This window comes from Pelecanus crispus, chromosome 1 (genome assembly GCF_030463565.1).
Source record: "Pelecanus crispus isolate bPelCri1 chromosome 1, bPelCri1.pri, whole genome shotgun sequence".
Taxonomy (NCBI): domain Eukaryota; kingdom Metazoa; phylum Chordata; class Aves; order Pelecaniformes; family Pelecanidae; genus Pelecanus; species Pelecanus crispus.
Window position 1 is genome coordinate 45,837,056 of NC_134643.1, and position 144,179 is coordinate 45,981,234.

General features: G+C 38.4%; 2 protein-coding genes across 2 annotated transcripts; both read left to right on the forward strand.

The window, feature by feature from the left end:
• The first annotated feature begins 1,372 nt into the window (after positions 1–1,372).
• PTPRQ (protein tyrosine phosphatase receptor type Q) lies at positions 1,373–115,181 on the forward strand. The gene is made up of 45 exons (XM_075727964.1): positions 1,373–1,426; positions 1,894–2,005; positions 2,811–3,037; positions 10,942–11,011; positions 13,740–13,939; positions 15,291–15,540; positions 18,719–18,847; positions 19,641–19,787; positions 21,491–21,663; positions 24,086–24,296; positions 26,002–26,154; positions 26,275–26,454; positions 27,844–27,951; positions 30,479–30,760; positions 33,716–33,898; positions 34,601–34,702; positions 37,107–37,227; positions 40,998–41,158; positions 42,723–42,868; positions 49,773–49,938; positions 50,418–50,708; positions 50,994–51,269; positions 52,062–52,213; positions 54,042–54,183; positions 56,431–56,700; positions 66,736–67,068; positions 73,598–73,719; positions 77,277–77,463; positions 79,724–79,968; positions 80,607–80,673; positions 81,271–81,429; positions 82,686–82,908; positions 83,348–83,421; positions 87,578–87,677; positions 88,485–88,613; positions 96,464–96,490; positions 97,156–97,237; positions 102,346–102,436; positions 103,844–103,920; positions 106,401–106,535; positions 106,648–106,773; positions 108,983–109,131; positions 110,930–111,065; positions 114,734–114,857; positions 115,144–115,181. The coding sequence occupies exons 1-45, from the start codon at positions 1,373–1,375 to the stop codon at positions 115,179–115,181; spliced, it is 6,930 nt and encodes a 2,309-aa protein (XP_075584079.1).
• Positions 115,182–141,914: 26,733 nt separating this feature from the next.
• MYF6 (myogenic factor 6) lies at positions 141,915–143,330 on the forward strand. Its single transcript, XM_075726398.1, has 3 exons — positions 141,915–142,433; positions 142,713–142,803; positions 143,212–143,330. Exons 1-3 carry the CDS (start codon positions 141,915–141,917, stop codon positions 143,328–143,330), a joined length of 729 nt encoding a protein of 242 aa, XP_075582513.1.
• The last annotated feature ends 849 nt before the right edge of the window (positions 143,331–144,179 follow it).

Consider the following 144,179-nt stretch of genomic DNA (forward strand, 5'->3'; position numbering starts at 1 on the left):
ATGTGACGAATAGCATCGCTGACTGGGCTTGCACTGGGAGATAAGCATAGGGACAGCTGTTAGTTGTGCGTACTTTCCAAAGTAGAAAGGAGACAGATGCACATGGCTATGCATTGCACAGGTGGATAAATTACACAATAATATAGGTAGATAATATTTTAATGACCTATTGAAGAAGCTAAAATCTAGTTCATTGTTAGGCTTACAGTGGATGATACAGATTTAAAGGTGCATTTAAAGGCAGAAGAAAGTGAGATGGTGTGACAAGAGTAGGTGGAAACTTAGCTTTAATAAAAGGAGTAAAACATCCAAATTTGGGGGAACTAACTCGCTAGACTTCATGGAATTACTGGGATTCCAAATGCATAGAAAGTATAAAAGAGTTAACGACCCTCTGGCTAGCAACTGAGCAAGCACCAGCTATATCTTGAATTTCAACAGTAGCATTAGTTATGACAGTAGTAGCGCTAACTTTAAGGTTGAGGACAGCAGAAACACCAGGACTGTGCAGAGATTCTTTGTTAACTGAACACTGCGCAGATACTTGAGCTTGCTCTCTGCAAATGGGGATGTCTGCACAGCGTAGTTGGGAGGTTGTCAGCCAAGTCTCAGAGGTAGTATAGCAACTGTAGTATAATATACTGCTGTATCCAGGCTAATTAGCAATTATCCTTCATGTAGCAAGTAAACTGTTCTTGGATGCTTTCATATTCAGTTGTAACTACTAATAAATTTGTAAAGGGGGTTATTTAAGTTAATGTCTTTTATTCCACAATTCTCTTTCAGAACCTGCAAAGCCAGAAGGACTTAAATTCTTCAATGTTTCATCATACTCTTTTTCACTGTATTGGAGACTACCGTATGGACATGTAGACAGATTTCATGTGGATCTTATTCCTGATCATGGCTCTATTGTTATCCTAGATCTTGGAGTTAGGGAGTATCAAGTATGTGCTTTTATTATAGGACTTGCATGGCCAGCTTTTCCTTATGCACTGTGCTGATGAGGAATTCAAGCTTGCCTCCTTAGTGATTTGATGCAAATATGAAAATGAAAGTTTTAATGAAAAATTGGTGACAGCAAATTTCAGCATCCAGAGTTTGTTACCTAGCAACAAGTAGTGAATTTACTTTTTTTTTTTCTTTTAAGTCTGCTAGAAGGATACAGCCAGTCATCCAAGGGTTCATGAATAGTTTAACAAAGGAAGGGCAGAGCTATTGAGTAATACAGACTCATTAATTGTGTACTTGCCAGGAAGATCTGTGCTTAAATCATTAATGCAGGCAACATTTCACTGCTAAGCCATCAAACAGAAATAGGAGCACTTTTTGATTCTGCTGTCTGGAAAATATAATAATATTAACAGACATAATGGTTGTCCTGGTTGTTTTGCTTTTGCTTTTCATTGGAACTGCAGAGATACAGGTATTTTATATAAATGCTTGCTAAAAAGTTGTTAATTATGTTTATTTCAAAAGATGGGCTAGCTTAAGGGTCAAAAACTTCTAAGTTTTTCAGGCTGCTTTTGTGTTTATTCTTTCAAAAAGGCATTTTATAATGCTTCGTATTTACTTTGATAATGATGATGATACAGAAAAACCTCTATAGATACACTGATAGGTGATTCTGTGATAAAATTAATAGTTAATTCTGTTGTTCTTTAATATTGAATGTTATACAAATCTTATGGAGGGTAGTTAAATAAGATGGCAAAATACTGTACTGTAGCTAACGTAAACTACTATTTTCACTGTTGTAAATACTGTTGTATTTCTAAAAGCTTATTAACGGATCACTTTCAGTAATGTAACGGTTAAACTTTGGGTTTTGGGGTTTTTTTCATTTTCATGATTCTTGGTAAAGGACTTAAATAAATCTATGTCCTATTTCAGGCTGGTTTTTCTAATGCTATTCCTGGAACAACATACAATGTTACAGTTTCTGCAGTTTCTTCTTCACTCTACAGTTCACCTGCGAGTAGAACAGTGACAACAAATGTGACAAGTGAGTTAATAGTGACCGATGAGATTTTGTTGATTTTTTTTTTTTTTAGCTATGCTTTTTTGTATTTATTATACACACAGTAGTATCTGAGAAATTATAATCAGTTTTGAACAGGCGTTAGAATTTTTAATCTTCTTTAACCATAAAAAACCGCACTGAATCTGAGGTGTTCTATGAGAGCATGAGAGTTTCTCTATCAGATATTTTTAAAGGATGTGAGCTGTAGTTGTATTCATCCATTAGCTTGGCTATTTTCTAAAAAAAAAAAAAAGCATAAAGGAGAAAAATTTATAAGCTTTTGAAAAATTTGCTGTTGTGTCACATAGTAATATCCATACCTCAATTTTTACATATAGGGGTAGACTTCGGAGATATTTCAGAAAAATGTAGCCATATCAGACGTGTTTTGTAAGAGAGTGCAGTTTTGTTTTGAATGATTTTAGGGAAAGGAACTGAAATTAAGCATGCTAGAATATCTCAAATATTAAATTGGCATTAAACTCTGTTTTGTCCATGAAGATCTTGAGCGTTACATTTTTTACATCCTTATACAAGAATGTTCCTGGTGTTCCAAAATTCATTTAATTATTTTTGTAACAGGACTCTAGCAAGTAAAAAAGGTTTTTTGTTCAACAGTACATTAATTTACAGTAGTTTTACTGTTTAATGCTGGCAGATGATTTATTTTCTTTATAGAAGCTGTGAAGGTGTCTCCATTACCTGGAAACTTAATTAAAAACTGTTTTGTATGTCTTTGTGTATATAAAAAACCAATTACTTCCCCCACTCCCCCCTCCCCCCCCAGATCCTGGGCCCCCTGTGTTCCTTGCAGGTGAGAGAGTGGGCTCTGCTGGGATCCTGCTGTCATGGAATACTCCACTGCATCCAAATGGGAGAATTCTCTCCTATATTGTTAAATATAAAGAGGTCTGCCCATGGATGCAAACAGCTTATACGCAGGTCACAACAAAGCCAGATAGTTTGGAAGTTCTTCTTACCAGTCTTAACCCTGGAACAACTTACGAAATTACGGTAAAAGATTTACGAATGCCTTTCAGTATTTTGAATTCTGATTTATTGTAAATTGTGTGAGTTTATGGTAGGTCCATATAGTGTTTTCTGAAGGACCTTGCTAATTACTGTTGCCATATAACAAAACCTATTAGCCAGGTATTTGTTCACAGTAGTGGGTTTTAAATCTACTTTAAATAATTTCCAACCAAAATTGTACTAAAACATAGCTGCTTCTATTGATATCCTTATTGACATATGGCATTATATGGTAAAATGTAAAAAGCAAAGGGTGGAATTTTCAAAAACATCTAAATCCTTCTTCATCTTCACTGAGATTTAATCTTTCAAATCACTGGTGCACTTTGGATATTACACGTATATTTCTAAATCATCTCAGCCAGATCCAGAAAAGCATGTAGGTACATACTACTTTCTTTGATTTTAAACTTAATTAGTTTAAGAAGGAGCTTTCTTGCTTGAGTATCTGTTTAGATGTAGCCTGTAAGCACCTTAGTCTGGTTTCCCTAAGCCTGCGAGTTTTACCTAGTGTTATCTCCTGAAATAAAAAATATCATACTGTTCATTTCCCTTTCCATAGATTTTATTGCCTAGATATTCACAGTGCATATCTACTGCCAAAATCAGTACATGTATTTTCATGACTTCTATACGTGGAATTTGTTTACATTGAGATTAGGCACTCCTGATCCATCTCTGAACTCTCAACAATAAATGACTTCAGGTGGACAGAAATGAACTGCTATCCTCTTGGCAATATTTGCGAAGCAGTTCTTTGCCTGACTTCCTCTTTTGTAAGAACCTTGGAGAGGTGCTTCTTTTCAGTATCAAGAATGAAATGAAATTGTGTGTTTGATTTGCTTCATTCCATATCATGTAAGTTCATACAGCACAAAGCTATAAAAAAAAATTGAAGTTGACCAGACTAAGAATAGGGCTGTACAGTGATTCTTTGTAAAGGTGGGTCTGTGTATGTGTGTAAGAAAGTAAAAATGTAATTATGCCTGCCATTGTGGGAAAGTTGCTCACTGTGAATCTAGTTGTGATGACCATGCTGATAAAAGCCTGTATATCCACAGCTGGAGAAATGTTTATCCTTTGATCTCCTGCCTCCAGTCATCTGTTTTAAAAAAAAAAACCAAAAAAACCCCCAAAAAAAACAACACCACAAAAAAAGTTCAGCTACTATTTGAGAAAAGTATTATCACTTAGACTCTGAGCAGATTAATCTGCTCAGACAAATGAAGTTATTAATAGAATTCAATTTGCAATTCTGAGTACCTCAATAGCACTTCTGTGGGGTTCACTATTAAAGGTTTTGCAAATTCCATTCTTTGCTCCGTATATGAATCTTCCCTGGGAAAACTGTGGGACGTTTTAAATAATTTGTTTTACTTAGCAATAATTTGCCCGTTGTTGATATATGTATGGGAGGCAATGCTTCCCATTGCTGGTGCCTGAAACGTTAATCTTAGAGCAGAATTTGACTCAGAGAAGTGACTTGTGACCCAACAACCTCTGTCTAGCAGGGACCACACGCCTTTTCTCATGAGTGAATAAAAGTCTGTTGGCAAGCTAAGGGTTGTTACGTTACCTACTGCTTTGGTGGGCGCCCTGACCGCCTGACCTGTGAGCAACCTCATGGGTTCAATAACGACTCAGGTGGAAACACTTTTTCTACCACACAGATGTGGCCCAAAAGAAACATTACATGTTTTCCTTCTCTTGAGAAATTTCTTGTAGTTCTTTGGTTAATTTTTGGAGTCTGTTATGTCATTTAAAAGTAGCTCTTGATTTTGCATAGGTGAAAATTCTTTATTGTTTTAGGGTACCTGGCTTGGTCCTGTTGTGAAATTCTTGCTGGTAAATACTGTGACAGTACAGTTCCACAAAGCTGGGGTTTCCAGTCTGTTTGTAACAGCTCAGTCTTAATTTCTTCACATCTGAAAAGAAAACTTTTAAAGTGATAATTTATTAAATGTTGGAGAGCTATGGATAATTGTGAACATCTGATCATTGATAAATTTGTAAAAATATGCACTCAAGATTTTTTTCTAATCTTAAATAATTAGTGGCAACATATTTTAAAGCATAAAAATTAATACTCCTTCCAAATGTGAACTACAGGTACTTGAACTTCGGATAGTGCTTTGTTACCTGCACAGTAAACTTGTCCTTTTTAAATGTTTCCAGGCTTTTTTCTATAATGGCTCTTTGTGTCAGTGATCTCTAGAAGCTAACACAACATTGTGTAAGCATTTATTGTGATTTCTGTTCAAAGCTAATGGGTGTGTGTAGCTGACACCTTTACCATGCAAATTTTTGCATATTTATGTGATAGTAACTTTGAGTTCTCTTGAGACGACACATATGAAATGGGAGTTTCCGTGTCTGCCTTAATGCTAGCTTTCTTTTCTGGACCCTTTTTACAATACCTACTTTGAGATGAGATAACAAAAAATCAGTGCTCAGATGAGGATATACCTTTAGATTTACATGATGTCATTTTAATGCTTCAGAATTTTCTGATTGCCTGCCAACCCCTTGAAGATCTCCATGTAATTTCCTCAGCTATCGCAATTACTGTAGAATTCATCAATGCTTACAGAAGTTTCAAGTAGTTCTCTGTGTGACACAGAAGTAGGTGGGGTTGGCTGGAGTCACGAGGTGTGTGTGCATGGGGAGGGGGTGTTTATATGGCTTGGGAAGGAGCCTGCCAGTGATACAGATTCTCCCTCACCGAGCAGAGCATGCACTGCACTGGGAAGCGGTTATAGGCATATGTGTCCCTTTACATCCTACATTGTCTTCCATGTTACCTCATATTCCTTTGCTGTAGTTTGTCTGCTGTGGCTTAGTGCTTTTGTTTAAATAGCTTTACAGTCTTTTGAAGGATGCACAGTTTAGTCCTGAGAAGTGATTAGACCAGTTTTACTTTCTGACCTCCTGGCTCCTTCCACTCTCTTTGCCCTTTGTTATCCCCTGCATGTTGTCTGTGACTGCTACTATGATCCACTCATAGTTTTGCACATCTGCCCCTTCTCACCCTGCTTTCCCCATGATCTGCACTGTGTAGCTCCCTCAGCACCACTGCCATACCTTCGTTACCTGAGACTGATGGGAGGGAATGACTCTGCCAACTTTAACCTTGCTGGAGAGCTTTTTGCTTTGCTGCTTCTTTCACACACATCTCACCTTTACTGTTGGAATTTTGCTCATGTTTTACCTTTTGTTGTCTCTGTCACCTCTTTTCAAAAATAAGGAGTCGGACTTCATTCCTCTTTCTTTTTAAGTATTGCATGCCATGGCCCATCGCTGAGTTGAATTGTCAATAAGTCCTATATTGCAGAGTAATTAACATTGTTGTTGTGTTTATCTCCATAAATTCTACCAAAGTCTCAATGTACTGTCTATCCATGGGAAGACTCTGCTATGATGTCTTCGGTGTGAGCAGGTGGATGATCTGCTCAGCCTGGTGGCAGAGCTGAAGGAGGAGGTGGAAAGGCTGAGGAGCATCAGGGAGTGCGAGCAGGAGATAGACTGGTGGAGCCGCACCCTGCCGTCCCTGGGGCCAGGGCAGCAGGCGGAGGCCCCACAAGGAGCGGAGGATCCCCTACCCTCTTGCCGGCAAGCAGAAGGAGGGGATCCAGGAGACGGGGGGGAATGGAAACAGGTCCCTGCCCGGGGAGGCAGGCGAATCCCCTCCCGGCCTCCCTCACCTCCCCAGCTGCCCCTACACAACAGACACGGGGCTCTGGAGGTTGAGGGCCAGGCAAGCGGGGAGGGAGGTGAAGGGGAAGGTCCAGCCAGGGGGTTGCCGAGGGTCAGTCAGTCACCCCCACGGATTACGACTGCCCCTGTTAAGAAAAAAAGGAGGGTGATTGTGGTGGGGGATTCCCTCCTGCGGGGAACTGAGGGCCCGATCTGCCGCCCGGACCCATCCCACAGGGAAGTCTGCTGCCTCCCTGGGGCCCGGGTTAGGGACATTACGAGGAAACTGCCTGACCTCGTGAGGCCCTCCGATTATTACCCACTGCTGGTTATACAGGTGGGCAGTGACGAGATTGCAGAGAGAAGTCCTAGGCCAATGAAGAGGGACTTCAGGGCACTGGGGCGATTGCTCACAGGATCGGGAGCACAGGTTGTGTTTTCCTCTATCCCGTCAGTGGCAGCAAGGAACACTGAAAGGAATGGGAAAACTCACCTGATTAACAGGTGGCTCAGAGGCTGGTGCCATCGCTGGAATTTTGGGTTCTTCGATCACAGGGAGGTCTACACGGCACCGGGCCTGCTGGCGGCTGATGGAGATCGGCTGTCTCCAAGGGGGAAAAGGATTCTCGCCCAAGAGTTGGCGGGACTCATTGAGAGGGCTTTAAACTAGGTTTGAAGGGGGAAGGGGATATAAACAGGCCCGCTAGTAAGGAGCCCAGGGGCGGCATGGCAACATTGGGGGCAAAATCGACAGCCCAGCTTAAGTGCATGTACAGCAATGCACGTAGCATGGGCAACAAACAGGAGGAGCTGGAGGCCCTTGTGCAGCAGGATGGCTATGACATAGTCGCCATCACGGAAACGTGGTGGGACGACTCTCATGACTGGAGTGCTGCACTGGAGGGCTATAAGCTCTTCAGAAGGGATAGGCAGGGTAGGAAAGGCGGTGGGGTGGCTCTGTATGTTAGGGAGTGTTTCGACTGCATAGAGCTTGACAGTGGTGATGACAAGGTGGAATGCTTATGGGTAAGGATGAGGGGGAAGGCTGGAAAGGCGGATGTCCTGTTGGGAGTCTGCTATAGACCACCCAACCAGGAGGTAGAGGTAGATGAGGCATTCTATAAGCGGCTGGCAGAAGTGTCGCAATCGCTAGCCCTTGTTCTCATGGGGGACTTCAACTTGCCAGACATCTGCTGGAAATACCACACAGCAGAGAGGCAGCAGTCTTGGAAGTTCCTAGAGCATGTGGGGGATAACTTTCTAATGCAGCTGGTAAGCGAGCCTACCAGGGGAGGTGCCCCGCTTGACCTGCTGTTTACCAACAGAGAAGGGCTTGTGGGAAATGTCGAGGTCGGAGGCCGTCTCGGGCTTAGCGACCACGACATGATAAAGTTCTCAATTTTGGGTGATGCTAAGCGGAGGGGCACCAAAACTATTACCATGGACTTCCGGAGGGCAGACTTTGCCCTCTTCAGGACCCTGGTTGGGAAAGTCCCTTGGGAGGCGGTCCTGAAGGGCAAAGGGGTCCAGGAAGGCTGGGCCCTCTTCAAGAAGGAAGTCTTAAGGGCGCAGGAGCGGGCTGTCCCCGTGTGTCGTAAGACCAACCGGAGGGGAAATCGACCGGCCTGGCTGAATAGGGAGCTTTTGCGGGGACTCAGGGAAAAAAGGAGAGTCTACCGCCTTTGGCAGAAGGGGCGGGCAGCTCAGGAGGAGTACAGGGATCTTGTTAGGTCCTGCAGGGAGGAAATTAGAAAGGCAAAAGCCCAGCTAGAACTCAATCTGGCCAGTGCTGTAAAAGACAATAAAAAATGCTTTTATAAGTACATCAGCAATAAAAGGAGAGCCAAGGAGGATCTCCATTCTTTGCTGGATGTGGGGGGGAACATTGTCACCGAGGACAAGGAAAAGGCTGAAGTACTTAACGCCTTCTTTGCCTCTGTGTTCAACAGCCAGACCGGTCATCCCCAGGGTACTCAGGCCCTTGAGCAAGAGGATAGGGATAGGGACCAGAATGGAGCCCTCATAGTCCAGGAGGAAGCAGTTAATGACCTGCTATGCCACCTGGACGCTCACAAGTCTATGGGGCCGGATGGGATCCACCCAAGAGTACTGAGGGAGCTGGCAGAGGAGCTTGCCAAGCCACTTTCCATCATCTATCAACAGTCCTGGTTAACAGGGGAGGTCCCTGATGACTGGAGGCTTGCCAATGTGACGCCCATCTACAAGAAGGGCCGGAAGGAGGACCCGGGGAACTACAGGCCTGTCAGCCTGACCTCGGTGCCGGGGAAGATTATGGAGAGGTTCATCTTGAGCGAACTCCACAGGCAAGTACAGGTCAACCAGGGGATCAGGCCCAGCCAGCATGGGTTCACAAAAGGCAGGTCCTGCTTGACCAACCTGATCTCCTTCTATGACCTGGTGACCCGCCTGGTAGATGATGGAAAGGCTGTGGATGTCATCTACCTCGACTTTAGCAAAGCTTTTGACACCGTCTCGCATAATATCCTCCTCGGGAAGCTGGCAGCTCACGGCTTGGACAGGCATACTCTTCGCTGGGTAAAGAACTGGTTGGGTGGCCGAGCCCAGAGAGTAGTGATAAATGGTGTTAAGTCCAGTTGGCGGCCGGTCACGAGCGGTGTTCCCCAGGGCTCTGTTTTAGGGCCAGTCTTGTTCAATATCTTTATCAATGATCTGGATGAGGGGATCGAGTGCACCCTCAGTAAGTTTGCAGACGACACCAAATTGGGTGGGAGTGTCGATCTGCTCGAGGGTAGGATGGCCCTGCAGAGGGACCTGGACAGACTGGATCGATGGGCCGTGGCCAACTGTATGAGGTTCAACAAGGCCAAGTGCCGGGTCCTGCACTTTGGTCACAACAACCCCATGCAACGCTACAGGCTTGGGGAGGAGTGGCTGGAAAGCTGCCTGGCCGAAAAGGACCTGGGGGTGTTAGTAGATAGCCGGCTGAACATGAGCCAGCAGTGTGCCCAGGTGGCCAAGAAGGCCAACAGCATCCTGGCTTGTATCAGGAATGCTGTGGCCAGCAGGAGCAGGGAGGTGATTGTCCCCCTGTACTCGGTGCTGGTGAGGCCGCACCTGGAATACTGTGTCCAGTTTTGGGCCCCTCACTACAAGAAAGACATTGAGGTGCTGGAGCGTGTTCAGAGGCGGGCAACAAGGCTGGTGAAGGGTCTGGAGAACAAGTCTTATGAGGAGCGGCTGAGGGAACTGGGGTTGTTTAGCCTGGAAAAGAGGAGGCTGAGGGGAGACCTTATCGCTCTCTACAACTACCTGAAAGGAGGTTGTAGTGAGGTGGGTGTTGGTCTCTTCTCCCAAGTAGCTAGCGATAGGACAAGAGGAAATGGGCTTAAGCTGCGCCAGGGGAGGTTTAGACTGGAAATTAGGAAAAATTTCTTTACGGAAAGGGTGGTCAGGCATTGGAACAGGCTGCCCAGAGAGGTGGTGGAGTCACCATCCCTGGAGGCGTTTAAAAAACGGGTAGATGTGGCACTTCGGGATATGGTTTAGTCTGGTCCACCCTTGATTAGTCTAGAGTGGGCTTGGTAGTGTAGGTTAATGGTTGGACTGGATGATCTTAAAGGTCTTTTCCAACCTAGATGATTCTATGATTCTATGATTCTATGATTATGAGCAGCGAGGCACATCCACCATAAAGTGCACCCACAGTTCCCTGACCTGTTGTCTTTCTGCCAAAAGACATGCTTTCCTTGGGTTTCTGCTCTGAGGGAGGTTGACCTGCTCTTGCTATCCTTCCAGGAGTTCAAGAAATAAAAGAGAACCTATTTCCTTTTTAATCTTTTAAGTTACAGAACAAGTAAAATAGGGATGGGGAAGCTGTTTTAAGTGAATTGTGGTAAGGAAAAGGAGTGTTACTGATGTTAATCTTACAGTTGACTTCAGCATAAAATAGGGACTCAGCACTTTTGAAGTGTGGATAATCACACATGGTTTTCTCAGTTTCTTACACTGTTTCATAGTTTCACCATTTTATTTTTTCACATTTAAATGTTGAGTATAAATTAAACAGTACAGCTATAAAAGGCATGTTCATTTGTATATTTATAGTTTAAAAGCTATAAGGTGAATCTCTGTGTATCCTTAAGATTTTCACAGTCCCTGAAACTATATATCCTGTAGATTATCTAATGTGTGGCTGCTTTTTTTTTCTGTAGGTTGCTGCTGAGAACAGTGCTGGTGTTGGAGTATTTAGTGATCCTTTTCTTTTTCAGACTGCAGAAAGTGGTAATTTTAATAAAGCTGCTAATTATTTCAGTTAAAGTTACTCTAATTTGTTCAAATAAAGTATCCATGGCACATTTTATACTTGAACAAATTCTGATGTATTTAAAACAAAATCCTAATTCTTTTCTTATTCTCTCACTCAGTGGAAAAGGTGCATTTTGTCCTAGTTGCTGGTAACAGCATTTAGGGTGTGCACATATGGGGCTTTCTTATATGCAAAGTCTGTTTCTTTTGGGGTTTTCCTATGCCAGTTTCTAGGTAGGCTGCTTCCAGAAAGCAAGGTCACAGGAGAGCAGAGCTACCTATCAAGTGGACCCATCTGCTGTTGCCTGCAGCAGTACTAGGAGACAGACTTTGTTGTGGGATCAGCTCTGGTATTGCCTACTTATGTCAAGCCATATTTGTTTAGTGCTGGAGTCAAGTGCCTTCTCTACAAAGCCCAGCACAGAATGTATTTTACTAAGTTTTTACTTCTTAATTCTGAAGAAAAAGAAAAGTTATAATACATTGCTGAAATGAAAATTTGACTTGATGGTTTTGAAGATTAAAAAATTATAGTCTGAATTTGCATAATCTTTATTAATTTAGTGTTTGTAGTCTTGCTCACACTCCAGCAGCAGTTGAGCCTTGGTTGAAGAGCTGGCACCAGGCTAGCTATGCTGGGGTGAGCAAGTCTTAGTGGAATACAGAATTTGTGCTGCCGTGGCGGTGACCATCCCTCTGTGTTTAGGACTCCTGATTGGTTTCTGTAACTGTGCAAACCACAGAGTGCCACATCTCAGTTAATAGCAGGAAATCATCACTCTGCACCAGATTTCTTGGGTAATGCAATGAGTTGATGAAACAAAATATGAGAAGGCACCCGCCCGAGGGGGATTCCAGCGGCGGGAGGGGGAGCTGGAGCCCTTTGCTGCCTTGCCTGTCTGGTTTCCCTCTCAGCCAGCACAGAATCCCACCAGATTTTACTTCCAGTTAACCCAAACCTTCCAGTTTTCACAGTTCTAAAGGATGGGTGGCGCACTGGGAAGCTTGGCAGGTTTTCTCACAAGAGATAACTACCTCTCCCTGTGTACCTTCATCTCCTCAGACTCTCCTTGTAAGGCAGACTAAATATACAGGAAATGGCCTCAAGTTGCGTCAGTGGAGGTTTAGATTGGATACTAGGAGAAATTTCTTTACTGAAAGAGTGGTCAAGCATTGGAACAGGCTGCCCAGAGAGGTGGTGGAGTCACCATCCCTGGAGGTGTTCAAAAAACGTGTGGACATGGTTTAGTGGGCATGGTGGTGTTGGGTTGATGGTTGGACTGATGATCTTAGAGATCCTTTCCAACCTTAATGATTCTATTCTAGTTTTACTTTCATTAAAAAATAATCCAGCCACCAAGCCAGGAAACATGAAATTAATTATTACTCTACCTTTAACTGGTTTAGTGGTGAACTTGGTAGTGTTAGGCTAATTGTTGGACTTGATGATCTTAAAGGTCTTTTCCAACTTAAACGATTCTATGATTCTATAAGGGGTAGTAAACTTGCCATGTGGTGCTGTGCAAAATGATTGGTTTTAACTATTCTTTGTATGTTATTGTTGGTAGAAAACCTTATTTCTGTGAGCTTTATTTTCTCATGTTTGACTGAGGCATCAGCATTTCTCCATATGAGCACATTTTAATTTTTGATGAATTTCTGCTCACATTTTATTAAAGCTAAAATCCCATATTATAAATGCAGTTGGAAGGTTTCTTCAAATTCTGGGTGAGTGTTCTGTGTCACTGGTACTACATTTATACTTTTATCTTCTCGGCTTTTTTTTTAACTCTTGCTTTGATGGTTAAAGAAACCGCAAGATCCTGATCAATATGAAGAGGTACAGTTTAATGTAGGAAAGTTAGGCAGAAGACATAATTATTTAAATATAAAGGCTGTAGGCTGGGATGAGGCAGAAGGGGGTGAAAGATCTGCAAAAGATTCAGCAAGGCCGAAGCAAGAGCTGAATATGAGGCTTGGAGGATCTGTCACAATTCAGCTGTGGAAGATCTGTAATTGTGAACACTTGTATATGTGTATATTTTTACAGCAGCATAACCCTTTCCTCCTTAGTAGTAAGGCTAGCTATCACAGGAACTTCTACTGCCCGTGCCATGCAGACAGGACTAAAGAGAACTACACTGCTCTAATTCTCAGGAAAGTTCATACAGATTGTAAAATCTCTCCCATTCCTTTGTGCTGTGATTAATACAGATGCTTTGATAAAAGGACCTGGAAACTGTCACTGATACAAAGAACACTATTTCTGTAGTAATAGTGAATGTTCAAATTAAATTGAGCTATTTAAAGCTACCAAAAATCTATATCCAGCTGAAAAGATGACACGGGTGAAGTGACATAAAATACCCAGTGCTGTCATATGCTCTTAAACAAACAGAAGTGGGCAAAAATTGCTAGTTCTGTCACAGCAGATGAGTTGATTCTAGGAAGAATATTTTTAAGTTGACCAAACCAATTACTATATGATTATTATGAGACTGAAATAATTATATTTCTCACTTAAACTGGATTGGAAAAGAGCTGGTTGCATATCAGCTACTTTATATGTGTTTGTGAATGGTTGTTATTTATTTGCTTCAGGGTTTGGAAGTAGAAATGGCATTACGAAAAAAAAAGGATTTTTTTTTTTCCAGTGCTGAGAAGACAAGTATGTCTCACTGCTTTTATTTGTTTTGTTTTCAAGCTCCAGGTAAAGTAGTGAATCTCACAGTTGAAGCCTTAAATTACTCAGCTGTAAATCTGATCTGGTTTCTACCTCGGCAACCAAATGGAAAAATAACTAGTTTCAAGATAAGTGTGAAACATGCAAGAAGTGGAATTGTAGTGAAAGATGTCTTGGTTAAAGTAGAGGACCTTCTGTCTGGGAGGTTACCAGAATGTAATGTAAGTGCTGTAAACCTTTTAAATTAGAAATAGACTTAAGCCACAGAATATAGCTTTACATTTGAATTTTGAGACATAAAAAATTTGGAGGCTTGCTTTTCAGAACAATCCCAAATACTTTACAAACTTGGGCCCAAGGCAGGATATAATGGTTAAAGAAAAACCTCTCTGTCCAAAATAGTTTAAATGGAATACTTTTCCTTGAAAAGCTTAGTTTGATCAAAGTAAAAATATTAAGAAAGGGTCTATTTGGCGTCCTTTTAACAGAAAATGATGAAAGAGATAATTTTGAATTGAATTTTTTTCAGCTTTCATTTTTTTAATTTCTGTTTTTTACAGCATTCAGTTAGAAAAGGCAATAATTTTTATTTTTTGGTCAGTGCAGACGTAATGTTAATATCTTATTTTTTATATATAGTATGATGATGCTTGTTATATTTTAAATGTATGCTTTATTCTGTGCATCACATTTCAACATTATTTAGATACTTTTCATATCAGAATAAAAAGACCTACTGTTAGCAGAGTGACTTTTAAAAAAAAGCCTGTAGTCTGACTTGTTCTTAAAATAAGCATTCATTGAAAAGTTTCTGAATTTTGACTATTCATTGGATTCAGACCTGTAACCAATGTATACCTTTCAGAATTTCTTGAAGAAAGTTCTCTTTTCCAGTGTTTATTCTCTTTTTCCTCTTTATTCTGAGAAGTCTTAGTACTTTAATGAAAAGTGCCATTTTAAATAATAAAAACTTTGGTTTCAGATTTTATTTGGAAGATCATTTTAGGCACTGTGAAGGTTCCCAGCATCCGGCTGACTTAATTTGGTACTGAGAAGAGAGACTGCCACCTACTGAATCATAAACATTGGTTATTGTAATATCTAGCAGTTTTTCAGAGGTGTCTCCTGACAATATGGATTAGGAAACCCCTGTCTGGTCTTATCCATTATACATGGATATGTCTGTGCTATATATGTACATGTACATACATACATACATAAAACATACATGTGATATAGAAGGACCTCACTAGGGGACTTTTTTTTTTTTAAGAGAGAGACCGAACGCTGAAAATGGAATCTAGGAATAATTAAATGAATCCTAAAGAGTTGCTTCTGTACAGTCAGATTTGAGAACTTTGGGGATAAGGCAGGAAACTATAATACTGCCACTAACAGGATGTACTAGCAATGTCAGCTAATGATAACCTAAATTTGGAGATTGAAGTATAAAAAGGAGAACCAATTTTGGATAATTTTGTTTCAAAGGTAGTCTGCCTTTTTTGATCTACATGTATTTACAATTATAGCTTATAGATGCAGCTTACCATATGTTGTATTTTGTCTTTATAGGATAACAGTGAATCATTTTTGTGGAGTACTACCACTCCCTCAACTACTTTTGGCAAATCCACAATTCCTTCACGGACTACAGTTACACCAAGTACAGAGGCATCGAGTCAAATGAGCTCTGTTTGGAATGAACCAATTAGTTTTGTTATAACTAACCTCAGGCCATATACCACCTATCTTTTTGAAGTTTCTGCAGTTACCACTGAAGCAGGTTACATTGACAGTGCAATTGTCCGGACGCCAGAATCAGGTATATACTACTTTCAAATGGGAATAAAGTTCTCAGATTAATACGGAAACTTCAAAATATCAGTTCGAAGTTATGTTGCAAGGTACTTCAGTCCAAACCTGTCTTTATCTGTATCACACTCTTGTATTTACATGATTACTTAATTTTACCTGATAGAATCAACTGAAAGTGTATGTAACTATTAACATATCTAATAATGTACAGTGAGTGGGAGTTCAGTTATTACTAAAAGTCAAAGATACCAAAGTATGCTCAGGACAGATGAAATTTTATGGAAAACTGAGGATAATTTAAGAACTGCAATTAATGGCACAATGGTAGGAGAATTAAAAATACAGATGAAGAGAAAAAGTGTCAGGCATGGTATTCAAAAACTATGTGTATTGTATACATAGCAATGCACTTAAAGCTGCTTTGCCTTTGTGGAAAAATAAGCAGTATAAAGGAAACTCCTGTCCCATGGTTCCTCAATCTGGACCTATTGCACGAAGTTTTTCAGTCCTGAAGAAATCTTTAAACACTAGGAAAGCTGATTTTTGATTACCTGCAATGCACTGAGAAGTTAGAATTGGAAACGAAGGTTGTCCAGGAGCAGTTTTATAAAGGCGTAGGTAGTCGGCAAAATTATCGATAGAGCCATACCAAAAAGGTGTTCTAGAGGAATATTATTCTGGCTTTCTGTTTGCTAGTACATCATCCTTTTGTCTGACACAGTTTGATGTTACTGGGTTCCCCTTCCATGCATCCAGAATTCATACCTCTGTTCAGATGAAAAGAAATGTAATTCCCTCCTAGCACTGTTCATTTGAATTGCTTTGCTAGAATTAAAATACCCTTAGTTTGCTGTTATGTCTAGGGTCAATGAAGGTTTGGATAGTTTCTGTTCTAACGATCTCAGGGCTAATTTCCAGTTTATTTTTCACCCTGTTAACATCCTAGGATAGGTGCACTGGTAATAAGAAAGCCCTGGAAAGTGATGAAAAGCTTCTGCAATGGGGTTTAGTTCTGCCAAATACATAGAAAGGTGTCAGCTGTTTGAAAGAGATCTTCAATCCTTGCTTACCGGGTGCCTGTAACAGCCAGGGTTCATCTGTTAAAGCATGGTCTGGAAAAAGGGAGGTTGTCTTACTGGTCAGCGTGGGTGGATGTGTGCTGTGCCCGGAGCCACCGGCGCACCCGCAGTCAGCCCTTGTGACCCAAGCTTCAGTAAGTCCTTCCTCTTAGCAGCACGCTGGAATGCCCAAGCTTCTGGATCCACCTCTGTTAGATCGTCACCTTTATGAGCATTCAGGTGCTTGTTAAAGTGTTCCCCGGCGAGGTCTGTGTGCCAAGGAACTTGTTCGGAGGCTGGCCGTAGAGTTGGTTAGTGGTTTGTTAGGAAGGCGTTATGAGTTAATAGGTGTTTTGCCTCATTGTTTTTATTTTCTTACCTTTTGTTTGCTTCAATAGGAAAGATGTTTTTACATGCTGAAGTTTGTATTTATCTATATAGCCTATAGAGCAAAATCATGATTTAGGAGTGTTACTTTGCAATTACTGTAACAGGTCCCCCCTCCAGTATCAAGCACTACCATCTAGTCTCTCTGTAGTTACTGAAATCCCTTTTCCAAATGTCTTGGTTCTTACAAGAATCTCTTTAGTGTCACACTAGCCATCCCCTTCAAGTTACCAGTTTCTTGTATGGCCAAAACCTCACATTTCAGTCCTCCGCTGGGGTGTCTGAGATGAGGCTTGAGGGAGAGGAATTGATAGATGGTAGTTTGTGATAGCAGGTGGGAGGATGGAGAGCGCATTTATTTCAAATACCATTTTCCTGCTCACACAGGAGCATGACACAGCGTTATTGTCATGCTCATTTCGCCACACAGAGGAAGGTGATATATGTCTCTACTGTATATCTCATTGGTGTTCCATGTTGAAAACTATTTCTGCCCCTTCAACCAGAATTTTCTGAGCCATGCTGAAGCTCTCTTGTGTTCTTGATAAAGATAATATTTTTCTTGCTTTGATTTTTGAAAAAGAGGCTACTTCTTTAATGCATTTTAAAATGCTTCATTATAAATATTTTTTGAAAACCCAGTATGCAAATATTTCCTTTGCTGGGATGGCTGTCAAGGGGAGCCAAAGAGAAAAAGATTTAAACCTTGAAAAAAAAGTGAACTTTTAACATGATACTTCAGAATTATGTGCAATTGTAGTTGATGCAATTTGCATAACTAAGGATGATTAAGCAGTCACTACTGACCAATCTATAGCATATCTTTTAGGAATGACAGGATTTTTCATTTCTTTCATTTGTACATTAGTTTTTACAAAAGACGATAGTACTTTTTAAGAGTAGTATGTTAGTTAACTTGCATATTTGTTTACAGGATCAGTCTGTATCTCCATAGTGGCTTAAATCTCACACATGACATATTAAGACCTGATTTTCGTAGAAATTGTATCAAGCAGTTTCCGTAAGTTTACTTGGGTATGCAGCACTTCTGAAAATGAGGTTTGTTTTTACTCTACATGAATGTAAAAAATTCCACCTCTTTTAGTCATCTTTGGATTCAGATTTTCATCTCAATAGTAATCTCTCAATAACTTATCAATACAGTAAGTATACTTTAGAAAGGACAGGGATTAGATTCCATAATCACTTGAGTGTGGGATTCATTTAATTTATGTGAATAGTTTCATGAAAATAGAAAGTTACTCAAGTATGCAATGTTTTTTGCAAGCTTAATTGTTTCCAGGTTTATCTCTTTGGATCGTAATGTATATCATTACTGCTGTCAGAAATCTTCAATATGAAGTATCATCTATATGAAAAAAGAACCTGTTCAAGGAAGAACAACGTACCCGATGTGGGCTCTGTTTTGCTGAGTATCAATTGTATTTGAGCATCTTCTGTGTGTAATCTATATCATGATGAAGTCCATGCTAAACTTGGTAGAATCCCTGCCACCTTTGTCTTTTAAGGATTGTTTGCGTAGTGCAAGCTCTCTTGATACCTTTTGGAAGCATTACCTTAAAAAAGTGAAATAAAAATAAGTCATTTTAATGAGAAGTAGTTTTAATGTAGCTTCCCTTCAGAATATTTATGTTTAAAAGAAATTGTATGATGTGTGGTTCTTAGAAATGCTTATATAAATTATTTCATGTTCAAAGACTTTTTCCAATATTGTTTAAGTTCCAGAAGATCCACCACAAAATTTTGCCAAGAGCAATATTACAGCAAAGTCTTTCTCTGTGATGTGGGACCCACCAACCATAGTAACAGGAAAGTTTAGTTACAGAGTTGAGCTTTATGGACCATCTGGTAAGTCTGAATTGATGTTTTTATTTATTTTTCTTTTTTTGTGATTATTTCCTTGCACTTGCAGTCTTAGTGTGCCTGCCAATCAAGAATGAATATTTGAAAGCAGTGCTATGTATCCTTTTTACTATTAGAACTCTTAATAGATTTTTAGATTACTTTTAAGGGAAAAGTCTGTCCATCATGAGGAAAACCATTGTCGTGGTTTAGCAACTATGTAATGAAATTCACATTAGAGATTCTTAAGAGTGACGGAAACCAACTTTCCTCACTCTTTTTAGAGAGATGACATGCTAAGCTCGCAGCTGAGTTAGGGTGCTTATATATCCAAATTGTTCTGTATCTTACCTTTATTCTTTTTTCTTTCTGTTAAAGATTTCTGGATGATTTTCATTCCTGTGTAGTATGCAATCAACTGTATGAGTCTGTTTTGACATTTTTGTAATTTTTTTAACTCAGACATGGATATATAAAGAAATTATATAACTGCCTGTAGTTAAGTAGTTAATGAGCTGCATAGTAATGTTTTTATGGGACTGCACAGGAAAAGCAATAGAAATTAATTTATAAACAAAAAATCCCCACCTCTTAAACCCTTTATTTTCTTGAGATGGTTTGGGGGGATTTTTTCAGGCATTCAGTATTATTTCCAATCAGGTTCATGCCAAACTAGCCTTTTCACCAATAAATTTGGCTTTTCATTGTTCATCATCCTGGAAAGTAGCTATATTTTAATATAAGCAAATAATGGACTGTTTTTATTTTTGAGCTAGAATCTCTTAATTTTTCATTCCAGGTCATGTTCTGGATAACAGCACAAAAGATCTTAAGTTTGTATTTAGTAACCTGGTGCCGTTTACAACATATGACGTGTACGTCAGTGCCGAGACAAGTGCTGGGGTGGGGCCAAAGACTAACCTTACAGTTTTCACTCCTGCAGATGGTAAGTAAGCATAAAGAAGTGAAGTAAATGGGCTGTAGATGACAACTGGTTTCAGTTTTCCCTTCAAAGCCTTTTAGGTACTTTGCGAAGGAAAGAATGGGTGTGTTACAAGACTCTTAAAAGAGAGGGATAACAAGCTAATGAAATATATTAGCTGAAAATTTATTATGTCGTTTTATTTCTCCATTTTTTTTTTCGAGTTCATATACTGTCACTAAATTTTCTTGCTATCAGAAACCTTCAGAGATTTGTGAAAGAAACGTAGTTTCTGCCTGAATGAACGTAGTTATTTTTAGACACGGTAATTAAGTTGCAGGTCCCCCACTTACCCGTTAGATGGCAGCAAGTGGAAGAGAAAGAACAGCGCAGGATTCCGCTTCCCTCCCCCGCCCCACCTGGTTTGTTCAGCCCCGAATGTTTCGTATTAAACACCTTGGTTGACTTAATTTTCAGCAAATCCAAGGCCTCATGCCAGTTTCTAATGGAGACACCTTTACCAGGGACCTTAGCTTTGAGGCAGACCCAGTATCGACATCTTGTCCTGGGGCAATCAAGTGGTTAGTTCTGCCCCTGAGCCATCTCCTCTGTCGTTTGGGAGTTTTGGCTCCCAATATTCTGCTCACCAGGTGAGGGTCCTTCGCTCTATAGAAATGCAGTTTTATCTTACATGTGTGTGAGTTTGTGCAGGATTATTGGTCTGCAGCTGAGGATGCAACCAGAAAAATTTGAGAATCAGCGTGTAATAGGCAGGTAGTTTCCAGATGCTTATTTTTGTGTTGTGTTTATGCCACACAGCACAAGTTTAGAACACCTCTCAATCAGTGATCGCTGCAATGCTTGCTGTCAGTGTAACAGCAGGAGGAACACCCATCCTTATTTATCATATTCTTTCCTGAAGTATCCAAAGTATCTGCTTTTGTCAGCTCTCAGAGACAATTTACAGAGATGGCCTGCCTCAGCACAGCCATGCTCATCTTCTGTATAAACTCACCGTCAGAAGCCAAAGGGTTTTTTTGTATTGGTTTTTTTTTAGAGTGACCTAGAATGTCTTATTTTTACGCCAACTCTACAAACCTTCATTATGCAAGTAATTTCAAGTTTGTCTTTTTCTGTTGTATATTAGGAAAAATCATTTCTCATATAAAATCATTATCATTCTGTTCTATTCTATTGATTATATTCATTATATTCTATTGGATATAAATGTTTCTGATCTCTGGCCATTCTATGTAAAGTACAGCATTGTTATTACTGTGTAGTTAACCGAGTAATTGAACCAAAACCTGTTATAAAAGTGAAATGAACAAGGGGGTTTTTTTCAGATTTTACTTCATTCTTACATGGTTTTAATGAATTTAGAATTAAGCTTTCATTTTCAATATGCTTGAGGTTCCATGTAGTAGGCTAACAAAAGTTTTCTTGCTTCCAGTGCACTGACTTCAGTAGAGCTATCCTAATTTACATCATCTTAGGAGTTGACCATATTCATACATACGTCATATATGTCACAAAACTGTGCGTATTTGTAGAACTGTAACTAGTTTTCTAAAAAAACATGCACATGCTCTACCTGCATAGGAGCAACTCAAAAGATAAGGATGTGAAATTTGATTAAATGCCTATTGTACTTCTCACACAGTGCTGAAAAAGCTTGTAATAATCAGAGATGTTTAATTACATCAGGTTTTTTCTTGAATATTTAGTCCCAGGTGCTGTATCAGATTTACGTCTAGCAGAAGTGGAAGCCACATATATAAAAATTGTTTGGAGCAAGCCACGACAACCAAATGGAATAATTTTACAGTATAGAGTTAAAGTACATGTACAGGAAACAGAGGTGACTCTGGAAAACACTATTCTCAAAGGCAAAAATAAGGTATTTATTTTTTTTAATATGGATTTCTTTGCTAGATTAAATTTGCTTCTCTGCCTTATCCAATAGGTACAGAATGTGGAATTAGCCACCACAGATGAGTTTTCAGTGCTTTTAAAAGCCACCATCCTCGCCCCACCCTCTTTCTCTGGCTGTTTTTTAAAGAGATTCCAGTAATGCTGTTTCCACAACATATAAATAAATAATAAATAAATAATTCCAGTGAAATGATACAGAATTTCTTAGCTACTGAATGTAGGAAGCCATAGCCCACAATCTTACTATCCCTTCTAGCCCTTGAGTTCTTTGCAGCATAGGGTGACCTAACAGTAAGGGTACAGATTTAGGTGCCTAGACAGATACATAGCCACTCAGGCAAACTCCTAGAAGATGTGGGTATGAATCCTATGGAGAAGTGAATGCAACATCAGTCTCCCAAGGCTGATCAAGTCCTCTGCTGGCAAGGCAAACCCCCCTAGACTTCCTGCCCCCATTTGTATCCTTGAATTTACATGTCTGATACTCCATGCTGAACTCCATGCTACGGTTGTGTATTAAGGATATCTGTGCACATCTACTGCATGCATCAAATCTTTTAGGAGACTTATGCTGTCAGTCAGTCTAGCTTTTGGATTTTGGGTGTTGATGTGCTCTACATGCTTAGATGGGGCAGCTCGGAGCATGCAGCACAGAACCGTAGACCCCTAGCAAATGTTCAGCTCAAGATTGAGTACTTTCTGAGGTAGGGCTTTTTGGTCTTAATTTTGAACACAGGTGCCCAAAGTTTGAATAATACTTTTTTTTTTTTTTAGACAATGATGTCTTTCTCTGGATCTGACACAGAATCTAAGTTTTTGATGTAGAGCTCAATGAAGGAGTTTGCTTTCAAGTTGAATGGTATGCATTAAATAGAGCCCTAGAGCCAAACATTAAATAAGGAGTAAGGGGGAAAAAAATTAGGATAGGGATCCATTCATTAAACCAAGCAGGCATCCTTGGAAAATGAAGTATATAACTCTATAATTAAAGATTGTATCATAGTACAGAAAAAGAAAAAATGAAAATTGTCTGCACAAACATGTTTTAATGGTAGGATTTCCTAAATTTTGAGTTCTTAGTTTAGCACCATTGCTGCTTTATTATAGTTTATTGAATGTAATTGTCTAATTAAAAAACAAAACAAACCATAATAAACATTACTTTATTTAGAACCTCATTGACCCAAGCTTAGAGCATCTACAGGATTTGAACTGTTACATCCACAGTGCTAACAGTACTCAATAACTATAGCAGTAAGAGCTACTGTGGAAAATCCCCAGAGGCAAAAAGTATTTCCACATGGGTTACTATTTTGCTACAAAATGCTGGTGAAGATGAGGCATATATAGCTTTTACTTGTTGGTACTTAGGTGAGGTTGATGCTGTATCTCTGCCTGTGGTTAATCCCCCCTAGTTACAGCAGTAAAAAAGCTGCTTTGCCCTCTCGCCATCCAGAGTCTGTAGGGAGACAGCTAATGCGTATTAGTTATATCACCGTAGAAGCATCTCTTTCTGGCAGTGAAGTGGGCCATATGTGTGAGTGGGGAGTGTTCACAGATGACAGCAGAACAATTTAGAGACACTGGAGTCCTGGATTCAGTCCCAGATTCTGAAGGGGCATAATGATCTAGTGCTTACACACCGTTTTGTACCTATGCTCTAAGCTGTCTTTCTTCTGTTCTGCTTTTGTTGTTCCTCTGTAGTTCTTGCTCCCCTTTTATCTACTGCCATCCCTTTCCAACATTTGTCTTTTGCCCCTTCTGTCCTATGGACCTCTGTGTCACCTACCTCCCTTTCACTCTCCCTTTTCACATATATACTCCCTTATTTGCCCTCTCCCCTTTATTTCATTAGCTTCTGTTTTCCACCCCCTCCCCTTATCCCCTCTCAGCGATCTAGTCAACCTTTTATTCCTTTTCTTCAGGGCATAGTAAGGGCATCTGAAGCCCTCTTGTTTTCGGTGCCTGCAGCCCTGTTTCAGAACATGCTTAGTACAAATGGAATCTCCCAAACTCAAACATGTGTCTGTTCAATGTAACTCCAAGGGTAGAGCATTAAAGTTAAAGGCCCTGCTTGAAAATTGCCACTTTACTATAAACCCCATATTCTAAGAAATTTAAAAAAAGAATGTGGTGTTTGTTTAAACAATAAAAATGAAGAAAATTTTGTAGGCTACTGGCATCTGAGCTTTTTCATGAGAAATATTGTATTTTGCAAAGTTAGTTACTGTTGTAATGCAAGGTAATGTTTGTATGCCAACATTTATATAGTGCGTGTATATATATGCACAAATATACAAACACTATTTCTATATTATATATAAACTTAATTAAATAATTTAGTGATGACGAGGTTTGTGATTTATTTTTATATTTCTAATTTTTAGTATTTGATTGATTCTTTGGAACCATACATGATAAATGAAAACATCAAACCTTCTCACCCTTGGAATTCAATGGAAACAGCCAATGAATTATATGAAGGTTCGGCTGAAATGTTTCCCAGCATTCAGACAGCTTCCCCAGTAATATTTACAAGTGTATCTGGTGATAATTTGCCTGCTATAAATGGAGCTGCAGAATTACATTCTGCTTTGGGTAAGATATTTTAGGATATTTTTCTATCTGCTCCTTTGTTCTGAAGGACCCCCATCGCTGTCCCAGATATGATCTTTAGCACATGGTTCAAGCAAATTATGAATGGGTCATTTGCTGGAGTCGGATTTTTTTACTACCAAATAACCTTCTGAAGCAAATGGGAATGCCACACAGGCAGGAACTAGCCCTAGCCCCTTGTCACCCAGCTGACCTTCTTCCTAGTGAAAGGAGCACCCGAAAGCCATCAGCCAAGCTGCATAGACAATCAGTTATTACAGTTGCCAAAGCAGGTGTGATTGTCAGGGATTAACATATCTCCAGGCCCTTCAGAGACCTTGATTTCTCTAAGCCTTTTGACTAATAGGTTTTCAAATGTCAGTGAAGGTAAATAGGTCAAAAAGTTACAACTTTGCTATATGGGTGACAAACAGGTGGAGATGACCCCATGACATGGTGATGTCATTAGTGTGTACACTTGTTCTGTATTATCAATGGACCAGTGTTTCTTTACCAAGTATGGATATTTACAAATCATTAAGCAGGCCTCAGTTGACAGGGACTTAAAATACCACTCTAAATTTTTACAGTGAGTTTTGAATAGTAGGGAGAAAGTAAAGTTTTTATTTTTTTATTTTTTATTAAAGTCACCTAATTCCTTCATATACACCAGTGTCTAAAACCAGAATTTAATCCATTAGTTTAAACTACAGTGGATCTTTTCTGTAGTGTATTAATCCTGAAAAATCTTCTTTGACATACAGAGAAATGTACAGTCCTTTAAATGTGAATCTTCTTTTTATGACCTCATTCCGCTTGAGGTATTGAGTTGCTAAAAGATGTCAGTGTTGCTGAAAAATTGATTTCAGACAGCATCTGTTGTAATCTAACATACAAGTATTATTTTATAGTAGTTATTGTAGCAGCTAAAGCTGTTGACAGCCAAATTTTCAACAGGGTCCGCTGATTTTTAGATGCCTCCATTTTAATGCTGGTCTTGCAAAACTCTGAGCCTGATACTCAGATATGCAAAGCACCAACACTTTGTCATGTTGCAGTGGTATAATGGCTGCTTTATAACAGATGATTTTGACTAGCACAGTTGGGTTGCAGCTGACTTTGAACTTTATTGCAGATGCACCAAAAACTCTTTGTGGGTATGTATGACTTCTTCGTTCTGCTGACCACAATTCTTCTGCTAAAAACAACAGTGTGAAGGGATCTGTGAGGGGAGCCATTTCAAGTATAGTTATTATAGCACCATTGGGAGGGCAAGGAAAAGAGAATCTGTCTTGCTTAATTAAAAAAAATTGAAAACAAAACTAGAAGCTCCATCAACTTAGGAGCCATGGTTCTGAAGTCACTGGAGAGACTAGGCCATCTACAAGTATGCCTTTTCCTAATTCCTAGGAGAATTCTCTCAAATGTTTTTGTAGATAGCTGTCAGTATAAACCCCATGGTTTTAGTTCTTGCCTGTTCATTCTTTCACCTATGCCAGTCTATCTATTGTACACATGAAAATGGACCTATAATAGCCTCTACTTGATTGAGTTAAGAGGCCGAGTGTAAACTTTTTGTAATTGCCGTGAAAGTTAATTATTTTTCAATAAAATAGTTCCAGGTCACTGTGTCAAAGTGAGTTTAGAATGCAAAAGGGAAAAAAAAGAGTTTATGAGTAACTAACTATTTCTCTCCATTTAATCACAGATAATCAGTATACCATTAACATTTTGGCTGAAGAACTGTCATATGTTATAAAGGGCCTCATACCTTTCACCGACTACACAATCAGCGTGTCTGCTTTCACTGCTGTTGGAGAAGGACCACCATCAGTTCTTACAGTCAGGACACGTGAACAAGGTAAAATGTTGTAACTCTGATATTATCAAAGTTAACATACATGACTTCTTTCACTGAACATTTTATAACTTTTTTAATCATTTATTTGCTTACTGTTCTATTGTTCTGTTTTCGTTTAAGTTCCAAGCTCTGTACAAAATATAGCTTACACGAATATTAGCTCTTCCTCTGTTTTGCTGTATTGGGATCCTCCAGCAAATCCCAATGGGAAAATCATTCATTATACTGTTTATGCAATGGAACTGGATACAAAAAGAACATTCCACATGACAACTGCAAACAACAGCTTACTTATGACAGGTACAGTGTCATTTGATTTTAAAAAAACCTAATAAATTGCAAATACGTTATACAAAATTATTTTTTCCAACTTTATGTAATGTAGCCATCTGCAAGGTGGGCGGACCAAATCTCCCGCATCCACAGACATCCACACACACACAAGAGCACTGCATGTAAAAGCAAGATTGGGACACTACTGAGAGACTTGTCTACTGTGGAGGGGTATGTAGGGAATATGAAATGGGAGGAGAGGATTAGGTAAGACAAGCAATAATTTGCAAAACGTGCCAAGTAGTAATTTGTGAACTCTGCTGAGTAGTAACTTGTGAAATGGATTTCTCCTTAGTTTTTTTTTCCTCAGCCTTTTCTTTCCACATAGGAAAATATACCTAAATTGTCAATTCTTTTTCAGATTTGAATTTTTTTCACAGTATTTGTCTGACAATAATAATTTTCTCCTTTTAAGGTGATAATTTTGATAGTAATTGAAGAAAATGCATTTCTTATGGAGTTTCAGGCATGTATTTATGCTAATCAGTAATGCATGTAGAATAAAAACATACTTGGATGTACACATACACATCCTTTGTTTTGACAAATAAATTCTTAAAGCTATTTACAGGGTTGAAGCTCGTTGACTTATTTCAAAATCTGTTGATTTGACTGGTTATTTGGCTCTCCCCAAATAAATGGTATTACATACTCTGTCTCTTAGGTCACAAATGTGTATCAAAAACTTTTAGAACAGTATCGTGGTTTAGCCCCAGCCAGCAACTAAGCACCACGCAGCCGCTCGCTCACTCCCCCTACCCTGATGGGATGAGGGAGAGAATCGGAGGAGTAAGAGTGAGAAAACACTCCTGGGTTGAGATAAGAACAGTGTAATAATCGAAATAAAGTAAAGTAGTAATGATAATAATAACAATATAATAATGATAATAATAATATACAAAACAAGTGATGCACAATGCAATTGCTGACCACCCGCCGACCGATACCCAGACAGTTCCTGAGCAGCGATTGCTGCTCCCCGGCCAACCCCCCCCAGTTTCTATACTGAGCATGACGTCATATGGTATGGAACAGCCCTTTGGTCAGTTTGGATCAACTATTCTGGCTGTGCCCCCTCCCAGTTTCTTGTGCACCTGGCAGAGCATGGGAAGCTGAAAAGTCCTTGAGTGGCATAAGCAGTACTTAGCAACAACTAAAACACCAGTGTGTTATCAACATTCTTCTCCTACTAAATCCAAAACACAGCACTATGTCTGCTACTAGGAAGAAAATTAACTCTATTCCAGCTGAAACCAGGACAAACAGTAACTGTTTTTATACTTTTATAAGTAGCTATGAGGAAAAAAAAATGTTTAAAAAGTCAATGGTCAAGATTTTTTTGCTTAATCTTTTTAGGTTTAAAAAAGTACACAAATTATAAAATGAGAGTTGCAGCCTCTACGGCTATTGGAGAAAGTGCTTTGTCTGAAGAGAATGATGTTTTCGTGAGAACCCCTGAAGATGGTAAATACTTTGTTTGCAATGATGATTTGATTTCTTTATGGGAGCTTGCACTTCTTCGGAAGACTGGGCACATGCGTAAGGAGGGGAAGAAAGTGTACAAATAAAATCAATGTTTGTTGAAATTATTAGTCTCCTATCAGTCAGTGACTTCATTCAGACCATTTTTATGTAAGTGCTGGAAATAATTATGAAAGCTGCAGCATGACCAGCAATCAACTAATTTCAACTCTGATACTCAAATGGGAAGAAAGCTGCAGAGCTGAGGTTCCTTCACTGAAAACAGTGTGCCCCATCTAAACCATAATCTGTTATCTTTGGGACTCCAGCTTTTTTTAGTGTTATCATATGGAAATTAGGTTGGGTTTGAAGCATCTGGAAATGGTAGCTTTCAACAATTCAGAGGCCGTATTGCTGTCTATAAGCAGAGCTGCTGATAAAGTGAGGGTTTTTTATACTGAATGATGTTGTATGCAGTTGTTTTTGTACAGGTTTGAGGCTTTATTCATTTTAAGACCAATCAATAGTTTTAATATACGGTGTAATACTACCTTATGAAGATTTCTGGATCTTCCTTGCTTGCTTACAAGGCAGTCTCCACCCGCGAAGGCACAGGGGCAGTAGCTGGAGTTGCCACTGGTGTCTGCAAAGAGAACACGGAAATCTGATTTACAGAGCAGGGTACTGATTATTAAACCTTAATCTTTTCTCATTTGTATCAGGTTTATATTTTCACTGGTTTCAGCAAAGTTATTTACATTTTTTACCAAAGTAATAAAGAAGGTAATTGTCCAGTTGTCATTTATCTCTCTCATTGCCAAATATGCTACAATACAGGAAAAATAATTAAGTGGGAATAAAAGAGAATAAAAGAGAACAAAGGATTACAGAATTAATAATCATGGGGCTTTGTGAAGCTTAGATGATTTGAATAACCAATCAACTAAAATATCAAATTAAACAGTGAAACTTAAAGTGCTTGTAAATTTTTTTTAAAGGTTGCATGCTTCTACGCTGTTAGTTTTTTGCAGAGAAAAGGCATATCACAAGAACAGAAAATTAGCTATCTAAATATCTTTTTCTCTGAAAGTTTAGCATTCCTTGCCTTTGAGCATTACAGAAATTTGTTCAGAGTGGAGTTTCAGGCCAACAGTTCATCCATTGGTAAGACAATTTGGTAAGACATTGGTAAGACATTGTGCAAGCCTTGAGGAAACCATTGAGAAAACCACCAGTGATTCCTGCCTTTTTATAAGTATAATGTGTGTAATTACTCTTGTTGTCGTTGTCTTGTTCTTTAGTTTTCCTGGAGGTAATTCAGGTTGAGATTCGTGTCTCCTAACTTTAGCCAACCTAGGAGCGACAACTTGTTTGACTCTTGAGAAGACCGATACCTCCAAATAAAAGATTTACTACATCTGTCTTAGATAACTTACGTTAGGATGGAAGATACCAGGCTGTTGCATTTAAATATTTTATCATGACAGATAAATTGCAAAATGCATTTCAGTTGAAAATTAAGCTTCTTCACATGGGAAATATCCATGGGGGCAGTCTTGCAATCAGAGGGCAGTGATCTGTTACAGTTAACACTTTTCATTCACGGGCTCAGAAATCAGGAATGAAAGTGGTTTGTGAGACCTTTAGGACAAAAAAATTCATGATAAATTCTGAAATATCTGGATATAGGTATTTGCACACAAACTGAATCATATAATCCTGGGTTCTTAGTACATTTTTTAAAAATTTCATAGACAGGTTATTTCAGGGGTGAAGTGATGAAGCCTTCAGAAGAATCAAAGTTGAGATTCAGAGCTGATTTTATTCATAAGTGCAGCCCACTCACTCCTTCAACACTTCTGTGCCTTATTAGCTCACTGGAGTCACATGAATTCATACGTTACCAGTAGATTTAGCCAACACGCTACCCCGGAGCTGGACTTGCTTTGTGCTTGACCTTCACACCAGTGCATGCGAGATTTACACTGGGGTCTTCATGGTCATCAATTAGCAGCTGTATCAGTAAACTAAAGGGAATTTAGTTAGTGTGTACAGTCCCTTTCTTGGTTCAATGGTTGGTTGAGTGAAATAAGGTGTGTGGTTATTTAAGAAGAAAGCAGTGAAATGGCATTCAGCTAAATTTAAATAACTTGAATTTGAGGAAGACAGTGGGGCGATTTGAAGGATCAGTCTGCATGTAAGCAGTAGACAGAAGAGATTTTTCTTTTCTTAATAAATGCAGTTTTGGATAGATTTATAAGTGGATGAGAAAAGAAATTCCAAAAAGCTAAAGTGTCTGGGATACAATAAGATGCCTGGTTTTATGAGTGGAAAAGAAGACATACAGAAATTAACTGAGAGAAAAAGTGGTAAGGCTTTGAGAAGGAGAGTGACTGAGTGGGTGAGTAGCACTTTTCATACAGTTAGCTAATCTAAGTTTTAGGATCCAGTAGGTTTATGAGATCAGTCCTATATTCAATTGATTGACAGTCTCATTGGTTTTTTTTTCTCTTTGGTTTCTGTATTGCAGAACCAGACTCCCCACCCCAAAATGTAGAGTTAATAAATGTAACTGCAACAGAAATAAATCTGAGATGGTTACCACCTGAACAGCCTAATGGTCTCATAACTCACTATGAAGTTCTGTACAGTGATTCCAATGATTTATTTATTAAAAATGCCTCATCTACAAGTATATCACTAAGTGAAATGAAGCCATATACTCTCTACCACATCTCCATAAGGGCATTCACCAGACTTGGCCATGGGAATCAGTCATCTTTCCCACTTCTAGTGAGAACTTCTGAAACTGGTGAGTATACAGTTTTTTTTTAAAAAAAGTAAAATCAATTAAACTGATCTCCTGGGCATCAAATGTCACCATAAAGCAGTTGATTTTGGTGTATTTACAAGTATGTATTTGCTTTGCAAAGCAGTAACTTTGAACCCTGTTTTCTCCTTTGTATATAAAGCAAAAGTAAGGAAATAGTAAGGAAGATTAAGAAGTAAAAAAAACAATGGGAAGTTTTATGCCTGATGGACTTCATATATTTTACTATTTGTCCTTGAAGATTCCTTCTGTCTTGCAGGAAAATAATTTTTTGTAGGAAAGGAGGGGTTTCAAGAAGTGAGTGCAATTTGGAATTCAAGTTATCAACTGAAATTTTATAAGAATTCAATCCTAATGGTTAAAAAAATCAGAATTCACAGACGTGCTGTTTTGTAGCAGGCAAAGTTGTTTATTTTACTAGAAATGTTTTGGAGAAGGTACAGATAAAATAGCAGAGGATCAGAGTCGATGAAGTTTTTCTAAGAAAGGAAAGTAAATTTAGAAGTGAACAACATTAAAGAGGTGTAACAAGGCATAAGAAGAGACTTGAAATAAGTAAGTAGCTGTAAGGTAGGACAAGGAAGGGAAAAGAATATAAAATATCGACAGAGGGTCATTAAATTTGCAGTGGAGCTAAACAAGAGAGGTATTGGAGAACATACTGAGGGTAATGGTTTACATGGAGGAATAGATGTTTGGGTTAAGCTGTAAAGTCAGGAATGAGAGGTGGCTGGGGAGTCAGACACGAATTTGCTTTAGGACTCAGCCATATCCAGGTAGCACTGGTATGATGATCATCCTTTTCTGGGGGCCTTTTGCCATCTGCACCAATTTGCCACCTCAGATGACTGCCTATTTTATCTATACCTAGAGCTAGCCCTGGAACTAAGCATGCTGTTTATCACATTTTTCTCAGTAAGGAAAGACATGCACATACTGATGTCTCTCAGAAGGGGCAGGAAGATGCTCTGGCTCCTTGACTGTTAAGATACAGTGGAATCATTATAAGCTCCTTCTCCTCCTTGTTTCTGAAATGAACTTTTGATTTTTCCTGTGTGAAGTAGTTGTGGTCTAGGCCTGCCTAACAAGGCAAACTCTTAAGGAACAGGGAGGCAAACACCTAGTTTTTAGATTGCATGAAACAGTAGTCATAATAGAAGCACTAAGCTAGCTCTGCCAAGATGTTGTGCTACTTTTGAGGATTTTTTTTGGTCAGATACCATAGGTATGTAGGCACCTGCCCAACTGATACAATGTCCTTAGACATAACCTTTTTTATTGTTCTTTTTAACTTAGACATCCATCTTTTGTCTAAGTTGTATTTTAAGGCAGTTAGTTCTTTCTCAGTGCCTAACTCCCCTGATGCTCAGAACAAAAATTTGAATTCCAGCTGCCTGTGATAGAGATGAGTAGCTGCAAAAACATCTTCTGAGACGAGAAGAATAAAAACAAGGGAGGATCTGGAGGATAGAGCAGTTTGAGTGAAACACAACCTGTTAATGGGCTGGTGTATTTGAAGAGCTCTTAGGAGTTCTCTGTTGCTATTCTACTATGAAATCAGGCAGAATTGTGGGCTGATTTCACTGCCTCTCATGGCATTTATTCCCTTTCTGGATATTGCTTAAGCAGAAATTATTTATATTTTTGAATGTGGAGTTTCTTCAATGTCAGTGCATTTTGAAGAATGGTTAGGGCATCCTAAAGCGTACCCATGCCTTACTTGACCTTTTGGGCAAATAGTGCTGTCATAGTATAATTATGATTTTCTGGAATAAGGTATATTACGCTATCAGACCAATTTTGGATGATGGAAAACATCCTTGTGTATTTGTTTGGGGACAGACACACACATGCACACAAAAAACAATTGTCATGACACAGTAAGGGCCAGCTGCTCTGTAAGGGATGGGGAGCCAAGAGCTGAGGGGGTCCCTGGGCCAGCAGGGCAGGGGCCTCACTAGCCAGAACTTGTCCCACCAACCCCCAGTGAAGGGATCAGGGCATGTCTGGGGGTGGCAGCCAGGGGCAGCCCAGAGTCCAGATTGACAAACACTCCACGGTGACGAGGCAGGTCTGAGGTCGAGCCAGGACAGTGAGTTAGCAGGTTCAGTGACACTAACCAAGTCAGGCGCAGCCCTGTGACAGCTGGGCAGGTCTGTAGCGACGGGGCCAAGCTGAGGTCAGGCTGTGACATCAGGCTGCAAGTCAGGGACTAGATCAGTGGGTCCATGGCCAAGCACATGGCAGCGATGCAGCAGGAAACGTAGCTCAGACAGGGACAAAGCACGAGAGCCGCAGCTGCAAGCAGCTCCCAGAGGCCAGTGGTCAACCCTGGCTGCAGCCTCACCGCAGCGTTGCCTGGGAGCGCGTCACCAGCGAGGAGGAGGCAGCCCTTGGCGACACTATTGCTAAGCTGGCCCCGAGCCCCAGCAGCCAAACCTCCAGAAGCGGGGATGCTCTCAGGGCCCTTACAATAACTTAGGCTCCCTTTGTTTTTCCATACAAGTATTCATACACTTTGTATAGATCACCCAGGGAAAAGGAAGAAAACACAGGTTGCTGATACAAAGTGTAAATTATGGCAGTACAACATGGAAAATCTCCTAACAATAGCTAACTTGGAGGATTGCAGTGATAGTTATGGGGTGTTAGAAGGGAAGTTCAGTGTCATGCTCCAGATATTTTTATCTGGCATGTTAAGGTGATTTCCATCAATTTATTTTTTTTTTAAAGAATGACCCATACCTTGTTATAGTGTGTGTCTGTCATGTGTTTTTGATCTTCCAATTCAGTCTCTTTTAAAATTTATTTTGTACAATAAACAGGATAAAAATAAAAATGTTTACAATTAGTTTAATTTAAACCAGTTTAAGAAAATGCTTAACAAATCAATGAAACTGATTGGAATCTCCTATGAGCCTGAATTTTGTCTTCTAGTTCCTGATTCTGCGCCAGAAAACATAACTTATAGGAACATCTCATCCATGGAAATTGAATTATCATTTTTTCCACCATCCATTCCCAATGGAATCATACAGACCTACACAATATATCTCAAAAGGACTAATGGAACCGAGCAGAGAGTCATAAACACTACTCTTTTGACACTACGTATTACAGGCCAGTATATAATGATCTGGAACTTATGGCAACTGTAAATTGTTCTGAGAAGGGATCAGCAGACTGATGCAGATCAATTAGTTCATTGGTTGGACATGATCATTCTTGTCCTTACATAAAGTTATGTGCTGCCTGTCCTGAGAAGTAGCCTGTTGTGTCTTGCAGTAATGTGGTGGAATGGGCCACAAGTGGTATGAAGTCTAACATATATCTCATTGTATTTAAATGTTTAAAGTAAAAGGAACTTCAATAGATTTCTTTGCATACCTATCATCATAACAAAGTAAACATTGAAGTCACCTACATATTTTCTGATTTTATTCTGGATAAAAATAAGTACTCCCCTTTCCACTCACCTTTGCATCTTTTTCTATGTTCTGTCATTATTACTGAGGAATGACACAGCAGTTAATGCTGGGAGCTCTGTACCTTAACCAGTAAATTTTCAGAGCACAGCCAAGGACAAACTGTAAAACATTCTAGGAATATGAAGTATAAACTGGTAATCAGGGCTTTGCCCCTTCTTTTGTTCACGAAGAATACTTTGTGTTTGAGTTTTCCTGATGCTTATTTCAGTCTCTGAAGGCACAGATCAGTGTAAGTGATGGGCCTATTCAGCACTTCAGAACTACTTACAGTCCATTAAATACCTCATTTGGCCCACTGAATGGTTGGTTTACTGAATTCTTATTCTTTGTTTAGATTTAAAGAAATATACAAGATATACTGTAGAAGTGTCTGCTAGTACCACAATGGGGGAGGGCCTTCGTAGTGCCCCTCTGCCTATACTGACTGATGAAGATGGTAAGTCAGAACAGAAGTTGCAATGTATCGCTGTCTGCCTGTAGTGTTAAACTAATCTCACACTTCCTGTCAGATACATGTAAGTTTTTATGTATTTAGGGGGGGTTTTTTGCAATTATATCTCTGTGTTGATAAGTGTATCTATCTATCTACACACAAACATACATATCTATCTATCTGTCCGTCTGTTATTTAATATATTTATCAGGACAAGCTATATGAAAGGACACAATTGCTGTGCATGGACATTTGGTCTTACCAATCTCTTATGAATTTGAAAAATCTTAATTTACTAATATTATTTTAATTTAATACCCCACATGGTAGAATTAAATGTTGTGTTTTGTTCTGCAGGCATGTGAGAGATGGAGAAAGGGAAAACCACCAAAAGGCAGCTTGAATGGCCCAGGGACATTTCTGGTTCTTTTGTCTGGAGATTTTTTGATTCTTCTAAACAGATGCATGTACAGATACATTATAGATGTAAAATTATTAATATAATGAAAATGCTTGAAGTCCATCTGTAGTACTGGACTTCCAAATTGAGCAGAGCAGTGTTCTGCACTTTAGGCTGAGGGTAGAACACAGTCATTGCATCCTCTGCTAATTAGTACAATAGGTCACAAATCAGCAGAGGAACTTTAAAATGACATTTGTACCCAATTTAGTTGTAGGAAGTTATCATTGGTCCCCTCTATAGTTTCTGGAGTGGGAATTGTGGAAAAAAAATTCAAAGCAGAATCTTAACTTAGGTGCTGTGAATCACATTTTGGAAGAACCTGTGTCTGTCCCTCTCCATTGCTTAGGGAGGAAGTCTCTGGGAACCTAGACTAAAGTGGCATTGACACAAACATCCCACCAGCCATTCCCAAATTAAGTCTCTTTTCATGTCTTAGAGAGCACTGACTTGGCTAAGATCCAACTTTTGATGGTAATGGATCTTTGCAAATCTCCAAGATGTTGATGGGCTTACATTCACACTGTCAGTAATAAACCTTTGCTCAAGAGTAATGTTGCTGGAGCACACTGAGAACAGCTAATTTGGATAAATCCATCTTTTGCATAGAGTATTTTTATTTAGAGCAATGTAGACTTTATTCTTCAGCAAAAAATACCCTCTCAGTAAGAACTGTAGAATGAAGTAGACATGCCAAAAAGACATGACATTCACAGTGTGACAGATCTTTTATTATAGAGCCACTAAGGATAATATAACAAGTAAAACACTAAATACAGCTGTCACCCTTTTTCACTAGTAAATACAGACATTCACTGAAGTCAGTGAACCTTTGTTCATGAAAAATATTTTTTTTCTTAAATGTACAGAGTTCTAAAACCTTTATGCCAACTTTTGAGATAGTGAAAGAAGAAACAACAACTGAAAAACAACAATATTTATAATACACCACATGTTCTTTATTCACTGGAACACAGTGTTCCAAGGTTCAGAGCAAATATTTCGTAGATTTGCTAATAGCTATGCTCATATTCTCAATTTTCATGCATGACTACAGCTATGACCTGAATTTTTAGTGCATGATGCTTTTTGGTTTAATTTGAGAAAAACAAAAATAATTCTAATATTACTTCATAGTGATACATATATCCATGAATCAAGACGAAGAAAAAGATTCACTTCTCAATAACGTGCTAATGCAAAGCAGCATCACTTATACATACGTGGGTATATTTTTCCTCAGCAATATTTATGTGAACTTTAGAATGAAATCAAACATGATCTAACACTTTCATTTACTTACGTTGTTTCCCTACACAGTTGTGATATGGTGTCATGTAGAGTTCGTCTTGAAATGCATTTTAAGGGTCTCAGTTAATGCCTATCTTTATATTTGCCCTTGGGACATGTTAAATGTATGAATGTGGTCCTTATTTGAGGGAGTGAATAGATTTTACTGCTAACTAGTATCCCACATTTTTATCATCTCTCAATGCCATGCTTATCCATTTTTCCAACCTTTTGGTGCTTTGTGTAATTCTTTGCAGCACCTCTTTTTCCTCAGGGGAACTATTTTGCTATATTTTACATGTGTTCATACCTATAAAGCTCTTGCTTTTATTAAAGGGGAAAAAAAAATTACAGCAATGTACTTGGACAGTAGGTGAATCACTGTGACCTACCGGTTGCTCTGTTTTCTCATGAAGTACTTTTTCCATTGAATCACAGAAACAGATGTTCTAACACCACCATGCAAAATCTTCTTTTATCATCTGTCAGAAAAAGGAAAAGAAGCTGCGCCTTAACATTAGTTGATGGATGCTGTACCGGTGTAGTACAAAGTTCACTTTCCATCACAAATAATTAAAAACCTATTTAAGGATGCTGCGTATCCCATCGATCTTAGCTGTTTAACAAGATGTTGTGTCCTGTTCTCTCATTTTATAGCTCCGAGTTCTCCTCCAGAATCTCTCTCTGTAAAACAGTTGTCGGGTGTCACTGTGAAGTTGTCATGGAAACCTCCGCTGGAGCCAAATGGAATTATCCTCTATTACACAGTTTACGTCTGGTAAGATTTTCTGGAAGTAGTTCTGAGGATAAATATTAATCTGTAACCTATCAGGAATGTTAGGTTTTTCTTACACAATATGTTGATTACATGTTTTTGGAGAACAAATATTCATCTAGCACTTAAAATACTAGCCTTTTGTATATACAAATTCAGATATAATGTAGTAGCTGAAAATTGGGGTGTTAAATATTTTGTAAGCATTTTCAACATTTTTCTAAAGGTTATGTTATGGTAAATGAATTTAAATTAGAGCATGGTGACTATTTTCGTTATATTCTGATTAGGCCTATTGTAAGGCAGGGCACAAGCCTATGGTAAATTGTCAAGGAGATTTGAAATAGGCTTAAAATAGAGAAATATTGCTTCCTTTTGTAGAAAGCGTGTAAGACCAATGTTAAGAGTCTCTGTACGTGCTATCAGTTATGTCTACTGTTATATTTTGTATTTATTATATTCATAGCAAACAAGTATTTTTTAACAGATATTTTTCATTTACTGTGGGTGTGGTTTTTTTTTTTTTTCCCTGTCTACCCTTTCTCTGTCATCCCTCCTCATATCTTTTTTCACCTTTAAAAAGGAGTTTTGTCACTTTAAAAATTGCACCCTCTGTCCTATTCTCTGCATAACATAGTTTGGTCTAGTGATGTGGCATCTCTTCGAAGATCGATGTATAACTTCTACAGGGAGTGAAAAGATTTTGTCACTTTTAATACATTGCATTTATGCTGTACCATTTTATTCCCACTACTAAGGTGCAGGAAGCAAATGCTAACATGAACCTTATGACATGTGATCCAGATGTGCAAATCAGCAGTCATTATAAACATACTACTACTGAGATTAGATTTATTATTTTGATGTTAATTAACAGTTTTGGGGTAGGGTTTGGCCTCAGTTCCTGTTGAATTGTTTTTTAATTATAGGTTCTAGTTAAGTTGGTGATAAAGTGGACAGGAGTGAGCTCTTCTTTCCAGAAAAGTTAAATTTGGTTTGTCTTGTTACTTCTACCATTTTGGCAAGGTCTGGTGCTCTTTAACCACAAAACCCATTAAGTTAAAGACTATCCTCTAGTTAGGAAAGTTACTTCGCAATAAGGATTATGGTTTTGATACAGGCTGTGTTCAAAGACTTGAGGTTATACAACTTTTCATCCTTATATTGCCTTAAAGCTTACTGCTTTTGCTATGACAAATGAGTTATTAAGAATTATTTTTTTAAAAACTGTTAATTGATCCATCTTTCTAAATATTTCAATTAAGCAACCACATAACTTTTTGCAGTAAGCCTTGTACTTTTTCCTTCTGTATTCTCCTTGCTCTGTCTTATCTGTCCTTACTGTGCCATATCTAAAATTAGAGAGGCATTAGGTATCATCTTGAGGCAAGGACATTGGAGAAAAACTCCCGTTGCCTTTGAAGGGGCCACAACTTCACTCCTTCCCTGGAGGCTGGGTTTTTTTTTGGGGGGGGGAGGGGACGGGGGGGAGGAGGAGAGTTTTAAGTATTTAACAGAATTGTCTATACAATTTCATGAAATGCATTGCAGAGTGAGATTTGACAAGGCAAACTGCTGTGCCATAGTTGCTGCTTTTGGGAAGCGTTCAATGTATTTTGGGCGAGATTGTTAATCCCAGAGCTTCTCAATAAAGCAGGACGAGGAGGGTTAATACAGATGTTAAATAAACGTTCCTTCTCTTAAATATATTGGAACAGTCAACAGAGAATTTGGTAACCTACCTTTAATGGATTGGGAACAAGAATCCACAACTACTAGGGTAATATCTGTAATGTTTTCATTGTTGTTATCTTTCATGGATTTTTTCACAGGACAAGGTGGTTTTGGGTGTTAACAGGTAAAAAGCAACTTTCTGCGTGCCTTGAGTCTACAAACGCATACTCCCCAAGTTTGCAATTCTGGAGTATTAAAGCCATATTAACAACATTTCTGAACTTGTATGTAGCTGTTGTCTTTTGGCATTATCCTGTTCAGCAATTTTTTGTGAGATAATTACTGACTAGATCTACTTTGAGGTACAGAGTTTTGAGAAAATATGGTACCTGTCTTTGTCAAATGAAAGTATGCAATTTCTTAGAACCTCTTTTGTCTGGGTTTCTGAAAGATCTCATTTAAAACTTAATATTATTGTTCCTCATTAAAATTTCTTGGCTTAGTTTATTCTGCTAGGTACTTTCTTTCTGATTGACTGTGAAGACTGCACTCACTTTGATCATTGTTTTCTTGTTATTTTGATTGCAATCTTAGTTGTTTCCAAATAGAAAAACAACTTTTCTTGAAACACCCCAAGCTTTTGTTCTTCTTCCTATGCCTGATTGTGAAATGTTTTTTGGCAAATAAGATGTTACAAGAATGCAATTACTCAGACTAGAAGTGTTTGCAGCACTAAGCTGTGGATTTTCTTTTTACTTAAATTATAACCAGCTACGTTTTTCCATACTAAGAATATATTGGGCAAAGATCCAAGAAAAGATGTCTTTTCTTTGTATAGAATTTGATAACTGCAGCTGCAACCTTTTGTATCTCTTTACTGACTATTCAAAATGTCAGAAGTTTGGGAAAAATGTAAATGTTGTTAACTTTCTCTGTTACCAAGAGCGTTTCCCATGTCAAGAGACATTCCACTCAAAATCTCAAAGGGATAGGGAGAATTTAGTTTTTTCATTCTCATACATTTTCTCATTCCAATTGTTTGTTAATGTAACTTTATTTCAGGAGTATCAGATGGTGATCTTTGCTAATGGGATATTCATTCATTTATCAAGGGATGAAAACCAGCCCATCTAATAATTTTGAATCAGCCAATCAGCCTTTCCTTTTTTTTTTTTTTTTTTTTTTTTTTCCTTTTAATATTAGAACTCATTCACTTGTTTGTGAAGAGCTCCACAGTGACTCCTGGGGCAAGATATTTGGTTTTACTTGTCAAATTATCATCCCTATATGAAATCCCATTAAAGACACAGGGCATCCACTCATACAGAAACCTTTGCAGGGATGGAATGTTAGCTAGCTTTGTTTCCTGCTATTTTTTTCATAAAAGATTAAAGTAATTTAATGAGGAATAGCAGACTTTTTGAATTCAAGTTAGCTATTTCTGTATCTTATTTTACTTTCGATAATCATTTCATACCTATGCTAATACCAGCGTTTTATTAATGTTACATCTTACAGTCTTTCTAGGCGGGTTTTGACCTGACTAGAGTTCCATTCTGATCCCCTGCTACATTCCACCAGAATTAACTCAGCACCAGCTAATTCCTGTTCCATATCATCTTCTGTTATTCCATTTATAACTTCAGCCTTCTGACCAATTTCACAGAGTCACAGTAGGGCATGCTCCCTGCTATAATCTTTTTATATTTCGCTATTCCTGTCCAGGGAGACAGTTTAGTTATGCCCTACTGTGTCCTTCCCAAGGGTACCACATAACCATTTGATAGCAGTTACTAGATGGACATGCTCCTCCTTGATATTCCATATAATCATTGTCTTTGCTGATGTAATTTATAAACATATTTCTATGGGTTTGGTTTTTTTTTTTAAAAAAGGAAAATTAAGAGCCCTATTGTGATGTAACAGTACAAAAGTGAGCTTTTCAACATAAAAGATAAAAGTTATCTCAGTCTTCTTTTAAAGCCTAAAATATTTGTATTTACTACAATATTGCATTTTGCAATTTTATATTGTATGCCACAGTTGTATACATACAGAAACGGTATGTATCTATAATTAATAAAATACTTTTTCTTTAGGAATAAAATGTCAAAAAGGATTGTTAATGTAACAGAAACGTCATTGCAGTTCACAGACCTGGAAAATAACTATGAGTATAGTGCTTACCTAACAGCAAGTACAAGATTTGGGGATGGCAACATAAAAAGTGATACTATAACATTCAGAACTTCTGAAGGAGGTAAGCTTATATATAGTATGAATTTTAATTTCATTCAGCCTTAAATTTCTGTCAGCCTTATTTAAGTTAATAAAGCTGCTGAAGTAGAAGTGGCATTTGACTGGTCAAGAAGAGACATTCTACCTGTCCATGTGTGCCTCTGTCTTTGTGTGTACACGTATCTATGACTCTATAAAATTATGATGGGTATTTCTGTGAATTTACTGAGCAAAACTTTGCATTTCCCTTCAAGACAGGTAAGATTAAAATAATTTAATTTTAAATTTTGAAATAAATCAAATTAATTTTAGAATATATTTTAATAGCTCTTTGCTTTATCTTGCTGTGACAACTTCTGATAGGGAAAATACTCTTTAGAGTCTCTCTGGCAAGTCTGAAATGGTTTTAATTTGAAAATGAAATCTGTAAGTGTACACAGAGTTGTTTATTCTAGTTTAATGATTTTATACTTCCAACATGGAAGTATATATCTATATATATCCATATAAATGATCGTACTATATACTGTGCTTTGAAAGTCATGCAGTTTATTGTTTCTGGTTTTCCCATCAATTATTGCTACGATATTTTCCAAAATGGATAGTGCACAGGCATATTTCGGGATCATCCTGCATAGAATAACTGACTTCCCAACACACAATACTGGCAGGATTAGCATCTGTCCAAGTCATCCCTCAAAAGACTGTCTAAATCACCAGGTTGTAGGTATTCCCAGTCTTTGCTATTGAAGCTGTTATGGAAACATGAACTGACTTTTTGGGGCAGGATTTTTAGGAACTGATCCTGGAGTTCCCCCTCCAATTAATATTTTAGTATTTTATACAAACTAGAACAGCACAAAGCAAGAGAGATAAGATAACTTACAGTGTTCAGTACTCTACTGCACTTGTGTAGAGCACTTTCTTGGATGGCAAGAAATATGGATTTAAATTCTCTTAAGCTGACTTCAGGAACTGAATTTGAGTCTCGTACATCACTGTGCTACTGAGAAGGACCGTATGCTGCTATTCTTTACAGGATAGGAGGAGAAGCTAATTGAAGAAGATTTAGAGTCTTTCCTGCACATTTAATAGGCTGAGGAAAGAGGAAAAACCAGAAATGATCATACTGTCCAAGCTTAGGTATCTGGTTTACTTATGTGAGTTGGGAGCCTAAATTCTGTTTATAATCAGCAAAGAGAGAACAAGGCTTTTAATTTAGGTCTTCTGAAACAAATCCTTTTTTTTTCCTATTAACTATATATGGAGCGTAGAGGCCCGACTCAGTCAACTTCCATGTCAGCAGATTAGACCTCCCATGTGCCCAAACCAGGGATAAATTCTGTAAGAAAAGAGCATCTGTTTACACATGCAGCTAAATACAAATGTGTCTGAAAAAGTAGGGTTTTAAAAATTTGTTTATATCTACTATTTTATTTCATCATTTTCAGAAGCAGTTTTTATACCACAACTGGAAATACATTTAATTTGACATAGGATGTTGTCAAACCTATAGTGGATGTTTCTTGGGCACTAAACTGTACAAAACCTTGAGTTAGGTGTGCTAAAACTTAACATTTTTCCAGCACCAAGTGATCCACCGAAAGATGTTGTGTACAGAAACCTTACTTCCACATCAATAATGCTATTCTGGTCTTCTCCTCAAAAGCCTAATGGAAATATACTGTACTACTCAGTTTATTTCAAAAATAATTCAGGAATATTCATACAGGTAAGCTTATTTTTATATTTTTCTTTTGTAGAATTCAAGTGTTCTAATAATCCGTTAAAGAGTAAATCAATTTTATAGTTATCAATATATTGTTTTTTCATACTTCCTTTATCACAAGGCAGTTTTTTAACTTACGAAGACAGAAGCACATCTTGTAATCATATGTGTTGCATTGTGCATCTCATTGGACATTCATATCATTAAGCATTAAAGCAAAAAGGTTTTGTGTAATATTCCATATTTCAAAGTTTATATGTACATGTATGTACACACACATACATGTAATACATATATACGCATAACATATGTAGATAGATAAACACAAGACCCATTACATTCATTGGACATCCCTAAGACAGTTTTAGCCTAGTCTATCACTTTGAATAATTTTCTGTAACAGTTCTGTTTTTACTTTTTAACTTTTTACTTTTTAATGCATGTTTTTACAGTACTGAAAATAAGAAGATAATGTCAAAGTCATGAATACGTTATTTCATATTTTTGTTACTCTCAAAAGGAAATTACTGTTTAGTATATTGAAACAAAGATACTGAGATTCCTAAGTTAAAGCATAAAAGACAAATAAAATGTTATTTAGAATTGTTTGGTGATCCACATATTTCCATGTAGGTTTTTTTTTGTTGTTGCTACTTTTATCCTTAAGTATGCACCACATTTATTAATTGCATATGTAGTTTTTCTGTTCGCCTTTCTAAGAATATATTACGATACAGACATATAAGAAGAAATAAGCTTCCTTTACAGGTTTTTGCTTACAAGCTTTACACATGTGGAAGAAAAGAAAGAAATATAAATTAATGAAGAAAGTAATGCATGAAAAATTACTGCTACTGCATAACTTTATGCTAAAGATATGTCTAGTATGAGGTATGCATGTGTTTGAGGATGAGTAGAAAAAAATATTCACAAATTTTACAAATACCTGTGACTGAATAATTGCTGACATACTTCAGTGCATACACTTCTCTGACTTCTGTGAAGCTGTGTGGTTGCCAGGCTCTGTCTGCATAGTTTCAGATGCACTCAGGACTGTGCCATGAATTCACATTCTGATGAGATTAAAATCAGGGCTACAGTTCAGAGCTTCAGCCTCTGCTTGCACACACTGCTATACCAACAGCATTTTTCTTCGCCTAACAAATCCATGGAGAAACGTTTACACCAGTGCGTTACCTGAACTAGCCCTTCCTATGAAGAGTGTCTACATTTATCTAATTCTTGGACAGCTCAAGCGATTTTAGAGGAGGACTATGGACTGGGGCTATTCCTGCCTTTAGGAGGGTGGAACTCTGAGGTGAATGAGTAAGATGAAACTGGTACACTGAGAGCTATAATCCTGCTGGATGTGCCCAGGACTCTGGAAATGAAGGAGCAAGATAGGGAAGATGGAGCGCAGTAGCATTGGCCCAGCAAGGTGAGGGTCCAGTTTCATTATCGCATGATGTAGTTGGGCAAGCACAGGATGATGGCATGAGTGGAAGTTACCGCTGCTTTAGCATATTATGTGGTGGATGGCAGAAAAGCGCTGACAGTAGCTCCACTTCTACGTGTGGAAACTACCATTTTCACCCTTTCAGCTTTGATTTTTAACCCATCCCTCTGCAGAAAGCTATGAGAAGATAGGTTTCAGCTGCTGTTGCATCTGTCTCTTACTGGCCATGGGAGATCACCATTAATCTCTCAAATCATGATCCACTCCTAATCTGTCTGCTTCCCTTAACTCCCTCTGCCCTCCATTTGCCTCTCTGTTCACTATTTGGCATGGCAACTACTGTATCTACATTGCACTCCTATTCTGTACCTTGGCATTCCTGTGGGTGCAAGACAGATTTCAAACAGGACAAAAAAACAACTCTCCCCTGCTCCCTTCTGTCAAATATTTTATATTACTCTTTTTACAGCAGAGAAATGCATGTTTGAAAGCCAGCCTGATAAGTATGTATATATATCATATATATATATGAGACATATACAGACACTTGTAATCTATATGAGTGTATGCACACATACAGCTTACAACTATCGGTAACCTAAAAGTATAACCATATAGTTGCAGGGTCTCTTGATAAGTTTTGTACTGCACACATTTGGAAAGAAATAATCCTTGGCTGGATGTTTCTGCATCTAGGACACCGTTCTGCTTATGTTTATACAAACTGTATTTTCAGTTTGGGAAATGATATAGGAGAACTAAAGAAGTAGATGATCTTTTCACATTCACAGGAACCCCACCTGCTTAGACACTCTGCTGTAGGCAGCCATTCTCTGCCAGTCTTTCATCTGCTTCTTTGTCAGGACATAACAGAGGTCCAAGTCAAAGTGTATCTTCTAGATGCCTGAAAAAATGTCCCAGCTGAAGTATCTGAAGTATCTCAAGCAAATTAACATCTTCCAATGCTGTCATACTCTGAAATAGATATAAAAGTCATACTAAAACTACTACTATTCTGTTGTCTCAAATTCTTGCCTCTCCTCACACATTCTCAAACTCCTCAGGCATATTAAAGCCCAATGAGTATAAAGCACTGATTACAAACAGCAGTCTTAAAAGCAGGAAATCAGTAGCTGCAGAGTAAAGCATCTTGTTTCAGGGGAAAAAAGCAAAAGACCTGAGATAAAGGATGCAGTTTGCTGCTTGACATGATGCAGAAACTTGCAAAAAAATAGTTTTCCTTTAAAAAGAAAAACAAAAAAGTTACATACCTTCATAGGGCAGAAAAATAACATATAGTTTCTTTGCTTTGCAGGTCTACGTGAAAAATGATGCTGCGGCTGTCCAATCAGAAGGCCTGCGATGCTCAGACCTAGGATTCAGCACCAGAACAGCAGAAGGAAAAATTTAGTGATGGAGATTAGATTTGAGGATTTTGGTATACGAGTGGGCTGTTTCTATGGGGATGCTGACAGGTTGTAAAAGAAAAAGTGTCAGAGACGGAGGAATGACTGGTAGCCAAATAGAAGAAACCATCACTTGCACCAGGCTAGACTGAAGTCCAGTTTTCTCTTTCATCTTCTACTGCCATAGGTCTAGGGAGAATTCTACTTTTTGGTTTACGTTCACTGCTCTGTCCCAGTGCAGTAAAGATAGGACATATTCTGACCAAGAGCACTTCCTACACAGATGACATGGCACTGTACCTCTTGTTCACATCATTTCTCTGTGATGCTGCTGGATTCCTACAGTTTGAGCTTTCACTATTTGCAATAGCAGCTTTGCAAATTTTGCTCTGTGGTTTCCTTACATGACGCTTGAAGTGATCATACTGCCCACATTCTCAGTCTTACCAAGGAAAGGAGTCAAAGAATCTATGGAAGTAATTGTCTCATTGCTAAATACTGATCTATAAGAGATATCACTGACTTGAATAAACTCTTTTATTCAATCTTTCTATACTTGTGTTTTGATTAGCAAGAAAGCGGGAAAGGTGCTAATTACAAATATAAATTTATGCTTGGAGAAAGTTCTCCAGTATCGGAATTTCAGTACAGATGACAACTGTCCTGCTCTGCCAAACCAGACAGGGGAACCAGGAGCTAGTAGAGAAAAAAAGCCCACCACCCTTCTAGAGACTGAACATTAGATCCCAAATCATCCAACTGCTGTACTTCAAGCTAACCTAAGTGACCATGACTGGATACAGTTCAGAGTGAAATTCACCTTGGTCTGCCCTTGGGATGCAGATGAGGGATGCAAGCAATGTGCTATATTAACTTAACAATCAAACATTTTCTTTCACCAGTATGACCAAAAGAGGGATAAAAGGGGAACTTCCCTAAAATACACTGCAATTTTTTTAAAAGATGGCCTCAGAATGGTACAGCACACAAAAAGGAAATATCTTCACTTTGGTTGGTACTGGAACAGTGTGTATTACGCTCCTTGAGGGATGGCTTGGATTAGCCCTCAGTGTCACCACTCTCACCTGATTGCCAGAGTCAAGTATGTGATACTCTAACTCAGAACAACAGTGCAATATGATGAACCTAAAGAAGGAAACAGAATGGGTGGAAAAAGGTTAACAGTGAAGAACAGCAGCACTGTGTTGTCTGTATACAACTAATTACAGCTTTATGCCACTGGAAATTTCTGCTGCTTCCTGGGGTGAAGAAGATACTACTTTCTGCTGACATTTCATGGCCTGTGTGTATTGCTTACACTTAGCTGCTTTTAATAATCTGATACTTTGCTATGTCAAAACTTCTTTCATGTATGGATGAAGAAAGGGACAGAAGGAATAATTTCTTCAGCTGTAGCCAAAGATTCTAAGCCATTTGCTTTCATCTGCAGCCACAGTTAATTGTAAAACTTCCTATAGTCTTCTATCCCCAGGGTACAATTAGTGCAAGTTTCATCTTTGCTCAGTTTGTACCCACACAGTTCTTCCTGCTCACCCTTACTCTTAATTATGTGTTCATTCTTTTCTAATATTTTATCAGAAGTTTGAGGTAGTCTCCAGTCCTTGGGCTCCTGATAGTAAGGGGACTACCTCTTAAGACAGTTTTTGCTGAACCACCAAAAAGCCTGTTGTTGTAATATTCGTGTTGGTTCACTGAGTCCTTAGCTTCCAGGCAGCTGACTAAATGGTAAAGGTATGCTTTTTGAACTAAGAGTTGGATTTTCAGCTGTTTATACCAATAAACTCCCATTAAATCTAGAATCAGAACTTGATTTGGTACCTTTGACATTTTTACCTGGAAAACTCAGAGAGTTATTTAAGGTCCTTTTTTTTTGATCTTATTATTAGATAATATTATTATCAATTAAAATTATTATTAATTACAATAACTAATAATAATAACAGGAGGGTAGCAGAATGATGCTTCTGTGTCAGAAGGTATTTTCTGTCATACTGTGTTTGAGCATCAGAGAGTTTAATTAAATACCTTAGAATTCAGTCCTCTATTTCCTGTATCTTACCCTACCCAAGTGAAAAGCAAAGCTCTTCCCAGCCTTTTTCAGTTAGTTAGGTGAAGATAGGATGAGCTTTCATCTGCATTTAGAAGAAAGTAATATATTCAGGTGGAATGTCTTCATATTTTGACTGATGTTGACTTAACCTAATCTTTCAGACAAACCTAACAGTGTGCCCTAAGTCTGTTAATAGGAGCGGATATAGAAATTTATACTGCCAATTTGTGCAGCTTCTGTTCTGCATTCAAAACAAAGGCTTACATTTTCATTGCCAAACAAACAGTTTACTTATTTATGTTATGTTAGCACTAGTGACTGTAGGCAAAACTAGGTCTTCAGATATTGGTATAAAAATCTCAGAGAAATGAATGAGAGTGTCACCTATTGTTTTCTGCTGAAATAAAATAATTTTGCCTGTACAAAAAAATTGGTGAGGTGTTAGATTAGATAAATAAATTGGTACGTATTGGTGACAGACATCAAGACTGCATACTGAACTATCAATTTGCACAGTACTGACTCAACTGTTTGGTAGAGTGTATCATAGTGACTTCAGTAGGAACTTTCAAGAGAAATATAACCCATTTTTTAGTATGTGGTTTTAGTATGCCTGTTTATATGTGGTATTTCTGAATTTAAACATGGAAACGTTACAGTCACCTTCCTCCTGTTTTAGTAAGTCTGCTATCACAGCCTCTCTTTTTTAGGAAAGCATTTAATTTAAAGCCAGCTTTGATTTTAAGGAGCTGGAGGGTGCGAATAAGAGGTAACACCGGAAATCGTGGGCAGGCCAAATAACTGGAATGTGTACTAGGCAATTCATCAGGGCGTTGGGCAAAATCCAGCTCACCATGAAAATGTTGCTATGTAATAAAATTAAGAGGACTTCTTTGGTCCTCAGAAATGCTGCCCATGCCATCTGCTCAACTGGGCAATGTGGGTGCTGGAGAGGAATGATACTGAGTCTTCGAATCAGGAGCAAAGCTTTGACTTCCTACCCAGTGCTGGAGCTGAATATGCTTATGTGTGTACATGACCCCTCAACAGTTTTCAAATCATGAACCAAACTGCTTTGGATCATCTAAGTCAGGTTCCTGTGAAGCAGTGGGTGATTTGACACATTCAGTTATGTCATATAGCTGACCTTATGTAAATAATCTGATTTATATTTTTTTCTTTTCAGTTTCCAAAATGGTTCATTCCAAACAGGAATTGCCTCCTCACAGGGGCTGATCTAGAGCACTAACCTACTGCAACAGTCACAGTTTTAGTGCAATTTTTTATATAGTTCAAAAGAAAGTGGCACTTGATTCTGGTGTAATCCTTTTTTTAGCAAGTAACTGCACAAGGAAAAGAAATTCTGTCAGTTCCTTCAGTTCAATGCAGTCCACTGCGTATAGACATTTGCATTAGAAGCAATGGCATGTTTTTAATGAAAAGGACAACTAACAAAAGGCACAGTTTATCAAGTGTTGCAGTGAGATCTCTGCCACTCGAAGTTTTAAATTCAAAATCAGACAATTTGCTGTACTTTCATAAAAATGGAATAAAGTGAGAGAAGTCCTTTGATTTGCTTCATACAGATCAGGCAAGGCAATCACATGTGTGATCATGTAATCATTGAACAATTAGCAGATGATACTTTTTTGTCATTTTCTTATGCAATATGGATAAACACATTGCAATATTACAGATTTAATGTGTTCTAAAAAAGGTGGATTGGTATTCAACAACTACATGCAACAAGAGGAGTCAATTAGGTACTCTGTAGTACTTACAAGGAGTAACAATAGACATCAAACAACAAATTACTGGAGTATTTCAGTAAAAATCAGGACTCATTAGGAGTCAAAGTGTAGGTTTATGTCTCCTGAACACTATGTTGTTGGTGGTGATGGCTAATGGGAAACTAGAAAGAGAAATCAATTAATAAATAAAATTTTCAATGACAACACTTTTTTTTTCCTTTAGAATTTCACAAGTTATGGTAACGACAGCGATGTCAGTATGCCTCAGTCTGCAGTTCTGGATGACTTGGCAAAATACAGCCATTATACTCTATGGATAACTGCAAGCACAGCTTTTGGAGATGGAAACAAAACCAGTGAAATAATAGACGTGTATACAGATCAGGATAGTAAGTTAATAACTTTTCTAGTGCTCAGTGTATATCAGTGCTTCCATTTATTAAATACTCTCTAACTTTAAAAATATTTTACTGTTACGATGGCAAAGTTAAAAAAAATCCAGTAAGTACTGTTTTCAACACTGCGGCATTTTTGTTTGCAAGGAAGACATTTTAATCTGAGTCTTTGCTTTGTAATACTAAGAACATAGTTCACAAGCTTCTTCTTTGGGTACAAGTGATAAAAATATTGTCTTAAACCATCATTAAGACTCTTTTGTTAAACAAATTTAACATAGATGATTATTCATGTGTGCCTTCGAAATATTTTGCTCTTGATAGTGAAACATAAATGATTTTTAAAGGTTGTACAAAATATTATAAATTATATTTACAGACTAATCATACTTTCAGCATTTATTTATGTTTTGGTTTTGGATGCTTTATTACTGTAATCCATGCATTTCTTTTTTGCTTATTATTTCTCTTAGTCCCAGATGGTTCTGTTGAAAATCTGGTCTATCAAAACATTTCCTCATCTTCTGTAAATGTAAGCTGGCTTCCACCATCCCAACCAAACGGCTTAGTCTTCTTTCATGTTTCTCTAAGTTTGTTGCAACTGGGAACCAATAAGATACTGTCTTTCCTTACTTACAACACAAGCATAGTTTTTGACAATCTGGAGAAATATACTGATTACATTCTGCAAATCACACCCGCCACTGATAAAGGATCTTCTGAACTGCATGCTCTGAGTCTGCATATAAGAACTGATGAAGATGGTAAGATAAGTATATTTTATTCATTCCTAAGGAAGTATAGAAAAAAACCCAAATAGCTTTCTAAAAAAAAAAAAAGATTATTGTGTTTATTTTTCTCATGTTACTTAAAGCTTTTTTGTTATACAATGACACAAACAACTGCTAGACATTTCTGTGTTGAGACCATGAAATAGAATTTTTCCACTCAGAACACAATTTTAACTGATAGCTAAAAGACATTTTTCATTGTAACTCATATTTTTCTGAGGTTATCCTTGTTTTTCTCTTTCTTATTTCTTCATGTAGTCCCAGAATCAGCACCTATAATCAAAACATTTTCAAATCTCTCAACTACCTCAGTTATGCTTTCATGGGACCCTCCTGTTAAGCCAAGTGGTATTATAATAAGTTATGATTTAAACTTATTTGGGCCAGAAAGAAATAACTCACTCTCTACTACCAATAATTTTATCATCTTGGAAGACCTTCTGCCATTCACATTATACAGTATTTATGTAGCTGCAAGAACAATAAAAGGACCTGGTCCATCTGCCGTGCTTCAGTTCTACACAGATGAGTCAGGTGAGCAAATTCAATTGTAACCAACTTGAAATTTTGGCCCTATGTTATTGCATCCATTTCAGAGCTGAACATCAGAGCTGGAGAGAGTTGAGATGGAGGATTCATTTTCCATTGGTCTGTGCATGAGGAGCTTTCAGAATTAAACACTACAAGGGAAGTCTTTTCTGAGTTCTCCTTCTTCCACCACAGTGTGCAAGAGGAGGTCACATTCTGCATAGGAGTACAAAAATAACTCCAAGGAGAAATGTCTTTTGCCTTTGGAATGTGTCACAGTTTACCAAGTGTCAGGGATTTTAAAGCAAGCAACAGTACCTTTCTCTTCATCCCCCCATGTAACTGAAAAATGATAAAATATGTAAATATTTCTGACATATTCTTACAGATATCCTTTATATGGACCTCCTCTCACCTGCATGGTAAATTACATGTCTTGTAAATATGTATCGAGTTGTGCTCAATATAAGATGTAGGAAGCACAGTGTATCACATTCCAACAATACATGTAATATGACTTTTGTAAAATGCCTTAGTTCTGACCATGAGGATGTTTAAGTGATTAATAGATTTCTTAGATCCCTGAGAAAATCCCTTGCTGACTAAACATGTATTCCCAATTAATTGAATTTGCTTCATGCCAAAAAGAAAGAAAAATATTTAAATAGCAATGAAGACAGTTTTTTATGAGTTCAGATACAAATGATAACAAGCATACATATGTTCTGCTTCTCCAAAGTGTTCGGTTTTGCCTGGATTATTTGTAATTTGGAACTCAAGAGCATTTCTCTTTTGCAGTGCCATTAGCTCCACCCCAGAATTTGACCATTACCAACTACACGGCAGATTCTGTGTGGCTAAAATGGGATCCAAGTCCCCAGCCAAATGGTGTTATTATGAGATATAATTTTAAGATTTATCAAAACAACACTGAAAAACTTTTTTATCAGGTATGTTTATAATTAACCGTGTTTAATTTTTTAAAATCCTTTTTTCACGCTTTAGGAACAAAATAGATGACACATATTTTGGATGTCTGTTAATGCTCCTGGAATTATGAAGCTCCTCTAAATGCCTGTTTATTAAGACAGCTTATTTTCCCTTCCAACATGCCTGTGATTCAATTTTTAAAATTAGATAGAAAAAAATTGGTTAGATCTTAATTTGCTTAGAGCTTCTAATATTTCGTTACTGATAAACTTTATTAATCTTTAGTTCATATTTTGGTGTAAGTTTGATGTTAGAAAATTACCTAAGTGACTTGTTTTGTGGCTATTTTTGTTTAGCTGTTTAGTATCTGTGGACTTTCAAGATTCAAAAAGAAAGAAGGTTTGCATTTTTTCATTTTTACAGAATAAGAATAACTGAATAAATTTTAACTTAAATAGATGCTATAAAATTATATAGAGAAATTGATGAAGGCATTTATATCTGCTTTAATCTGGTGTCTTGGATGGCATCAAGAAATGCTCCATGAACTGTAAGGGCAGCAAGCTGAGGCCAGGATTGCGTCTCAGGATTGCTTACAAACTATATTGGGAGTTCTGTTCACCGGAGACACTTGCGAAAGCTGTAGGGAAAAGGCATCGCTGCAGTGAGCTATGAGTTTAAGACATGCAGTGTAAGGTGTGGGACTGTGAGGAGCTTAATTACTCCAACTCCCTCAGCAGTACAGTCCTTATTGCAGAGACTTAGCATGCAAGGAAAGTGCCTGTGCTGTTGTTAAGCATATGCATTGTGGAATTCAGTCCCCATGAGGTGGCCTACTGTACAACCCTTTATGCAGTCTGCTGTTACTCCCCATTGTGGAATGAAGTGCTGGCATCATCCCAGTTTCTTCTGTCATCCTTGGAAGAGGGGGAGCACAGTGCACATACAGAAGAGGAACAGTGTCTTCTACAGCCAGCTGCCTTTGGAAGCATGTTCTTTGGGTGCTTGTGGAGGCCACCAAAGATTGTACCCCACTGTCCATCTGAAGCAGACTCAAACTCAATTAGACTACAGAAACTGGCTGGAGCACTTGAACGCATCTGCAATGCCTTATGTTTCTTCATGTTTTGTAATGCTATATGGGCAAGAAATTCGATTTAGGTTGTGGCAGCAAGACAGGCAGAGCAATTTATATAGAAATACTGTAGTTAGGCACCATAAATCTCTGATAACTTGGATCCCACAAAATCTTCACCAGGTTTTCTTGCTCAAATTCAGCTCTTTCCCTGCTGCTGTTATAGTCCTCAACATTTGCACAAAATATGCCTTGCATGCTCTGTGAAAAACAGCTACCAGGAACTGGATTCTATGAACAGTGTTTTTAGCTTTTTTGGAAGCTTTTCATCAGTCTGTGTGTCTGGCTCAGGTAAAGTAAAAGAAATGAGAAGCTATGACCCATGAGCGCTTCCACGGCGGAGGTGTAGCAAGGAAGTAGAAGGTGAGGGGGGGTAGATGTGGCAGTGTGGAGGTGACAAGAGTTTACAGTATTGGTAAAAAAAGGCATATGTGGAGTTAATCTGTTCTAACAATGCTATGGTAATTATGATACCATCCTTTGGCATATCTTCCTCACAAGCCACAGTGAAAGAGGGAGAGGAGAAAGGGAAGGAAGAATTTGACCTTGCATTCTTTTTCGCTGAGCTCAAGGAGTACTTTCACTGAAAGCTACTCAGAGTAGAAGAGGCAAGACTATGGCTCTAAATCTTCTGTTCATTTCAGTGGGTTCAAGGTGAGGCCCACAATATTTACACAGATTAATTGCGTACTAATAATTTTTCCTTCCTTAAGAACATTTCAGGTTCAAACCATGAGGCAAACCTGGTTGGATTAGAACCATTCAGCCCCTATTTTATCAGTGTGTCTGCATTTACCAAGCTTGGGAATGGCAATCAGTTCAGTAATGCTGTCCAGTTTACAACGAAGGAATCAGGTTAGATGTGACTTTTTCTAAGCTGCAGTTCTGTTTATGTATATTTTCCTTGTATGGCTGAACAACAGTCTTCCTCTTCTCTCCAAAGAAAACGTAACATAACACTATCTCATTGTCTTCTGCCTGCGCAACGCCGATTCACATTCCTATTGTACCGGATAGGCTGGGTTTGAAGTTTGAGGTCGGAAGTGTAGAATTAGAAATGTCCTCATCTGAAATGAGAGGCTTATATGGCTACTATAAATCTTTTAATAGCATCACAGATAAAGGGAGGAAAATTAGATAGATATCAGTCTTTGCAGATCAAAGCAATAATTCAGATCCCTGTGAAAATAACTGAAACTTTAGCAGTATCAAAAGCAGCTGGACAAAAGATTGGCAAATGATCTGGAAATTGCATTAAACAAACACGAATTTTTAACATTTTTTGTAATTTATTTTAGTAAGGGAAGCTAGCCACTAATTAAATATCCTAATTTGTTAGATCTTATTCTTCCTGGCAACTGGGGAAGACTACATAATATAGCTGGCTTAATTAATTAATTATGTACAGTTTTGTCTTGTGCCTTCTACAGGTCTTTTGCAGTTGCAGGTTGTTTCCAAATGAAAAATTGTATCATTTGCAAGTGAATATTAAACATTCACTAAAGAGAGCCCAGGAGCCTGTGGGTTTGTGAAACTGGCCTTTGTGCAAAACTGTAGCTCCTTTGCCAGGTCAGAGCAATCCCCAGGCTGATGTACTTTATAAGGTCTGTCAGTGCCAGGGGACCGGCATGGATTAGTGGACTGTGCCTGAACTCCCAGGTTCCTTTATACTGACAGCAAAGGAAGCAGATGAGGTATCAAAAGATCCCATGTGGTGACTACAGTTTTTTAAGACCATATTTCCAGTGAAATATTCTCTCCAGAGCTGATAAAACAGAGGTTCTGGGAAAAAGTATGCTGTTTGTTGTAACCAGCAGTTACAACACCATGAGAAATCTGGACCATCACTGAACTGCTTCGGGTTGGCTGTTGGATCTCTGCAGCTGGAGGTTGTCCTGCCCAAGAGCCATGGTCATCCATCAGTTGTCTCATTTCATCACTGACATTCCATACTCATGGTACTTTCTTCAGAACTGCTGGAGAGACATTGCCCACAGGACCGTGGTCTAGTCATTTCACAGCTTTTTCTCAGATTTTATGCCTAGCTAGTTGCAGCATTGTTTCCTTTCCCTCCAACCCCGATTTTGGGCAATTGCTGGATCGGTTCCTCATTGAGTTCATCTAAGGATTCTGTCTCTGGTCTTTATTAAAAGTGCTAGTTAATTGTCTTTCCTCTGCAGATGCTGCTTTTTTAAAAAAAAAAAGAAAAAAAGTTTTCTTTGAACTCTGAAAAGAAAATTAATAATTTGAAAGAGATTCATTTACCTCTGTGCAGTGATGCTGAACATATTTCCCTCTATTTCTGGTACCTCACTCACAGTATTTTCACTATTTTATGGATTCCTGGACATGTTTCAATAGAGGAAGTAGGTTGGGGCCCCCCTCACTGTGTATTAATTTTCTCTTAGCTGGTACAGCCAGGACTTTAGCCCTCCCTGAGATACTTTAATTCATTGTTCTATTTAATCAATTGTTCACAGATAATTGCTCTATTTTCAGCATGAGTACAATATTTGCTACCTTTTATTACATTTTTATGAGCATTTAAAAACATTTCTCCTGCAAGAAGGTGGGGAACAACAGGGTGATAGCATTGATATGACAGCTCTGAAACTTGCCCAGTGACTTCTGTGCAGGTTGTGCCTCTGCTAAAAGGACAGAGAGACATGGTACAGTGCCTAAAAGAAACAAAGCTAACGGATAAATAAGGAACTTCTGCTGTTGATACTGTTGTGGAATATGTGTATGAGTTTCACACTACTGTGTATGTTTTCTTACATTTTGATTAAAAAAACATAGGGAAAATACAAGCATATGTGAAAATAAAACTGGAGCACACAACTAGGAAAAAGCCAGATAGATGGCCTCTTCTGTTTCAAGTACTACCATCAGTCATGTTCATAGTAGTTGGAAATGAACCATCTACTAAGGACAAAGATGTATTTTGTTCTCTCAATGTGCTTCTTTTACCGTATCAATTTTTGTGCCACTGAAATGTTTGACCCTCACTATGCACACAGGGTCTAGTTCTCTGACGATACTGTTCTGTGATTACCATTTTGTGTGGGAATGTTAATCTTTGGTGCATGTGTATCTTTTAAGTACCAGATGCTGTCCAGAATGTTCATTGTATTGCAATGAGTTGGCAATCAATCCTAGTGCAGTGGGACCCTCCTGCTTCATCCAACGGTGTAATTACTCATTACATCATAACAGTTGAAGGAAATTCTACAAATTTTTCATCTTACGATACACTGCATACTTTTAGAAATCTGCTTTCCAATATTACTTATCAATTTAAAATAAAAGCTGCAACATCTGCTGGTGATGGTGAAGAACAGATATGCAATGCCAGTACACTTCCAGAAAAAGGTAAGAAATCATTCAAGTTAATTATTTTGTTTAATTTAAATGATGACTGAAACAAGCAGGCCTGAAATAGCTGATTTAATGCAGGCAGCTAAATCCTGCATTGTTGGGAGCAAAAATTTTGTTGCTTTGTTTCTACCAGGGTCCAATGCTATGACTTCATTGATTGACAATAAAGCTGTTCAGAATTTGTGCAATTAGGAAGCATTTAACTTCTTCAAGAAGACTTTGTCATAACTCTTGATGAATAGGACTTTTTAACAAGAAAGAAACTGGTGAGCTAAATCCAAAGTAGAACGTAGGCAGTTTTTTTGGCATCGAGGTAAAAAATTATCACCCAAAGTCTGTCTGTCTTTCTCTCCATGCACACTTCACACTTCAGCTAATCCTGACTGTGCTTTCATTTGGCTCCTGAAACTTCTTTATGAACTTGGAGATGAAATTCTGTGCAAAATACAGCACTGCTTCTGTGTAAACAGCTATGTGCCTAGCTTCTGAACTGGAAGTGGAGAGGAGCCCAACTCCCAGTCCAGGAAGCAAATGCCTGTTTCAGTTCTCTTCCCCAGTTAGGAATGATTTCTACTCTTGGGATTATTTCTCTTGGTTTTTTCTTCTCCAGTGATAGTTTAATATAAAAATCAAAAATAATCTTCAGGGAGCAGGATCCAGAACAAGACTTCACCTTCGTACTGAATTACAGGAGCAATTACTGCATTTAGTTCCTTTTTTTGTTTCCTCTTCAGTGACTTCAACTCATGCAGTGGAGTTGAGGAGCTCTCTAATTCAGAACAGCTGGATCATTAGGAAACATGGGGGTGGGATGGCAGGGCATGACTGTGTCCCCTGATGCTTAGAAGCCAAACGTAGCTTTTGTAATACTTTAGTTACTATGTTATTGAATAACTTAAAAGATGAGTTGCAGCACTCATTCTCATATATATTTCAACTGATAGTGTGAGTTTTGCTCAGTTCTGCCAAATAATAGAGAACAAGAGTCTGTGTCAGCAACAGGGTTTATGTTCTGGATGACCAGTTGGAGGGGGGCAGCTCTAATATGCAGACCTGAATCAGACATCTAAACTTGGAGGAGGTCAGACTTACCCTTATGCTTAGACTTCCTGTTGGTAGCTTCCTGAGCGGCTTGCACCTCTTTAGGTTCAGCCTTTGGATCTCTCCTATTCACAAAGCCTTAGTGGCCCACACTGAGCTTTGATTTCCGCACTTCTTAAAATCAGACTTGCAGATGTGCACATGTGAACGAATCTAGACCACGTCTGTATCATCAGCTGAACTACTACTGCTTTGGTTCCAGATCAAATGGCTGAGCTCCAAATGAGGATAAGCAAAGCAGCCCCTTGCTGGCATAATGCGGCCAACATTGTGAAAATAGCCAGGGTTGTACTTTGATGACTGCCCCTCTTCCTGCTAAAGCCTGGCCATATCTCCTACTTGAACAATGAGGTGGAACATTCATACCTGTTTCTGGTAAAAATGCCCTCTCTGAATTGGCTTCTTGATCAACAACAGCCCCCTCCCCCCCAAATTCTGCATTTTCTGATCCCTGTTGGTCCCCCCCCCAGTCTGGCTCCTTAGTGATTTAAGACTTCCGCCTGGGTCATCTGCCGCCTTCTTTGCTCAGAAACTTCTGTCCATTGGCAGTATTCAAAATCCACTTCTGAAGGAAGCATTGTTTAAATATTAGAGGTAAGCATACTCATATATCTTACAGTGTTGGCTGGAAACACTGTAGTGAGCTTAACTACTGTGCTGAACCTGGATGCATGTGAGCGTGCACCTACATACGCTTCTCAACTGCTGTAACTCTCCACCCTTTCTTTTAGATCAGGGCTGGTGAACAGCCAGCCCTGACTCAGAGCTCGAGTAAAACTGAAACTGGGATGGGTGTGCAGACAGTTAGGCCAATGTGCAATTAAAACTGGACTCATCCAAAACCCAAAGGTTTTGGAGATAGTCCTATAGGAGGCATGTTACCCTCTGGGGCAGAGGAGACCAGAAGGCTTCCTAGGTACCTCACTTCTTGGTGGATGAGGGAAAGGCTTCTAGTAGCGTTAAAGAAGCCTGGCACCTAGGAAAGTTAATTGCTGGGATTTCTGAGAAATTTGGGGTTGGCTATTAATTAGTGCTTGAGGAAAGCCTGGAGAAGCTGTGGATGTGGTATTAAGCCTGGGCTTGAGAGACAGACTGTTAGTCTGTTGTGATCTATGTTACGTAGAGTTGTACTAGCAGGAGAAAAAAAACAGACTGTTTTGTAACAACATGTGACTTATGTGTCTTATCACTGGGAGTTTTCCTAAGTGAAGGATTTATACTACAATACATGTATTTTTTGCCACATACGCTGGGTGGACCGTTTCTTGCTGTTTTAGCATTGGCTCACATGTTGTTGCTTAGTCATATTTACAACAAACTAGTTATTATTAGGACATTTCCTTAACTGTGTGTTTGCATGAATTGTTTTGTGGTGACTGGGTACTAGGAATTGGAGATTAATGTTTGGGAATGGAAACAGTTTTATAGCTGTTGTCAGCTTCTTATTTATGGTGGTCTAAGATTAGTCACAGAATATGTAGCCAGCACTGAGTCACTGACAATGCATTTATTTCTGACATAAAGTGAAATCAAATTTGGCTCAGTGTCTCACTGCATAGTGTTTGACCTTTACATTCTTAGCAAGATTATTTGTCTTTTTTTTTGAGGTAAATTTGTTCATATCCGGGTACAATTAAACATGAATCATGAAGATTAAATTTATGAGGCAATTAGTAGTGTTTTGTGTCTAATCTAGCTCCATTGTCATGGTAAACCACTTCTGCCAGGTTGCAGTATATTATAAAAATTGTCGACTTTGTAATGGTAATATAACTTTGTGTTTAAATATATTATACAGGGTATGAAAGATAATATAGCAAGTACACATGCATAAATGAGTTTGGATTTTATGACTGAATAGCTATCCTTGGATTATTTTCAAGAAAATACACATATTAAAATGAAATTTCATTAAGGTTGAGTGAGCTTTTAGAAGGGAGAAAGAGCCATAAAATAGTGGGAAGCTTCTCCAAAAGGCACACTAAAACTGTGAAGATTCGCAAGTCTGGGACAAGTGTAGTAGTCATTCAGTTAAGAATAAAAATAAAACAATTAAAAAGCCACTTGGGGGGTTCAAAACATGAATAATTAAAAGAAAACTGCTGCTGTTTTAAATTTTTTAAGTTAGATTTTTCTTCATAGACGTTTTATTCTTCTCTGAAAACTGTCATTATACCAATTATAGTATTAAGACATGCAGAGTAATTTTTCCCTCCTTACTGCTAGTCCTACTTAATATTACAATTGAACACAGAGTCTTGGAACAGGTTGAGGCCCCCATTGTACTGCAGTGACAGTCCTTACCATTTGTTTTCTACTGTTTAGTAGAGATTCATTCATAACTTACATTTAAAAGAAATATGGCTAGGAATTTGTCCAGGAAACATTTTTTAATTTAATCTGTGCTTCATTTTGCTGGCCAATACTAATTTGTAGCTATACACAGAAGTATGCCTTGTGCATGAAGGAGAGTAGTGCCTAAAAGGATTGATAATGAAGTTTCTTAGGTCTTTTGGTGTGGAGGTGGCAAATTATCATCTGTTGTTACTTGTGCATAAAACGTCTTTACTCCCTGCACAGGGGAACATTTAAAGATTCTGGGTTTGTACCTCCAGGATGGAGGTGCCCATTGGAAAATGGGGGCCTTTTTTTCATCCAGGCCTGTGAGGAGCACAAAACATAGCATGGGCTTAAAGCCTTCTTCATATCCAAGGAAATGCTCTGTTTTCCTTCACCATAAATCCTTCCCTTAGGATGTGGCAGCTCATGGCAGCTCTGTGAGTTGGAGTTACATGAATTTCCTCATTAACTTGTGAAGAGAACGACAGATGACCATAATGCACTGGAAGAAATATTTAAGTCCATACCCTGAAGTGGTCCTTAGCGCCCCAAGCATGGTGTGCAGTGTGTTGGCCTGGTTATCCAGAGGAATCAACCTACTGCAAAGCCACAGCACTGGAAATGGAAGAGCTTTGGTGTACTTGTCACTGCTACAGATAAGAGCAACATGTTTCACATGTTCAATCAATGCTGCAAGTTCACATTTCCAAACTGTATTAAAGTAAAAACATCCAAAAATTGCAGAGTGAATCATGACTAAGAATCTTTGAAACACTTCTTTCCAAGATGATTGAAACAGACTTTTTTTTTTACCAGATTTCTGTTTTCTTAATGTAATGTGGATTTTTTTTTTTTAAATTTCCTGATTAGTTGGTATGTCCAAATGTCAGTTAGTGGCTTTGATGTTTATGGGAAATCTTCACTAGACAAATGCAATGATCACTTTGTTGCTGCCAGTGAAATTGCAGTGATGTTATTTTTATAAGCAGGTAGATAAAAATAGAAGAATCATATAGTGTAGGATGAAAGAAATATTTTTTCAGGACTAGGTCAACTCTAGATTAACGTATAAGAAATGGTGGTGACATATACATACAAAGCTGACATTGACAGCATTTAGAGGTCAAACAAATTGTTTGCTGAAAAGTAGACAGTGGTCCCATTTGTTGGAAAGCTGAGCATTCTTATTTAATTTCAGACTGGAATGCTAACAGCTTTTCATTACTTTTCTAAGCTTAGCTTCAAGGTGTGCATTTCTCCTTAGATTTGTAGGATTTGGTTTTTCAGTGCTTAGATCCCATAGTTAGAGATAGAATTTTCTAATGTGCTAAGGACTAAGAGACGCAGTCCAAGGGGGGGGGCTTTTTTAAAACGTGTTCTCAACTGTGCGATTTCCTTTAAAGCATGTCTGATAGTATCAGTCCCAAGTCATGGGAAAAATAGTCTACAGTTTTTTACATTTTTATGTTAGTAAAATCAGTTGGGACCTATTTGTGATGTCCTTGTTCATACTGAGCAGGACTTTATATCATGATGAGTCCCCCTGAAAGTAGCAGTCTATACTAGAGTACTATTTAGTATGGTCAGGGATATCAGCTTAACCCAGGGAACTCCTTTGGGTAACTAAGCTTTCAAAAATTAATAGAGGTAATCAATACAGAATATTCATTTTCTTTTCAGATACCTCCATTTTCTGAAGACTCTTGTTGTGTGCCCGCTGCTATCTGTTCTACTTTGTTCTTCACTTTCCTCCTATTGATGCTCTTAATACCACCCAACAGACTTCTAGGCTGCCGCTGTTCTTTTAATCCAAACTCCAGCTACAAGCAGCTGTTCTGTAGGCAGACTTTTTTTTATTAACTTCGTTAGGAACTATGCCATATCATATTACCGTCTTCTGTTCCCGGCCCGCGCAGCTGTAGTCATTGCTTTCCACAGAAGTCTTTATAGAAAGCCATAACTTCTCTCTTTTCTCAGTAGTTTTTTTGTGTGTGTCCTTTCCTGCCCTTAGGTTATCTTTGCATTGTGAGTAAGATTTTTTCTACCGAGTATTTCTGTTGATTTAAACCAGTTCCACTGGCCCAGTTCAACTTGATCCGAGTCTTTGCACAGTCCTGGTGCTTTTTCTACCAGGAATTTCCTTTCATTTAGGTTCTCATATAGAAACTTAATCTCAGAGCAGTCCACCAGCTTTGGAAGGGCTGATTAGCATTGCAGCCAGACAAGCGTAGGGAACCAGGGCCAAGATCTGTGAAAGTAACTTCTATTTAGGTGCTTAGCTTCCTGTCAACTTCAGTGGGAGTTCAGGCACGTAAATAGGTTTTAGGAGCTTAAAATCCCATGTGGATCTGGCTTCAGGCACTTTTCATTGGAGTTTGGCCATCATGTGAGCAATGGTGGATGAACCTGAAAATACCTCATTCCTCCTCCAGTCCAGAAACTGAATTCACCAGCATTTCACGGCCAGACTCTTTGCCAGCTCCCTGGCTGCCTTTCAGAAGCTGAATTCAAAGCTATTAAGTGGAAAGCGATAGAGTACATTGCACCAAAAATTTCAGACTTTGAAAAACTCCCTGTGCCCAGAGTTAGCTGAATTATAGCAAATACAATATAATTCAATAGGGAAAGACTGCCAGATATATATGATGGTGAGACTTAAGGGGTCCTACCCATGACTCCTGGGAAATTTAGATATGGGATTAGCACTAGAATGCCAGCTAGCTAATGAGAGCACAGTCCTAGACAATTAGTGTCCTGCACCACCACAAACACAGCCTTTTTCGTGCCTTTTCTTTAAGTGCACCTTTCTGGAAACCAGGAATAATAATGAAGTTTCTGTTAGGCACATACCAAAGCAGCAGTGTATAAGAGCAGATACATAAGTCATTGTTACAGTTCCAATTTAATCTGAAAGAATAATTGAGAAAGATGCAGTTTTTGGCTTTAATTGTTTTTAGTGTGAACAGTGATCACTTCATCATAGTTGAGTCATGTTTAGAAAATTTAAACAAGCTGCATGATTACTCTAGGAAGCATGGAATGGTTTGTTCAAATCGGTACCATCTGTGGACAGAAAAAGTTGGGGGAATTTTAGTCATTCTTGAGGAATGGAAATCTGATTCTCCATGCTAGAGTAATTGTAATCCTCTTTGTATCTGTAACCCAATAGCATAGTTGTCTTGAAATTGTCTCATTGAACACAATCATCAAGTGCAAGAGACACTGTGCCACTGGGTGTCACTGCTCCTCACTGCGGCCCTCAGAGTGAGGGATTCAGATCACATCTTTTCATATGTTCTAATGAGGGATTACATTTATATTTGATTTGTCTATTTAACCAATGAGATAAAATGGACTACATTTTAAACTGGCTCATATTTAAGGCTCTGATTCCATTTTAAGGATCTGTCTAGGCACTGACAGAGAAAATTTTCCTACATCTTCTGCCAACTGACCCTTTCTTTTGTAGGTTAGAAATATTTTGCTTATATGGGTCTTAGTAAACTGGAAAAATGATGACATAAAATAGAAATAAAAGCTTTTGTAGGAAAGAAGAAGTACTTGTCTAATCTGGCTGTTATCTTTATACCTGCAAGCTTATCTTTCGAAATGGTGGGTTTGATGTAGTATTACTCACCAAGATGATCACAGAGACTATCTTCAGCCTTGTGAGAGTAATTTGCATGGCTTCACTCTGTAGTGAGCAGGAAAATGGACACTTCCCTAGGGGACAGATGGAAAGAGGAACATCATTTTCCTGCACCCCGTTCTTTCTTTCCCCCGCTCTCTGGGAGTTTGTCTCTTTCCACCAAATACAAGGAGAGCTCACGGAATCTGGCTTTATTAGACTTTTGTTGTTCTGCGTGAGAGCCCACAAGTCAGAGCCACTGTTATTTTTCCTGATATCATTTCTAGTTCTGTGAAACTGCCAAGTGTCTTTTCTATCTTTACTGCAACTTTGCTAGCTCTCAGTTCTTTCTGATGGCATCATCCGTGTTGAAACTGGGGGAACAGGGTACTCTCCTTGGGAATGAAAGCCCACTGTGCTGGCTAGAACATAGGCACTGCTCTTTCTGCCTCTGACTAGCCTCTTTAACCTGCCTTGTTTTAGGTGCAGAGACTGCAGTTGTGCCAGTCATGTCTCTACCAGCTGCACATTTGAGCAAGAAAAAGTATGTATTTCCACCTTCCTCTTGGCACCCAGCAGGCAACAAGTTACTATCTACTTTATTCCAAGCCCCTGTTTCAGTATTTGATCCAGTCTTTCATTTAAATTGAAGTACAGTCCAATAATCAGTTTTCAGCAGATGGAAGTTAGTAAGGGTAGACTAAGAGGCATTAGAGCCAGTTGTTTCATCTCCATGTTGCATGCTTTCACACTTCTATTCCAAACCTGCCAATGCTGGCTGTTCCTCTCACAGCAAGAGTTCCTGGAGTTTTGCACCTGGGAAGGTGAGGTCATATTCCATATCTAAAAAAGAGTAATCCCCTCTGAGTGAGAAGGAAGAGAATTGACTTTTCTTAAATTCTTGTTATCTGTTCTGATGTCTTTGGAATTGCTGACTCTTTATTTTTTAATTCCTGGAATATATAGTATTGGGTCTTGAAAATACTTTAATTCATGTTCAGAGTGAGACCGGGTGGTAACTTTTATTTCACTCAAATAGTTTTATCCATTTTATCCCACATTTTATCATCATCATAATTGAGTGTGTAAGATTCATATTCTTTGCAGTATCTTAACAGATATTAATAACTTATATTACAATAGAGGATTTTTTTAAGGAAAAATACAGATTTTTTTTTTATAGTAACCATTGAACATTTCTCTGCCTTTATTTTCCATTAACTAATGATCAAAATAAGCCCTTTCTTGTAATTTGCACAGTAGCAAATACAGTTTATAGAGCTATTATGAAAATATTGCAGTGCTTATTTTTTTGAAAGTGGACAAACTGAGTATTACATCTCCAAAATGGTGATCAAGCAAGAATGTTACTACCTGTTTTGTTTTTATTTACTGCTTCCCGTACTTCTCCTCATGCTAATAACAACAGAGCAAAACAACTTTAATTTTGATGATATAGAGTGATAATATAGAGATGAAAGTTGTCTCCAGTGAAGATTTTTTCCTCAGTTTGCTCTTGTTCCATGTCTGCTTAGTGTGTAGCAGGGTGGGAGCATATGGGACTATTGCATGCTGCAATGTTGTGTACACATACATGAGAGCTGAGTGGAAGGACAGGGCAAGCACCCATGGTTCCTGTGGCTGACCCTTCTCCTGCAGGCTCCACCTGCTTTGGGCTCATTTGAAGGGATTTGAATTCTAAACTTTTTCATCATCACAGCTTGGTTTGACTCAGAATTTACATTTCTTGTTCAATATTCATATTTGGTGGAGAGGCTTCAGCTTGTTATATTATGGTGATTTTTATAAACAAATTGCTGCAGATGAAAGCAGAGATCAGATATTCCCACAAGGCTGAAAAAAAAAGGGAGGGTTTTCTCTTTCTTCCCCAGTAACATTGGTCTGGGATCCTTTTATTCTTTATGTAAGCCTTGGGGCTTCTTCAGTTTCAGTTTGAGGATGTATCGTGTGTTTTTCTTTTACCAGTGATACTTCTTCCCCCAAAGACTCTAAAGCACTCTTTAAAGCTAAGGGCACAAAATTATTTCTGAGCTGATTTCTCTGCACAGTTTTTGCCACAGAGAGTATTAGTATTATCTTACAGAGTCTTAGAGATAATATTAGCTTACTGTATGACTATGTGATATAGCACAAAACCATATGTTGCATCCAGTCTGCAAGAGCTGGGAGTACGCTGTTGGCTTAATATAGATATGGATAAATGTGTGTGCATGTGTGTATGTGTATGTATGTACATCCATGCACTACTTCTGTCTCCATGCACATGAACATAACCTGTGTATACCAATGTATACGTATGTATATAAATACATGGAAGCAAAGTTTATGGGAAGTGTCTTTTTTTGCTTTGTATTGCCGTACTAGTTAGCTCTTCCTGTTGGCGTTCTTTTAATTTGTTGTTTACTGAACAGCTTGTAAAGTACTTATATAAAGAAAGACAAACATATTGCATGTATTGATACTTTCCGTTCAGAAGGTAACACTTAGGGAATCTTGAGGTGGTGTTTGAGGATTTCATATGTTACTAAGAGAGAGGGAGACAAATGAGTATTTCTAAGAGAGAGGTGAGGAATCCCAGTTAGCAACAGCAGTAAAAGATGCTATGGGTAGGCCAAAAATAACTTTGCTTGGTATTCCCTCCCCCAGTTGAGACATAGCCGCAAAAGTAGCAACAGCAATGTCTCACCTCTCAAAGCTGCCCCTGCGTGCCACACCTAAAAGCATTTTTCTTTATTTCAAAAGCTATAGTAAATGTATGCCACCTATATATATAGAGTATGATTTACACCAATGGAATTACTCCTTATTAACCATATGGAATTGAATCTTGGTCTTTAGACATGCTTATTAAAATATTTTTTTAACACTGGATAAAAGGGTTATAGTTGCAATCACTTTTCATTCAAATGAAGATAGCTTACAAGTGTTTTCATTTGCAGTTCCTAGTGCTCCCAGGAATATTGTTTTTTCCAATGTGCAATCAACAAGTGTGACCTTGAATTGGAGATCACCGAAATCTATCCTTGGCTACTTTCAAAACTACAAAATTACCACACAGCTACAGTCCATCCATTGCAGTGACTGGGAAACTAAGGAATGTATTGAATATGAGATGCATCAATATTTATATGAAAATGTAGTGGATGACCGGATCGAAGAGACAGTGTATGGACTGAAAAAATACAGGTGGTACAGATTTGCAGTTGCTGCCAGTACGAATGTTGGTTATGGCAGTTCTTCACCTTGGATTTCTACACAAACACTTCCTGGCTGTAAGTAAGCATGTTTGCCATGTGTCATAATGCTTTAACAATGTGGTGTTCACCTAAATAAGCAACAACACTTGGTAGACGTTATTTCTTCATAAAACTAGAATATTGGTGAAGTTAATAAGGATTTATTGCAACTCTTCACGTATGAAATATCACGATATAAGTCATGTGATAGGTATGCATACTTGACAGTACTTCAGATTTTAATGTCTTTTGGAGGGCCTACTATATTTACTGCTTACCCAACAGCAATTTCATTCCTCAACCTTACTCCACATCTAGAATTGGTAAGTCTGAATTTTGAGTACTTTGGGTTGATACGCCATTTTCAATCCACCTCCACATGTTGGGTGTGTCAATGAAAAGTAGTCCTTTTTTTAATTCTTTGACTAAAAGTCTATTCTCTAATGTCGTAACGCTTTCCTGAAATTCTGCTGTATGTTCCTGGCAATAGAATTTAAGCAATAATTTCAGAGGAATTATGATTTCTTTCCAATACGATATCCACCTAAAGAGATTACAAATTGCAGTAGCCATGTAACACCTACAGGACTGTCATGACGCATATTAGGACTGTCATGCCTCAGCGAGGATTTCGGTTTCCAAGTAAGACAAGAGTTAGTTGTCACAGATAAGTCATCACTAGATATTTGAGAGAAGGGGATGTGAAACATAAATTATTTAGGAAGTTGTCATGTTGACATATGACCTTCCCTCCCAGTCTGCAGCCAGCCTAGGTCAGAGCACATCTGAGATCGGGCCTCTGGCCCATATAGAACAACTGAGAACCACCATGAGTGGTCTGACTAAAGCACAGCTCCTTCACTCCTTTCCCCTTCCAAAGTAATCATAATAGAGATACCAAGGACTTAAAACAGCTGTGTACCAAGGACTATTCGATGGCCCACATACTTAATTTGTTCCATTCATGTTTTTACAATCATGTGAGTGAATCCAGATAATGCTCCTCATAGTATCTGTGCACTCTCTGTACAGTAGTACAGCCAGCTATCCTCAAATACCTTACAATTTTTCTCCTAGGTAAGGTAATATTGTTGTCTTCATCTGCAGATGAGAAATTGCAGTAGAGAAATTCTAAGCCCCAAAGGGCAAAGAGATTTGGACACTGTGATAGCGACCATGACAACAGTCCATTATTTCATGTAAAGCACAGAAGCAGTCCCGTGGACTGAGAAGTACTGGAATCGGCTGCGGTGTCATTCTCATGTGTACTTATTTTCTTTGTCCGGTGGTTCTTATGGGGATGCTATGCCTGTAAGTTAATGCAATATTTTAAATGAAAATGGGGTTAAAAAAACCCCCCAAAACATATAACCCCAAATGGAGCAGAAAATAGGTAACAGAATTTGTGCAACTCCTGAGCCAACAGCTCTGGGGAGGTTTCTTACTATAGATGGATAGATCTCAGCTGCTGACATATGCAAATACTTATCTTCAAAAAATTGTTGCTGAGTTTAGGAAAGTTAGGGATTTAAACTGGACAGAGAGGCAGATAATCAAAACACATATAATCACATAAAGTTAGGATCCTCTTTATGATTTCGTCTCTGGACAGTGACAATTTAGTTTAAGAGAGAACTATTTTCCTATCAGTCCCGCTGAGGAGATGGTAGTTAAAAGTATAAAAATCTCATTAGACTGCGCAAGCCCTTTCCATGCCAATACAGTGTTGTTCTCAGCAGTAGGTCCTCTGTGTGCTCTTTTTCTAGTTTAGCAAATGGTAGTGGGGTAGAAGTTCAAAAAGTTCCACCAGTTCTTCCAGCCCAAGCATCTGGGGCTGCTGGCCTGTGTCTGTGGTGAGGGAAGTGGGCAGCAACAAATTTCCTGTGAGCTAAATCAGGCACACATCAAGAGATGAGCTGCCTATAAAACACACCGCCGTGGAGTCAAGGAAGCGAGGGCACTATTCCAGATACCATGGCTGGGTGCTGGTCTTTTTCCTGGGGTAATGGCAATCAGCTGAGGAGGTTAAAAAAAGAGGAACGCGACACGTCACAGCTGGGTAGCCAGCTGGCAGCTCCAGCATGCTCCAGCAGCACTGAGAGCCTCCCTGAGCAGCGGCTGATCTTTGGCAAGGGCAGGTTTCTAGCTACCTGACTGTATATTTTCCAAAGACTAGTCCTTAGAAAGATTGTTAAACAGACTAGAAGACCTCAGTTCCCCTCTTTCTCTTGCAAAGGGAAGAGAAATTCAGGATGCACAAAAAACTGAGCCAGCACTCTGGGCAGCCTTGCGGAGTGTATCCAGAGAACAGGTGTCGATCCCCCTCTCCTTTCCTTCGTGGACTGGGCCAAGCATCCTCTGGATTAGCCTGCTGGTACACAGCCAATATACATGGTCTGTTAGGGCTTAAGGGTGCTTAGCTGCTATGTAAAATAGCCTGGGTACTTAGCCCATAAAATCAATGGGAGTTGTGTTTGTAGATTTGAGGGCAGAAGTCGGCCACTGTTTCTGATTTTCAAGAAATGCCTCTGTAAGACGTTTCTGCCAAAAGGGAAGTTACCTTGGTTGTGAAATAATAGTCAAATTATTTTTCTTCAGAAATAATGGGTTCCCAGAAATTTTTGTTTCTCTCAAGCCTAAAGAAAATACTGTAGCTATTATACTCATATTCAGGAAGTTACTGCATTTAAGCTGAAAACTGTTAAACTTAGTTCCCAGGATATAAAAAGATGAAACTTCAGCAACAGCAAAAATTACATAACAGAAACCATAAGTATTCTTTACAATTGCTGAGGATTTGACTGTTGTGCTAAAGCAGAAATACCTTATAATTCTGCATATCCAGTGACTAAGGTGAGGATCTTAGCTATTTATTTTCATTGTTCATTATGAAGGTAAATTTCAGGCTACAGGAATTTTTTTTAAGATTCTTTAACTCATTTACAAGTTTCAAACAAAAAATAATGGCTGTGTTCTGTACGGAAAGTGGTTATAGCGTTACTCCATGGAAAATGTTATAGGTTGTTCAGTAGAGTCCAGTTCTCACATAACACAGATAAACTATTCAGCTTTCTGTCTTGCAGATTATCCTCACAGGAATTGTCCTACTGTCTCATAAAGTAGTTTGATGGCACTGTTGTTACTTAGCTGATGGATTACCCAAGAGCCAAGTCTACTCTGCAAGATGAAATATTTTCAACATAACCTAGATTTATATAGTTACCAGTACAGAAGATCACAGCATTGTGTCACAGTAAGGGAAAGGGCAAGAACTGTTTTCCATTGCTAAGAAAACTTTGTTCCCTCACACCTGCGCTTACCCCGAGTTTCACTTTTACATTTATAAGGAGAATAAGATTGTCCAAACTTGTGCTTTCTAAGAGAAAAATCACTTTAGAGGGTCAGTGTTAGGTGGAAAATGAATGGCAGTGAGATCACTGACCTCATTTTGGGTCTTGTACAGTTACACAATGCAATGCTTTTTGGTAAACTGCCAAGTCTCCTAATGCCAGGATATACTGAGATACAAAGGAAAATCCCAGATGTTCAAATGTCCCATGAAAGCTAGGACATAGATGCATGGGGCAGAGGGTTATGCTTCTCTTTTCAGCACCTTCTTTCCCAATCCCTGCTGATACCCCGTTGCTTGGTACACTTAAAGAAATGTTTCGGTATAGTGAAAAGCAATAATACTGCATCTGTTGTTGTATGCCCTTTCTTCTGGCAGGCTTTGCCTGAGAGACCTTATTTTTATTTGTTCCTTTCATTCTCTCTGAACTGAATATTGGAAAGTAAATATGGCCTAATATAAGATATAAATGTTTAAATATAGGTAAAAGTAACCTAGGTGATTATAAAATGAAATAACTAAACCTCACACTTGATTTTTGTTGGGAAAAAGAAAAAAAGGGCTGGTCTTAACCAAACTGGCAAGCATGAATTTCTGTTAGAAGACTGGACTCAGTCTTATTTTTGAGGAGTATGCTAAATGATGGGCTATCCAGACTTATCTTCAAGCTAACACACTTAACTGCTGCCTTAGCATCAGGACACAGATGGATGGGAAAGATGACCCTGACCTCCATAAGACCCACATTCCTGTGCAAGGATAGAAGCATGATAATCAGGAAATGATGGTTATTAGTTACAGAAAATGCATTATTGTGAAAACCAGGAGAAAAGTGCTTATGAGAGGAAGTGATTGGATTATGGGGGAATGAGAGAATAAGACTAGGTCATTTCTACTAAGTAAATTGCTATGATTTATAAGAGAAAGGGTATAGTGATATCATGGCCTTGTATTGACTAGATTAATTTCACAAACAAACCTAAATCAGAATGTGGCAGTTACCCACTGAAGCAAACACAGTTTTTAAAAAGATGGGTTTTGTAAGACATGAGACATGTTAGACACATTTCATTTTCTAGCTTTCTTTCTAATTATACAGGTTATTTAAGAAAAATGCCTAAATTTCAGTATAATTCAATTAATGTCTGATATTGTACTTTTTATGATGAAAATAAACCAGGTATTAACACTTACATTTGTTTTAGATCAGTACCTTAAATACAGCATACTCAATTAGAATTTTCTTGCAAAGATGTAAAAATGTATCAAATATAAACTGCATGTGCATATTATCCATATAAATAACATCAGGATGGATAATTTGTAGATTAGATTATGCTTTAAAATGATTTCACGCCATCATTGTCTAATGCATAAACCTAAATTGGCTTCTGAAAAAAGTATTGAGAGCTGATGGTCCATTAATGCTATAAAAAAGTAATGGAAAATTGTCCTTGGAAACTTGGTTGGTTTGGAAACTGAGGCTCAAGAAGCTATATATACCATTTTATACTGCTTTTCAGAAATTTCAGCTGGCAATAAAGGTAATACCACTGCCATCCATAGTTACCGAAGGCATTGTTCACAGTAAAAGACACTATTCGAGCAACAAGTCTGACACACATTACCTGCAAAATAAGCTTCATTTGCGCTAATTTGAGTTTTTAGGGAACATTTGCCCCTGTATTTTGTTGTATCTGTTCTAGCACCCCACTCGACAGCCAGCCTTCTCTTTCACCACCCCTCATGTGCTTTCATAGTTCATTCAGTTACACTCTTCATTCAGTTGTTCCGTGCTATTCAGTATTTTTGGGGACTGCTTCCAATGGTTGAATTTGATCCTGCCTACAAAGTCTAGTATAGTCCTGCTAATCCCAGCACAGCAATCTACCTCCTATACCCAACAACCTGAATTCTTCATAGCACCTTATCAACTCCCAAATCTCCCTGTTTTATTCTGCAACCATGGTGCAAAATTTTCACCTTCACAGTGCAAAATTTTACGATTTCTCCTCATTAATGTTGCACATAATTTCAGTAGCTACATACCTCCTTCGATGCTATTTTTCCTTTTCCTAACCTGTTTTCTACCTAACATACTAAGTAGCCTTGTTTACACTCCAATTTTCCTCATTAAGCCCTCTTGCCTAATGATTAATGGTGAAAAAATTCATGCATTAATCATGTTTGAGAAAAGAGACTACATCTTCTGATTAGGATAGGTATGATCACTTTTATCATTCTTTATAACAGGCTGTTCACTGATACTCTGTGTGTTAACCATAGCTGTATTTTTTTTGTGGTAGATAAAAAAAACAGGCATGATGAAGCCAAGTTCTGGAAATATGTACAAATCTGTTGTTGCTTCTATAACAGGCTGTTCACTGATATGTACCACAGTTGTCTTTTTTTGTAGCAGACCCAAAAAAAAGGCACCATGGAGCCAAGTTCTGGCATTATCTACAAATCTGTTGTCACTTCTATTCCAGATTTTATTTTCCTGAAATTTACCATGGTCATTATGAAAAAGTAATACCACTTACTGAGAACGGCTGTGTTGTTATTATGATTTCATTATTTTCTTATTCATGAATAAGAAATAACAAGGTTAATTCACATATCACCTTGACAAGAGGAAATTTTAGGAAAATCCCATTTCTTAATATGAACATTCTTGCCCGCTTACAATTCCTGTCACTTTTTCATGTGTGTTTTTCAGTTTCCCAACATGTTAAGAATAAGTTGAAATGAAACTTAGAAAATACTTTTTTTTTCTGTATAAAATTATTTGTACTAGTACTTTCCAACATTTCCAAATATTTTTCTAGCACAATTTCTTGTTCTTTGAATGATTCATTTGACATAAATATCTTACGCTTGTCTATTTGTCTAAATAGTTGTATATGTTTTGCTTGTGTCATGTAAATAATTTGTAATTAAAAACCCCTGTAATTTCAATTTAAGATGAAGTTGTAGGCTGTTCATACTCTAGAAAAGTTGTGGGAATTGCAATGAAAAATGCATTTCTAAATCACACTGTGTGCTTTATATATGAGAAAGAAAAAATGTTATAATTATTTAAGTGGCGTATAACGGTAAATCGGTGAAAAAATTATATTTTCAAATCGAAAAATAATCTCTACTGGCCACTAAAATTACTGGGTTATTTGTTGTGAACTTCTCTGGCCATGATTCACATACATATTTTTTCTACAGCTCCAGACGGTCCTCCAGAAAACGTGACTGTTTTAGCTACATCTCCTCACAGTATTAATGTCAGCTGGAGTGAACCTGTCATCCTTACTGGACCAACATGCTACCTCATAGACATTACCTCAGTAAGGCAACTCTGTTTTATTGTTGGTAGTAATACAGAAGTTTTGGTCATAAATACTGCAGCGGATGTTCTTACAGAAATTACAGACAGATATAAACTGGACTGAAAAACAATATGACTGTGTCTATTTCCACATAAACTCCACATAAGAATTAATTGTACACTTATAAATTTCTTAATGGGAGATAAATTAATTACTTGGTATTAAAAAATGTATGCTAATAAGAGGTCTTGGAGAAAAAAAAAAGTGTAGGTGTAAATGTATACAGGAAAACAGTAGCTGAGCTTTGCAGAGGTGTACCTCCTTCTAACAATAATGATACTGTTTACCAGTAAAATTAATAATGACTTTTTTTTTTTTTCTTCAAAGGAAGGAAAAGTTCATTGTCATGATTTTATAAACCAGAGTGGAGGGCCTAGCAAAAGGAAGTGACTTGTACAAAGTTACACAGTGCATCAGAGGGCAAACTTTAAAATCAAACTAAATTTCCCACTTTCCACTTGGTGGAAATGTTCATCAGATTAGCTGTATTTTGGTAGCACAGCAATAACACTTCTTTCTCCTTGATCTTTATAAGCACAAAAAAGGCTGACATAAGAAAAGCTCTAGTGGCCTTTCACTTTTCATGCTCTACTACCCTTATAATACTCCTTAAAACAACCATTAATAAACCTCATTTCCTGCCCTGTGGCAAGATATGAAACTTTCTAAATTTGAGCACATGGGAAGTTTTAAGTAGGATATAGGTTCCCTGTTCTTCCAGAAATTATACAGACAGGGCTGTCAATGAAAATGGTAAGGACTTTACCAGACTTTACCCAGGAAAACTTGCTGTTTACAGATTCAAAAATCCTGAATCAGCCTGTTAGATAATAATTAAATAATAAAAATAAATAATAAATAATAAAAAATAAATAAAAAATAAATAATAAAAAATTAAAAACTACTTCAAACTATATAAAGACTTTAAATAGAAAGTTCTTTCAATTTTCTGAGAAGAGAGTAAGACTAGTATGTGTATATTTTCAGTGTATCTGAATTGGTCATAAGAATTACAGATATGCTGAAATATTAATGCTGAGATTTTTGTGCAATCAAAATTTCTAAGATGATCAGTAAAAAAATACCAAATATTTTTGAGCTCCTCAGTAAAGTTACAAGAGAGAGTAATGTGTAGTCCTGCTGTTTTCTCTTCCTCTAGCTTCATTGTATAATATGTAGAGTGCAATCTTTTCAGTTCTGAACACACTTACCACAGCAGTAGTATGACAGGATGAAAGATGTGCAAGAACAAGGGGAATACTAACAGGGAAGGAATGGTTCCTTGGCCCTTTGGGTAGGTTGCTAGAAACTGCATAACATTTTTTATTTCTCCTTTACTAAAGTTAGAGAAGACTTTTCCCTTGTGAAAAGTTCCTGTCACTTTTGACTAAACAGCATTATAATGCGTCAACAGAAAAAAAATATTTTCATTCTTTTGAAAAAATTCCAAATTAAATTTTCAAAGCTTGATTTTTGTGTGCGTGTGTAATATTTAATCAATTTGTATTTAAACAATTTCTCCTCTGTCTTACAGTTCCTAAATTATAAACAGTGTGTCATCTGACATAACATTATGAAAATTTTATAAATACCTTATCAATATAGGTTACAGTGAAGTTCCTAAAGTAAGATGAACTATGGAATGTTTCGTGTGAGCCTGCCAGCATTCAGAAGGAATTTAAAAATTTGTTTTAAATGTTCAGTTTGGAGGGCTTTGGTTTTGTTTTTACAAAGTGGGTTTTTTTCAAATATATTTCAGATATCTAGCTTTATGGTTAGGGATTCCTTGCAATCAGATGTTGTCTGTCTAATGATCAGGAACAGGGGTCAGTTCTATAGATAATAATCTTAGTGGGCAAATCTATTTCTTCTTAAAGGCCAAAAAAGCTGTCATAATCTTTTTCAGTGAAAATTTGAGCATATATTTTATTGTCCCAGTGGGAAAATTTTTATGAAGACTCCAAATTCCACAAACTTCCTATATGTATATACATTCAGTCATGAATGCTGCTGTAATTAGAAGTAGTCCGGAATAACATATTACTGAAAATGAGTAAGGAAGATGGAACTGAACCATTAAACATCAGGAAGAATAGAAATAAATTTAATGATGTAGTACTGTGATTGTATTTTAGCTCTTGTATAAATATTTATATGGCACATTTTTGATAGTCAAATAGGAAAAAGTGTTTCAGCTCTTCATGGCCATCGCAGGAAATGAATGTCTGTTTAGTCCATCAGAAAGTTTAGTTCAGGTTAATTCTCAGTGGGGATAGATGCATATCTGTCAAGTAAAAGGTATGCTTGAACTATTCTAATGTTTTAGCAGCTGCATTTAATACAGATTTCATCCAGTGGGAAAACTACTGTACAGCTACCTAATCCTCTTTTCAAATTACACACTGAAGAAACAATAATGAAAACATCATTAACTGAAGTAGTGGGAATAGACATAAAAAGAATCTTGTAAATGATACTTGATCAAACACTAGAGAAGCTCCCATTTTTTCATTTAACATTAGAATTGATTAATTGGATATAAAGCCCAACACTGTAAATTTTTCTACAGACCTACAGATTGTTTGAGATGTAGGGATGATAGGGATCCCAAGAAGTAATCCAGTCCATATCATGCTCTAACACAGAAACAAGTGTACCTAGAGTCTTCCTCACAAATGACTCATTATGCTGTTCTTGCAAATGCCCAGCACTGAAAATTGCTCAGCAATGCTCAATAGATTGTTCTAGTTTTTAACTAAACTTATAGTCATACTTTTACTTACATATTATAGGTATATCATTGCAATTTTTGCAATATTTAATTCTAATCTTTTTTTGGTGCAAATAAAATTTCCATTTGTGTTTTCATGAACACTAGAAACATTGGATTATCTTCAATTTAGTAACATCCTTTTAATATTTTGAAGCTATTACTATGCCTTCCACCATCCTCCCTTTTCTAGATTGAACCGCAATTATTTCTGCTTTCCAGCTTCTCTAGTGAGAGAATTACTCCCTCCCCACTGTTTTATGAGTTGTGCTTCTATTACTGTATCCCAAGAGGAGCTACACTTTCTGCAGTCATAGCAACATTATATATTGCTGCCAAATTTTGGTTTTGTTCTTGTATTCTAAAGAATCTTCTGCTATATAGCTACTCATCTTCTGGATCTTTGCCTAGTTTGGTTCCCACACCAGGTCACTGCAGCTCCCCTGGCCCAGTGTCTACCGATTGGCTTGTGTTTGCTTGGTGGAAGAAGCACCAAGCAAACAGCCCATTTCCTTAATCCCATACTACATGAAGTGCTGAAGAGGCAACTCATGGGTGAGATGGGAGCATACTCCCCTGTGCAGCTTTCTAGTCTTGGTAGCTAGAGACTTCTTGTGAACCCTTCTGTATAAACGGTTAGGAAAGTGGAAACATAAAAGTTAAATAAGGTTTTCAAATAATAATGTCCTGCTTTTGGCTGTTGCAAGTCTTGTAATCTTTTTAAATTATTATTATTTTTTTACAGGTAGATAATGGCAATTATAAAGCTCAGTTTCTGAAGACAAATTATGAGGGTAAAGTCTTAGAAATTTCTGATTTAAAACCATTTACAAGGTATTCTGTAGTAATCATTGCCTTTACGGGGGATGTTAATGCTGCACTCATTGAAGGCAAGGCTAGTTCTCCAGTAATTGTCTCCACTTTTGAAGCAGGTTTGTACTTTCCTTTACTTTATATGGATCAAACTTTGCAGGTTTTATTTCATCTGACAAATAAACGAGAGCTTTGAACACATGGTGCACTTTTAATGCAGATTTGTTCTCACAATATTTTTTCTTTAATATTTAAAAAGGAGGCAGTCAACAAAAAAAGTGATGGTGATAATAAATACTAAGATTTACCTTTAGTAATGCAAAGATCTTAACTTGCCTCATGTAAAATATGGATGTGTGGAACACAACCATCTAGATTACTTCTATAGTTAATGAAGAGAGGTCCTATCTATATTAGCATGTATATGTAAGATACCTGTCTTAGGAAGGGATGACTCTTCCCTGTGGAGGTGCCTGTTTCCCTTAAGAGACTATTAAAAACTCTATACAACATCCTCAGTGCTGATGCAAGATGTAAACATAAAAACATTAAGTTAAGTGAATCCTGACATTTACAAAGGGTACCCGTACTGACTTGAGGACACAATCTGTGTATTCTGAGTGGAAGGAGGTTGCTAGTGAAGGTCCACAGGGGTCTGTGCTTGAGTCAGCTGTTCCACAGATTCAAAACAATCTGGAGAATGAGGTAGATACTAAGGTACAGAAGTTGCTGATGCTATTAAGTTACTCAGAGAAATAAAACTGAGAGGTGAGAGTGAGGAACTGTGCGAGGACCTCATGACACCGAGAGGCTACGTTACAGAAAAGTAGAGAGCATTTGCTTAGGAAAGTATAAACAGATGTACATGGGGAAGATACAGTCCTAGCTTTACATACATAGTTCCTGGTTATGTGCTGTGTACTCTCTTTGGTGGTTTTGAATTGTTCACTAAGGATATTTAAACAAATAAACAAACAAAACAGCAAAAAAAATCTTTTCTGAAAAGATACTGAAGTTTTATTTCATTCAAACTAATTATCAACTGTGCATAAACTACAATTGCCTTATCTCTAGCGAGATTAGCTGCAGGTCAGCTTTTTTAGCTATATACTCAGGCTAATTTCAGATTTAGACATACTATACAGTGATTGTATTCATCATTTATCTTTCCTTTGGTGTGTGAAAATCCAATGTCCCTAATGATATGATATCAATGTGTATATATCTATCTCTATATGTTTATAATGCCTTTAATACATTAAATTCTAAGGTTTTCATGACCTGTTTATATCCCTGGAGGCTGATATGGTCTTTTACCATGGAAAAATAAATGAAGATTAAATTAGGTGGTAGCTGGGTCTGCCCTGTGAGCTATCTTTTTTAGTAGCCCTTTCTCTTATGTAAAAATGTGATACATTAGGAGGTGCAGTAACCTTAGAGAAGAACAGTTTATTTTTTCCGTGTCATCTTGTCTCATCCGGTTTGTACAGTCTAGCATGTGGCTGAGTAAGGACCAATTTACATAGACTTACTCCAGAGAAGCTTGAGTAAGCATTTGTTGGCTGGTGAAAAAAACCTTGGAAGGAATGACAACTGCATCTAAATCTTTGGCTGAGGGAATGTGTTTGCCTTCAGTTGCTTGATTTCACTATTTAGAGGTCACGCTACATACTTGTCTGCTCAGGTAGTGCAATAAATATTTAGCTGCCTGGAAAGAATGTTACAGCCTTTTCTTTCAGATAGGGACATTGGGAAAATGATTTATGCCTTTGCTGTCTTGAGAATAAGCTACTGGAATAAGCGTTTGACAAAAAACTACCTTTGGGAAAAATGCATGTTGTGTTTGTGTCTGGGTATTGGCTAGTGGAAAGTTTTTTCCTGAAGAGTTAGCTGTGATAAGCAGAGACTCTTAGGAGCACGGTGGCTTGTTTATATGTTGGGAGGGAGCTTGCTGTTGACAGAGGGCTTTCAGAAAGGGATACTCAAGACTAACACTTGCTTCTTGCTTGTCAGCCCATGCAAGGATTTGTTTACCCTGGATGTATTTCAAAGTATAATGATGCCCTCAGGCTTTCTGAGTAGAAAATCAGAAGAAACTTTTCTGAGTAGAAACTACTGAGGGTTATCTGATAATTATCTTTAATATTTGTAGCATTAAATACTATCTTTAAGAATAGTATTTCACTAAATATTAAACTTTTTATTGTCTTTATAAATCTTTACAAATTCAATAAGCATTTGAGATGGTTTTAGTAAAAACAGAAATTACCAATGAAATAATACTGACATGCAAAAATATAATTTGTAAATTTTCAGGTTTTACTCTAATAGAAATAGTACTAAACTGATTTAAGTGGATTATTGAAATATTTATTTCAGTGCCTGAAGACCCACCAAACAATGTAACATTTCAGAAGATACCAGATGAAGTAACGAAGTTCCAAGTAACATTTGTGCCGCCATCTGAACCAAATGGAAATATTCAGGTGTATCAAGCTATGGTTTACAATGAAGATGACCCTGCTGCCATCCAGATCCACAACCTTAGTGTCATTGATAAAACAGATCAGTCAGTCACTGCCTTGATAGAAGGACTAAAAGGAGGACATACCTATAATGTCAGCGTAAGAACTGATACTTTTTCTTTGGATTTTTTCTTTGATATGCGTGAGAGATTAGTCTGAACAGCCTAGGCTGAATATGAGGTAAGCCTAGGCTGAATATGAGATTTTCAGGCCGAGAATGTTAGAAGAGAGACAAGTCTGAGGAACGGGGGTAGCAGTGAACAGGGGGGAGTGGGTAGGAGCAGGACACATCGTTATGGTTAGCGTTGTACTCTGGGCCACCAGTTCAAGCACTAGCAAAGCAGCAAAGTAGCAAAGTGACACATTGTCACAGGTACAAGACTAAATCTCTCTCTTAATTCCACCAGTTGCATTGCTCATTTGGCTCAGATGAAAGGCCCAGTTCTGCAAGGGGAGCTTGCTAGAAGTATGTGCATGAAGTCCTTTAGAGACTAGGACATGAGAGGAGGTGACATAACTGTTTAAGTGGGCTTCTTTTTTTCCTTTTTGTAAGAGCTACTTTACAAGTGAGAAAGTGTTACTCTACTTAGGATTGTAAAAAAAAAATGAAGTTCTAGCAGAGTGTGAATGACATAAAAGGAGTGTTTCAGCATTCGTTGTTGCTTCAAATATATCCAGATGTGGCCAATTTGAAGTTATTACAAATATTCATTAAAACAATTGTTTGGTTTTTTAAGGTGTATGCAATTAACGGTGCTGGTGCAGGGCCAAAAATTCAATTGAAAATAACCATGGATATCAAAGGTATGTCTCATAAAGTCCCCTTTAGTTGAAATCTCTATAAATGCTGAAGAAATTGCTGTTCTACTTGTGAGTACACAGCTGTGTGCCTTTGTCTATTAATTAGAGGCCGCATAATGTAGGAGCAGCAACACATAGCTAATAGCCTTGAATTGCAGTGCTCAATTTTGCTGTGTATCACTGATCATTTGCTATTCATATCTAAATGATACCATAAACCAAGTGCAGACTCAGTGCAGTAATCATATTGACTTCAGTATTTTAGTTACTGTCAGCGAACAGGTTGGAAGAATATCACAGAGGCATAGCTAAGATAACAGTATGCCAGCTGTGGAAATAAATACAATCATTGATTGAAATTCACTGAAAAACTAAGACTCAGTCTTTTTATTGTTTTCTCTTTTAATTGGAAACTGATACACAGAGGCATTGTTCAGAATACCGTTGTCAGAGGCTTAAGGCATTAAGTAAAACATTAAGTTGTCCCCGAAAATACGCTGAAGCTTTGTCTTGCATAACACAGCTATGTGCCTGAACAAAGTACTTGTAGTGAAAACATTTTAAAACAAAACTCTGTGGTATATCTTTGTTTAAAAACAGAACCACCACGGCCTAAAAAGAAACCAGCACCGGTTTATGATACCAATGGGGCATTACTTGTCACAGCTACAACAATTACGATCAGAATGCCGATATGTTATTACAGTGATGATCATGGCCCTATCAGGAAGATACAAGTTCTTGTTGTGGAAGCCGGAGGTAGAATTTTATAAGTTCTCTTGCAAATCGTTTTCAGGGGTTTTTTATTTCTTTATTTTCAGGCTATTTTTCTTTTCTATTTCTTTTCTTGGGTCTCAGTAATTTCATGTTAGAAAACAGCTAATAAAGTCACTTTAGCCGTGGCAACAGTACTAAGAGCAAAGCGTCTTTCACAATACTTGTGGGCTGAGTACTGGATTTTGGGAACATTTGCCAACAAAGTGTCATCCATGCTGTTTGAAGTCACCAGTATTATTCTGGCCCTATTGTTATCATTATATTTTCTTTATTTCCTATTTCCTTGAAAAAAAATAGATTTGGCATTTGTGAAAGGTAAATAAATCTGAAACCTTTTTTTGCAAGGTTTTTCTTCTGTTGCTATTAGTGTTGCCTGTAAAAGAATGCAGTCATGTGCAGTTGATATTTCCATTTCATAACGGGGGCAGAGGGATTTATATAAATCCCTTCTGTAGACTGTGGGTTAGAATGTGTATTCCCTTTTATGGACTGATGAATATTTACTCATATGAATAGTGCCATGATACTCTTTTGAGTAATTGCCTACCATTGTGAGTGGGAGTTTCATGATAGGACATCATATGGTCAGGCTTACTTTACCTAAGAAGGACAAATTCCATGTATTTAGTTCCCCTGTTTTGCTTGCTTTCAAAGTGTAGAAGTAAAGCATTCACATTAAGTGAATTCACAATAAGTCTCTCACCTTGTTCTGAATTTGCATTTTAGCACTAATCCTACAGACGTTTACTTCATAGCTGTTGCTGTGAATATTCTCTTGAACTGATAGATATACAAATACCATGTTAAGCAACATTTTGAAGATTTTTCTCCTGAGTTGCTGGGTACTGTCCACTTATGGAAATCTCGTAATTTCATTTATGAAATGGTCTTTACTGTCTTTAGACTAAACACTTTTTGCTGTCTTTGCTAGCCGTGCTTGGTTTCAAAGTCAAGCGGCTTGCACAAGTGATACCCTCTACAGGCAGAGCTCATGCACTAGGCTGCCTGTGAAATTTTCTAGCTGTGATTCAGTTGACTTGCTCCGAGTTAGCAAAATACAGATAGTGTGGATAATAAGGAAATCTGGGTTCAAGTGCTAATACAGTTATAGACTTAGTTGTGTAAATGGCACCAATAACATGCTAAGCTCTTAAAAAAAATTATTCCTATTTAACTTCTTTAATTACAGCCTGGTTAGAATGTAAATTCTTTCTGATTATTTCTTTTCTTGACAATAGCTCAGCATGATGGGAATGTTACTCAGTGGTATGATGCCTACTTCAATAGACCAAGGCCGTATTTTACAAATGAAGGCTTTCCAAACCCACCATGTATAGAAGGAAAAGAAGATCTGAGCGGCAAAGAAGAGATATATGTCATAGGTGCTGATACTACATGTATGATACCAGGCAGTCAAGACAAAATATGTAATGGCCCACTGAAACCAAGAAAGCAGTACCTGTAAGTACGTTTGTCTCTATGGTTGTCCAAGAGAAAGATTTAAGTGAAATCTACATTTATACAAACATATAAAACGTGTAGTTCAATTATGAAAAGGTAGAGATTGAAATGATCTTCGTGTGTCTCTAATTTTAAATTTTTGGCTAAGCATAAATATGGGAGACAAATTTTTTCTAAATGTTTCAGGTAACAAAAGATGCTTACCGAGTTTTTAAATTAAATAAGCCCAAATTCAAGATAAGTAGTTCATGTAGTTTGATTATACATTTAAGATATTGACACTGAGTCCTTGATGTCTGTCGTAACATCACTTTAGCAGGTGAATAATGATTCCAGCTTATGTTATACTAAAACTGTTTCTAAGTTTCTAAGTGAAATAATATTTACTGAAATGCACATAAACTTTTGTTTCATTAGTTTTCTTGGTTTTATTTCACAGATTTAAGTTCAGAGCAACTAACATTAAAGGACAGTTTACAGATTCTGACTATTCTGACCCTGTCAAAACGTTAGGTAAGGAGAGTGTAATTTACTAAAGTTCTTTTTAGTAGAATGGTTTCCCTGAAGGAAATAATCTCTATTTTTTTTGGACCTAGCTTAACCAGAATGGCTGAGGAAACATAGCCATTACCTTGTATGTCCTTTTGAGGTTGTCAAGAGGTCTTACCTCAGCCTGGACTGTTAAATGAAGAAGCAGTATTGACAAAGTCTGTGAGCAGAGATTTGGTTATACCGAAAATACCATTTTGTCAGGATAGCTCACCTTGCTTGGTGATCTGCCGGAAGCTGTACTGTTTGTGCAGTTTCCCTCTGTGTTGGATGTAGAGCTATTCCAGCAAGCCTAGTGTAGGAAACCTCTTGGCTGCAGATCATTCCTTCTAGTGGCAGCTCATCTGAGGACATGACCCTTTAGCCCTTCATCCTTTAGATACAGACAAAGCTCCATACTAATTAATAAATTAATATTGTTTAATAGAATCCATCTGGTTCTGATGTCACTGGCCAATAGGCCAGCTGTTACGGGGTCTCAAATCCAGCATAAATTCCTCCATGGCAGTGTTGATCTACCCCCAAAACTGGGAATGAATACTCTCATAGCAGATCGCAATAAGATCTGTAAGTTCTTTTAATATATTGGTAAGCCAAAACTTACTTAGCTAAGCATTAGCCCTGACTTTCTGAAAAGGGATCCCAAGACAACTGGATGAGTACCCGGAAGAATTTTAGTGGGCACATATTTTTCATTTGGCATTCATCTTCTGTGATATGAGCTCCCTTATTCATCTAATCCATGTTAGAAATTTGTTACATGATCTGATACTGAAGATCCCAAAATGCTAATTCACTACCTGAATATTCTGAAAGGATCTGGCACTATTTCTTTAGCCCAGAATATTCTGGAAAATGCAACATAAAAGTTGTCTTTATATGTTCTGAGTTTAAAAGTTCTAAGCCAATGAAGCAAATAGTTTGCCCAGTGAGGGAAAGACAGTGTATCCAATCAGGGAAAACAAGTTCAACTGTATCCAGTCCTCTGGGAAACTTTCTCCTTTCTAACAGAAAAGTCTGCAATGCCTAAAGAAATCATGCTTTAGTGGCAGGCAGATAGTGTAATTCATTCTCTTCTGTATTGCTACTGAAAACTTGTGACATATTCTCTTTTGGTGTAGATTATAAAGAAGCAAGATCTGTTCGTATGCTGAATAAAATGTAATAGAAAAAAAATAGACCTGATAAATTCCTCAAATATCCGTGGCTCCTCATACCCATCCAGTGCCTTCTGTGCTAAAGTTTAGCATCAAGCACTACTTTTAAAAAGGGCACTACAGCAAACTCTGTCTGGCTTTAAATTCTGAATTTCAGAGCCTATCCACCAAGAAAAAAAACTTAAGTGGAACAGATAATTAAAAGCTCATTCTATGCTTTCTTACAAGTGTTGCGAAATCAACATCAAATTGATATATCACAAGTGATGCAGGTAGTGCATTTGAGTGGCTTTGAAGATAGAGCACTGGCAATACCATTACCAATGTCATCTTAAGTGAATAAAGGAAAACAGATTCTTTCAGACACATTTTTTTCTTGAGACGCATAACCTGAGGAGCCTTGCCCAAGTGTTTCCTTATGCTTTGGTTATATGAACTTCAGACTTGCTCTGGAAGCATAATCCAGAAAGCATACCCGTAAGATTAGTAACTGTAAGGTATCTTTGTGACCGATGACTTCTATTCCACTTGTAACAACAGTATCTTTTCAGAAGAAATTTATGCTGCCTAAGATCAGAATTGCAATTTCATGTTAAATTAATGATTTTCTTTTGTAATAATCACTGAAATTTGTGTTTTTCCAACATGACACTTCCATTTTAGTAGATAAAAGACTAATTTGAATTTTGGCAGAGGTATTCGTGACCAGATTGTTTCGATTTCTGAATCTACTTAAAGAATAGGTAGGTCTTTGATCTGGAAAGCCAGAAAGCTAACCTTGTATCTACGCAACTTAGTACTGCATGTTAAATATATTTGGAGCAGGAAAAAATATGGAAGACCTATGAGAGAGTTCTCTGTGACTGACATCAGATGCTCTTGTTAAACAGTAGGAATTTTGATAGGGAAGAACACTGAAGGAATTTTGATAGGGAAGAACACTGAAGCAGAAATTATTGGAATACACAGCTGCAATAATGACTTTTTAATTATAGTAAAGGATACATTTTAATACGGTGCTCCCACTCAACCATACTTGGAGTACCACAACTCTCCTCTTGAGCTGCAGAAGTGAAGTTTCTTCCTCATAACCCATGACTGACATTGCAAAAGTAATGTCCATACTACAATGAAAGGTCAGGATTTTTCCATGAGATAATTAAGATGTGGTGACAAATACTGCTTAAACTTCTAATACATCAAGGCAGCTTATAACCTTTGCATAAAACTCTGATAGCTAGTTCAGTAGATCATTGTGGGGCAGCTGGTAGTCCTGTGTAAGGGTAGATTTTTTCCATGTGAAATACAAAGCTGATGAGACAGGAAATAATCAAAATGGGGTTTCCTGACACTGCCTTTTGCATAGAAACCTACCTTATGATATTCTATTATTGCAGTTTGTTATCATCATCTATTGAGTGGCAGCTCCTCAGAATTATACAACATGATGTCAGTTCTGCATACTAGTTTTATAATACCTATTTCTCCTATTATGCCAAATCTTCTGTTTTGTCTCCTTCCCCTTACCCGTCATCATCTCTACAGACAAGTAGTCCTTCCCTGTTGCTAAGAAGTAGGAGAAAATGTATTTTTTTATTCTTGGTGGGTATTCTGCCAGCACTGTTTTGTTTAATAACATTGGTAATGTTTGGACTGGTTAGCTGTAGGGTTTAACATTGACTTCATTGTTTGGTGGAAAATAGAACTGTTGTAGAGGTTTCTCTGGAAATTCTTCTGGTCTTCTTCCACATTACTAAGATTTACACCTTATCACAGAAATCAGTGAGTGGCAGGGACTTTTTCATTCCTTTTCTCTTTACAACAGTTTTCTATACACTTGCTTTTCTTCTCTATTGTCTTCCCTGGCCTAAATTGTTCTTACCTTGTAGTGTCCAGTGTTGCACCTGAGACTTTACCAATGCAGTGGAAGAATTATTTCAGGTGTTTTTGGAAACTATACTTAATACTGTGTATCACAAGTTTATGTCTATTGTTTCATATAGACATGATAATACATATTCCTGTTGTTTGTGGTCTACAACAATCTCACACTTTCTTCCAATAAATTGCTACCTAACTTACTGTTTAATAAGCTGTATTATTATAGCTAATTATTCCTGCCTACGTGTAGGACCATGGACTTGCTCTTACAAAATTGCATTGTACTATTTTAAGACCCTTTTTTCAGCTAAATCAGGATCATTTTGAATTTTAATCATTTTCTCCAATATACATGCAGTACAGATCATCTGCAATATACTCTCTAATCCAAAAATCAGGGCCTTCTGAGAGAAATGGAACTAAGACTTCAGTGTTTCCCAGTGTGTCCTTGGGAGGACACACAATATCACCAATTCCCACATAAATAAAGACCATGAGTTGATGGTCAGTGAGGCAGATTAATCCAGAAAGTTCAGATCTGATCACTAGGTGGGTTCCTTCAGCACCCTGAGGAGAGTATCTCTAAAAATCATCTTCTATTTTGTGCCTGTGAGTGATGGCTACAAGCTTCATAGCTTTAGAGTTGTGGCTCTTCCTTTTCCACTTCTGGAGTTCCATTATTCCTAGCTGGTAGAGCAGTGTGTCTGTTCTTGGCTGCACAGAGGCTGAAGCAGGAGCTCAGCTCAGGCTGGTGTTCAGACTGGTGTTACTGCAGTGTAGACCTGCCTTAACCTGTTTAGCAGATAAAACCAAAAAGCACCATGGGATGGCTGCACATATAGCTGTAGACATATTCTATTAGCGTTATGTATCACATAGATCAGCAGTGCTTAGGGACCTTTAAATAAATTGTTTCTGGTTTTGTTATATTTTTCTTTCCCGAGCAGTTCTTCGAGTGACACAAAACGGAGGCAGTCATACAGAGAGAAAAGTGTCTGTCTCTGCTTTCTGATTTCACCCTGTGAGAAATGTAAAAATTGTAATGAATCTATGAAATATAGGATTTCCACTTTCTGTTGCAGGTGAAGGACTGTCAGGAAGATCTGTAGAAGTTATTCTTGCTGTTACTTTGTGTATACTTTCAGTTGTTCTTTTGGTGGCTGCAGTATATGCTTTTGCAAGGTGAGATTTATGTATCCTTGCCATACCATGCTTGCAAGCACTCAAAAATGTTTTAAAGAAGAGTTGAAACAGTCCTATAAATGGAACCAATCTGTCATTTCAAAATGTATTGCACTTTCTTTTTTTGGGTTTTTTTTTTTGTCTTTTATGTAGAAACTTAGGGAGGGACTCACAAAGGCTAGCTTTAGTCTCGTGAGGGCAACCTCCATAGATGAAGGAGAAAAACCAACTTCTCCAGAGTGTAAATCAGAGCAGTAGCCTATCTTACCCTTTCAGAGCCACTTCTCTATTGACTTGAGGATACAGACCGGAGTGTCAGCTGGCTGAAGTTAGAGTGATGGCTAACCCTATTGACAGCTTGATACTCTAAATTCTGTTTTCTTTCTTACTAATAAATTTATCAGTTAAATACATTTAAGTCTCACATGTGAAAGAGAATTTGACTTCTAAATTCAAATTGTGAACAAAATGCCCATGTAAAGACACAGACTGGGTGCTGCATACATGATGTTTGTTTGCTCATTCATCAGAAGTTCTATTCTTCCTCAGCTGCATCATTCAGGCATTGCCGAAGAATTTATGTAGAAAAACTGAAAGAATATACAGGCTAGATTCTTTCCATATGAATTTTTGACAACGTAATTGCTGGATGTGACTAAATTACACTATTGGAAGGGAGAGCAGAATAAAGGCCAAGGAAGGATTTCTGGCAACCATTTTTCAGTTTCAGCCTGTCTAATCAAAGTATTGACATCTGTGTCTTTAAAACTTTTACATGTTTACTTTTCAGTATTATTTTCTGTTTAGGATTCGGCAAAAGCAAAAAGAGGGAGGCACCTACTCTCCACGAGATGCTGAGATTATTGACACTAAGTTCAAACTGGATCACTTGATCACAGTGGCAGACCTGGAGCTGAAGGATGAGAGATTTACACGGTAAGTGTACTCCTTAGGCAAAACAGTAGTCCAAAGGGGCTGTAGCCATGACCCCTTTCTGACCTTTGCTTGTTTGGAAGTGTTTGTGGTGTTCTTATTTACACAGGTCATTGAGATCCTCTTTCAAAGAATGACCTCCATCCTGAGGACACTTCTCACTAGCTTTCAGAAAATCACTTAATCTTCAGCTCTTTTTACAACAAGATAAAGATCTAAGTGCAAATCACTGTTTAATTGTGTTAGCAAAAAAGGGCTACATATTTTTAAACATGCAGAATTTCTGAGGTTTTTTGATAGCCCACTGTTTTGTGTAGACTGCAAACCTGCATAAGCATTTTGAAAGAATCAAACTCCCAGAAGTCCCGGTCAACTAATTCAAGAACAAATCTGTCATTGTTTAATTGACATTTAGAAAGCGGGGTTTTTTTCACAAAGGGATTTGCATAACATCTGGGTTTCCGTGGAGCTCAGCACACTGGCTATCCTGACATCTGCTCCTTTAAGGCATATGCAGCAATTCCAGGCTATTCATATTTTCTGTCCGACAAAGAATCTTGTCACAGATATTTATCAGAAGGAAAACTGCTCCTTCTGACTGCCAGAAATATGGATATTATTCCCTGAATAAATATAATGATGATTCTCAATAATATATGACATCCAACTGAGTTGGAAATGTTTGGTGAACATTCTTTACCTGCCTGTATTTTCCCTGCTGTGTCACAGATGAAACTCTGTGGTAGGCAGTCTCCTTAAAGATGAGAAGCCTAAAATAGTCTTGCCCTAGCAGTCAGGCATCCTACTGTTGTGGACTAGGAATAGCTGGAAGATGAAAGGTTATAGCTGTTGACCTGTTTTGTTTGAGTGTGTATATGTCATGTGTGTGGTACAGAGTAAGTTGATTGCATGTACAAACCTGTTCAAAATAGTGCACACAGGAATGGCTGCTCGTAACAGATGAGAAAACATGTTATGAATCATCTGGGAATCATCGATGTAATGGATGTGGTATGTTCTGTGTGGGGCACGAGTCATTCAGATAGCGTTGTTTAGTACCTGCTAATAACAGCAGGAAACATTCTCTGAAGACAGAACCACTGCCAATGCACTGTGATAACTGACTCGTATAAATGATCTTGATGGATCTTCAAATGGCCTTGTTTCCAAACTCTTAGCTGAATAAGAATAGTACTAATTTTGTTTATATACTAAAGTGTTAATGGGTTTTACTTCCAGATACTCTTCATTTTTCTTTAGACGCAAGGAGATATTTGTCATCCAGTAAGTTTTTTGTATTACTGAAGCAACATGGTGTGTTTTCCATTCTGTTCTTTTAACCTGTGTGCTACCATACTATATTGAATGATAGAGTTAATCAAAATGGAATGTCAATCTTTGCAGTTATACTAATGACAAACAGTGGTATTTGTCACTATGAAATCATATTTATTTTTAGACCCTAATGTTAAGGTACAACAGTTTCATAACTACTTTGAAATAAATCAGGGCAATTTTTACATGGAAATTATAACACATTATGACAATATAGCACTGATATATACAACCTATCCTTGAAGCAAGTGTAGTGCAGATGTGGCATAAGAAATATGCTGTTTCTTTCCTTTGGCAGTTAGAATGTATGTACTTAAGAGAAGTTCTCTTTTTTTCTCAACTGCCTTTTGTACTCACTTACACTGCAGCTGCTTTATACTATGCCACTACAATCTCAGCAACATATCCACCCAGTCAAATCCTTTATCAGTTTGCAGAGTACTATTCTGCCACTTTTCTGTCTGAATTATGTGTAGTTTGGATTTATACAGTCTCGAACTCTACAGAGTAATTGCAAACGATATATTTCATACTTATGTGCACTTCATTATGTGATTTATGCACAGCAAGACCTTTGCTGAACAGTGCTTCAGCAGTTTTAGTTACATCACCCTTGTTTTAATGAGTCAGTCTCACATTTTGTTTTGCAGTTTGTCATGTCCTTCCATCTGTATTTTTCTCTTTCCTCCTTCCCCACTCCCTTAATGGCCAAAAGCAAAGACTCTGTTCTTCTGCAATTCTTGTAAGGTACAGGATACAGCTGTTAAATTTTGGATTATTATTTTTCAAACAGTAGCTTAACTGAAGCTCCAGCAGGCTCCTTGCCCAGGTCTTTTGTTGGACATTATGACAAATTGTTGAAGTTTGAAGTGCAGGCACTAACCGAAAGTTCCTCAGGACAGGATTCATGCCATCTTTTCCACTGGAAGTCAGTAAATATACTGTGGGACCCTACTAGATAACATACATATCGTAATGAGGGGCAGGATATCCTTTATCTGCTCAGAACTTTTTAGTTTGTTACGGCTGATTTTTTAAGCTTTAAAGAATGTTTCAGTATGTGGAAGATTCTGTTCTGGCAATGTCAGTGACCAAAAGAGACATTTTAGGTGTCTCTAATACTGTCTTTCATATAGATACATCCTTCCTGGTAATGATATCAAGAAGCTGGCAGAAGCATGGCAGCATGCACCAAGGCAGCTTACTGCAAAACCTAATGTCTAAAATATTTTTGCTGAGTGTTTTCAGACTTCCGCAGTTACACCACAAAAGAACTTCTGTACCTGTTGCCTTCGGAGAACAGCTATGTAGAAGTCAACCACAGTCCCAGTTCTTATGTTGTCCTTATCATTCTCGTGATTTGTGGTTAAAGCAGTGACTTGTTCACATGTTAAATTATTGTATTACATGTTGATGACTACGGTGTAACCTTCGCAAATTTACCAAGCATTTGGAATGGGACTGTGCATCACTGCATCTGCATAACCTACTGCCATACATTGCCTGCATTTAGCCAGCTATCTCAGCTGCGTGCGCAAAGCTTGCTGTGTTGCAGAAAGTTGGTTTCAGTTCATGGCATCGTGTAATTGTATGAGGAAAACATAGATGGGCAGACTTCTTTTCCAGGCTGGCTTCTTTCTATTTCTTGGATAGCAGTAAAACAGCTGAAATCTGGTCCAACTAAGTATAGTTTCTACCCTGAAAGGGTGATGGGGAGTTTGTGTGAAAATCTTAAGTGATAAAAGAGCAGTATAGATCTTTTCTGTACCTACTAACCATCCCATTCAGTGCTCATTTGAAGGCGATGCTTTGGAAACCAAGTGTTTTGTCATTTCTCAGCCAGTGTATTATTTATCATGTTAGCTACTATAAATCAGTAAAGGCATGGACTTGCAGCTGATGCAGTTCCTCCACAGAATCCAGATACTCTAGCCTGCTCCATGAGATCCTTCTTGACTCTCTCATACATTGTCTCTTCAGACATTCTCTCATATTTAGTGGATTGTGGCCTGTGATCTTGGCTCATATACTCTCAGAAAATTTGTGCAATTGCTATCACATGAGAAAGGCAAAGAAGTAGAAAAAGGTTTTTCTGTTCTGTAAGAATATGAATGGAAATATTTTTTATCATTCTTAGCAGATCAAAAATTCAAAAGCTTAATGAACCAAAACTCAGCAAATGTTCAGTAGAGGTTAATCAAAACATTTTATTTCACACATTTTTATAACTTTTTTAGTATGAATTATTTGCATTACAAAAGTCAGTGTAAGTAGAAAAACCATCAAATTTAAAAGTGGCAAGTATCCCATTTTGCCAATTTTGAAACTTTTTTTGGGGTCAACATTTTTTTCAAATCAGGAGATTCATGACAAATCCCAGTTCCCAGTAGTAATTTTTTAACATAATGGTCATCAGAAAAAAATTTTACTTGAAAAACTTCAGTGTCTGAAAACTACTAATAGTAGCTAATACATATACACCATCTCTCAGCAAGTCTTTGTTAGGCAATTGATTAATGGGATGTGGCTTCAGAGGGCATGCCGGGTATTATATCCTACTGAATTCAGTGGAAAATGAGATCAGCTTTATGAAGCCAAAATGCTAACTTTGAATGTGTGGGACATACACTGATCTCCATGATGGTGGAGATGGTATGAGCCAGGCGATAACAGAAAAAAACCAACCCCCGTTTAAAACGTATGTAGCCCATCAGTCTAAACTGGATTAAACATTAGCTCATTAAGCACACTGAATATACATATACTGGGGCCTCTCGTCACTTTTTGTAACATGTCCATAGGGTTTGCCAGGTTACTTTTCAAAGCAGACATTCATCTGCTGTGAATAGACTCTGTCAACAAATTTTCAGGGCACACTGGGTTTGATGAGAGACAAATAATTCTTCCCTGTTCCAGATGCTTACCTGGGAAAGAACTTCTTTGGCACTGTACTTTCACAGTGGTTTCTAAAGCAAGGATAAAGCCATGTAGGTCCCTGTTTCTTAAAATCTTACCTTGAGAAGTTACATCTTGTGGTGGATGCTTTGAGGCTTTTGTTTCATTCCATGTGAGACAGCTTGTCAAGCAAATGGGGCACAGATTCAGAATAAATATTTCTGAATTACAGACACTGTAACCCTTGCAAATACCAGACAATTAGAGCTCTTTATAGAAAAATATTGTATTCAAAATTCTTGTCTGTTCTCACCTTTCCTATGCATTGTGCATTCAGTAGGTGTCTATTGAAGGTAACACTTCACACACACATTACTTTCTCTAGACTAGCCTGTTCCTTCTTTCTCTGAGTGGGGAGAGGCATGGCTTCTGGCTCGCCTTTTTCTTCAACAAGTTTTCCTTTAGTAATCAACTATCAAAAACAGGTTTCCTGAGCTTTGTATCCCAGGAGTACAAGGTTTATGAATGTACGTGTCCTGGTACAATGGAAGAAATGACCATGTGTTCTCTTTCCTTAGGCCTTTAATATTTAGGAAGGGTTAAGCTCCATATTGCTTTCAATTAACTTGCTAAAAATTAGTTCCTCCGTTGTTCCTAGGAAGTGTCAATGGTGCTTATGAGTTAAGCCTTTTGCCTACATACTCATTTCTGTTGTTTTCTATTTGGACGAAGTTTTAATTCCCTGTGGATTTCAGATGATTGACCCAGAGAGAAAGCCGAGTCTGTGTGACAATATGGTCTTCAGTTACCACTGCCAACACAAATAAATGGCTTCTTTCTAGCTCTATCATAAGTAATCTGAGTGGGATTCAGATTTTTGATAGACTTCAAAAAAATCCCACACATGAAACAATACACTGTTTTAAAAGAAAATCAGATTTAAGGCAATAAAGCATTCTTTATCTTAGAGAATGTTTTTCTTTCCTAGTTTCAAAGTCAGACAAGTGGGAATCTGGAATTGTCCAGCTGAAATAGGGAAATTTGCAACTTCATGGTGTGATTCTAAATTGTGCTCATCAAGATCTAGTGATACCTATATTCTTATGTTTTATACAAAAGACTGGGAAATGTGGAGAACAAGATTACAGGGAGATGAGTACTTGTTCATTGATTAAATACTGTAAGATTATTATTACATATTCCAAGTCAAGAGACTTGAAAAAAATACTAATGTTTGAAGCCTGAGGATGCTGAAACTGAGTATAGCTGTAAGTCTGTAGTGATCATACAATATTCATCTCTTCTGAAGATTCTTACACAACAAAACCAACATCTTTGCCGCAGTGTTCAAGTTAGACATTAACTCACATAAAAGCATTTAAATTAAATCATCTTATTTTCTGAGCTGCCAAGCCACTCCAATGTGCACTTGCTACCAACAGAATTGTGAGAGTTCAGTAGGTCTAAAAATCAAGTTCTTCACTTAAATGTCCACAGATAGTTTAAACAGATAGTCAAACTATAGGTGCCTTACTTCTTTAAAAATGTTTACTGCTTGTGAAAGGGAATATATGATTGTGCCTTAAAAAAATCACCTGTTATTAATATTAAATATTAACATAGGTAACACTAAGTGTTTAGTTCATTTCCCATGCTGTTTCAGTGCTTTACTTCCCTGCTTTGAGTGAAAGTAAAAAAGGAAATATTGTTGAATAAGATTGTTAATGGTGCTCCTTGTCTCCTATGTTCTTTGCTGTTGGATCCAAGTACCATCAGCCCTGAAGCACTACATGGCATACCCAGGTTGCTTATGTGCAGCATAGATGTAATTTTTTTTCGCTAATGACCAAAGTACAGTGCAGTAAGCCCCTAATTGCTATCAGTTTGAGAGGAGGAAAGCCAACAGTATTCAAAAAATTACTGGGGTGTCAACTGGGAGACAATTTTTTTCTGTTGTTCTATGGTGAAGATAGGTGAATTCAAAGGAAAAACAAGTGTGATTTCTTTGCAGAGACTGCTTATAATTTTGTCCTGAAAAAAGGCCTAAAAAAAGTTTACTCTCTGCTCAAAGACAAATTTATTTGCATGCAGTACATTGGCACAGCTATTAAGAATATTTTTTCTTCAGGAAACTTTAGCTCTATGGTGTTGCCAATATCACTAGAAGGTAGTTTAATCTGCCACATAACAGAAACAACATGATACATAAGCACTAGGTAGATGTTCAAACATTCTGAATAAACAAGAGTTGCGTACTTGGTTGTCTTATTGCCGCCGCCTTTTCTTTTTCATTCTAAAGCTCTCCTTCAGTTATCCTAGTAAGCATTTTGAGTTTGAGCCTTTTTCTGTGAATTCTTACACTTACTTTTACTCCAGTGAGACTGACCCAAGTCTTTCATAGCCAGTTTGCTTTGTTTGAAGAGAACAGTCATAACAGAGTATGTACCACAAAGGCATCTTTAGTAGCTTTGAAATTAACTTCTCTGATGCTTAATAATAAATGATTCAACAATTATATTAATCTCATTTTTTAATCTAATTTAAAATTTAAATATTTAAGAATAACTTCATAAACTAAAGTATATTTAAAGCAAATTGTTGTCTTTTCTACTAAAATTGTGGCAGCAGTAGACATTTGTATTTGTATAATAGAATAGTTTTTGTAATTATTGTATGTAAGAATGTATGATTTTTGGAGAGACAGCCACGTAAAAGGTATATTTAGAACTTTTTTGAAGGGGCAAGTTACCTTTTAAACTATATTACTTCAAACTTTTTGGCTTAGTCTTTTAGAAAAACTTTGTGAGTCTGAGTGCCCAAAGTTTGGCTTCTAAATCCATAATGCTGAGACATTCTTAAAATGGGTTCAGAGGCGATGATGATGACCAAGTTTCAAGGCCATCTGAAAGTCCCCCGAGTATAGATGCTCATGGAATATTTTCATGAAACCTGCTGTGGGATCAAGTTAAAGATTTAATACGGAGCACGGTTTTTAAAATCACCATGCACCAGAAACAGCAGTGAACATGTAAAAATGAGCATGAAAACAGGCACTCATTTTTAAAACCTTTAGAAAAACAGTCATAGCTGTTTGGTTTCTGTAGAGGCACACCAATAGCATGATTCATCTCTGACTTATTTTAAATATCTGCTTAAAATGAGATGAAATCACACCTATTTCTCTTCACTGATTATAAAAGAAATCTACAGGGACTAGCTCGGAAATAGGTGTCTGTATTGAGTCAGATGAATCCTATCCTTATGCTCTGAAATGGCCCTTAGAAGAATGATATTAAGTACATAGTGTAAAATGAAGCCTGTCGATGTATATGAAGTGGTGTGCTGGAAGTATGGATTTCCCAGGGCCATATGAGCCCAGAGCACTGTAAAATGATCTGAAGAGAATGATAGAAACCGTAATTACCATATCCATATCTGCCAATACCTGAGGTAAAAACTAAGCAAGACAATCAACCAAGATACCTGACGTATAATAGTGTTTGAATCCATGAGAGAAATAAATCTGGTTCTTTAGTTACTTGAGTGTTTCATCTAAAACCTATTACATGCACAATATTGGTTAACTCTCAGCATGCTACATTTAACAAAAATCTCTGTTGCAGGTTACTTAGTTATAGAAAATCCATCAAGTAAGTTGATTAAACATTTTTATATTGTGGTCATCGGTGAGTCTCAATGTGTGGTTCCCTCCTCTATGTTTATTAGAAAAAAACTCCAAGCTGCGTATAAATCATAAAAGCATGACTAATTGCATGGTAACTGGAGAAATGCTTTCTCTCTCTCTGGGGTGAAGCCTGCATGTCTGTGTTTTAGCTTGGGAAGTAATACAGGGATATTTAAACTCCTCGGGGTTTAAAAACCATGTCATTATGAGAATGAGGTCACTGCAATATTTTATATGTCTAAAACCTTGCAATGTATAAAATGTTTTCTGTGCGACAAAGAAGTATTATGTACTTTAGAATGCAATGATAACTTTACAAATTTCCATTAATGTCTAAACTTCGCCTTGGAACGCTATTACCTGTAAAAACAATCCTACCCGACAGTACTGTTAACATTAGCAACATTAAAAATTTGGTGAGGGGGAAGAACAGGGGAGAAAATGCTTCTGTTTTAAGTGACTGAAAACAAAGCAAATAAGCATGCTGTAAGCAATTTATAATTTTCTATCTATAAGTATCAGTTTCTATTGAACTGAAAAACATTATTAATAAACTTCAGTTAAATAAGAATAAAAAGAATGACAAAGAAATTCCCTATGGGTTTCTAATTCTTCTGTCATTACTTTCAGGCCAATAAGCAAGAAATCCTTCCTACAACATGTTGAAGAGCTTTGCACAAACAACAACCTAAAGTTTCAGGAAGAATTTTCGGTATGTTGCTAGCAGTTGTCACAACATCGCAAGACCTTCAGTCGTTTCATGTGTCACATTTCATGTCCATTTTAAGCAGGCAAGGCCGTGAAGGACTCTGGCCTTGATAATCAATACCCAATTACCAGGTTGATTGTTTAGAAAGTAATATTACACTGATTTGGATTCTGCAGTCTACACTGCAACCTGATCAGAATTATTCACCGAAGTGTCAGCAAAAGATGGTCTTCTTTAGACTCCGATCTTTGCAAGAACACCATAATATTTATGCTTTTACATATGTAGCAATGCATATATAGTTTACCTGAGAACAGTTTATTTAGAAATAGTCTTCTAACATATACAGGTATATTTAACTGCTTTACATAAGTTCATTTTCCTGAGTGATGATGACCCCAAAAACACATCTGACATTTATTCTGTGAAATGTTCAGGCCCCAGTCATACTGCCATGGAACTCAGAAATGTTTCAGTGCAGAAAGTAAAAAGTTTGTGCATGGTTCTTTGTTTTTTGCTCCTTTACAAATAATAGGTCATACTTCTCATGCTCTTGAGAATAGCCTCCATGTGAATAGCCTCTGTCTCCTTATGTGAGTAGATGAACTCAGCAAACCTGTGTTTCTTTCTGAAAAGAGACCAGCTTTCAAAATATACATTATATATAATGAATATATACTTTCAAATTTAAATCTCAAAGTTTTCACTATTTTCATTAAGTAACATTTTTATGGCTATCATTTTTTTTCTCAACAATATTGTCTCTTCTTGTTATTTCAGAATCTTTATCATCATCATCATTTTTAACACTTACAGTCATTTGCCCTCACAAAAATAATTTGTCAGTATCCAGTGACTTTATTATTTTGGATTTATAGATTTACCATGAATTGCTTACCAGTCAGATTAACAAAAATGAAGACTCGACAATTGGCTTTTCTTCTGCTAGATTATAATATTTCAGTCTCTAAGGGAAAACCAACAAAAGTGTGAAAAGATTAATGGCATTTCCTACAGCTTTTTTGTTATGCTCCTTAGGTAAAATTGGTCTGGATTTAATAATAAAAAGCACCATAAAATTCTCTGAGCAATAAAGTAAGGAGAACTTTTTTTTCCAAGAGTAGAAGTGTTATTTCACTTGAACAAGAGTGATTATAGTTATATTATGCATGACTGAACAGATGAAAAGTTTTACTAGCAATAACATTTTCACATATTAACGTTCAGCACTGGAAAGTTTCTGGTATGACTTTCTTTAGGTGTGACCCACATTGGGTAAACCTTGTAGCATTGTAATGCCTTAAAACTTAAGCAATAGTGTTTTATCAAATCAAAATCTTGGTAATTCATTTCAAATTTAGAGAAATACAAGTAGCTGAGGCCTCATTCAACTAAATTATATAGTCAACTTATAATCAACAGTTTTATATGTCATTTGGGCTTCCATTTTTTTGTCTCTCTGAGCTTCAGCTTCCATGTTTCAGAGTATAGTGATATCTTCCCAGATGACTTGTCCAAGGGCAGGCAGAATTGCAAGGTAGGTCCAGTCCCTGATTGAGAATGTACCTACAGTATCTGTAGCACCTGTCTTATCAGAGGAATAATAGGATTGACAATGCACTTGAAATGACATCAGAAATGACAATGCACAGAAACCGGCAATGCACACAACAAACAAGCAGACCTCGTGGCCTGCATTGTTTCCATCCACATCCATCATTTTGGTTTCACATAAATGACTCAAGGCTCCTGCAATGTGTGTAGGAGAGATGAGCTCAAGATACAAACCCATGGACCGTTATATCTGAAGCACATAACTAAAAGCATGGTTCTGAGCTTGCTTGGGCTCTCTGGCCGTCTCTGTACTCGTAAATTCAAGTATACCAGGAACTGGACACGAGAATATGATAATTTACACTAATAAACTGTTAGTATATTCCCTGCCTTGCATTTGGACTGTTTCAGCTAGCAGTCTTCCTGGACAATTCCAAGATATGTTTAGGTAGGTAAAGTAGTCTAGGGGTCATTCACAATAGGCAGTTTGTAGACAACAAGCCTGGTTTGGAGTTTTCTAGCATAAATGTGGCTCTTCCCATTTCACTTAGCCTTGGAATCCAGGGACATGCCTGGTCTCATCTAATTTGATGGGCTGACCAAGCTGCTGTGCCTGGAGGTCTCCAGGGTTCAATCTTGGTCCACGTGTGAACATGACCTGTGTGTAAACATGATGAGAAGAGAATCTGGACCGCGGAATGGTCCTGGATCCATGTCTTGTCAGAAAAGACAAGTTTAAAGAAACCATAGGGAGCCACGGTAACTGATGGTGGGGATAGTAGCTGATACTCAAAATTCCAGCTTTTCAGATGATTCATATATCTCTCAATACCTTTGGGAAACCAATTTTTTCTAGTAACTGCCAAATTACTGAAACAAAAACACTTCTGTAAATGTTTTACAATAAGTTCTGTTCATGAATTAAAAACATGAAATACCTCTGAATGTCATCACAGTACCATAAAAGTACTACCATAAACAAAGTGGAAATTAATTTTTTCAAAGTTTTATGAGTCTGCAAAGAAATACGGTTTCTGTGACAAATTGTTATTGAAGCTGGGAATCCAAATAGTCTTTCCCCATACTGATGCAAAAGAATCGGTATGAGGCTTTTGAGCACTTGTTCAGATATGGAAGCACCATTACAAAAATAACATAATCTGCTTCTCTATTTCCTCTCTACTACAAAGTACTGTACAACAGTGCTACTTCTATACTAGTTAACTAGCAAGCTAAGCCGCAGAGGAGTGAGGCAAATGGGGCAAGTTAAAGTTCAAATGACATGCATATAATAGGGGATCCCATGGCCCTTAACACCTGCAAAACGCCGTAGGCGTTTTGCCTATGTTCTTCCTTCATGCAAAATTCAATGACAGAAATTTTGTGGGAGACTTTCAGCTTTCTGAATAAGAGGAATTTTAATATCTCCATCCTTAGCTGTGTTTTACTGTTCTTACCAAATCCTGACAGGAATGCACAGCACTCTACTCTGAGAACAGGGGTCTTTCTCTAGGTTCAGTTATAGGATTGGGGCTTTACTTCTCTAAGGGATTATTGAGACAAAAGGCAGAGGCAACTGAGTAGGTAAAAGAAATGTGCCTTGAGTATGGCAGAGGTTGATTCAAAGACAAGATTTTAAAATAATGAGTGCCTGTAAAGATATTTTTCTACAGTATGTTACAGTCCTTCATTTAGTTTTGTATTTACTTCATGTCTCTTAACCATGTTTTTTAATTCTTTAACATACAGATATAAATGGTAAGTCAGCCATTCTTTATAAGGTGATTTTAAGTCAGAAACTTTATTTTTAGAAGGAGCATAATCAGAGATTATTTTCCATAGGAAAAATAGATATTTAGATTTTGAAGGGCATGGATGGGATCTAGGCCCTTGTTAATTTTCAAAGGGAGATGAGCATCTAGTTGTTCTCTGCAATTCTTCCCCTAATTCTTTCCCCAAAGAAATATGTGTCAGAGCTAGGAAGAGAAGTCAGGTCCCTTGTCTGAAAGTCCTTTGCTTTCATCATGAAACCATCTTTCCCCTCCTGTTCAGAAGCACCTGAAGTTATATTATCGAGGATATAATTATAGAAGTGAAGTAGTCCTCATGCTTCAGGCCATAGGATTTTTGTCAGACGGTGAAAGAAACAAGTTTCTCATGGGATAATACTGCGTATGATACAGTTCAAGGGTTTTGAGCTCTCTTTTATATATCAGACATTATCCATTGTACAAAATAGGATATCAGATTAGATTAATTATTCATTTGGTTTATTACATCAGTTTTTAAATTATCCCATTTTGCTAATGCTCATGTTAAATTATTCTTAATACCTGAACCCATCAAATAAGGCTGACAAAATATTTGAATTAGCAATGAAAGAAAAACACCAGAATAAAAACCACTCCTGATCCTTCCATTTTTCATTACCTCTTTCATTTATTTACTTATTAACTTGCTAATAGTTGCCCATTAAATTTTATTTATAGAAGACAAACTATCTCAAATACCTGGGCAAAGGAGCACTTGAAAATAATTAACATTGAATCTGACAGTAGGGCTGTCTGCCCCACTTTTGGAATTAGCCTATGTAAAGAGTAACTGTTAATATTAAAAGACAAATCTGAGGGGATTACTCAGCACAAGAGGCAAAATTTTGTATTGTACTCACTCAAAGCAATAGGTAGATCTCTTCATTTGTATCTTAGATAGATGTTGAAATATTGTTGATGTTGAAATAGACTTGCATATAACATTTGTCAAACAAAGGGAAAATCTATTACAGTTAATGTAGGTATTAACTTAGAAATTCTGGCTAAGTTCTGGCTTTTCTAAGAGTTTTCTATTCTCTTATCACCACTACGAGGTCATCACATTAATACGTTTTCTCCATTAAGTTATGAAGTTCTCTCCACTCTTTTACTCAGCTTTGGAAATTATACCTATTTATGTACACAAACAACCCCATCAAATATGTTCCTCAATATGAGTGATTTATCCATCTCTGCCCTTCAGTAATAGAACTAATGACCAGTTATGAAACTGCAGTACAACCCAAAATAACTCTTCCCACCCCTTTCATAAACAGTCCTGTGAACAATAGCTAATTGCCAGTTGTCTCAACTTAATTAAATTCTCATCAGTTCTCCTGCTGCGGCAAGAACTCTCCCAAGCTACAGGAGTCAGGAAAAGGCATTATTCAAGAGTAAGGCTGAGTCAGTAGGGCATGGTAACCAAGCATGTGACTTCATGAAAAGACAGACAAGAACTACAAAAGGTGATAGGCTGACTTTATCTGGACTTGTAAAGGTGAAAGTTCATGTAAGCTTTAATTGTTCAACTTGACAGCATTGTCTGCAGTGCTGCATCTGACGTTGCTGGTGTAACTGGAGTTGACGGTGAGGTGGAATGCTCTGTAATGCTTCCAGCTGTTCTTAGAAATGCACTCTGTTGCAGAACTAAATAATTCTTCCTCTTACTGGAGTGATTGTGTCATATTTTATATTCACTGAAGGTGAAATGCAAAGGTTTGCCAACAAACCTTTATTCCTCTACAGGAACTTCCCAAGTTTCTTGAAGACCTTGCTTCAACTGATGCTGATCTGCCTTGGAACAGGTCTAAGAATCGTTTCCCAAACATAAAGCCATGTATGTGTGCTTACCGATCAACTCCTCCGTTTTGCTCTCTACCTTCGATAATGCAGCATATATTTGGAATGCAACTGTGTTTTTGTTTGATCTTTGAGATGGCAGAACAATCATGTCCACATTATGAAATAATTTTCTGTCAAGTAATCTGTCTTTTCATTGTGTTTTTTTAAAGACAGTTTTATTTGCAAGTAGCTTTCAACTTGCTCTCACAAGCTTTAATATGCAGGTGCAAGAAACTGTAGCCTCAATAGTTTCTTAGCTTTGTAATTCAAGCCATGTAGCAAACTCTTTAACATTCTTCCTTGGTTTTTTTTCCCTTTAGTGAGAAGTAATTTTTTTAAACATATAAAATCCACATGTTTGTGCATTCAGCTACCTCAGGAGCCTGGGTATGCTTTCTTGTGGATATGTGTACATGTGCTGCAAAGGTTCCACAGAAGATCAGAGTGACTGTATGATAACTTATAAGCCAAGGCTAGATTTTATCACAGGAGACAGGAGTCTGTCTCTCTGTACTCAACACTGCTTCATTTTTCAGTTAATAAGACAAGAAATGTCATTATTATTTTAGGCATTAGCTGTGATGTGAGATGGGGAGCATGGCATTCCTTGGTTAATAATGCTACATTCTGTGCTATTAACTTTTCAGAGCAGCTGTTCCTGCTATCTACTGCCTCATTCAAGACATACTCTAAGTTACAGTCACTAAAAATTGATATTCATGACACACAATGAAATAGAAACAGATGAGTTTCATAAATCTTTAACTTTGTATTTAATTTTTTTTACTAAGTAGAGGACCAAACATCAACATTTGGAATGTTTGGTTTCAGCATTTACTTATTCACATATGACATCTTTCCTGTTTTTTGTCATTTCTGCATACACACTGTGGGCCCAAATCAGAAACCCTCAATCTTTTTTTTTTTTCCTGTAATAATGAGCTTACCTTATGCAAAAGAATTAAAAGTGTATAAAAGTGCCAGGATCTGGCTCAATTCTGTGACCTGGACAGCAAGTATGTAGGAAAGACTGTCAGACCCCTGACCCTGCTGTCTGATTCACACGGAGGTTGTCTGCGCTAGAACAGCGTGGCTTAAAGTACATGGGCTACCTTTAAGCAGAGTGATCTCCCAGACGTACATCAAATTGGAGGTTTTGGCACGTTCACCATTTTAATTAAAAGTATTATATTAAAATATGTCTGGAACATTAAAGAATGACCATACAGTAATGAAAAGTGGTTAAATTCCCTTTGTAATTAGTGCTCTACTATGTCAAGTATTGTTAGATTAGCAACAATAACAGTATTTTTGATTTCTTAGCACTCCAGGAACACTTGTTACATGTGTCTGTGGTTTTTGAACAAATCTTTTAGTTAAATAGATTTTATTTCCATGATAGATAATAACAACAGAGTAAAGCTGATGCCTGATGCTGGTATTCCTGGATCTGACTACATTAATGCCAGCTACGTGTCTGTAAGTAGAAAGTCTCTCACGTTTTTACTATATTTGTTTTCTGGTAGAAGAGAGAGTAAAAAAATAACTTGCAAGAAGAACAGGATTCTAATTTTTCTTTCATTCACTACAGCTACTGTTGCCATGGCATTGTTCAAATGACTCATGTGGCATCAAACATGACTAGTTAAAAATATAAATTAAGCCATCTTCATTGCTAAGCAATGATTTTCAGTAGTAATCAAAACTGTGTCCAACAAATTGCTTTCTATAAATTGTCTCATACCATTATCATTAAAGACAATAGTGAAACTCCCACTGAGGTCAATTGTTTAGACAGGCGTTATTTGGTCTCTTGGTTCAGGAGTTGGAGCTATTGTATATGAACAGGACAATATAAAGATAACTGAACTGAAAAGTTTCATAGAAATGGCTAATAATGTTGGTGAGTGGGATTGGTATGTCTCTTACTTTGTGAAAGTTATGATGGAGGAAAATGCAAATAGGCTTCTTGAAGAAGAAACTAATATTTTTCATCCTCAGCTTTTTTCCTAGAACTTCCATTTTCTAATTGTGTTCTCAGTAAATTCTTCATCTATATTTATCTCATTTTTGTCCTGTTGAAGCTCAAAGTGTGACTTATAATTATGCATTTAATTTGTTGTAGCAGTGGCTGGTGGTCTCACACGAGGCCAAGACTTGATTTGCACTCAGCACTATTCAAACACATAGCAAGGCATGCAGACTGTAGTCTGAACAGATGGCACAATGGCATGTGGAAATAGTTATTTTCAGGTAATTAAGAGACATTCACAGAGAATAAGCAATAGAGCTGAGAGCATCTTTCTCTCTCGTTAGCAGAAGCTATTTATTCCCTTTATATGGAATGTCCTAGTTCTGACAGTTAGCAGATAGGAAGAGCTGTGCCATGCTGTTACTTGACACTGGGACTATCCACAGAACCACTGAGAAGGAGACCAGACAGCTTGGAGCATGGCCTCATCTTTATCCTTCCTGACACTACCTGACATGCCAAGGCTTAGGCAGGGAACACTAACAGCAACTTCCAAAAAGCTGCAGCAAAAGCCAACTGCAGAGAGTGTTCCCTGCTGAGATTTTGCATGTCTTTACTGCATACAGCCATCTCACTTGAGGTCACCGTTCATCAGTGAATAGGCAGCTGTAATGTTACCATTTCTCAGGGCTAAAGCTTTGCCATTTATATGCTCTCACTTTCCATGTTTGTGGATGCGTAAATTTATAAATGCATATAGCTGTAAATATACAATATGTGTGTGTGTGTGTGTATGTACATACCTATTTATCTAGGTGTATATATGTATGCGTACATATAAAGAGAGGGAAAGAGAGGTCTTGTATATAGTTTTAACAAATGGGAACTTGGCTGCTACTTTTATTTTCATTGGTTAAACAAGAAAAAGTCAGTAACTGAACTGTAAGCTTTGCATCCCTGAATTATAGTTTCTCACCTCACTCTTAAACTAGGGAGGATTAACATAGTTTCTCACTGCCACCTGTTCTGTGTATTATAGATGGAGTAAGTAACAGGCAGCTGTGAATTATAGGGCTATAATTCCAACAAGGAGCTTCAGTGCTGCTATAAACTACTGTGTCAGTTCTTTTGAGCAATAAGCAGAACTCTGTGATACTATAGACTGCTAGCTCTACAGCATAAATTTATTGCTATTATTGCTATTGTTATTTTAGACTTTCTGTAGTACATAAGAGTTCCTGTAGGGTACGCTTAGTTTCTTTGAGGAAACAGATCCATGAGAACTGATGCACTGACAGCATTTATACAGATTTTTTCAACAAACTTCCTTCTCCCCATGTTTTACATCGATTTATGAATGAACTAAACAGCAGAAGCCAACACTAAAATAAAAGTCATCCCGTACAGTAGGTTTCTCAAAGACCTTTTATCAAAGATCATTTGTTTGAGTAAGCTCCATCCCTAAGTTACAGCAGATCCCTGACGATCACTGGAAGGACAAGGTCATCAGTGTGGTGCATGGCTTACACTAGCTCTCAGACCATTCCTTAGTTGTTTCCCTGACTCCACTGCTCCTTAGCACTATTTAATTGAGTTTGTTGGCCGTGTCCTGACACAGTTCTCGGTGGCCTCTGGCTGGCTCTGCACTAAGGCTAATATGAAGGCTTAGATATTTTTGAATGGGAATTACTGACCTGATGTCCCTGTAATTTCTCTGCTAAATGCATTTCTATTAGGATGGCATTTCCCAAACTTTATTAGAGCATCAGTTCATAACTGATCTGCATGGTGGAAAAAATGCCAGTATTTCCTTAGGTTTCCAAGGCCATCTGTCACGCAATGATTAGCCAGGCCTGTGCCAATTCGTTTAGTATGTCTGACAAGGTTCTAGCCTTAGGCATGATAGCTACAGGCACAAACATGAGTTACATGCAAACTCTTTTTTTCCTTGCCAACCATTATGTATTAAATATTTTATTTTTCTTAGGGTTATTTATGTCCAAATGAGTTTATTGCAACTCAGGGACCATTACCAGGAACAGTGGGCGATTTCTGGAGAATGGTGTGGGAGACGAGGGCAAAAACACTTGTGATGCTTACACAATGTTTTGAAAAAGGGCGGGTAAGTTACCAGTGTACCAATTAACAGCATTTTATATAATTGGAAATTCTGTATGTAGTTTCTGTCAAGATTATAATATGCTCATTGTTAATTAGTAATCATCTCCCTGCAGATAAGATGTCATCAGTACTGGCCAGAAGATAATAAACCAGTTACAGTGTTTGGGGATATAGTGATTACTAAATTGGTGGAAGATATTCAAATAGACTGGACCATCAGAGATCTAAAAATTGAAAGGGTAAGCTAGAACTGGAAGCTGATTTAATAAAACTCATCCAACACCTCAAAGAACATCAGATGTGCTCCATCCCACCCAACTATCCCTCAGTATTATTCTTTTACTCTTTTAATGCACATGCATTGTACCACCTGGTTTTCCTCCATTTTGTTTTCATTTCTGGATTTTTTTTCCCCTGAGAATTTTCTCCAGTTTCTGTCACAAAGAGCTCAGATATGTGGCTGACGTGCTATGAAGGGCCTATAGAGGTTACTGAACCTCTGGTCTGGTGGGAGGTGAAGTTTCTATTTGGACACCTCAGTTGTCTCTTCTAGAAAGGAGTAATCCTAACCATTCTGGGATCAGACAAATCCCTTTGAATGTGTCCCTCTCAGATTAAAGGGCAAGATTCTCTGGTGCAGCGCAGCTGTTTTTCATTGTACCACCAGTTGTATTGGCCTCCACCCCCAGGCAATTCACCCAATATAAATGAGAATCATCAGTATTACTCCCACTCTTTGTGCTGGGAAGGGGGTGGGAGGTACAGCATAGATGTTCATCTTTGTCATGATCCACAACTATAGTTTCCACTCTTTGGAAAAATTAGCACCCAGCATTAAGTCAGACCAGCAGGTGGGCTCAGAAGGCAATCTGGGCATAATGACCCAAGATGAAGTCAGCCTTCTTCTGCACTCCCAACATTGACCTGTATTGTATGCAGTGCAGCCAAATCCTAGGACCTGAACTCGGCTATCCAAATACATGCATTACCATCCTGTGGCATGTGCACGTGACAACAGGAACACAGCAGTTAGGGGATTGTCTCAGCGGTCATCCCATAAGGATATGTTGTGCACATAGTACAGGACAATTCAGTATTGTAAAATGAGTGAAAGAAGATAAACTTTTTTTTCAGCTAAAATAAGACATAGAGCAAACAAGACTGGAAAAGGCACTATTTAGAGTAAAAATGTATGCCAGCAAAATGTGAAGTCACCTGTGTTAACCAGGGTGAGGCTGAAAAGAAAGCAAAACATAGCCTAAATTGACTAAGTGATCCATTTACTGTAGCTGAACTACCCTGCACAAGAAGCTATGTCCCTTGTTAAATGTGCCGTATTGCTGGCTTTAAGATTGTACTTCATCTTCCATTCACAAATGGATGGATTCTTGATGATCTTTCAGTGAAGGGAAGAAGCATATGTGAGGGAAATCATTCACAATTATTGCCATATTGCATCCACAGTCACTTCTCTTTTGTTTTTATGTTGATCAATTTTAAAAATATAAATCCAAAGTACTTGCTACACATAATTGTTCACAGTTGTTCAGTGTTTCTTGCAATATGAAAAGAGCAAGTGGTTGGTTCAAAATAAATAAAAAAAGGGAACTGTTTCATGACACAAAATTTGATTAAATTGTGGTACTCCTTGCTGCAAGATATTGTGAATGCTAAAAACCTACAGGGCTTCATAAAATCTGGAGAAATTAGTAGAAGAAAATTGTGACAAGTACTATTAAATTTCGAGATACCATCTCTGACTGAGGCAGTTCATAAGTAACAAACTATTAAGAATGGAAAGGATATTCTGTAGAGCTGTAGACACATTGCTGTCATGTTTTATGTTTTTCCCTAAGATTTTTCCTTGACTACTGTTGGAAATAGGATATTGGTCTTGACAGGCTTTGGCAGGATCCTGGGTTTTCATTCTTATGTCCTTCATAGTTAATTTAGTTATCAGATCATAACCAGCTCTTTTCTTCGAGTTACTATTGCTGCTGCTCTGATTGAAAGGGCATCAAACACTTAGAAAATATATTTGTGTTTACCAATATAGGTGTGTTTGCCTTGACTACGTTAGATCAGTCTTAGAATGGTTGCTTTTCCCTAAACAAATTTTTCAGCCCAGTTCACTAAACTTCTAAATGAGCTATAGAAACTTCAACCTGTAATCTACAAACTACATTGATACAGTGACTGAAGTCAAAGGGAGAGTGACTGCTGAAGTCATTAATACTTCATGAAAGATGGACTTGATGCCATCTCTCTCAAAAAATCTGCCATAAGATCTGTGCACAGCAAATTATCCCTTGGCACAAGCACGTCTTAGAATTATTATGCTATTCTGCCTTTCTTTTTTACATTAAATTGCTGAGAAGTTTACATGTAGCTTACTGGATCTTCTGTCTCATTTCTTCTGCAAAATGTGCCTTATTTTATATTTTTCAGCATGGAGACTGCATGATGGTGCGGCAGTGTAACTTTACTTCTTGGCCGGAACATGGAGTCCCTGAAACTACTGCACCAATTATCCATTTTGTAAAACTTATCCGTGCAAGTCGAGCACATGATAGTACACCAATGGTGGTTCACTGCAGGTAAGCATATTCACCAAATCCTTATTTAGTATCTTATCATTTCAAGTGCGTATTAATGCTCAGGGAGGTTGCCAGAAAAAGAACAATGAAAGCTGAGTGCACAGGTATGCTTCTAGTATGTACAGCAGTGCAGCTTTCTCTAGCAGTGCTCTGTAGTCCTTTCTAGGTGGTCAAATGCCAAAATGTGTCTGTTCTTCCATTCTTGGAAATCCCATGGAGGTGATGTCAGTGAAATAGCTACTTCAACAATTACCATAAGGTACTGCTGGATTTATCTCAGTTTTCCTCTTTATCATAAGAAGATACTGACGTGTTGGTTTTCAGTACTTCTATTATAGTTATAGTCTTCTTAAGAAATAAGTATTAAAAATTGTATTTAAAATGGACATGTCATATCAAGAGGAAGAAACTATATGGGAGCCACAGAAAATGACAAATAGGAATAAGGGTTGGCATATGCCAGATTTTGAGCTTGGATGCCTGTAAACAGCTAAAATCTATATTTAGGCTCTTAAATAAATAGTCTGGTGGTTAGAGGTGTTCAGCTGTCATAGTTCCCATTGATTTCATACTCAACACTCTTAAACAGCTATTTCAAAGAGTAAGTGTGTGGGGAAGGGTAGGTCTTCAGGAAGGTGGTGAGTGTGCCTGCATTTCTGTGCAGGTCAGTGTTCCTACCAAATGAGTGGGCACGCTCCAAAATAGTGATCTGACCTCAGAGGTCTGCGATTGATTCTTGGGCTCGTTCTGACTCAGTGTGAGTCTGGAAATATGCGGAAGGAAAAGCTGGGTTTGGTGCCACAAGTCTCTTCCCTAACTGTCCAGTTATCATGCATGGGAGTTCTTTTTATTTGTCCTCCGTGTCTACAGGTGCCACCCACAGTGGGTGATAAAGCCTCATTTTATTTGATATTGTTGTCATTGACAGTTTGACATTTCCCTCAACTGCAGGGGCCAGAGAGACTATTACAGGAGAGAAGTAAACAGTCTTCATGTTTTGAGGACACTTACGTGCTCTGGGGCCCCTGTGCAATGAATCGTATCCCCTTTTCACAACACAGATACATAGAGGGGCCAGCATGGGCCAGATACTCCACCTGTGCTCAAATTCCCGGAGAGAGCAGCAGTATGTGTTCTCATATCCAGAAAGCTTATTCATTCTTTCCTGCTCATTAGATCTTGCAGGTTCAAGAGAGTTTTGCTATACATTTCCTGATTATCTGCAGTAATATACTCTGCATTTATTACACTAATTGAAGAGAAGTCTGATAGTGATTTTGAGAAAATCCTATTTGTTTTCCAACCTTGAAATAAAACGCTAGCGACCAGTGTATCTTGCACACACGTCCTCCTTTTAAAAGTATTTTCTTTTAAATATTTTGCTAGATCCCATGTTGTTTTGTCTCAAATACCAAAAGCATCACCTGGATTCCCAGGTGTGATTTCACAAAATCTTGTGATATTTTTTCTTTGTATTGGTGAGCTCTAGAAAATTCACGGAAAAGCTGTAGCACCATTTTTCCACTTATACAGGTTCAGTTTAGTTATATCTCATTTGTCCGCTGCAACCCCTTCTCAAATCAAAATCATAACATGGCTCAAATCCAGATTTCACTTGATCTCATTCAGCAAGGAGACACACACACACGCGCAGAAGTAAATACTGAAAAAGATTTAATTTTTTCCAAAGTTTTCCTTTCACAATAAACTTAATTTAACCAGAATATTCTAAGAAAATATTTTATACTAAAAAAATTAACATAAAAACTTTATTTTATCTCGTGTATTATGTTTGCAGTGCTGGTGTTGGAAGAACAGGTGTTTATATTGCACTTGACCATTTAACCCAACATGTAAATGACCATGATTTTGTGGATATCTATGGACTGGTAGCTGAGTTAAGAAGTGAAAGAATGTGTATGGTACAGAATCTGGTAAGATTTATATATTTATCTATTCTGTTTTCCTGTTATTAAAAAGTTAGACATCTGATCTCCTACAAAACAAGACTAGAAAGCTCAGAGCAATCAGCTGCCTAATATATTTTCTACCAAATCCTGCTTCCATTTGGATTTGAAGCACTGCACAAATGTATTGCTTTTATCTATTTAAGTATATTTGGCCAGCAAAGTCTTGACAAGTGCTGAAAAGACTGCTGGGGTATTTAGTTTTAGAACCTAAATCATAATTTCTCAGACTTTGAGAAAGTTCATTTCAAGTTTTGGGTGAAGAACAGTTGTTAAATAAAAATTGGATTTGCTCATGCACTACTTAATTTGACTTTATTTACTACTTAACTGTATTTTTTGTGTATGTACATGTAGGATATTCTCCAAACTTTAAAATATTCATTTACCTTTGGCCTCATTAATGATCCCTTGATTCTTTTTAAATTGCTTCAAATAAAATAATGCATAGGGATAGCATTAAGCAGAGTCTTCAGAATTTGCAAAATGAAGGCAATGGTGGGTTTGGGTCTAAAGAAGTGCATTTCTGGCAGACTTATTTTGTATGGACGTGTTAGTGATGACCTGCTGGTAAGGAAGACCTCTGCTGTATCTGGATATCTGGCAATATATGTAAAGGAGTGATAGCAGAATTTAAAGCTGATCCTAAATGCCCAGTGGAATGGCAATCGAGCTGTATTTGCATAAGGCTTCTGGAATAAGCCTCCTGCAGGCCAGCTCTAAGCCAAGGCTGCTGCCTGAAGCCTTTGAGTTTGCAGCGTGACTTACCAACTTCTCAGTATGGGTGAGCAGTTTCAGGATGAACTTCCACATGACTGGTGGATTTCATGTAAAGAGACTTGTTCCATTAGGAATGCAATTCTGCTGTTCTATATCGTGTCAGAATATACGCAAAGTGTGTCAGGATGTACAAAGAGAGGTTCACCTCTCCAGCAACTGCACTTCGGAAGTTTTTGTGAGACCTATCTGGTGATACTGTGCCATGCTGTTTCTTGTAAGGTGCTGTCTGATTACCAGTTGCTTTCAAATTTTCCTTTTGAAGTCTTGATGCAGCTAAACAATTGCTAGAACTTTCCTGTGATGATGAATTCTGGGAATACTTTTTTTGGTTGTTATTTTACGCCTTTGACTAGAAATAGAATAATCTGAAAATAAGGCAAAGGCCGGAAGACAATTTAATGGGCGGCCCCCCAAAATAAAATCATAAACCAGAAAGACATTTGATAAGATCAATGTAGATTTTAAAAACATGTATTATTTTTGTGTACCTCTTCATTTTCATATTTTGGCAGAGCCTAGAAAAAGATGTGCCAAAATGCAATAGAAGATGATAGTCTCGTAGTTCTGATTTCCAAACAGATGAAGTATTGATCTATATTCTAGCTGCAAAATTCTGAGACAGGTTGTTCTCTGTCCAGGCCATTTCTAGCTCTGTTTGCAAGACTACAAAATGCAGATCAGCACTAAAACTTGCCCAAAGAATACCAAATCTTGTAAAGTTTTATGATGGATTCAGTAGTCAAGCTATTCTGACAGTTCTGTTGTAAAATACTGTTTAATAGTCTATAATTCAGATTTTATGTGATCAACACAGAAGATATGAAGAGAGGAGCACTTCCTTCCCAGAACTCAGTTTAGAGATCCCTCAGTCAAACTGTCTGTAAGATCTGTGAGTAAAATAAATAAAAACTGATTGCTCTCAGACCTGTTTTTTGCTTGATTATAGCTTCAGAAGAGTTGTCCTTTTGCCAGCAGAGCCACTCTCTTTTACTGTAGCCAATAGGCATAGACTGGCCCACATCTGTGCAATTAAACACCTCTGCAGTTACCACTCGCTTCCCAAGCTCTCTATAGGGAATGACCCATAGTCTGCAGTAACTCCTGAAACACCTGGAAATTATTTGAGATAGTGCTGGTTCATGTGGATCAAAACTATGCAAGGGACTATCAAAACAATTTGAGGTAGTTTGGATGATCAAGTTCCACTGGCTGGCAATGTACGCGGACACTGTTTAATTCCCTACTGTAGATATAATTTCAATATCCTGGTACTCTGCCTGGTGGCCTGTGCATTTCCAAGGCCTGCCCTTGGACTACAGGTAAAGTGCACAACCTCATATTTAGTGAACTTTTTTATTCTTTCTCCCACTTCAATCCATGAAAAAGACTTTCAAATAATTAAGAATGTCATTAATTCTAACTAGGAAAATAACTAGTGACGCATACATTCCCCAGGTATCCTGCTTCACTTTCCCCTGGCAAACCCAGAAGGATTTTCATTGCTACATGCTCACAAGTAGCTGTGTGAATGCAAAAGATTATGGAGCTTTCAGAGTCTGCCTTCTGACTGGAATAACCAATCTAAACTCCACTGAAACTTAAGAACGTCATTCTAGAAATCCATATTTCTCCAGTGAATCTGTTAAAGTTATCGCCTTGCCAAGTCAAGTACAAAGGCTAGTTTGAAGTAATGCCATGCTGTTGCTCCAGTAAGCGAGCTATTGAAAAGCGTACTGGTACCGTGTACTGCAGGGGCCTGTGAAAGTCTGTTTTAATTACCCATGGCTCTGGAGCTGTAACCCTAAAATATATCCATGTAAACAAATTTCTCTTATACACCCGAGACACTTGAATTGAAAATTGATGGCAGTTTGGAAACAAAAGAGCAATTATTGAGCAGAAAAGTTACATATGTATTTACCTGTGCAAATGTCAAAGAAGTTAAAGTTACTTTGGTCATCTCCATCTGTAGATGTTCAGAACCCATCTGGACAAGGTCCTGGGCAACATGCTTTAGCTGACCCAGCTTGAGCAGTGAGAGTTGCACTAGGTGGTCTGAAGAGGTCCCTTCCAACCTAAACGAATCTGTGATCTGGCTCATTCTCTGCATCTACGTACACAGTACTTCTCCTGTGTGAAGATACGCTTAACCCATTTATTTCCTTTCTATGTGTTTTCGTTCTTTTATTTTATTCTTTATTTCATTCTTACATTGCCTTTTGTTAATTTTTCTCTTTTCAGTAGTCATTACCCAGAGTTACTTTATGGCCATGGAAGTGTCAGATTAACTTTGCTTGCCCACTCTTTGCATTATATTCTGTTAAAGATGATGCTACATTCTAAGAAGTATCACTAAAATAATGTGGTTTTTTGCTCTTAGCAATGGTGCATACTCCTAGAACATGTAGATTTACTTGAACTTTTGCATTTGAGTGCACCCTGCTGGTTTTCTCTATGCTAGAAAGAGGAAAATTTTCTTATCTAAATATCACATTCATGTGGTTCAGTTTCTTCAGCCTGAGTCTAGTGGCAAAAAGTAATCAAACAAATTTTCATAGAAGAAACCTTTACAGAAAATTGTGGAACAGCCTATTAGTCTCAGTTATGATTAGTCTAATTTCATGTATCTTAGTGGGTGTAAGAATTAAGATGTTCTGACAAATTTTAATGCATTATGCCTCATAATGAATGAAATCAGATCAGGCATGTATGATATCACTGAAGTACTGAGATTGCTGAGTTAAACTGCAGTTACTTTGAGAACATCTAAATGTTATATAAAAAAATTAAAAGTTTTTTGGTATTACAAGTACATTTTTCTTCTAATCAAACATCTTTAAATTCACATCTTGCAGGCACAATATATATTTTTGCATCAATGCGTATTGGATCTGTTGACAAGCAGGGGAAGTAGTCAGCCCATATGTTTTGTAAATTATTCAGCACTGCAAAAGATGGACTCTCTGGATGCCATGGAAGGTAAGGAGATACAGATTGTCTCAAATATTATTTTCTCATAGCATGTGCCTTGACTTGTCCAGACTAAGAAGCAGAAACAAATACTTTGACATGCATTTTTTGGCTTCAGAAGTGTAATTTTCTAGCATTTTGCTGCCCTTTAGTCTCCCTCATGGTAGTAGTCATTGCTCAAGATTTCCACTTTTTTCCCTGCAAGATCTTTTAAATTCAGCCGAAACAGTTATCTGCCATTAGTTACTATTTGTTTACAAGGTAGGTTAATGTAATGTATCTGTTTCTTTTGTAGGTGATGTGGAGCTTGAATGGGAAGAAACTACCATGTAAATAGTAAGACTACCTATTAAAGATGCTGAAAATTTGAAAGTCAGTCATATGTTTCTGCGCACAGGGGCCAAAATGAGTTCCCCTATTTTGATGATTAAAATAAACAGAGATGATTGAAACAGCTTTTCTTCTGTCAATGTGCCTTCATAAATATGTTAAAATATTTTATTCAGATCACTGAGCAATAATGATTTGGAGTACTTTTGCACAGACTGCACTTCTGGTGTTATATGAATACTGTATTCAGTATGTATTTAAATAGAAAGTGTGTTTGAACATATTCCTTTTTTCCAGTTATCTTTGTAAAAGAAGAAAAATGAGCCAAATACGATGTAAAAATTTCATGTTCCCAGTGAACTTATTTTGGTGTGAATTTGCTGTGTTCTTTGTGTTTTGGTTTTAAGTAAAAGCTACAGTTCCTTGAATCATTCTTGCTAGATTGGTTTCAATGTTGTCGGCTCTTGCAGATTAATTCCAATACCATCACAGTCATCTTTACCTAGATGTATGTTCTTGTGTTTTGAACCTTTTTTTACGAGTGGTAGCGTATCAGCTCATGATCCTGAACAGCTGAAGAGTCACCTTCTGACATGGGGAGGATTATTCAGCTTTTACACAACACACAGTAGCTCTTCAGGGACACTTGGGGCTATTTAAGCTATCTTATAATCAGCGGGTTGTTTTTTTAAATATACAATGGTGATTGCATATGTTCAGTGCTGAAGAAAGTACTTTACACTCCTGCTACTTTTTAAAGCAGATAAAGCTATAAATGTATTATATAATGCATGTTAGATTGACTTGAGTAACAGAACATTTATAATTCATTCACATTTCTTAAATATAACACTGTTTAGTATTTTGAAAGGTTACTCATAATAACAATATACTCTATAACACAGAGTTGTCAAGTAGAAAAGTTGTTGCTCCTTTCTCAGGTTTGGCAAATCACTGTAGACACTGAAAAGTATGGGAACTAATATTTGGAGATTTAATAAAAGAAAACATCTTCCACTCCCACTGGTTATCATTATCAGAAATAAATCTGAAACAAGAAGAGAGAAGCAGGAAGCTCTTATCTGAGAAGCGAAGCAAAAAGTGGTGGAGTAGGAAGACTATAGAGAGCTAATTAAACTGTGCGCCCAGGTTCTACATGGAAGTGACAGTATTCAACTGATATTACTTGGGGGGAAGGGTTGATTGCTAAGTTTTTCTCTGTGTAAAGAAATGTATAATTCTGAATAATACTAAAGCTGTGACCTTAATCTGAGATGCAAAACATAATAACAAAGAGACTTTGGAGTTGCCATCTTATACTCTGTTCAGACAGAAGTAGTCCATAGCCTTGTTGAGGCATCAAGCTCCAGAAAGTCAGACAAACCTCTTTAGAACCTTGAAAGGTGTATGCATGGGGTGTGATTGTGTGCGCACACTCTGAACAGAATAGTAAATGAACAAAACTTTCCATCTCTTAACTGTAGCTACCAGACAGAAAATACTATACAGTATGTAACCTGATGTTTTTTCCTAAGTAAATGACGGTAGGTGTCTGATATCTTTTTAGAAACTGGCAAGGATGGTGCAGTGAGGACCCTTTGTAATTTAGCAGAAGGTGCCAAATATCTAAACTGAAAATCAAAAGACAGCATTTCAGGAGATGGAGAATGGTCTGCAGAGATATTTTGGGCAAGCTGTCTTTCAGGAAGACTGACGGTATTGTAAACATCACCTGTCAAGCTAAAAGGAAAACAATGCCTTTTAAAGCGGGATAGAGGGAGAGAGAGGTGATGTCCACAGCTGTTCAAGTCTCTGGCAAAGCATTCGGTACAGCTCTAGTTTCATTTGGTTCCCATGAAACATGTGTTCTTCATTTATTATACATGTACTTTAAAGTATTCTGACAAATTGCTTATGGGGACTTACAGATGTTTTTCATGATTTGTATTTGTACTTGGTAGCAGTGCATGCAGCACTGTGATAAACTGACATTATAGAGTCATAATCTTGTATAATCTTATATCCACAATGGTGGAATATCTGTATATGTGTCGTTCCTCTTTCCATTGGAGGAAAAAGCTCAGAAGCCTTATGCAACTTACAGGTGAACTCCAGAAATTCCAAATGTGCTTAAGTGTTTTCTATTTTATAAAATACTTAACGATGAAGATTCCTACATCCTGCTTTAGGGGGACCTGCCTGTGGTCAAACGCTACATTCAGTAGCATGCTTCTCTGACAACTTAGTAAAATACTAGAAAATGTGACTCTCTTTTCTGTAGAGGCAAAGTGAAAAACTTTTCAGTTTTTAAATTAAAGTAATTAAAGTAGTTTATTGTACAAGTTGATGTAATAAGCAATCCGATACATGCTACCTTGACACATTTTGCATTGTCTTTAGGGTAAAAGCCAATATTCAGCGTAAACTGGCCACAACTCATAAGATACGTGGTCAGGGAAAGAAATATCTCCACACAATTCTCTCCAAGAACTGGTTTTCAGTATAAATTCAGCAGTAGTTCACTGACCTCCTCATGTGCCCGCCAATGATTTACAGGGACAGGGGAGCATCTACATAGGAGGAGATCTCCCAGACCTCTGTTCAGTCGTGGAGAAAAAATTGCCACATGGTCTCTTGTCTTCCAGCCCTCCTTCCCTTATGCAGTGACACCTATGGTGGTGCTACTGACAGAACCAGAGCGCTGGAGGCAAGCAGAATTTGTCCAATTGGTATTTTAAGAACATATACATACAAAGCAGCACACCATTTTAATTTTTAATTTGGCCACTCAGTTTTCTACAGATACTTGGTGCTACTAATATAGCAAGAGTATACTCTATCAAAATTAGAAACTGAATGAATAAAAACTGCAGAAAAATACACAAATTCTCCGGGATGATTACAATTGTATTGAAATTAGGTCATAGTATATTAAATTATTTGGGCAATTTCTATAGAGACTGAAATATCTGCATACATAGAAGAAACAGTCGTCTTATATATATGTATTTATAGCCAGTTCTGCTGGATATCATTAGAAGAGGCTACTGTCAGTGCCCTTAAAAACTGATCTGCTCTATTTACAAAAGTAATAGAATGACAGCAGAACAATTCATGTTGAACTTAAAATGCTTTTTTATTCTGTTAAAGGAGTTGATAAGAATAATTGTGCATTCAGACTTGCACTTTTACTGTATACATGGAGCTATGCGGTAATTTAATTTCTTAACATTATGTGAAGGATTACCAATGTGTATTAATCTGTGTACTGCTGCAATACAAAGTATGCTCATATGCAGTTCCCAAGACAAAGCAGCAAAGAGCAATGAGCTGATCATATTTCATACTAAGGTAATGTGCGCTTTCCTGGTAGCATACAGAAATCCCAAAGCCTCCTAGGTGTGAACATGAATTTGCAGAGATTCAGGACACAATGTCCTGTGAAGTCTGTGGGCAGAAGAAATTTTTGCTGGAAATATTTTGGTAGCAAGTTAAAATAAAACTTGAAAAGTACCTATTTGAATATGTATTACATGTATATTAAGCATTACACAAGATCATTGTCTATCCATGGAGATAAAGAAACAATAAAAATAGATCCAAATTAATTTTCGTTTTAAGAACTATGAGAAGTATCCAATTAGCTCTCTAATTTAGGGGATATACGTATGGTAATAATGAATTCAGGGTTGGTTTAAAACTACGCTACATGCCCATTCAGTGCTGCAAAACCTGCAGTGCGTTGAGTAACATTGACTGTAGCTGGAAATCATTGGCACATAGTGTTGGACATACCTTTACCATTTTTGATTTTAAGGAACTGAGTCAGAAAAAATGTACTGAAAAGTGATCCACTGTTTCACCACTTTTCCATGACTGTTCATAGAATCAATCATGGAATCATAGAATGCTTTGGGTTGGAAGGGACCTTTAGAGGCCATCCAGCCCAGCCCCCTGCAGTGAGCAGGGACAGCTTTAACTCCATCAGGTTGCTCAGAGCCCCGTCCAACCTCACCTTGAATGTTGCCAGGGATGGGGCCTCCACAGCCTCTCTGGGCAACCTGTTCCAGTGCTTCACCATCCTCATTGTAAAAAATGTATTCCTTATATCCAGCCTAAATCTATCCTCCTTTAGTTTAAAACTATTATTCCTTGTCCTGTCACAACAGGCCTTGCTGAAAAGATTGTCCCATCTTTCCTATAGGCCCACCACTGTATGTATGGTGCTGAAAAGACAAGTCCTCCCAATATTGTTCTTCATGTTTTGTTCTGTTTCCTAATGCTGTATTGCTTGTCTATATGTGACTATATTAGGTATTGTAAAGACTAATATGGATCATCTGAATTCAGACACTGCAGGAATGATCTACAGGCATGCATCATTCTCAGGTAAGGTGTGTAGTGGTCTTACTTCAAACATTCTGTCTATCCCTTTCCCTATGAGTTGATTTCCAGGACGACATCATGGAATATCAGCTGCATTTTTGCACTGGCTCTTGCCCAGAATACATTTTCTGCCCTGTCCTCTATGTGGCTGTGGTTACGAGGTATGAGACAAGTGCAAACCTACTTTTGTGCTGATCTCAGAGCTGAACTGTGGTATCAGTTGTGTGTCTTTGCAGCACAGAAACTGTATGCAAATGTAAGGATGAACTGGCTTCCCGCTATCATAAATGCTGATATCAATGTTAGCACTGGTCATTGTTCCGTGTCGGTTGAAGACAGTGAAATGGATCCAATGTTTCATATTTTGCATGGCAATTCTCTTTTCCCAATAACTTTTCCCAAACAATGCCAAACTGATTACTTATTTTATTTATTCTCCCAGCTCCTTTATCATGCAGGCCCTTTCTCAGATTCCACTATGTAAAGAAAACTGAAAATAATGGCTTTTCAGCACTGAGTAACAATGTCTATGGCACATTTCACAGATCCAACTTCATCAGGCAAAGTTTGGGATGAAGTTGTGCCTCTGCATTTCAGTTGAAAGACAACATTTAGAAGGTTTCAGTTATATTTGGATTATCTTACTCTGCTTGTTGATTGGTGTTACCAGGGTGATCTTTTTCTAGGATGACAGCTGCACCCAGCTATCCACTGTAATCATGAATAAACAATTCCAGTACTCTTTACAGTCAATAATGGGCTGAAGGAAGTTTTGCAAGGATGTTCCTAAAATATTTTGCAGGAGATGGAGTTCTGGATGACATAAAAAGAATATTTGGATACTGGAAACCTAATATGCAACTAAAGCTCTACCATTCGCAGTTGCATTCCATGAAGCCTGCTGAGCAGGAAGCGTGTCCTAGAACACTCAGAGCATATTTGGGACAACATAACGCAACCTTTGAGCCGAGTACTGCAAGATACAGGGCACTCTTGCCATCCATGCAGGAACACACTTAAATAAGCTTTACTGTAAGATGTCCCTAGCTCACCTGAAAAACACACAGGAAACACCTATTATGAGAGCGGGTAACAACCTTTCTTGTGATTCAAGTTAGTGCTAGGAACCAAAGGACTCTGTTTAGTCAATTCTTCCACTAATCTTAAATATAAAACCAAATATTTTGGCACCACAAGTGTAGAACATGGGCAGACAGAGTATAGACAGGGAAGAGGATTTTCTTCCACTAATGGAGGCATAAGCAGAAAAGTAATTAAACCTGTATGTGTGTCTCTCCCCCTCAGTCTGCTGTCTGCATGTGCTCACCAACTGAGGGTAACTGCAGAAAAATAAAATTTATCCACTTATTTGATTAATATATTGAGAATTCCTTTCTCAAAATCCAGCATAAAACAGTTCTGCGCCTTTTTATTTACCAGTCTTCTGTTGGCATTCACAATAGGTCCATTTAACTCTTTTTCTTCTGGAATGCTACTAATCCTGTGTCAGTACTACAGAGACAATGCAAATAGTGTGAATCTGGGCTTGCATATTGTGCAAAGAATTCTTACATGAGCTGCAATAACGTAATACTGCACTCCAGGCATGGGCAAGGACTTGACCTGAGCAGACTGGCTGCCTGGCATGTAATCTTACTCCCTTTTGAGAACAGGACAGTTATCTGACAAGGCACTGTCCCAGGCAGGGAGTCCAGAAAATGTTCCCAAAGCTGACTGACATTTATATGTAGGTTTTTAATCTAAACTTTTCTCTGCTAAGGATAAATAAGAAAATTCAGAGCTAGCATTGTCTCTGAAGCCTTTACTTGTCATCGTGCAACTAGCTAAAATTCTGTATCTATTCTAGTGCAATAAGGCAAACAGATACCTCTTTCCAATCTGGACATTATACCTTGAACACTAAAGATCACTGATTATCTGTGATTTGTCTAATGTTCTTCTTTGATGTAATACCTTGATAAGGCCTAGATCAGCACTCTAAATCTTCCTCTGTGTTAGAGTTGAATTAATCTTGCCTAGTTTTAGCTATATAATAGTTACTCATCCAGTTTAAGCCAACCATCTTCTGTTTTCAATGGGGAGATCTAGATCAGATCTAGAACAGATGTCTAAGAGAGGCACGCGTATACCAAAGTGAATTTACTTTATGTCTCTCTGCTTTGGCTATAGGAGTTTATACAAGTCAACTATCTGCCAAATACTGTATTCTGTAAATTTCAGCAGAGGAGAGCTTCTAAACAAAATGTATCCAATGTACAATTTATTTTAACTTCAGTAGCAAATGGAGCATCTGTGCAAACACCTCACGTAATTCCTTGTCCAAATTCCTAAGCAGAGAAGAGTAAGTCATAGGAACTTATCTTTGCTGTATAGGACACTGAGAAGCAAAACCTCTCGTTTAATTAATAGTGCCTTAAGCTTACAAAGACATACCATCTTCTTCATGGTTCACATTCAAAGTTTTCTCTTTTTTATATCTTTTTTTTTTTCCCTCTTTCAAAATGGGAATTTTGAAATACTGACTTTGGAATAGTTACAGGTTGTCTTAGGAAAATACTGAGCTGACCTGATAAAAAAGTCATAAGGAGGATGCTTTGATAAAAAATGTTCCATAATAATGGCCATATAATTGCAGTCCCTCAAACATATACCTACTTCCTGTGGGGCAGCCATTATTGTAAGAATATATCTACTAAACACACAGTATGCTAAGAATGTCACTGAATGCTCAAGAAGGCAGATACATTTATCACTTCTTGATTTTCCCATTCTTTTTGCCTTTCCAATTCTTCTTACCGTTTACTGGCACTCCTGAGCAGGTTTAGGGACGTATCAAGTTGCTGGTTAACAGAGATTAATTGTGTCAGCTATACTATGTACAAAACTTAACGAGACAAACATTCCTCTCCTGCGTACTGGTGCACTCTCTCTGAAACCAGAAGGGATCCCTGATGTCACTACCAGAGCCAACTGGCAGTCAGAGAAGATGATCCTGTACTAGTGTGGGAGAAAATCTGTGCTTAGTTTCAAGTTTTCACAACCTTTGCGTGTCTGAACCAAATCACTTAATTTCTGTGTATCTCAGCTCCCTATGCCAAAAAAAAAAAGAAATTTGTATTAAACCTTTTTTGCTAACATTTATGTGTCCTATCTGTTTATATTTGGAAGCTCTGTGGAAAAAGCAGTTTCTCCCAAAATGTCTTTACACACCTCCTATCACAACTAAGAATACTTTCAAAGTAATACATTCTTTCTCTTATCAATATCATCCTCAAACAAACAGCCAGTAGATTTTCAAGAGCCACTATGGACAGCACCACTGCCACACAGTGCTCTTGCTTTGTTTTGCCTTCATCATCCCTTCAGTTCTCTCATCTTGACAATGAAGAACTAGCGGTAGGCGGTGGCTCTCAATATGGAGGGCATTAGCTAAGAGAGCATTTGCAGAGTGCTAACTTCATCTTTCTGGAAAGGTTCCAAATGAGCGCCCCAGGAGCACAGCAGGTTCTTGTCACAAAATGCATCTTCCTTCTTATTCAGTCTTTGGGCAAGTCTCTTGGCTCTGTGTCTGGAATAATAAAAAAAATGACAAGAATTAACTTAAGATGCCAACATTTTTTCTAACTTGTGATTGCTGTTATGATATACTACATGGACACAGCCTTTACCATGCGTGCATGCACATGCAGATACTCAAGCTCTTGAACGTAAAGGCACATCTAAATCAGTCAGGGCAGGCGTGACTAGCTTGCTTCAGGTTACCAAAGGAAGGGAAGCATGACTTGGATTAATAGTTGTCATGACCATTAAGTCTTGATCTACAGAAGTAATCGATTCTGATTTAAAAAAAAAACAACACCCCCCCCAAAAAAAAAACCCAAACAAAACCTTGCAAGGGGTCAGACTGAAGCTTTCCTTTTTTGAATGTGCACTGGAACAAGTGGCAAGTTGTTCTAATGGAGCTGTGAAATACGTTGGCCTGTCATATTATCTGGTCCTCCAAAACCAAGAAAAATGTTCAGCAGGGTCTTGTAAGGAGACTTTGTGACACATAAAATTGCTACAACAGCTGAAAGAAGGAGAATGCTTCCATTGAGAGAAAACTAATGAACAAGTGTCAAAATGGACAGTTGGTGTCAGTTCCAGAAGGATTTAAAACTTAGACATGAGCTTGAAGAAATCATGTTAATAGAGCCAATATCTGTATGAAAAGAACCTTGTACTTAACAAAAATCCATTGTAAACAATGCATTTGACACAGCATGTATTAAAATGCTTAGGAGAAAAGAACAGTGTATTAATTAAATATAGAAATACTATATTCCACTGATATTCAACATCATATGAAGTGTTTTCCTTTTCCTTTTTCCTGAGAAAGAAATTCCAAACATAAGTCAGAGGTCAGTATTTTGATGAACTTTGGTAAAAAGTTCATCTTTCCAAAGAAATAAATCTGTGAGAAAGTCCTTATTGTTTTATTTCTAAGAGATTACAAATCAAATGAAACGAGACTTTCTGTTACTATTTTAAAATAATTCTTCATGTTCTATATCTAATATTTTCAATCACATTTAGGAAATCAAGAGAGTATAAACCATAGAAGGACTATGTATAGTTCTTCTTAGAGAAGGGCTGCAATAATACTTTTAGGCTTTATGTTTCAGCAGAGGCTAGCCTTGTGTTGCGCACAGCTTACACGCAATTCAAATCAAGTTTCCATGCCAAAGGAATATCACATGACTGGCAATGAGGGTCTGCTGGCACTGCTGGGTAATCCAAACCCCTGACTCTGGGAGGAAGTGAGCCGGTGGAAGCTGTTGAGGCCAGCATCATCAAAATAGCCCAGACACTCAGCCCAGTCCTGTTTCACAACGGAGCAGTGAGATCACAGGGCAACTGATGCCATCTCCTGCACGCAAGCCTTTCCAAACGTAAGCTCTTCTCTCACTTGCCTGTATACCAGAAACACCTGTGGCTCTTGGGCACAGGAAGTTTTCATTCTACAGACCAGACAGATAACAATCCACTCCATATTCTATAGAGCTCTTTTGTGTGTGAAGTTATCTTTTTTTTCCCCTCTTTTTTTTTTTGTCTGAAGGTCAAAGAGAGCAGTATTGAGAAAGGAGTAATGACATAAAATAGGAGTTGGCTTGTGCTAGAGAATTCCAAGGACATTTAAGTGTTACAGTAACTCTTGGACATCCTGCTGTTCAGCAGAATCCTTAGCTGACATCTAAGTGCCCAAACTCAAAGCAGGTAGAAAAACATCCACTTCAGAAAGGCACTCAGAAATTATGAATGGCACTTAGGAGACAACAAGGACTGACAATGCAGATGAAGAGCAGCAAAGTGTACGTGCCCACACAGCTCTATGATTGTTGCACCCTCTTGTTAGGGAATCATCATCCAATTATGATTTAATTGACATCTAATTCAACTGGATTTGCCAATTCTGATTTCCCTTTCTAAAAAGAATGCAGGAATAAATCTCTAGGCTTGTATTTTAAGCACTCAAATAATACATAGGAGACACTGATTTACTTTCATCCTCTGCTTGATTCAGAAAAGGGGTCTGTTTTCCTTGTTTATCACATCTCAGGCAAATATGCTGATCCCTGGGCTAAGGCTGCCGGGGAATCACATGTGCGCTCTCTGTCTTGCCCCAGTAGTGCCACTTTCAAGAATATTCAAATATTCATTCAGAAAGCGATGTAGCCTGAGGGGGGCAGGCTCTCACATGAAATGCAGAAGGCAGCTGTTTAAACACCCAAGTACAGTATTAAAAACAAATTACAGGAGCCTGGCTGGATCTTCTCCCTCCTGCAAGAGCTCAGATACCTAGACTGCCTTTCTTTTTCCATCCTTAATTCTCCTCAGTTATCTCAAACAAAGTAGAATTCTTTCTAATAGGGAACAATGACAGCATGGTTCATAGCAAAATAAGGCAAAAAAGGAATCTTAGGAAGTCATATAGTCTGTCATATTTTGCTGGAAGGCTACATCGCTGCTGACAGAGGCTTATATAGCTGCTGCTCTGCAGCTAAGCCAGACTGGTGTTTTTCCTTCTGTCAGGAGACTTACCTAAATCTGCCTTGTTATAACTTATTGCATATATTTTTTTTTCTATCCCCATAATCACCAGCATCAGTATACTCCGTTCCTCTTTGCAGCAATTGTTTACCGTGTGCTTGATCACAGCCAGCACTTAATCTCTTGTATTTTCTATTCTCTAGTCTGTACCACCACATTAATTCAACATTTACTCGATGTTTCTAAGCCTCTCATCATTCTTGTTAGCATTCTGTGTTTTCTCTAGTTGTACCAGCTGTACCTTGTTTGAGATGCAGTGCAGTGCCTGAAAATGGGCACTGAATTACAGCTGAAGTCTTACCAGCCTAGAACAGGACAGAGGGACTACCTCACATGCCTCCTTCCTCTTTGTATGTCCTAGTGGGACGTGTAGTTTTTTTCTCAACAGCATGGCATATGTTCATCTTATGATTCACTGTAACCATCATATTCCTTCTTTTGTAGAATTACCACCTACCTAGTTACTCAGTCTGTATTTCTGCAGTGATCTGGCTTGCCTAAGTCCTCATATTTGCCCATGTCCTCATCAGATTGAAACCTATTAAAGACCATTATTTCTGATTCTTCACAATCAGTTTGAAACCTAAGCATGTCCTCCAAGAAGCTGATAATTCATGCTATCTCTGTGATATCTGCAAGCTTGATGAGCCCATTCTCTATTCCATCATCCCAGTTATTAATTAAAACATGAGTTCCCAGAGCAGAAAGTCCCTCATTTGAGAGTTCTTCTTTGATGAGTTTCCAAGGAGTTGAATAACCATAGGAGTTTAATTTTCCTAGTCTTCATATGAGGATGGCATGTGAAACTGTATAAAAAAACTTCATTAAAATTAAGTAAAGATTGATAAGACTTCTGCTTATCCCATAACCACAAGAATCATTCTCCTGTTATGGGAGGACAATAAATTGATTTGTCTTGAACATTTTTTAACACGAACAAGACTACTCCATGTTGGCATTTTTCACCCCTTTGTATTCTTCCAGGTGCACACAAATATTGACTTATTTTCCAGTATTTTTCACAGAAACTTAGGTTGAATCTACAAGTCCCTCTTTCCTTCTGTTCAAGAATAAGCATTACATTTGCCCATCTATAGTCTTCTGCAACCTCATTCATCCCACACAAGTTCTCAAAGATATCAGGAAATGGCACTGAGATCAGTTCAGCCAATTCTCTAGGTACACTGAGGCCAAACCAGTTTTAACACATAAGTTAATCTAATTATTTTCCCTCTTGGTTTTCCTGTCCCGTGTTGACTCCTTCTCTTTTTGTTACCAGTGCTAATAATTTTGTTAACCAGCTAAATGCACTTCATCTTTTAATTGTAATTTGAATTGACAGAGGCATTAAGCACAGCATCATCTGTTAATGGCTTTCTCTCTGTTCAGGCTCCCTTAGTTCTCTTGCTATTGCAATACTTAATGAAAGTTTCTTCTTACTTTTTATGTCTTTTGATAGTGTGTTCTTGCTTTGTCCTTTGCATTTCTGATTTTGTCCTAACATGCCTATGCTATCCTTTCTTTCCCAGCCTTAATTCTGTCTCCTTTTTGTCCTATCTTATTCATGACGGCTCTTCCTCAGCTTTAGAACAGAATAGTGGAATAATTTAGGCTGGAAAGGACCTGTGGAGGTCATCTAGCCCAGAGCCAACTTCAAAGTTTGATTAGGTTACTCTGTGTCAAGATCACCATTTATCTTTTGCTTTCACTAAGGGGTAGTTACAGTCTCATCAAGAAGAATGACATTCTGGTAAGTCCTGAACTGCTATCATAAAATGCCCCTGGCTAAGCTGTGTTCAAGGTCCAATCTAGAAAGTGTGTTCTGAGTCCATCTGTTCTAGGTCCTGTCAATATGCCAGGCAGAACCACATGAAAAATAATGCACCTAGCTGCTCTGGTGTGCCAACAGTGAGGGATTTCTGCATACGACCAGAAGATGATTTTTAGATACCTCTGGAAATTTACTGAAGAAAAACACGGCACATATACTTTTCAGACACCTCTAAGGTTTTGCAGCAAGGCCTGAAAATCTATGTTGTGAATTTAGGCACCCAAAGTAGGGCACAGGCACATAAGTCCCATGTGTACTCAGGCCCTTGATGGCATTACTGCTAATTGGCATGTGCTAACTTATGCATTTCCTTACATCTCTTGGCAGCTCTGAGACCCTTCTCATGGTTAGTCCAAGAAGGATTATCTATCTAGGTTTCCCTTCACCAGCCTGTCCTTTGGGACCTGATCCTGCAAGCACTATCCGATGTAAGTAACTACAAAAAATACTTTGGGAGGCAAGACACTATTGGGATGTTCAGAAAGGGATTAGATAAATTCATGGACAACATGTCTGTAAACAGATACTAACAGAACTAGTGAGGGACGTGCCCTATAACATCCTTGATTAGACAGTTCTTGATACTAGGAATTACAGTGGCAATGGATGGCCAGAAGTGGCCAGGCTCATATGCACTTTCTGAATAGTCAGAATATTCTGCTAGATGGACTACTGGGCTGACCCAGCAGGGAATTTCTCACATACTATATATTTCTTATATGTGACTTATTTTTTCCATTGTACTAAAAGTTGGAAGAGTCATTTACACTAATCCATTAACTATTTGTCATGGTTTAGCCCCAGCCAGCAACTAAGCACCACACAGCCACTCGCTTACTCCCCCTACCCCGATGGGATGGGGGAGAGAATCGGAGGAGTAAGAGTGAGAAACACTCCTGGGTTGAGATAAGAACAGTTTAATAATTGAAATAAAGTAAAATAGTAATGATAATAATAACAATATAATAATGATAATAACAATAATAATATACAAAGCAAGTGATGCACAATGCAATTGCTCACCACCCGCCGACCGATACCCAGACAGTTCCCGAGCAGTGATCACGGCTCCCCGGCCAACCCCCCCACCCCAGTTTCTATACTGAGCATGACGCCATATGGTATGGAATAGCCCTTTGGTCAGTTTGGATCAACTCTTCTGGCTGTGCCCCCTCCCAGTTTCTTGTGCACCTGGCAGAGCATGGGAAGCTGAAAAGTCCTTGACTAGCATAAGCAGTACTTAGCAACAACTAAAAACATCAGCGTGTTATCAACATTCTTCTCCTACTAAATCCAAAACACAGCACTATGCCTGCTGCTAGGAAGAAAATTAACTCTATCCCAGCTGAAACCAGGATACTACTTCTGTAAGCTTATTGTGTCAAAGAACAAGTATGTGGATGATGGACATAGACTATATATGACAGGTCTGATGACCCTGATAATTGTTGAAGGAATCCATTTGGTTCCACTCAACAGTTTCTATGATATATGAATCCTTATGGCAAAAAGCAACATAAGGATGGCTGAGATTAATCCAGTCTGTTCCTGCTAGTACTGCATTGCCTCAGGTATGACAGAGTTAAGATCATAAAGATGTGACCTAAGATGCCATCTTGCTGAACTGATGCTAGTAAACTGGACAAGGAGTGCTATGCAGGACAGTGAGAACTCGATAAGTCTTATCATGCAATCTCTTTCATGAGTATCTGTAGTGCACTTCTGGTTGTCTTCACCATAGTTCGGCAAGACTGCTTGTTGGGATCAGCAGTGTGCAATGACAGGTCAAATGAAAAAGATGTTGGTATAACTTGGACTCATAAGACACAAATCAATTCTGTTGTCTGATACTACTAAGTTGCAAACAAATGACAAAGAATTCATGTTACTACCTCAGATATTTGTGATGAAAATAATCTCGAGGTATTTCAAACCAAAAGCTATCACAGTCAGAAAGCTAATTCCTTGCAAGGTCCTGGGAACAGTTGATAAGACCATTCTAGATCATGGTTTACTGGGAAATTTGGGGGCTCTTGAAAAGTCACATTAAGTAGTTAGACAAACTTTAGTCTTATTTACAACTCTGTATATTCTGGTGTCAGTTTGAGTTACAGGCATGACTTGGTCTGTGCATGCATGCATGCAGTTCTTGAATGTGCTGTGTGTAACTAAGATGACTCAGTGACTTCTTTTTTCAGAAATAAAAACACAGTTACAATTTCTTTTTTGTTAGATAGCTCATGTTGGTGAGGAAAAAATTGTTTGATCACTTCAGGCAGTTTCTCTATTGATCAGCAAATTCTTGCCTGAATTTCAGTTCAGGGACACTGTTAGCATGCATTTATCTTCTGTCAGAGAATGTCATACATCTAAAGAAAGTGACATTTCTTTTTTCCAGTCTCATATTTTCTCCTCTTAATTCAGATACATGACTTAACGAGCAGCTAAAAACTTCCCAAAAAAGCTAAGCAAGTTCACTGCTAATTGAACCCAGCATCAGGACATAATCACAGTACTGAACAGTTGGAATTCTGGAAAATAGTTTATGTGAAGTGTTACAAAATTCCTGGAACCATGGAAATGTCAAATTTGAGATGCTTGACTGAGAAAGCTCCCCAATGAGAGGCGATAATCTGAGCATCTGCACACTCTTTATTGTTTATAAACTGTTGCTGCTGCCTGTGTAAAATCAGCTTCTGCAAAGACACATCCTCTACCTGGAAAGACACCTAAATATAAGCAGCCATGAGGCATTGATGCTGCTTGAGTGTGCTCACACACTACCTTTCAGCCAGTGTAATGAATAATACAGTTTGTAAAGATGGTACCAATTGTGTGATCATTTAATAACTCCTTGTTCCATGAAATACTCAGGCCTAGCATCAGCTGACTCAAGACAAAAGGCATAGATTAGATAGACAGATAGATAAATAAATAGATAGATAAATAAATAGATAGATACCAAGTCTTTCTGTTAATTGACATGACTTTTGGATCCAAATGGAACAACACTGACAATCCAGGACCTTCAGAGGGCTTTCTCCAAACCCAATTTCATTTAATTAGTTATTAATTAGCTGGCAATCTTTCTTGGTAATTTTTCACTAATGACACTGATATCTTGGATGCTGATTTCTAACTCTCTTGTAATAACGAAAAGTGATGTCCTTGGAAAGAACGGTAGAAAAAGTTCATCTAAGGCTTCTTGTAATGTCAGTTTCTTTACCATAATGTCCTTGAAGGTTAGTAGATTGTGCAGGATGGACTTCGTAGCTTGAAAGATGATAAAAGATTGAATCTCAGGGACAATCAGCATCAAAGAGAACTTGTCTCTTACCCCCGTCACTGCTAATGATCGTTCTTTAAACGTTTCAGAGTCTTTATATTCTTCACTGTGTATCTTCCAAATATGACAAAGTTTCTTTATCCTGTTGTTAAATACTTCTTTGATACTTGCAAATGAGAAACTTTGTTAGGTGATTCTGTTTCATACTGTTGAGTGGGCTCAACTGACCTTGTAGGAACACCACTCAGAATCTTTAAATTGATACAAAAACCACTGCTGTCCTCCATAGCCAAAGCAGAAATTTGGATGATTTTGTATTGTCCAGTGAATGTTCATGTGGCTGCGTTTTCAGTGTTTGCACCAATTACTTTATCAATGATAGTCATATTCCTGATTATGATGACCAGTTCAGTTTGATTTCTTCTTTTTCTGTAGTAGTTTGCAGACCGGTAATCAGTTCTGAAATACAAGTTCTGTCTTGCATATCTTTTATTTAATTCAACAGATCCTGATTTCTCAAAGCAAGACATGGTTTACTGATTACATCAATGTGAATGCAAGAAGAAAGCAATCTGTGATTAGACTTGTACCCTGAAGACTTCCTCCCTGCTGTAAGCACAACTGCTCTCATTACCTCTGCTCGCTATTGAATTTGTTACTTGCTAATTAACATGGCTGCAAATAACCAGTTCTGAAGGAAAAAAAAAGATAAGGCGCAGTTACATGTACTGGTAAATGCCATGCTCTGAACTCATCTGGTTTTAACTCCTCCTTTCTCATATACCATCTGGTTTCAGAAACCACCTGCAGACATTACTGAAAAGCTAGTGCTGTTCTACTATGGCTGTCCCAAGCTGAAGGCAGTAGTTCCAATACAAAGTTTTTACACTTAATTGTATTCTCATAAAATGACATTTATAATCTACAAGTAGTCATCTCATTTAAACACCGAGCTTTTTAGAAGTCCAAAGCACTCAGCAGCTCGCATTGAACAGAATGTGACTAGGCTGCTACGTATGGACCTATCAAAATAAATTTATTATTTGTCATTTGGAGTTTATTTAGGAACTGCTGGTGCACAATTACTTCTGTCTGTTCTATTTTTCAGTTATTATAGTAATCAATAATACTTCAACGTAATAATTGTAATGCTTAGCACTTCCAGCCAAATATTCCCATTAGGCTGCTTTAATACACAAATGTTGTTTACAAATAATGACACTGCAGGTCAAGAGATTCTGTTGTAAGCCAGCTGTTTCACACTTCACAACAAAAATATTTTCTCACTGTTTTCTCTAAGTCTAAACATAGCTACATGTTGTCCAGCTACCAGTTTCAGAACACAGACCTAAGATTGCTCTTCCAGGGATTCTTTATCTAATCAGAATAGATTGTGTTTCTTTCTTCTAAACTCTTCCTCAATGTTTAGTTATCAAATCATTTCCCCAAAACTCATAATTAGTACACTTTCTCCAAGAATCCAAGCACTTGCATCAATTCAGTTGAAGCCTTATTTTTGATGATTTTTGCAGCCAGAGAGGGCATCTGGCAATCTTTCAGTCTACACAGTTTCTCTGAAATGTTCTCCAGAGTGGTCCGGTGAAAAATTAAATACAGGCGGGTTTTGAGCATGTTTTTGTAAAGTCTGGCTAGAATGAGAAGGGTAAGACTCATTTTGTCATGCAGAATTTCTGAATGCTATACCCTTTTCATTCCTATCTTGTGTCCTATGTGCCAGATGAATTGTATGGGGAATGAAGTGTGTCAGCTCAGCCAAGGTTCTTTCAAATACCTTGAGAAATTTCATGTTCTCTTTTAGGACGACCGTAAGACTCCTTTGTACTTTTAGAACATGAGAAATGTGTTTCAACATGGTACAGAACTAGTGGTCAGAGCCATCTACTTATTTCAAAAATCTCAAACAACTGCATTATGCTGCATACTCATGGCATATTCAAGAGACCGTGTTACATCTAGATCCCAGTGTACTTTAAAGAACACTTTTTTGAGCCTTCAGGAATCTCAAAGCAAGTGAAATCTTAGTATATAAATGTGCAGAAGTTATTAAGTGAAATTATGTGAAATGAACAGAACAAAGAGGTGAAGGAGTACAATATAGGCTACTGTATTTCTTGCACTGACAGATCACAGGTAACCAACCTTGTTTCCAAGCACGTACCTTAAATGACACATAGCCAAATAACAGAATGACCTTCACAGCCTAAAACTGTTTTGCAGCTGTGCAACAGGTTCCGATAACAACATGATACAATATATGTTGGATTGAAGGTCATTATTGCTATTTAATACAGAGCAAATTTCTTTCCGGAAGACTTTACCTCAATGGCTTCTATTTTCCAAAAGCAGCAGCTATTTTCCTTTTGAAAGCCCATGTAGATAAGATACCTGGGGATTCTGTATTAACATTTTCACTAGTCCCAGATGATTATACAGGCTTTATTTTTTTAAGTTTGAACATGATACAGACTGTCATGTTTGAGGGCTCACACCACTGTAACTGAAGGGATTAGGAAGAAACTTCCCTGTTGAAACCTCTTCAGAGCATGCTGTATCTTCTGCCAAAGTGTCTGATATTGGCCTTTTCTCAGAAAATACAGGTGACAGATTTGGTGGACAGCAGTGTGGCACCTTGAGCACTTTATCCCTTTATTTGATGGGAGATAAAACTTTAAGGACTTTTGAGGTATTTTCCAGGTGGACAACTGACTAGGTTATCACCAGGAAGGGATAGAAGTACATTTGTCTTTCAATGATTAGAAGAAGACAGCAGATGCAGGAGACTGTAAGTGATGCAAAAGGGCCCCAAAATACACCAAGGAGTGTACCAGCCCAAATCAAGTGAAGATGGTAAGAAGAAGTTAGAATAAATAATGAAAATGTTTGAAGAGCAGTGTATTCTTAGGGGATAAAGAAAGGTAGATCTGTGAAAAACAGAAAGGGAGAAAACAGGAAATGTTGTTCAGAATGAATATACAAACCCTTTTTGGTTTGTTTTTGTTTTTGTTTTTGTTTTTTATATTAAAGCCCAGTAAAGCCCAAGGATTATGGATATACAGCAATCAAAAGACTTGTGAAAACCTACACAGAGAAAGGAATCTGACTGGTGCTTGGAAAGGGAATGGTCACATATCAGACTACCCAAAGTACATGTTGTGAACATTACATTCAAATCAGTCAGGAACATATTTATGGAAATTAAGATGGTGCATACATGCTTTTCAAAGCTGAGACTGACTCAGCAAAGCTAATCATTGTACCTAAGGAAGAACTTGGAAGAGAACACTTAGGACATAGCAAGTATCTCTGCCAAAGCAGAAAATATGACAGGACAGCAAAAACAACATTCTCTATTTACCATATACTGTAAAAGATTGATGGTATGCCACCCAAAGGATCTCAAGCAAGTCACAACAAAGTACATGACACAAGCTTTATTTGCTCAGTTAAGAGCAATGTAGGATGTGGAAAGCAAGAGGTAAAAATGACACATGGAGAACAAAACCCTGAAGTACAAATCATATAAAATGTACAAAGTACAAATCCTGGTGAAATCAACACTTCTTCAAAATTATGAGCTAAATTGATTGTCCACAAAGGTAGAAGAATACTGAAAATAAAATGAACAAATTTTGATATTACAGACAACAGAGAAAATACATAAAATCTCATGAGGAACAGGGAATTCTATAGGGCTATGGCATGATTGCATTACTTCCAATAGTGTAGTTACATTTTGGCAACAGTAATATGTCAAGAGATTCCCATTTCAGTTCTTTCTTCATTTTAAAGCCACATGTGCATGGAATAATTGAGGACTGAATTAATGCAACATCAGGAAATAAGTCAAGCCCAAGTACTGCCTGCATTTGACTACAGTTTATTAACTTAATCATCCAATACTATGTATCTATAATCAAATGGCTCATTAAACTGGCACACCCATATATCAGAGAGCTAACACCAGGAAACCAAAAGAATATTTGGCAGTGGATGTTGAAACAGTTGAATACAATTTATGTATGAAAAGCGATCATTCGGCATAATCACTTCATGGGTTTTGTGATGTGCTGTTTTAAACAATCCCTATGTTATTGCTGAGGAGGGAGTTGTCTACATCCATTACCTTCACTGTATCTTCACAGCTTCCACTTCCAAGCCACTATCATCCAGTTTTCCACAAAGATTCATGGCTCTGCAAAAATCCCTTGTGAGCCCCAGAAAAGTAAGCTGTCATTTTTCCACAGTCTGAGGACTAAGCTCTCTTTCTGTCCATAGACAGCAGGGATGTGATTAGCCTGAGTGTTGGATGAAGAAACTAGCTCTCAACATACCCTTTCCTTCATTTCTCTTGCAGAATTAAAATTAATATTTCTTTTAATTAGTAGTAGCAACTATGGTTTAACTATTGCCCTTCCGACTGAGATTAGGTTTAGATGTCACAGTCATCACATTCTGAAACTACACAGAGTGAAAACGCACTCTATGCTTTCAACAGTTTGTAGTGTAAGCAGACAGATAAGTATATGACTGTAAAACCAGCCTTTCATGTAATTACAAAAGATGTAATGGCAAAAATATGATTATATAGCAGATGATGTGTCTTTTACTCGTGTCACATTTCATGTTGCCCATTTTTTACCTAATCACAAGTAGAAGGCATCTGTCATTATTACCACCTTTCTTCCTGCAAGGAATGCCTGCCTGTGGTTAGAACCATGGAAAATGCTTGTCCCAGCCAGCAACAGCACAACGGGCCTCCGGTTTCTGATTGGCACTCCATCCTCCCCAGGAAAACGTCTTGTAGTAAAATAAATGTGTTTGTGCAGTGGTGACTATTTGTCACTGTAGACCCTGACACAGGCATTAAAGCACCTGCCATTTAGAACTGTGCCTCATAACTGCCCAACATGAGAGCTGTAATGAAATCCTACCTTACCATATTGAACTAGAGAAGTCTGTTTAGTTAGCAAGGTTGCACCTCTCAGACACTAACAGGACCGTAACTGATATGAACACTAAAGTCCATATCCAATCAAAGGAAAACAGCAATAATTTGGAACAGCTATACAGCCAAGGCCTCTGTGAATAAGAATTTTTAAATCTTCCCCTACAAAGACCGTAAAATTATACAAAGTTGTCTTTTCCAGGTTTTTTGCTTTCTGGCTTCCCAGCTCCAGAGCACATACTATACCACTCACTACTGCACTTGCCAAACTTGCATTTGAAGGATGGTTGCTCCCACATGCTTTTAAATTCTCTGAAATGACACATACTTCTACACAGGCATGCACAGCACACACACTTCCTCTGGTCAGTTCCTAGATCTTCAGTGAGAATGCATGTGACAATGTGGATATGCAAATAATATCATTTCCTTGGACAAGCAGAATTTGAATGGGGCCAAGTAAACAACAGAATCTAGGTAAGCAAAAGTCTGCTGTTATTCTAACAACATATATAAATGAAAATCAAGAATGGAAGCTGGTCCATGCTACCCCTGCAGACGTCTGTGAAATTCAGACATTTTAAGGCAAGAAGGGATAATGACATTCAGCCAAGAAGTGCTCCTACATACCACAAGCCATGAAGTTCCATATGCTCTGTTCCAGTAACAGGAATTGTACTTCTATGAATGTCAGTAAAGTTCTTTTGCTTAAATTTCCCATAGGTCATTGTCAGCATAAGAAATGCTGATCCCCCATAGAGTCTCCGCTGCCCAGACTTTCAAGAAAAATCATGAAAAATCTATACTCTCTGTTCACCAAACATTTCTGTAATAAGTTGTAGATTCACCAACAGATACATGTTCTTTACCAGATTACCTATCTTTTGTGCATGAACTTTCCCCTTACAGTTTCCACATCTCTCAGCCATTTCAAACAGCTTTAAAGAGTAAAGATACCTCAATCCTTCCCATCTGCTTAAAATTTCCTTCCGAAGGGAAAGGAGAGATGAAGTGTCTCATCCTCCTTAGCTTCTGCAGTCCTCAGCATATGTCCTGGTTTCAGCTGGGATAGAGTTAATTTTCTTCCTAGCAGCAGGCATAGTGCTGTGTTTTGAATTTAGTAGGAGAAGAATGTTGATAACACGCTGATGTTTTTAGTTGTTGCTAAGTACTGCTTATGCTAGTCAAGGACTTTTCAGCTTCCCATGCTCTGCCAGGTGCACAAGAAACTGGGAGGGGGCACAGCCAGAATAGTTGATCCCAACTGACCAAAGGGCTATTCCATACCATATGACGTCATGCTTGGTATATAAGCTGTGGGGAGTTGGCCAGGGGGAGCCGTGATCACTGCTCGGGACCTGTCTGGGTATCAGTTGGCAGGTGGTGAGCAATTGCATCATGCATCACTTACTTTTTATATTATTATTATCATTATCATTATTATATTGTTATTATTATAATTACCATTTCACTTTATTTCCATTATTAAACTGTTCTTACCTCAACCCAGGAGTTTTCTCACTCTTATTCCTCTGATTCTCTCCCCCATCCCACCGGGGCAGGGGGAGTGAGCGAGTGGCTGTGTGGTGCTTAGTTGCTGGCTGGGGCTAAACCATGACAGCATAATATACTGTTTCAGCAGCAAATCTCATAGTGCAGCAACATGTCAAGGTTTTCTCTAGTTCTTCCCAATGAACTCTGACTATGAATACTTTAGCAGATCATCTAGGTGCATCAGGAGCAGATCTGTAGAAACTGGCAGTGCTGAAGACCTAGCATCCACTTCACATTTCAGGGTGCCTTCCAGCTTAGTTTCTCCTGAACAGAACCCAGCTGACACACCCTGAGAGCACCCTGTAAGGAGTATCAGCAGTGCAGTAACTGGGGGCTATTCAGAGATTTGCTCCACAAGGGCATTCCTGACATATTAAAATGAGAATGTAAACACATCCTGGGTGAGTATTTGAGTGCACGTCTTGACACATCAGGAGGAATGGTGGACAATTAACCCTCTAATAGCTTAGACTGGTGTCCTAACTATGTAACATACAGGTTACATGTGACAACAAAACATGGACATTAACACATATCCCCAGACATGCCACCTACCCTTACCTGAATACACTACCAAACTCAGGTGAGAAGGTCACCTGTGTGAATTGGAATTGACAGAGAACAGGAGTAAGAGCCTAGACTTCTATAACAAAGAGGTACTCTAAGTGGTTGCCTTGAGACTATAATGAGGACAGTGTATCATTTTTTTTCTGTTGAGAAATTAGATGAAAAAATGCAAAAATTTTAAAAGGAAGTGTTATTGTTCCTGTGAAAAAAAAGACATGTTAGAAATATCAGTAGAAGATATCAAGTCAAACGTTAGAGGGATTTCAGAAACTTGGTGAAACATAAAGGCAGAACAACAGCATTGTGTAGTAACAATAAAATACATTGAAAGGGAAAGTTTCTGCTAAGAAATACTCTGCTGAACATGAGTGTAAAAGGAAAAAAGAGGAGAGTGGGAATGTGAACAGAAAAATTTCCATATCTGAAGTGCAAACAAACTCCAAGAACCCCAGTTTGCCCACAGCTGGGCCTACGCTGATAACCTGCACTTCAGAAATCTGCAAGAAGCAACGTAAGCATCATTACCTGGTAGCCAAGCTACCTAACCATCTCGCAAATCAAGGTGGGTATTGTATGAGTAGAACAGGGCTACAACAAAGACAGGCTGAAAATTTCACTTTCACACTTTCAGAGTGCCACATAGGAGTGGCTATGCCTCATCCCTACTGATTACCAATGCCACTGCAAAGAAGTGTCGAAGAGATCAAAGATTAAAAATACACAATGCCTGTGGCTGGAAGAATCTTGAGGAGAGTGAAGGAGAAAAAGGAAGTATTTTTAGTGGTATGCAGTGCTATGTGGGTCCTAGATGACAAAATATTTCTGTATAATTCCAGACTGAGCTTCTGCTTAAACTATAAGGTGTCAAGAGTGACCTGGGTGGTTCCAGGCTCATTATTCAACAACAATTATGCAGAAAAGTTTCTGTGGAAAGGTGAATTTGGAGGGATCGACGTTCTGGAGATCAGCTGTGACTTAAAATGCAGTGCATCTTTCTTGAATTTGGGTCATCCTGACCACTTACTGAATTTACCATACACTGCCTTAGTGAAATACTTCTTTGATAGGATAACCGACCTTGTAGACCAGTGAAATACAGTACATCTCATATTTTACTTGTGTAAATATACTGAAAGTACATTTTCACGAGAGTACCACAGTATTCTGGTGGAAGCAGTAACAACTGAATAAAGAACTGGCTTCACAAACTGAGAGTGAGTTTTTCTGTAAGGGGCTATCAAGCCGACTGAAGTTACAAGAGGAGTTCAGCAGTGATCCTCTTTCTAGTTCTATGTCCAGTTGTTCTTATTCACGTGCTTTTACTTCCTCTTATGTCTTTGTGCTTATATCTAATATGATCTGGAATGCAAGGCATGAAGAGAAAAAAGACCAGCACCAACTTTTGAATCCTCCACTTGATCCAGTTTTGTAATGGAGAACATCACTGAGGACATTTTGTTCAAATACGCTAGGGTTGTCTGCTAGCTGTGTTATGTTCACCAAGGAGCTGGAATGGGAGATGCAGTGTGATGGCTACAGCAAAACTCAGGTTGCTTATGTGATGGGGAAATTGGCTGACTTGATTCAAATTAAAATTCAGCTACAGCTGATGGGAGTTTTCCTCTATAAAGGGCTAACTATGCTGTGCCCATGTTACTGTGAGGAACCAAATCCGTTTACTCTAGCACTAAGTGTTGGAAAGAAACAATGTCTTATTTTGTTTCCTATATGAAAGAAAAAAAAAAAAATCTGTTAACAGCAGGAGGTGCATCTGGCTCCTAAACTTCCAATTTCCCAACTCGCTAAGTCAAAACTCTTGAAAGGACAACAATTTGGTAACGATATTTCTCCCTTAAACTGAGTTTTCATTTGTGCACCTTACCAATAGATTGATCTCATCTCTGCCTTGTTCCAAACATTGCCAGAGCAGTAGTGAAGAAGCTAAAAGATTAAAAAAAAAAAAATGACTGTAGTAAATGTGAAAATGTTTTAAATAATCAGCAGACTTACGATTTTTCTTTTCTTTTTTTTTTTTTTAATTACTATCCTCACTAATGGTATGGGACAAACATCCCTGCAGGACTCCAAAGCATGTATCGCCAAGAGGTGGCTCCTCTCTGGATAGTCAGCAAATTAAATGAGAAAACACAAGGGATGGGTAAAGGTCAACATTATATCCCTTTTTCAAGGTAGAAAATTAAATCACAGGGAAATTAAGTGACTGGTCAAAGGTCAAACAGAAAGCAAGTTGCAGAGCATGGAAACTGAGAAACTCTCTCTTATGTTTAGCTCCTTAACTGCAAGAATACCCTTTTTTTAATCGGAAGAGGAAAAAAAACCTCAGTGCTGGAAAATTAATATAAAAATTAGTTTTGCTGAGAACGGTCTGAATTTCTCTGTCTCATCCAAAACTGGATATTGTTCTGCCTCATTAAAGCAGAAATGAGATCCATTCCAACAGCACTGATTTTGGTCAAAACAAAATCACAACTAGTTTTTAAGATTTTTGTATTCTGAAAAATTGGTTTGCAATCAGTTTTGGAGCAACAGTCAAGTCAATGGTCAATTTCACTGTAGCTTTTGAGAAATGAACAAAAATGCCACGGTTCCCTTCAGAAGGAATGAAGTTAGAAGCTACATTTGAGAGATATTGTGGTGTTCCAGGGGCTTCATCCACTCTTCATATATTATTCTGAGCTTCTGTGAAAAAGCGTACACATATACGTGTGTGTACACATTTGTATACATGCGTACACATGTACACACACATGTATACACACACATAGAAGTATACCTACTTATCCACATAAATACACATACATGTGTGTGTGTCCATAGATACGGACACATATATATGCATATTCACATATATATATGTTTACATCAGCAGAGAGAAATTACATGGGATTTAAGGGACACAAGGCAGCCCAGGGAAAGAGGCAAACAGGGTCCTTTCCCATATGTTCTCTTTCTCGATGTGAGAGAAGCCTAGACATGATGTGATATTACAATATACGCTAACAGAGAGCGATCACAACCTCCATTTCTGTCTCAGGGGCCGGGAAGCTCTATACACCTTGCCAGGCCTAAGGGATTAAACTGCAGTTACACCAGATGCCTGGGCTTTGCTTGCCCTAAGCACCATCAAGGACAGGGGCTGTCCGGAGAGCCCCATCAAACTGTAACCCAGTCACCTGGAATCACTGCTGTCACCTCACAGGCAATGCGGGAAAGTTCAGATTAGACTAAGCCAAGGTGCAATAACCGTGGGTGCTTCAGCACCGCAGCAAGGCTCTGCCTTGGCAACCTTCCCCCTGTGTGTGGAGGAACAGTGAGCTTGGCTCCTAACCTGGGGCTGGCCAGGGTGGCTTGGGTCACAGGAATGGCATGCTTCAAGGCGGGGGGAGGGGGGGAGGAATAGCAGGGGCTTCTTCTGAAAATATTAACCCGTCTATTTGCAGAGTGATGGCCGCCTTTGAAATCTCTCCTTATAGATCTATACTTAGCAGCGGGGCAAGGAGTGTGCACTGGGGGGTGCGAGGGGCGGGCTGGGCCAGGGCTCCCTGCAGAGCCCCGCGCTTTTGTCCTCCCGCCATGCCCCCATGGGCTCAGCAGCGGGGCCGGGGCTGCCTGCTGCGCCCGGACGCAGCTTCCAAGCCCCCACCTCGCGTCCCTTCGCTGCACCCCCAGCTCACGGGATTTCGGGGGGGGGTGGGGAGTTGGATTGTAATTTTATTTTTCGTTTGTTTCCCCCGTTTATTATTTTTTCTTTAATTTGCCTCCCTCCCCTCATGCCCCCTCCCCCCCCCTTCTAAACAGGAGATGTTCTCAGGACAGCGCCCAAGAGACTGGCTGGAATCAGTTTTGGAGGGTGATGCACCGCGACAGCTAAAAGTTGGATAGGGTTTCAGCAGCTCCTATATAAAGCAGGGGGGACTTATGTCACTGCACTAATTAAATTCCATCCGGGTTGTTCCTCGGGGTGTTTTTGAGCCTGCCACCCAACTCAAGCAGGCAGAGAGGCCGAGGGACAGCATGATGATGGACCTTTTTGAAACTGGCTCCTATTTCTTCTACTTGGACGGGGAGAATGGAGCCCTGCAGCAGCTGGAGATGGCAGAGGGATCCCCACTGTACCCAGGCAGCGATGGCACCTTGTCCCCCTGTCAGGACCAAATGCCGCCAGAGGCCGGCAGTGACAGCAGCGGAGAGGAGCATGTGCTGGCACCCCCGGGACTACAACCCCCTCACTGCCCCGGCCAGTGTTTGATCTGGGCTTGTAAAACTTGCAAGAGAAAGTCGGCCCCCACGGACAGACGGAAAGCAGCCACCCTGCGGGAGAGGAGGAGACTGAAGAAGATCAACGAAGCCTTCGAGGCTCTGAAAAGGCGGACTGTGGCAAACCCCAACCAGAGGCTGCCCAAGGTGGAGATCCTGAGGAGCGCCATCAGCTACATCGAGAGGCTGCAGGACCTCTTGCACAGGCTGGATCAACAGGAGAAGATGCAGGAGATCGGGGGGGACCCCTTCAGCTTCAGCCCCAAGCAGGGAAATGTAAGCACTGCCGCTCGATTCCTCCCGCCGCCCTGCCACCCAGCTGCGAAACCGCCGCGCCCTTCCCGTCCCCTCTTCTCCTCCTCGGCACGGCCTCTGCGGCGGCCCGGCCGGCCGGGCAGGCTGGCGGGCGCGGAGGGGGCTCCCCGAGGAACCTGCCAGCTCCTCGGGCCTCCAGCGGGCAGCCGGCCCGCCCCGGGGAGCCGCCGTCCACCTTGCTAACACCCGTCCCCTCCCCGTGTCTCCCCCCGCTCCCGCCCCCCCGTGTGTGTGCCGCAGATCCCCAGCTCCGACTTCCTCAGCACCTGCAGCTCCGACTGGCAAAGCGTTTCGGACCATTCCCGAGCCCTGGGAGTCAGCCCCAAGGAAGGTAACTCGCACCCCGCGGCCGCCGTTCTCCGACTGTCCGGGGGAGCGGCCGCCGCCGCCGCCGGGCCGTGCTCACCCCGCCGCCCCCGCTGCCGCGCGCCCTTCCCGTGCCCCAACGGCCGCGTCCCCCAACGGCCGCTGGTCCCCAACAGCCGCCGGTCCCCAACGGCCGCGTCCCCCAACGGCCGCTGGTCCCCAACGGCCGCCGATCCCCAACGGCCGCGTCCCCCAACGGCCGCGTCCCCCAACGGCCGCCGGTCCCCAACGGCCGCCGGTCCCCAACGGCCGCCGGTCCCCAACGGTCTCTCACCCTCCGGCGCCGGGGCTCTCCGCCGGCTGCGAGCCCTGCGCCGCCGGCCCGGCGAGGAGGCACGGTTTGCTCTTTCATGCCTTTTCTCTCCTTGAGCAGGAGGCTCCATCGTCGAGTCGTCGGCCTCCAGCAGCCTCCGCTACCTCTCTTCCATAGTGGACAGTATTTCTTCCGACGAACCCAAACTGCCCAGCGTGGAGGAAGTGGTGGAGAAATAAATCCGGTTGCTCTGGTAGTATATTTAACGGAGATGGAGCCCCCACCCCCTTCCCTCTAAGTAATGAAGCAAATTAACACAGTGGAAAGCCCGGGCAGGGGCCTTGTTAAGGTCGAGTCAGGGTACACCTACCCCAAAGAAAATGGCTCTCGCTGACTCGAGCCAAACAGACTTTCCCCCTTTTTCTTTCCTCTTTTTTTTTTTTCCGAGTTTTGTTTTTGTTAAATCGTGTTGCATAGACCATCCCTCCTCTTCTTTTTTTTTTTTTTTTTTTTTTTTTAATTTAAGTTACTTACCTGTGTACCGGTGATCCGCTTTGTCTGAGATTCACCGGAAAGTTCATTCCTGTCTGAGTGAAGCTGTTGGTTGCATTTCGTGTTAGTCGTATTTAAAGAGTTCCCGCCTCGTTTCGTTCCTGTAAATAATTTTAGTACTGTCTTTTCTTTTGTAAACATAACAAATATATATTTAAATGATGGAATGTGATATTGTATATAAGAACAGATTGATTCCTTGGGTTGTAAAATAAAGCTCTTTGTGTTACAGTGTGTCCCGTCCCCCCCGTAATTAAGTAATTAACCCGCTCCCGGAGTTAAAACCCGCCGCTGACTTCAGCGGGATCAAGCCCTGAAGAGTCAGACCCACGTCGCCGCGACACGACCCGTGTGACGGGAGGCAGCTCTCCGGACAGATTTTTCCTGCTTTTTCTCCTCCTAGGAGCGTCCCTCCTTACCTAGGGCCGCACCCGCCCTGTTAATTACCCGCCTCCCCGCTTCGCTCCCAGGGGAGGCCGGGCAGGCACGGGTGGGCGCCCGGGCAGGACCCCGCGGCCCCTCTCCTCGCCCTTGCT

Coding starts and splice junctions, on each gene's coding strand:
- PTPRQ (XM_075727964.1), top strand. CDS start 1,373: ATGGTTGTCCTGGTTGTTTTGCTTTTGCTTTTCATTGGAACTGCAGAG. Junction 82,909..83,347: donor AAACCAAGAAAGCAGTACCT/GTAAGTACGTTT, acceptor TTTATTTCACAG/ATTTAAGTTCAGAGCAACTA. Junction 111,066..114,733: donor TGTGTATGGTACAGAATCTG/GTAAGATTTATA, acceptor CACATCTTGCAG/GCACAATATATATTTTTGCA.
- MYF6 (XM_075726398.1), top strand. CDS start 141,915: ATGATGATGGACCTTTTTGAAACTGGCTCCTATTTCTTCTACTTGGAC. Junction 142,434..142,712: donor TCAGCCCCAAGCAGGGAAAT/GTAAGCACTGCC, acceptor TGTGTGCCGCAG/ATCCCCAGCTCCGACTTCCT. Junction 142,804..143,211: donor GGGAGTCAGCCCCAAGGAAG/GTAACTCGCACC, acceptor CTCCTTGAGCAG/GAGGCTCCATCGTCGAGTCG.